Genomic DNA, 144179 nt, shown 5'->3' with positions numbered 1-144179 from the left:
TAGGCTGCCATAACTGATCTATACCAAGAGAAATAACATTTATTCTTTTAAAATTTATGTAATTCATTAATTATTTCTCCATGAATATCAGGGAACCTACAAAAACCACAACGGTCTACACTGGGATGTGGTCACTACAATGTAAATGTGTAGCTACTTCCCACTGAAATGAGTGCGCGCTAGCTCGGGAACAAAAACAAAGGTCAATGGCTGTAGCTGTGGAAAAGCGTGTCATCTGACCCTCATTCAGAAGACAGATATTCTAAGAAAGGAAGAGTCGCTCGATCATCCGACCCCTGGAGCAAGCGGTAGCCGAGCCCCACAGAACATTGTGAGCATTGAAGTTCCCCAGAAGGAGGAATGGGCTTGGGAGAGCCTGGAAGAGTTCTGTCAGTGCATCTGCATCCAAAGCATCATTAGGTGGAAGATCCAAAGAACACCCTTTGATATTAAATGGTGCTAGACCTTTCGCGGCAATTACTTGTATGGTCGTGGTAAGAGGGACGTGGGAAGAGTGACATCTGTCATAAATGAAAACAGCCACTCCACCTTCAGCCCTGTCTATAGTAATATCGTCCTTCCCATAGGGGTGCTATCCCCGATAATGCAGGTGTGTCGGTGACTTTAAGCAGAAGCAGATGGTTTCTCCTGGACCAGGAGCTGTAATTCTTCCAAATGTGAGCGACATCCCTTTAAATTCCACTGCAACACAGAAGTTCCTATGGGAACCATTGTTTAGCGGTGGTTGTTCTTTTCTTTCTCCCTCGGAGGTGGTGAGTTACCGGGGAGATTAGGTGGAACGTTAGCCGGTTCTCGGCCCTCCGGTTCCTCCGACTGGAAGTCCATAACCTCCATAGCAAAATTCCCATCTGAGAGGGAGAGAGCTCGCCGATCCGAAGGTTTAACTGCCACTTTCTTCGACTTGGAACTATTTTTCGAAGGACGATTTCTTTACTTATGAAAGGAGCTGGTTGCTTGGGTTGAGGAGACGGCTTAGTAGGCTTCTGATGATGGACGGTGGTATGTGGCTTAGGTGGTAAGCCCATAGCCGACGATTCCTAATGAGCTCTGTTTCAAGTGTAGCGTTTCACCAACAGGAACGCTGAAAAGTGCATGTGCTCGTACCTGAATCTGTGGTCTGAGTTTGTGCAGTCGTCACCTAAGGTCTAACATCCCAAAACCTTAGGTACTTGATTAGAATTAACAGATTCAACTAGAAGTGTTCCATTACGAAGTCGTTTGGTACTTTTTAGGGACTCAGCAATACCATCCAATGCCTTGTGAATCCAGAAAGGGGAGACCTTCTCAAAGGTTCCCCTTGTTCTCTTGATTACAACGAGTGTGTTGTGGCACACTAATGCCCTGTTATTATGATTCTGAGACCTCTTTTTGGGAGGACTGACCAACCGAGCTGTCTGTGGTGAATGCGTGTGTGTTCTAGCTGCGGTACACCCGTCCCATCAGGAGTAGTAGTACGATAAGACAGTTCCATAAGGATTCCACGAGACGCTAGGGAAACAACCATCGACCCAGAGCCCTGCATGCCTGAGTAAACCTTAAACAACTGGGGGGCGGCAGGTAGCCCAGAGCTTGCCCACTACGGACTCTTTTACCTCAATAGCCATTCACCTCATCAGCAAGTAGCACACTTTGAGGTTGAAGTTTTTTTTTTTTGTATAGAGGTGTGTACCTTTCTCACGGTCCAGGCAGTGAAGTCAAGGCCCCTACTTTCTCCAAAACACAAAACATTCCACCGCTGCGTCGCACGGTGGTCGCTGAAGCATGCCGGGAGCTTATGGTAACACAGGACCAATAGCGAATACCAGTCCGCGGCTCAGGAACCCAGGGTCGCCAATCCCGTACCCAGCAACCAAATACTGAGCCCCTGGGGGCGAAATTGCGTGACATGAGGTGCAATTTCGAAGTTGAAATATCCCTAAAAATAAAATAACGCTCTACTTAGAGCAAAAAAAGACTCTTTGAGATTGCTTACACTATTCACTGTAAATTAATCTGCTTACTTAACACAACACCTGATAATTATGACTATGAACTGCTTCTTCGTAAGAATGCAAAGTGAGATCTGCCCTGAAATAAAAGTAACTTACCTCAAGTTCGGAATGTTGTCTTGTGTCTGGTGTGCTTCTCGAAAGCAAATAGAAAAGACAGACAAACAATCTATGGTTTCGCGTGGAGTAAGGAGCAGTGCATATATGACAAAATATTCTGGACTTTACTAAGATTGATGGAGGAGAGTTTTACTTTAAAGAAAGTCGTTCTTGTAAAATTGAACTCTGAATGTTGTCCAAAAAGACTGTACAATGTAAGAAGACACTAACAACTACGAAATTCTCTTAATACAAAACTTACAGATATTCCAAAAAGTTGCGTTATTTGTGACATAATGAAAACAAAGATATCAAATTAAGACTAATCACGAATATTATTAGTTATCGGAGGGACAAATATTTCCTTCAATTAAAAGTTGTGGGAAACAAACATTTCATTCTTGCGCTTCCATTGGTTACCTTGAAAAAATTCTCCAAAAACTCTTCTCCTCAGTAGAGTCAATGACATATGTTTACAAGCAAGATTTCATGTCTATAATAAAGTATTCTAGATAATTTCTCTCATATTCACAAATATCAAATCTCCTTCTCTAAACACTCATCTGTTCGCTGCTCTACCTCAAATTAGTGTTCCCCAAGCACTGCACAACTAACTGGTGACCAAGCGCACCAAAGATTACGTTCAGCACATAGTCAAGGATCTTATTCACTACTTGTGCAGCGCGCTCATTCAGCTTCGTCCCAGTACAGTAAATGGAAATTATTTACAATGGCACAAAAAATATGAAAACCTTACAAACCAAATGTGGACATGTTTATTTCCGTGACAGGGCGAAAAAGTCTCCCATAAAGTGAGGGCGACAAAGAACTGCGGCACTGGGTATGTACTGAGGATTAAAAGAGGAGTGCTATTACAGGGTACACGTCCTAGTCACGCGTGTTCAGATAGCGGCTTGAGAAACAAGAGGATCATTCCCAAACGACGCGAGCAGATAGTGGCTTGTAGCGCTAACTGTGCGTTGTCTTTGGAGTCATGGCCAGATGTTAAATCTGTCGTAGCCTTGATCACAACGAAGGCCACTCACAGTACTGTGATATAATGTTTCCTCTTTTTATCTTAATGCGACGTTATGACGAAACACTTCTCATAGATTTCTATAATTCCTCAAACTTAATTTCCCCAATTCACAAGCTTCCAACCACTACTACGCCCAGGTTTGAAAATATAGACCTGTGTATCCAGCTTTCTTTCTGCAGTGGGCAAGCTGGCTTGAAGCATATCCGGAATTAAGTTCTACCCTTATTGTGAAGCAAGTTTTAGGTTGTAACTTTGGTACGTTATTTACAATGATATTTCTATGATTACTACTTACTGACCCGAAAAACTACAAATAAGAGTGAAACACACCTTCTTACAACTTATCAACTCATCTGTTAATGTCTAATAGTAAACGAAACACACTGCTTTAAATTATTACTTTCTTTGCGTTAATGCTCGTCTTTGACAACCTACCTAAAATTTATTAGTCTAACGAGGAAGTAATGTTGGCGCAATCGAACCCTTCCTACTTCAACTACCTCTCTCCTATCCCTCCCCTCTCCCTCTCCCCACCCCTCACCACCCGGAAAATTACCCCCAAGTTGGAACCCACTCATATAATATCACTATAAAATTTTCCTTATTGCGTCTATGTGAGTGATATGGTAGATATGTATAGTTTGTTATGCATGGTGATTCTACGACGGTGTTACGAACTTCCAAGGATGATAGAGAAGGGTAAATGTATCAATTTAAGGCAAGGGCCCCTAGTCCGGAAATGGCTTAGTCGAAAGGCGTTACCAAAAGCTACTAAAATTTCGCCTGACGCTTGCCAGTGCTGTAACTAAGGTCCCCATCTTCAAAACCCTGATCATGGCGTACAGAATTCCCTATGAATACTCCCCAATACCTTTAGTTAACTTCTTCGTTGATGGACTAACGGTGCGCGTAACTTGATGCCAGGGGGACCGAAAATCTACGGTACAGTAATAATGGCTTTCATTTAGCTGCACTAGTTTCACAAGCTGCTAACTTTAAATAGGTGTCCACAATGGCGTCCCCCAGCGTCAGTGAGGTATGGTACAGTCGCGCAAAGTTCTGTCGTACTCTTTCTAATACCCCGGTGTTGCTTGAACAGTGTTGCAGGCAGAGAAAATTCTTACAAAGAGATCATTTTCGGTCTTGAAGAGGCGTATCGTACATAAGACTTTTCACATGGTCCCAAAAGATGAAATTAATAGGATTAGACCAGGTGAACGTGCTGGCTACGAAACGAGATCTCCTCTGTATAACCAGTTTTCAGGGACTGTCTGTTCTAGGTGTTCATGAACCTTCATCCCAAAGCGAGACGGGTCTCCACCGTGCTGTAATAGCATCCGTTGACGAATAACAAGAGGGATGTATTCCAGGAATTTGGGTAGAGTGTCTCTTATAAATTAATACATGTATTCTACTGTCAGAGCTATCAGAACGAGTTTCGCTTATAAATTTCGACTAGGTCGTTTCCAGAGCAGGGTCTCTTACTCGAATTGATATACCGGGTGATCAAAAAGTCAGTACAAATTTGAAAACTTAATAAACCACGGAATAATGTAGATATAGAGGTAAAAATTGACATACATGCTTGGAATGACATGGGATTTTATTAGAACCGAAAAAACCCACCCCATATTGCTAGACGCGTGAAAGATCTCTTGCGCGCGTCGTTTGGTGATGATAGTGTGCTCAGTCGCCACTTTCGTCATGATTGGCCTCCCAGGTCCCCAGACCTCAGTCCGTGCGATTATTGGCTTTGGGGTTACCTGAAGTCTCAAGTGTCTCGTGATCGACTGACATCTCTAATGATGCTGAAAGACAACATCCGATGCCAGTGCCTCACCATAACTCCAGACATGCTTTAAAGTGCTGTTCACAACATTATTCCTCGACTACAGCTATTGTTGTGTTGTTGCTGTCCCCCCCATGAACCATGGACCTTGCCGTTGGTGCGGAGGCTTGCGTGCCTCAACGATACAGATAGCCGTACCGTAGGTGCAACCACAACGGAGGGGTATCTGTTCAGAGGCCAGACAAACGTGTGGTTCCTGAAGAGGGGCAGCAGCCTTTTCAGTAGTTGCAGGGGCAACAGTCTGGATGATTGACTGATCTGGCCTTGTAACATTATCCAAAATGGCCTTGCTGTTCTGCTACTGCGAACGGCTGAAAGCAAGAGGAAACTACAGCCGTAATTTTTCCCGAGGGCATGCAGCTTTACTGTATGGTTAAATGATGATGGCGTCCTCTTAGGTAAAATATTCCGGAGGTAAAATAGTCCCCCATTCGAATATTCCGGAGGTAAAATAGTCCCCCATTCGGATCTCCGGGCGGGGACTACTCAAGAGGACTTTGTTATCAGGAGAAAGAAAACTGGCGTTCTACGGATCGGAGCTTGGAATGTCAGATCCCTTAATCGGGCAGGTAGATTAGAAAATTTAAAAAGGGAAATGGATAGGTTCAAGTTAGATATAGTGGCAATTAGTGAAGTTCGGTGGCAGGAGGAACAAGACTTCTGGTCAGGTGAATACAGGGTTATAAATACAAAATCAAATAGGGGTAATGCAGGAGTAGATTTAATAATGAATAAAAAAATAGGAGTACGGGTAAGCTACTACAAACAGCATAGTGAACGCATTATTGTCGGCGAGATAGACACGAAGCCCACACCTACTACAGTAGTACAAGTTTATATGCCAACTAGCTCTGCAGATGACGAAGAAATTGATGAAATGTATGATTGAAACGTCCCCTTTAAACAATTCTACACGACTGTGCTTAACCTGACACACAATATTTTGTTAGCGCAACGCAATCTGACTTTCAAAATTCCCTACAAAAGAATGGCCCTGACTAACATTAAACTATACCTTTCACAAATCACTTACCTCACAAAAATCTTCGCTGCTCAAGCTACTGCAATACAGCGAGCGCCACTACTGCCAGCTAAATAAAAGATTCAAACTACTGAAGGCACTAACTACTGATAGGGATAGTTAGCAAATGAAAGATATTAATAGAGAACAAACAATGTATTTACCTTAATATCATCACAAGTCATAATATATATATCAGTTCATGACAAATTACAAATCTCCGCCATCTCTCTCCCCACATCCACCACTGCTGGCGGCTCACCTCCAACTGCGCAACGCTACGCGCTGTTCACATCCAGCTGCCGCTGCCGAACACTACAATGGCAGACAACAATGCAAACTAGCCACAGACTGCACACAGCACAGCCAGTGATTTTCATATTGAGCGCTACGTAACGTTGCCAATAAGAAAACATAAACAGCCTACTTACATAGAGAAAACATAAACAGCCTGCTTACATAGAGAAAACATAAACAGCCTACTTACATAGCCCCCATGCTCCCCACAAAAAATTTTACAAATTTTTTTTTGGGCAGTGGCCAATAATGATTTGATAAAATTTTTCATAATTACAATAACAAAGAAATCAAATGCACACACTTATTGATATTATGTTGGTCAAAAGCTCAAATTTTCTCACAGTCCATAAAGACAGTCCTAATCATTCATTACGGTAACCACAGGTTTTTTTTCACAAAGTCTCATTAGTAAAAGAAATTGCACACAGAAGTAGTGGATTTCCCTGCAGTCTTGAAGAAGTAGTGTTGTCCTTCCAACGGAAAGACAGTGCTGGCTCTTGACATGCTGACAGGTAATGGGCCACAATGGAGCAAACCCACAGCAGAGTCATTCGAAGTTTTGAAGAGTATTGGTAGGTAAGTCATCACAGAGCGGACCCACTGTAGTCCTGGTAGAGATTGTGGTATTGGTGGGCCACCAGAGGTGCAGACCCACTGCAGTCCTTGTAGAAATGGCCAGCAGCCTTCTGTTGCGATTGTGCAGGTGCACATTCACCATCGAAGAGTCTTGCGGAGAATATAGCAAGTCCATAAACCACCACTTGTGCACTCACAAAGTTTCTGGAATTGTCCTTAGATCCAGCAATGCTGTTATCCAGTCCCTTGCTGAGTTATTAACACACGTGCAAACACTCACAGTCCCAACTTCTCACATATTGTCCATATACTATGACCAACAGAAACGTGTGCAGTGAAATGTAACTTACAAGTTAATAATATCATGAACTGGTGACAATTACAATTTTATAACATAAGAATACAATAACAAAGGTACAAAATACATCATTAAAAACATAATAATACAGATAACATTTGTAGTAATAGGGGCTTTACAAAAGAATAGAAATAAACATATACATCAGTGGAATTATGACATGAGTACATACATAGAAGATCAGAATAACTTGCGAAACATCAACTTCACACATGAGCATTTAAACAGAATGGATAATATCTAATATCTTTACAAAGTAAATAACATATTATTAATGCCAATTATATTTGAGGATAACAGTATTCCTCATCATAGTGAATGTAGCTTAATATTAAAAGAAGAAAAAATTCTATGAAACTACACAGAGACAAGAAGAAAACAAATACTCAAGGGTACACAAAGTCATAGTGGGATAACACCAATAGGAAAGGATAGGGTTCGTTTTCAGTGTAACATTTGGTACTGCAGTCCAACCCAAAACTTCATATATCTTTCCTCTTATTTCATCCTTTGTTTCCACCAAAAAAAATTCTAACTAAGCATGCTTTCTGTGTTTATATGTTCACACGTTTCTTACCTCATTTTTATTTTCCATTATCTTACCTCATCATTTATTTCCAAGAAAATCCTACCTAAACCTGTTTTCTCAATGCATTTCTTCCAATTCATCGCAACTCATTCTCTTAGAGGCTACCCCCTCTTAAGCTAACTTAAATCTACTGAGCTCAGATGCTAAACTAAGGGACGAGGCAATGCAGCAGCACAAAATAAGTAGCACAAACAGCAATGACCAAAAAATTGGAAAATTGCAAAGCAAGCTACAGTAAATCTAAATTAACAGATAAAATGCAAAATTACAACTAATATGAGCCAATGAGCAGCAACAAAAAAAAAATCAGTTGTAAAACTGGCTTAACAGAGTAATGTAATGTGAAATTTAGTAGCACTATGCCTGGCAAACAGCAACAGCAAATGCAATAACTTATATCTAAACATGACATAGCTCAAGCAGAAAAAATGATACAGTAAAAACAACAATGCAGATAAGGGAAATGTATATTCACATCTTAATATCTATGTAATTAAAGTGGTGCACCATAACAACTTATTGTAAAAGAAATATTACCATGTACTTGAAAAGAATATTATGTATGCAGTTACTAGTTCCTTCTTATTGTTCTTTCCTTTCCAAGTGCTCCTTTTTTTAAAGAATGTGGATCATAAAATAATTATTTAATAGATCTTAATATCATCACAAGTCATAATATATATATCAGTTCATGACAAATTACAAATCTCCGCCATCTCTCTCCCCACATCCACCACTGCTGGCGGCTCACCTCCAACTGCGCAACGCTACGCGCTGTTCACATCCAGCTGCCGCTGCCGAACACTACAATGGCAGACAACAATGCAAACTAGCCACAGACTGCACACAGCACAGCCAGTGATTTTCATATTGAGCGCTACGTAACGTTGCCAATAAGAAAACATAAACAGCCTACTTACATAGAGAAAACATAAACAGCCTGCTTACATAGAGAAAACATAAACAGCCTACTTACATGATGAGATAAAAGAAATTATTCAGGTAGTGAAGGGAGACGAAAAGTTAATAGTCATGGATGACAGGAATTCAAGAGTAGGAAAAGGGAGAGAAGGAAACATAGTAGGTGAATATGGATTGGGGCTAAGAAATGAAAGAGGAAGCCGCCTGGTAGAATTCTGCACAGAACATAACTTAATCATAGCTAACACTTGGTTCAAGAATCATGAAAGAAGGTTGTATACATGGAAGAACCCTGGAGATACTAAAAGGTATCAGATAGATTATATAATGGTAAGACAGAGATTTAGCAACCAAGTTTTAAATTGTAAGACATTTCCAGGGGCAGATGTGGACTCTGACCACAATCTATTGGTTATGAACTGTAGATTAAAACTGAAGAAACTGCAAAAAGGTGGGAATTTAAGGAGATGGGACCTGGATAAACTGAAAGAACCAGAGGTTGTACAGAGTTTCAGGGAGAGCATAAGCAAACAATTGACAGGAATGGGGGAAAGAAATACAGTAGAAGAAGAATGGGTAGCTTTGAGGGATGAAATAGTGAAGCAGCAGAGGATCAAGTAGGTAAAAAGACGAGGGCTAGTAGAAATCCTTGGGTAACAGCAGATATATTGAATTTAATTGATGAAAGGAGAAAATATAAAAATGCAGTAAATGAAGCAGGCAAAAAGGAATACAGACGTCTCAAAAATGAGATCGACAGGAAGTTCAAAATGGCTAAGCAGGGATGGCTAGAGGACAAATGTAAGGATGTAGAGGCTTATCTCACTAGGGGTAAGATAGATACTGCCTGCAGGAAAATTAAAGATACCTTTGGAGAAAGGAGAACCACTTGCATGAATATCAAGAGCTTTGACGGAAACCCAGTTCTAAACAAAGAAGAGAAGGCGGAAAGGTGGAAGGAGAATATAGAGGGTCCATACAAGGGCGATGTACTTGAGGACAATATTACGGAAATGGAAGAGGATGTAGATGAAGATGAAATGGGAGGTATGATATTGCGTGAAGAGTTTGACAGAGCACTAAAAGACCTGAGTCGAATTAAGGCCCCCGGAGTAGACAACATTCCATTAGAACTACTGACAGCCTTGGGAGAGCCAGTCCTGACAAAACTCTACCATCTGGTGAGCAAGATGTATGAGACAGGCGATATACCCTCAGACTTCAAGAAGAATATAATAATCCCAATCCCAAAGAAAGCAGGTGTTGACACATGTGAAAATTATCGAACTATCAGTTTAATAAGTCACAGCTGCAAAATACTAACGCGAATTCTTTACAGACGAATGGAAAAACTGGTAGAAGCCGACCTCGGGGAAGATCAGTTTGGATTCCGTAGGAATGTTGGAACACGAGAGGCAATACTGACCTTACGGTTTATCTTAGAAGAAAGGTTAAGGAAAGGCAAACCTACGTTTCTAGCATTCGTAGACTTAGAGAAAGCTTTTGACAATGTTGACTGGAATACTCTCTTTCAAATTCTGAAGGTGGCAGGAGTAAAATACAGGGAGCGAAAGTCTATTTACAATTTGTACAGAAAGCAGATGGCAGTCATACGAGTCGAGGGGTATGAAAGGAAAGCAATGGTTGGGAAGGGAGTGAGACAGGATTGTAGCCTATCCCCGATGTTATTCAATCTGTATATTGAGCAAGCAATAAAGGAAACAAAAGAAAAGTTCGGAGTAGGTACTAAATTCCATGGAGAAGAAATAAAAACTTTGAGGTTCGTCGATGACGTTGCAATTCTGTCAGAGACAGCAAAGGACTTGGAAGAGCAGTTGAACGGAATGGACAGTGTCTTGAAAGGAGGGTATAAGATGAACATCAACAAAAGCAAAACGAGGATAATGGAATGTAGTCGAATTAAGTCGGGTGATGCTGAGGGAATTAGATTAGGAAATGAGACAAAGTAGTAAAGGAGTTTTGCTATTTGGGGAGCAAAATAACTGATGATGGTCGAAGTAGAGAGCATATAAAATGTAGACTGGCAATGGCAAGGAAAGCGTTTCTGAAGAAGAGGAATTTGTTAACATCGAGTATAGATTTAAATGTTAGGAAGTCGTTTCTGAAAGTATTTGTATGGAGTGTAACCATGTATGGAAGTGAAACGTGGACAATAAATAGCTTAGACAAGAAGAGAATAGAAGCTTTCGAAATGTGGTGCCACAGAAGAATGCTGAAGATCAGATGGGTAGATCACATAACTAATGAGGAGGTATTGAATAGAATTGGTGAGAAGAGGAGCTTGTGGCACAGCTGGACTAGAAGGAGGGATCGGTTGGTAGGACATGTTCTGAGGCATCAAGGGATCACAAATTTAGCATTGGAGGGCAGCGTGGAGGGTAAAAATCGTAGAGGGAGACCAAGAGATGAATACACTAAGCAGATTCAGAAGCATGTAGGATGCAGTAGGTACTGGGAAATGAAGAAGATTGCACAGGATAGAGTAAAATGGTTCAAATGGCTCTGAGCACTATGGGACTCAACTGCTGAAGTCATTAGTCCCCTAGAACTTAGAACTAGTTAAACCTAACTAACCTAAGGACATCACACACATCCATGCCCGAGGCAGGATTCGAACCTGCGACCGTAGCGGTCTCGCGGTTCCAGACTGCAGCGCCAGAACCGCGCGGCCACTTCGGCCGGCAGGATAGAGGAGCATGGAGAGCTGCATCAAACCAGTCTCAGGACTGAAGACTACAACAACAACAACAACAGCTATTGTTGAGGATTGATGGTGGACATATTGAGCATTTCCTGTAAGGAACATCATCTTTGCTTCGTCTTACTTTGTTATGCTAATTACTGCTATTCTGATCAGATGAAGCGCCATCTGTCGGACATTTATCGTACGTTTGTATTTTTTTGGTTGGAATAAAACCCCATGTCATTCAAAGCATGTGTGTAAATTTGTACCTCTCTATCTACATTATTCCGTGATTTTCAAATTTATACTGACTTTCTGATCACCCGAGGTTCGCAGGACAGTCTTCTGAAGTTTTGAAGGAGGGACAAAAGGTACTGGCGGAAGTAAAGCTGTGACAAGGGGTCGTGAGTCGTCCTTAGGTAGCTCACTCGGCAGAGCACTTGTCCGCAAAAAGCAAACGGCTCGAGTTCGAGTCTCGGCCTGGCCCACAGTTTTCATTTACCAGGAAGTTTCATCTACGTCAGGTCATGGAGATATTAACCTCCGATCAAAGATGAGGCCTAAGAATCGCACTGAGTTCTTAAAATGCAAATCTTGCCCCTCCTCTGGAATTCTGGTAAGGTAAAGGATTGACTTGAAAGATTAAAATACATACAAACAGTAATTTTCTGCAGAGAATGTAAAAACGGAAATACTAGCCCAATACAGTGTACTCCAGCCTCTTAAGGGTCAGCTGTAGATGGCGTGTAGGCACTAGTACTCGTGAGACTGGAAGAATAACGGAATACTTCAAATCCATCCACAAGTAGGGAATATTTGACTAGGCTCTTTATCGTGGAAGAGATACTATTGATTGCTATGGTAAAAAGGGTGACGCACGAAATGCTACCATAAGGAACACCATTGTTTTATGGGAATTGGTAGAAGAATGTAGCGCCAAGTCGGTACCTGAAGTATGGTGCAGCCAAGAAGAACCCCAGCAACAAGAGGATATGCCCACGACATTTCTATTCATACAGGTGCTATCATATTTTTCCTCCAGATCCAAGATCCTGTTTCCGTAGGACTGACTTTAGTATCGCACTTTTGAGTTGGAGGAGGTTGTCCAGCATGGACTGATCAGAATGGAAACGGTTGATTAACTTTCTGATTTCGATAGTCCACAAGAGGTGTCGGTTTCTCATCCGCTGAAGAATAATTCCGGATATAACCTGTCCCTCTCCCCCCACCTCCCACCCCCCTCCTGGCTTAAGAATCGGTATCAGAATCGTCTACCGCCATAGAGCCTGACAATAGCCTTCAGCTCATGTATTGTTGAAGAGACATGGGATGACTTCTTGCGCCTCCATGTAGAGGTGTCGTAGCACGTCACAGTGGATCCCGTCGGGTACTGAAGCAGTGCCACGCGGAGCAGTTAGGGCAGACTGTAGTTCCCACATGGAAGACAGGCAATTATAATCTGCTCCAAGTTGTTACAAAAGTAGTCTGTGTTTCTCCATGTGCTCTCTACGTAGTGGGAATCGATGATTTATGTAGGAGATAGATCAAATCACGAAGTGTTTCGCAGTCATTTGCAATACAACCCGGGTAGTTGCCGCATTGATCCATCTTCGTCGCTGGTGTCGAATGCTTAAAGGATGTTACAAACTCTCTACACGGTCTTCATTTTCTTTCCTTCATAATTCGTACAGCTACAGGCCTCGCCTGCCGAAAGGCTGCGAGATTGTCTCCACTTGTCCTATTCCTAAACCTACGCACTGCAGTTCGCTTATCTCTGACTGCTGACCGACATTCCTCGTTCCATCAAGGTACGACTTTTCTTCTAGGCTGGCTAGCGGATGTAGGAATGGCGGAATCAGCAGAAAATGTGATCCACTGACTCCTGGGTTCTGCCAAAGTGTTCAGAGATAGTCATTTGGCTGTATAGTAGCTCAACAACCACTTCGCTCTGGTACTGTATCCTCAGCTAGGCGACAAAGTGATCACTTTAACGTAGATCTTGACCACTCCCCAAGTGACGGTGCCTGGGCAGCACTACGTCATTTCCCATGTATTAAGGATGGTGACGGTATTGAGCCACGCGAAATGCTCGTCGTAGGCCAGTACCAGGCCAACCAAGAGTTGCAGCTCCACACAGCAGGACTGATATTATCTTAACTGCCCGAAGAAATGCAACAGTCTCAGCAAGGCAGACGTCTAAACGTCCGCATACACCGGTCAGTGAGGCTTTCAGATCTGAATCATATAACGTATGTCTGGCAGGCACTGAAGAGACAAGCTGAAGTTCGTCGTCCTTCACCGTGCTCTACGACCTCACCAACACCCAGTACAGAAAACATGTTTTTTATATGTCGATCATACCGAATCGATGAGCATCAGAGTAAACAAAATAGGCAAGGAACGAGATATATGGACACAATCACTAGAAGGGACAACTGTTACGACATCCAGATATAATTATCTTGGAAGAAGAAGTGCAGGAGAAACGTTGCAAAGGCATACGAAGATTTGAATTTGCTAAACACATTATCAGCGATGTAGAAATTACGTAGCTATGTAAAGATGACGATGATGGTGGTGGTGGTGGTGGTGGTGGTGGTGGTGGTGGTGATGGTGGTGATGATGGTCATGATGATGATGATGATGAGGATGATGATGGTCATTATGATGATGATTATACTGATAGGATTCTGGGAACGAACGGGACGAAGCTTTAGTGTCAGTACTAAAATATAATGAAATGAATGTGTTTGATCTGGATGAAAAAAATAAGAAACTACTCCGAAATAAAATAGCTTCTACAAACTCCTTTTGTTCACATTTACTCAAGCGCACGCGCGCGCGCACACACGCATACACAAAGGGAAACTTTCTTCTATGCCAGTTCTGAAAACGTTAGCTGAAAACAGAGAGATATAATAAAAAAGTAGATAAAAGACCATGTATATGATATGACTGCTATCGGCCTTGACATGTTCCATACGCCTGTTCTCCCTTGATCACCTAAAATAAGGAACCTCGGCCCCAGTTATTACTTGGATGGATGACCGCCTAGAAACAATGGGTGCCCGTTGGCTCAGGGACACTATCATGAGGTTGGCAAATTAAAAAAAAAAAAAAACTGCGACACTCTGGAATCACCAGTTAAGACCCAGTGTTGTAGGCTAGACAGTGCACAAAACTCCATAAGCTTTGTAACACTCGTCTCATCAGCTAGACAGATGAAAAGATTAGCATAAGGTAGGAAAGTTGTGGTAGATAAACGATCACAAATTTTTCCGACATTTTAATTGTGATCAAACTAGTGAATACATTGGTCCATTGCAGAAATATTAATTCTTTCTTTGGTGGGCAAGACCCAATTCAGATATCTGGCTTAGAACCAAGGTAATCTCTAGAAAACATTGATAGGAACGAGAAAATCCGATTTATTCTAATTTGTTGCTGCATTAATACGCATATCTACGTATCTGTTTGTGTGTCGCTTTTTTGAAGGCTGAACAACTTTTCTGTCGGTTCCAATAGGGATTCTGCCATACTTGATCTTGTGAAGTTCTACTTGGATCATTCTTTCAAGAGATCAAGAGGGCTGTAGGTATCAGAGCTCGGTTTCCTGATAATTTATGGGAACACTTGGACGTAAAAAAAGGTTAAGGTTTAACGTCCCGTTGACGACTGGTACTAAGAGAAAGAGAAGAAGCTGGGAATGGAGAAAGTCGTCGGCTGTGGCCTTTCAAAGGAACCATCTCAGCTCCTGATTGACACCAAATCTGGATGAGCACACGGATGTATGAACAGCCGACATCCCGGAAGTGTCCTGTGTTTTACCAGTGCGCCACCTCGCTCGCTTCTTGGATCTACTTTTGCGCCGTAGCTTAATAAACAAAATAGGTTCTTACCAAACTGCATAGATGGCATACGATTGGACTAAAGAGCCGGCCGTGGTGACCGAGCGGTTCTAGGCGCTACCGTCTGGTACCGCGCGACCGCTACGGTCGCAGGTTCGAATCCTGCCTCGGGCATGGATGTCTGTGATGTCCTTAGGTTAGGTTTACATGGATGTGTGTGATGTCCATAGGTTAGTTAGGTTTAAGTAGTTCTAAGTTCTAGGGCGTGAGGTCGGTCGCTTGACGGCTTGACGGCGCGATCGCCGCGGGCCTGCACGTTGCCGGCGCGCCATAAGGCACGGAGGCTCGCACTGGCGCGTATCGGTTCTAGTCGGGCGTGCCGCGGCAGTCCTCACAATGGGAAGTGATGGATCTCTCATAGCCTCTCCTTCCCAAGTGGCTCTTTCCGCCTTCCCGTGGTGCCAGACGTTAAGCTCGGTATTTCTGCCTTGCGACAAAATGGAGAGCGGTGACCCAACCCGATGTGAAAGCGAAGGGTGCGTGGCACAGGGGGAGCTGTGTCGTGGGACCGAACATCAGTCCCTTCTGTTCGCAGGGCACAGACCAGCAGGTGCTCTGCATGCCGGCGTCCTCGTTTGTCGGCGTGGGATCGCGGTGCGAGTCGGCAAGGGTGCTTCGCTGCGCCCCTGGGTAACCGGGGCGTGTTCTGCCAAACCCAGGAGGTGGTGACATCGCCTGGGCCAGGTTAGATGGGTCCAGACCGCTGAACGACTGGGTGACCGGCCCACCACCTGAGTAGGAGTGGGTCCTTGGCCGAAAGGTGGAAGCCTGGGCAAGTTCAAATGTTTCAAATGGCTCTGAGCACTATGGGACTTAACTTCTAAGGTCATCAGTCCCCTACAACTTAGAACTACTTAAACCTAACTAACCTAAGGACATCACAAACATCCATGGCCGAGGCAGGATTCGAACCTGCGACCGTAGCGGTCGCGCGATTCCAGACTGTAGCGCCTGGAACCGCTCGGCCACCCCTGCCGGCTGCTCGGGCAAGTAGCGGCGAAGGACGAGAGGTGCATCCGCCTCTCCGGAGTGCGGGGTGCACTTTGCCGAGGAGTGTTGCGTGAAATCGTCGGTGACGAGGCCACCGAGGGGGAGCAGTACGCTGGAGACGGCGTGTTGAACCCAGCAGCTCGAGAGTGCCCTTGACCTAGGGGCGAGGTCGTTGGGCGAGCTGCATTCTGCCCCCCCCCCCCCCCCCCCCATGCCAGAGGAGCCGGTCTGGGGCAAGAGACGGGCTCCCACCTTTTTTTATCACTCGTTACGATCATGGAGACAACTGAAAGGAGTGATTCGAGTGCGCCAAAACGCGCTTCTTTTGCGCCTGATCCTTCTCCCCAGGACGAGCTGGGACAGGCAGAGGTTGAGACAATCACGCAAAGACATGCAAGAATATCACCGCTCTTGGAGCAGAACATAAAGAATGGTAAAATAAGTCAAGCGGCTCTGTCCGTGATAAAAAATGAACTGACAGCATGGGCCATTGCTCACGCAAAGCTTGAAGGCCGTGTGGAAGAGCTGGAGAAGGAGAACAGCAGACTGGGAAAGCAACCTGTTAAGACCTGGGCGGCGGTGGCTGCGTAAGCGCCTGCCAAGTCAAATACCACCCAGGAAGCAATAGATAAAGTAACAAAGAGATCAGACACTGCGGTCTTTCTCAGGACCCCGCCTGGGAAAGACACCAGTGTCAAGAAAATTCAAGAGTTGCTTACCACAACTATCAACCCTGTAAAAGACAAGATTAAAATAAAGAGAATTAAACCAAGCAGAAATTCAGTAATCATAGAAGTTGAGGAGGATAAAGAAAAGCTTCTGAATAATCAAAAGTTAAACTCAGTGGTCAAATGCGAACCACCGAAGAAAAGAAATCCTCTAGTTATCCTCTATGACGTACCCACAGTAATGACTAATGAAGAGCTTACTGAGATAATACGAGAGCAAAATTTTGAAGACATGAATGAAGATGAGTTCAAAAACTGCTTTAAACTAAGGTTCAAGACGGAGCATCGGGGTCGAGATGTTGTTCATCACGTTGCCGAGGTCACGGCACCGATGTGGAAGAGGATCACGACAATGGGCAGATTGTACGTTGGCTTCCACTCGGTCAACATTAGGGATTATATCGTGGTACCTCGCTGTCATAACTGAGGTGACCTGGACCACATTCTAAGGCTTTGCATCACTGAATCGGCTTGCATCAAGTGTGGTGTGAATGGTCACAATCGTAAAGATTGCAAGGCAGCAGCAGTCTGCATCCCTTGCAAAAGGCGTGGCAAAAAGTCATGCGGAGCTACAGGACGTAATTGCCCAACATACCGGATGTTAGAACAGCGGTTAATTTCTAGAACTGACTATAGCTGAACACAGCTTACGGAACAGGATGCCAAAGCGTAAATCCCCGAGTAAGAGGAGGAGGGATGCTATGACGGCAAGTAGACTTAAGGAATTCTTGATGTCGCTCTCGGGCGCCACTAAGACAGAAACATTGAATAAAGCCATCCAAATGGGGTTCCATACGATGGATAAAAGCACCCAAACCGATCTCCCCTCAACGGGCATGGACCCCACCCCTCAAAGCCGGGGAACGAAGCCGATAGCAAAGCGGCAAGGGCATCCTGTGGCTGTGGCAATTTCAACAGATGATCAAAACAAAGTAACTCAACAACCGATTCCAGAAAACACAGTTACCAGCACAAGTCCAAATTCCACCACACAGAGCACTCCAGTAGACAGATTGCCACCTGTTGACCCGGTGAGGGTGTACCCCAATATCGAGTACATGATGCAACTGGCTAGGCTGGAGGAGCCTATTACCCTGACCACTGCCTTACAACATGTGGTCCGTGTAGGACACGAAGAGGGTAGGGGTTACCTTCTCGGTAATGGAGGACAGAATTCAGCTAAAGTCAGTGAATCTCCCCACTGACTTCAGAGCCCTGTGGGACCTGCTAAAGAAAGTCTTTGAGAGACGAGGTGAGAAGTTTGACCTCAAGGACATCTATGAACAGGCTGTGCTGGCAAATGGACGAATTGCATTCGACTGGAGTGAGACCTGGCCAGACGATCATATGCACACGTACTTTCCTTGATGACTGAATTAACTATTGGACAGCTAAACACTTACAATAGTCGACTTGTGATGCAGGAGCTCCGCAGGCAGGTAGAGGAGAGGAGAATGGATGTGCTCTGCCTACAGGAGCCGTACTCCCAAGTTGGGAAAATAGCTTTTGCTGCCGCAACATGACAAATCGTCAGCAGAGGAGATGACCCAAGAGCGGCGATAGTTATCACAAATAAACTTCTGAGGGTCACTACACTCTCGCAGTTCACGACTAGTCACTGCAACGTCGTGGAGCTTCAATCTCCAGTGGGAGTAATCACTAATATAAACATGTATTTCCAATACGGAGATGACATTGAACAACATCTAGAACATCTGGCAAGAGTTACCACGGCGTTCCAGGGACGGAAGGTAGTCATAACTGCTGACATCAACACAAAATCCCCCCTGTGGTACAGCGGCAGTAGAGACACAAATGGGAAAAAAATGGAAGAATTTATTATGGCTTCGCAACTGGTGGTGGCCAACAAGCCTGGCAACCCTCTTACCTACGCAGCAGGAGGAGGACAGGGCACGAACATTGACATTACATTAACAACACCAAATGCAGCAAACCTCATACAGCGCTGGAAGGTTGTGGGCAATGCCACCATAAGCGACCACAATCTAATAACCTTCACTCTAGGTGAAAGGTAGTGCCGTTGGGCCATGGCGTGGGAATTGCAATTCAATTACAATAGAGCAGACTGGGAACTCCTAGCAATGGTGTGCGACATTCCTGCCTTACCGGAAGGTGACATCACGACATAGACGTGGACGAAAGAGCTGAGGAACTGGTGGCCACAGTACACAGAGCGCTGTGGGCTGCTGTACCGACCAGGAGGAACGCCATGGCGGGCTCACCGTCACCATAGTCGGCCGAACTAGAGAAACTACGTCAATCTGTCAGGAGGCTGAGGAGGCATTACAAGCGCTGTGTCGTCTGGCTGGAAAAGGCAAAGATGACAATTGCAATACAGGGAGGCCAAGCAGAAATTCCAATAAGAACTGCGGGAAGTAAGGATGCGTAGCTGGGAGAGTTATGTGTTAAACCAGTTGGCCTTGGACCCATGGGATCTCCCCTATAAGTTCGTGAGAGAGAAAATCCGCTCTCCCATGGAGTTATCGACAGGCTCGGGAGTCTGGGTGCACAGGCTCACGAGGGTCGTGCCCACCATGACAGCGAAAAAGGTCCAGAGAAGCATGATTCTGAGATCTGTGGGGGCTTACAGAACATCTCCGGGGGAGCCCTGTTAGTCATAATGGGGCTTTGCCCGTTAGACAACAAGATACGAGAACAAGTGGGGTGGTATTGGGCCAAAAAGGGGAATATGAACAAAATAATAGAAATTGTGGGTGTGAGGGTGGAGGATAAGAGGTAGTAAGAAATAGAGTGGAGGAACTTTGGCAGAGGTCTTGGAAGAAGAAACTGGGAGAAGGACCTTCCAGTTTTTACCAGAGGTAAAAGAGTGTGGGGGCCTGAAATACTTTGAACCAACACGAGGACTCATTCACTTTCTCACTGGCCATGGACTCTATCCGACATACTTATGTCGGTTTGGGAAGAGGGCAACCCCCGCGTGTGACTGTGGCGTGGCAGAGGGTACTCCCGACCATGTGGTTTACGAGTGCCCCCTCTTCAATGATGTCGCGACAACACTTCGCGACAGACTTCCAAATCACGACACATACCACCTACTCAGACAAGAAGACACTTTTCACGTTCTGAATGCATTCGCAAATGTTAGTAGAATACCTGAGGAACCTAGATTAGGTATCAACTTGTAGACCAAACCAATTGAGACCAGAGGCCATTCCCGTACCGCCTGTGCGTGGGCTGGCCGACTTCCATCATAGTTGGAATCCGCCACGTACAGGACTGGATGGGGTGGGGTCAACACCACCGATCAAGACAAGCACCGGATATGACGTAGGTTAAGTTAGTTTTGTAGGACTTAGATTAGGACACTAATTTAGGGAACTGCAACGATTACTGACTTTGGCCAGCCCAGTGCCAGGGGCATGCTCTTCGGGTTTAGCTCGTTGAGCCTGGCTATCCCAAGTAGGTTTATGTACAACTGGAACACCTGTGACGCTGCAGGTAATAAGAAATAGTCATAGTAGATAGGTTAAGTAATAAGTAGTTAGATCAAACTGACAATTGTTTTAGTAAAAGGTAACTAACACATTGTAGTTGTTAAACTGTAGCTCACTAACACAATTGTGAAAGCTGCGTTGTAATCTTATCTATGTATAATTATTATGACCCACTAATCATCTTAGGAGGTGGGTTAATATTGTATAATTATTATTGATTGTGGAATAAAGAATTAAAAAAAAGTTCTAGGGGACTGATGACCTCAGAAGTTAAGTCTCATAGTGCTCAGAGCCATTTGAACCTTTTTTTTTTTTTTTTTTTTTTTTTTTTTTTGGACTAAAGACTTTATAGCAAACGGAAGAGAACAAGAAAACCGACAGCAGTTCCCAGTGTTCCTCAAGGAAAGGTGATATAGCAGTTGCTGTTCGCATTGTACACAGTTGGAATAAATGCAGCATCCTCAAGGACTGTGTTCAGTGGCAGTGGGTTATAATATCTGCATACTGAGGGACTGTAGTTTTACTGATTCGTTTTTCACGGTCGTCGGTGATCAGATGACGTTCAGGAGACCTGCCTGTGCTCCCCCTGTTTTGACTCCGCAGCCAATAACTGTGCTGAGTTTAGAGGTGAACAGTGATTGCAAAATGCTTTCTAGGATACAACCATGCCTCGCCAACGATTACATAGTCACTTGGAACAGCTTCAGCCATTTTAACAGTATTGCATATTGAGCCTGCGGGAAGCGTGATGGCTGTATTGAAGGACTGCTGCACGTGCCCGGCGCAGTGTGTCAGTGGTTTGCTGCTGGATTCAGCAGTGGTCTGAGGAACATTCCCACACCCATAAACCAAGTGCTGGATGACCGTGTAGTACGTCACGTACGTCAAGATCGACGCGATGTGTGAGCAGCGGTGCCCGATTGAACACCATCCACTGACGAAATATGGGCACCTGCTGCACCTGCCGTGTCACCAGGAGCACTGGTGAACGCCTGCTTGCAGCAGAACTAAGATCACGTGTGCGTCTAGCCAGGTCACCATTGATACCGCCAAGCAAGACTCGTCCGATGTCATTAGTCAACTGGAGAATGGAATGGCTCTCTGTTGGCTTCAGTGATGAGAGTATGTGAGCTTCGTTACACATTCTTCAGACAGTGTACGAAAGTCCCAGAAAAGCTGAAGTTCTTGAACATCTAAAGGACGCAAATCTCAGTGGGCCTTAAACATTAGGTCTACGAGCAATGTGTACTGCCAGCGTCAACTTGCGGAAATGAAACACAGGCATTAGGTATACAAACGGTTCAAAACTCGAGGGTTGTACGAGGGGCAATGGAAAGATTCCTTTTGAGCATAAGATACGTGACAGGTGAATAAATGAATGGCAAAGAAGTTAGAGAGGAGTTAAGGAAGTAGTAGCGTTACAAAATCAAAATGGGGCTGAGATGGGCACATAGCGAACCAAATGAAGAGACATGGGCTATAGAGATTCTATGTAATTATTACTTTTCTATGAGGGGCAGTCAAATCAAAGCGAGACAGCTGGTTTTCCAGTAACTAAACTGTTCATTATGTCACAAATATTCGTCATAACTGTTAAAAATTTATTCCAGTGTGAGACAGATCGCTCACTGCCTTCACGGAAAAATGTTTGCCGATGCTTACGAGAGCGTGACTGTACCCAGGTGTCCATCTCTTCGTCGAAACTAATTCGACAGCCACGAATGTCTTTCTTCAAAGCCACCAAAAATATCGACTCGTCCTCATATTGCCAATGTTATAACGATAACGATGCAGAAGTTTCGCTGGGAAGATCTTCACAGCCTCCATACATATCCGATCTCTCTCCATGTGACTTGAAGCCCTGAAGAAAGACATTCGTCACTGACGATTTGGTTCGGACTAGGGGTCTCAGCCTCATCACAATGAGGGCTCCGCAGGCAACCCAAAACAATGTTCCATGAAGGCACTGACCGTCTTGTTTCAGAGTGGAATAATTATGTTAACAGGTATGGTAATTATTTTCGAAATAATAAACTGTTTACCTATTTTTTCTATCTATTTCGTAATCGTTTGATCGCCCCTTATACACTGAAGCGGCAAAGAAACTGGTATAGGTACGCGTATTCAAGTACAGAGTTATATAAACAGACATAATAAGGCACTACGGACGTCAACGCCTAAATAACACAAGTGTCTGGCGCAGTTGTTAGATCGGTTACTTCTCCTACAGTGGCAGATTATCAAGATTTAAGCGAGTTTGAATGTGCTGTTATAGTCGGCGCACGAGCGATGGGACACAGCATCTACGATGTAGCGATGAAGTGGGAATTTTCCCTGCGACCATTTCACGAGTGTACCGCGAATATCAAAAATCCGGTGAAATGTCAAATCTCCAACATCGATGCAGCAGGAAGAAGATGCTGCAAAAACGGAACCAACGACGACTGAAGAGAATCTTTCAACGGGACAGAAGTGCAACCCTTCCGCAAAATGCTGCAGATTTCAGTGCTGGGCCATCAACAAGTGCCAGCGTGCAAACCAGTCAAGGAAATGTTATCGATATGGGCTTTCGAAGCCGAAGGCCCATTCGTGTATACTCGAAGACTGCACGACACAGAGCTTGGCGCCTCGCCTGGCCCGTCAACACCGAATCTGGATTGTTAATGACTGGAAATATGTTGCCTGATCGGACGAGTCTCTTTTCGAAGAGTATGGACGTGTGCGGGTATTGAGTCAACCTCCCGAATCCATGGAGCCTGCATGTCAGCATCGGACTAATGAAGCTGGTGGAGGCTGTGTAATGGTGTGGCGCCTCCAGCTGGAGTGATATGGGAACCATGATACGCCCTGATGTGACTCTGACAGGTGACACGTACGAAATCATCCTGTCTGATCACCTGCATCCATTCATGTCCATTGTGCATTCCGGCGGAGTTTGATAATTCCAGCAGGACAGTGCGACACCTCACACGTCCAGAATTGTTACAGAGTGGCTCCAAGAACACTCTTCTGAGTTTCAACACTTCCGGTCGCCACTAAACTCTCCAGACATTAACATTATTGAGCATATCTGGGATACCTTGCAACGTGCTGTTCAGAACAGACCTCCACCCCGTCGCACTCTTATGGATTTATGGACAGACCTGGAGGATTCATGGTGGCAATTCCCTAGAGCACTACTTCAGACGTCGGCCGCTGTGACCAAGCAGCTCTAGGCGCTTCAGTCCGGAACTGCCCTGCTGCTACGGTCGCAGGTTCGAATCCTGCCTCGGGCATGGATGTGTATGACGTCCTTAGGTTAGTTAGGTTTAAGTAGTTCTAAGTCTAGGGGACTGATGACCTCAGATGTTAAGTCCCATAGTGCTTAGAGCCATTTGAAAAAATGGTTCAAATGGCTCTGAGAACTATGGGACTTAACTGCTGTGGTCATCAGTCCCCTAGAACGTAGAACTACTTAAACCTAACTAACCTGTCACACACATCCATGCCCGAGGCACGATTCGAACCTGCGACCGTAGCGGTTGCGCGGTTCCAGACTGTAGCGCCTAGAACCGCTCGGCCACTACGGCCGGCTGCCACCTGAATTTGAACTACTTCAGACATTAGCCGAGTACATGCCACGTTGTGTTGCGGCTCTTCTGCTTGCTCGTGGGAGCCAGGAGATTAGGCAGGTGTACCAGTTTCTTTGGCTCTTCAGTGTAGCTCAACAATTTATAAAATGGTATGACCGGTTTGGACTGTACTAGCAATCTTCTTCAGAGTATTAAATATTGTCACAGAGTGTGAGGTGTCACATGTTGTTGGCATGACATGATAGTAAACATGATATTAACATCTGCCCTGTCCAGCAGGATCACCAGATTTCTCGCTAATTGAAAACGTATGGGATATGATAAAGTAGAAATTTAATCGCTCTCCATGGCCTGCAACGACCATTGTCGAATTGTGATAAGAGACGCACAATACTTGGGACAGTCTATCGCAAAATGACATTCGATACCTTTACGATCGTTTTCATGCGAGAATACACGCCTGTGCTACAGCCGGAAGGGCATACGTTGCTTATTGACACGTCTGTTTGGGCAGCCATTACTGCAATGAGTAGGTCTGAATTTGTTATCATATACTCCTACAGTGACGAATTACCTGTGCCCTGAAGTGACAGTATAATGATCTCGTCCTGGAACGTGTTGCATCTTTTTCCGGCATTGTATATTAATACAATGATTCAAATGGCTCTGAGCACTATGGGACTTAACATCTGAGGTCATCAGTCCCGTAGAACTCAGAACTACTTAAACCTAACTAAGGGCATCACACACATCCATGCCCAAGGCAGGATTCGAACCTGCGACCGTAACGCTCACGCTGTTCCAGACTGAGGCGCCTAGAACCACTCGGCCACACGGGCCGGCCTTAAGACAATGCAGCCAATGTCTTGCTCTCCGTGTTGTGCAGCTATCTCAGTCGTTCCATTGTGGAACAGATCTAAAGAGGGACTTAGAAGAACGGAAACTGTCATCTGCAAGGACTTGCGTTAGGAGAAGGCAGTAGCAGATGCACTCCCTGCCGGTCGCAATGTCTCGGCGCCGGAGAAAGCTGAACGAAGCCTTGCCGTGGCCCCTGAGCCTGGAGAGCAACGCGCATGCGCAGAGCCGCCCGGGGCGTCGACCGGCGCCCGTCCTGACAGCTCACGGTGTCGGCACTCCGCGCGAAGTAGTGTGGGGGAGCGCGCGCCGGCTCCAGCTCTTTATCTCGCCCCTACCCGACGGCGGCTGGCCAGCTTCCTGCCGCTTCCCGCCACCAGGAAGCCACGCCGCAGCGCACCACAACACAACACAACACAGGACGAGACGGCAGAGACCACAGACAGTCGCAGCAGCTCCGTCCACCTCACACCACGCTGTCTAGAGTGACAGCAGCATCGCTCCAGCAGCTCCAACAGGTACAATCCCACGCCATTTATCTCGTCGTAAACATGTCGGCAGCAAGCGTTAACAAGCAATATACAGGTAACATATTTGCAGGAGCTCTTATATTGTTGAAAAATGCCATATTACCGCCTCGAGCTGCTAGTAAATACTTCATTTATACAACCAGTTTCCGTCGTCTGACCATCATCAGGCTCGTAAAGGTACTCACAACATCATGCTGGCCGAAATATAAAATCGTTACCGTCAAGTCATAAAATCATGAACAATATACTGCCATCATATCGTGTTCACAGCGTTAACGCCGATCACAGTTTTAACATAAATGTGTACACTCCATAGCACAGGTTTTATAAACTGACGACGTAATTTGTACTACGGTATGCTGACAATGTATTGTTCATCAGGCGCTCCAGTCTGGAACCGCGCGACCGCTACGGTCGCAGGTTCAAATCCTGCCTCTGGCATGGATGTGTGTGATGTCCTTAGGTTAGTTAGGTTTAACTAGTTCTAAGTTCTAGGGGACTGATGACCTCAGAAGTTAAGTCCCATAGTGCTCAGAGCCATTTGAGCCATTTATTGTTCAAAAAATGGCTCTGAGCACTATGGGACTTAACATCTATGGTCATCAGTCCTTTAGAACTTAGAACTAGTTAAACCTAACTAACCTAAGGACATCACACAACATCCAGTCATCACGACATTTATTGTTCATCCTTTTTTTCACTTGATGGTAACGATTTTATATTTCACCTAACATGATGCTGTGAATACGTTTACGTACCTGATGACGATCAGATTGCTCAAATGGTTCAAATGGCTCTGAGCACTATGCGACTTAACTTCTGAGGTCATCAGTCGCCTAGAACTTAGAACTAATTAAACCTAACTAACCTAAGGACATCACACACATCCATGCCCAAGGCAGGATTCGAACCTGCGACCGTAGCGGTTGCTCGGTTCCACACTGTAGCGCCTAGAACCGCACGGCCACTCCGGCCGGCACGATCAGATGACTGAAACTGCTTGTACAAATAAAGTGTTTTATCAGCGGCCCAAGGTACTAGTACAACTTTTTTGCAATACAAAGTTACTTCCTAATTACAGAATGTGTTGTATAAGTATAGCAGCAACCAGCCGCAATTCCGTTTTGGTTTACTTTGTTGAAAAAGCACCGTCACTGGTTCCGGATTTACACATTCGTCGTCTAACGGCATCCATGTCTTTATTGCAGCATTTAAATGTATGTATACATGTTTATCGTAATTACCTCTTATAATGCTCAGTATTGACTGAAAAACTATTGAAATTCTGAATTTATCAGGGAGAAAATACAGAGAGTGAAATGTTATCTGTAGCTTTTACGGAAAACAGATTGTGGTTATGAAAGTCGGAAATGAAAGGTAGACACCAATTGAGACAAACTGAAACAAGGTTGTAGCCTATCCGCAGTGTAGTTCGATCTGCACAGAGAACAAGATGTGAAGGAAACCAAGGGGTGATCTGGAAAAGAAATTCACGGACAACAAATAAATACTCGAAGGTTTGTTGATGACACTGTAATTCTTCCAGATACAAGTCCGCTGTGTTGTTCAATCCGAATACTGAGCACGATGTGAAAGAAATCCAAGGGGAAATTTGGAAAAGGAATGTAGTCTTGTGTTTTGGGAGAATAAATAATTACTTCAGGGTTTGTCGATGCCACAAATTCTGCCAGAGACGACAAATGATCTGTAAAGTCAGTAAGTATATTGTATTAAAAAGAGGTTATAAGAAATATGAAACATGTAGCAGAAGGATGATACGGCCTAACAACTTCCAAGATGTTATTTTCATGATTATCAGATGTAAGAAATGGCCGGTCCGCAAGCCTGTGGCCGGTCTATTGGCCTGACTGATTACAACCTTTCTTCGGCGCAGCGCTAGGAGGTGGAGGATGGCTGGCACTCCGGCCGCCTTTAACCTCCGTGAAAGATCTGTAGTACTCGCTTGATAGCAGGCTAAGTGGTCCCGGCGCCATACTGGAAGGGCTGGAACGAGGAAAATTCCCCGATCGCATCAGGGATTGAAGCTCCGTGACCAGAACCACTCACTAGACAAAAATGGTTCAAATGGCTCTGAGCACTATGTGACTTAACTTCTGAGGTCATCAGTCGCCTAGAACTTAGAACTACTTACACCTAACTAACCTAAGGACATCACACACATCCATCCCCGAAGCAGGATTCGAACCTGCGACCTCAGCGGTCGCTCGGCTCCAGACTGTAGCGCCTAGACCCCACTAGACAAGCACGGCCACTGTCAGTCAACCAAAGTAACAAAAGAATAATGGACTGTAGTCGGACTAAATCGGATAATGCTCAGAGTCTTTAGTTACGAAATGAAATTCTGTAAGTCGAAGACGACTTCTGCTATTTGTGCAGCGAAATAACTAATGATGACACATGGAATGAGGATATTAAATGAGGACTAGCAATAGCAAGAAAAGCTTTTCTGAAAAAGAAAAATAAGGAAAGTTGGAAATTTGTGGTAAGATCTTACGGGACCAAACTGCTGAGGTCATCGGTCCCTAAGCTTACACACTATTTAATCTAACTTAAACTAACTTACGCTAAGGACGACACACACACCCATGCCCGAGGGAGGACTCGAACCTCCGACGGGGGAAGCCGCGCGGACCGTGACTAGACGCCTCATACCGCGCGGCTACCCCGCGCGGCTCGAAAAATAAGTTAGCGCATAATATGTTAAGTATTAGGTAAACTTTTCCGTCAATATTTACTATGAGTACAGCGTTATATGAAATTGGAACGACAAGGAGAGAAGTTTCTGAGGTGAGGTATTGGAGAATCTTGAAAATTAGATGTGTAGACCGGAAGATGTGATGAATCTAATGTCATTACTTGACTAAAAGAAGTGATAAGTTGATACAACAATTACGAGATGTCAATCAGTAATTAACTGGCAGTGGTGGAAAGTATTGAGGGTAAAATGGAGAACAGCTTCAAACCAGTCTTCCAACTGATGATCATAACAACCATCCTAAACGCAAGAGAAAGTATCAGTCATATGACATCCACATCTGGATAAATGCCTCTACACTTTTCACGCATTGTCGTCTTAACCGTTACACATCCAAGTTTACTGCTGTCATCTACCAGACTTCGGGCCTTTTCTTCCCTTAGAATCCAGGACACAATTCCATGCTTCCTCTACCATCCATTCGTATGGATACGTGTTCCTTCGATTTCATTTGGTTGCGTTTTCAGAACGTCTTATGTCCACCATAGGCTGCTTAATTTTTTGAACAAACTGTTTTACTTCAACATTTGTTTTACGTTACATGTGTAGCGCAGTATATGCTCATACGTAATCTGATTGTCATCGTGTTTGTATTCAAGGGAATCTTACATGTAAGGGGTAACAAATTCTTGTCCACACACGATAAAAATTGCTTCTAAATGCGATAACACACACATATATATACAGGGTGGTTCATTGATCGTGACCGGACCAAATATCTCACGAAATAAGCGTCAAACGAAAAAACTACAACAAACGAAACTTGTCTAGCTTGAAGGGGGAAACCACATGGCGCTATGGTTGGCCCGCTAGATGGCGCTGCTATAGGTCAAACGGACATCAACTTAATTTTTTTAAAAATAGGAATCCCCATTTTTTATTACACATTCGTGTAGTACGTAAAGAAATATTAATGTATTAGTTGGACGACTTTTTTAGCTTTGTGATAGATGGCGATGTAACAGTCACAAACGTATAAGTGCGTCGTATCACGTAACATTCCGCCAGTGCGGTGGCCTCGGGCCTAAACTGGCTGTTAATAAAAAATAGTGGTTGAAATAATTTAACTTGTTCCAATAAATTAAACAGCTAATAGAGAACAAAATGGTTGTGACCTTCAGAAAATGCATTGAGGCTGACTACTAAATACGAAAAAACTAATTTTCATGAAGTCATGATAATTGCGTCTTCCTCTACTGCCTGTTCCCGCAGAGGGACGTACCTATATAAACGTGTACGCCATCGTTTTCTTTCCATACTTAAGGTGTTCTTATCGATGTCCAGTATTCGACAATTTCCTAGTGCCACAAACAAAACCATAAAATCGGTATCGGAGGTATCGACTAATGAAGGGAAAAAATAAGTTTTCATAACTAGTTTAATGAGAATTGAAATGTATTCAGAAATTTTGTAATACATAGGAATGGCAAGTGTTGTTGTGAAACTAATACCATGTGCAGCTTATAACATACATATTATATTTGACCAACAAATACCAGCAAGGGCTATGCACGCACTACGTAGAAAACATGAGCAAAGTATTCATATGTGATTGAAGTAAATGTCGATAAAGGTTGGTGTTGGTAGCTTAATAAACTGTACTTCTTCAAGATCCTTTTGTTGATTTATTTCCGCACTGGGTACTCCCTTTCTATGTGCAGCGGCTTAGGGAAATCCCCTCTTCACAAGCAGTCACGCGGCAGCTCAGCTCGGTCTTGCGAACTGGGGACACGGGCGACAAACTGGTCTGCGCACAAGTGAGTTTGTTTTCTGTGCTTCTGATGACTTTTTGTGTCGATATATATACCACAGCTATTGTTTACGCATCACGCTATGAGGTTAATAATCTTCAGGCTTATGTGTTTACCTATAACTTGTATCAGCATACATTGGCATAGCGAGTTCCCATTGCGGAATATTTACTTGTACATTAACCCACCATAACCTAATCACTGTGCACTCTTTCTGTTAGTAGTCATAATTTGATCTCACTGTATAAAACTAAAATTTCTAGCATACATGACAAGGGTGTAATAGTTTTGACACTGACAGTCGCCAACACCACTGCTTAAATTTTACCTGTCTTCCAGCGATATAATGCCCCCGATTTTGAGGTAGTACCAGAAATTTTCAGATATGATTCTATTGGGGAGATGTTTGAATTTTAATAGTGGAAAACATGCCTTCTGCACTCTCAAGGCAATAGAGCTAACATTATTGTAACTGTGAAAACTCGTTTAATAACCTCCACAAAAACTATTTCGTCCAGACTTCAAACTTGGTTATAACTGCTATCGTTGCAGTAATTACACTGAACAGTCAAAGAAATTGGTACACCTGCCTAATATCATGTAGGGCCATCCGCGAGCATGCGGAAGTGACGCAACGCGATGCCGCATGAACTCGACTAATGTCTTAAGTAGCGCTGGAGGGAACTGACACCATGAAACCTGCAGTGCTGTCCATCAATCCGTAAGAGTACGAGGGGGTAGAGATCTCCTCTGCACAGAACGTTGCAAGGCATACTAGATGTGCTCAATAATGTTCATGTCTGGGGAGTTTGGTGGCCAGCGAAAGTGTTTAAACTCAGAAGAGTGTTCCTGGAGCCACCATCTAGCAATTTTGGGCGTGTGGCTTCTTGTATTGTCCTGCTGGCATTGCCCAATTCCGTCGGAATGCACAGTGGACATGAATGGATGGAGGTGATCAGACAGGATGCTTAGGCGTGTCACCTGTCAGAGTCGCATATAGACGTATCAGGAGTCCCATACACTCCAACTGCACAAGCCTTACACCATTACAGTTTGAACAGTCCCCGGCAGACATGTAGGATCCATGGATTAATGAAGTTGTTTCCATACCCGTACACGTCCACTGTTCGACAGACTCTCAAACGAGACTCGTCCAACCAAGCAACATGTTTCCAGTTATCAACAGTCCAATGACGGTGTTGACGGGTCCAGGCGAAGCGTAAAGCTTTGTCTCGTGCAGTCATCACAAAGATACGTGAGCGGGCCTTCGGCTCCGGAAGTCCATATCGATGGTGTTTCGTTGTATGATTCGCGCGCTAGCACTTGTTGATGACACAGCACTGAAATCTGGAGGAGTTTGGGGAAGGGTTGCACTTCTGTCACGTTGAATGATTCCCTTCAGTCGTCGTTGGTCCAGTTGTCTCAGGCTCTTTCTCCAGCACCAGCGATGTCAGAGATTTGATGTTTTACCAGGATTCCTGGTATTCACGGTACACTCATGAAACATTGGTACGGTAAAATCCCCATTTCATCGCTACCTCGGAGATGCTGTCCCAACGCTCGTTCGCCGACTACAACCCTACGGTCCAATTGACTTAAATCTTGATAACCTGCCTTTGTAGGAGCAGTAACAGATCTGACAATTGCGCCAGACACTTGTTGTCTTGGCCCGCTGGAGCGGCCGAGCGGTTCTAGGCGCTACAGTCTGGAACCGCGCGACCGCTATGGTCGCAGGTTCGAATCCTGCCTCGGGCATGGATGTGTGTGACGTCCTTAGTTTAGTTAGGTTTAAGTAGTTCTAAGTTCTAGGGGACTGATGACCTCAGATGTTAAGTCCCATAGTGCTCAGAGCCATTTGAACTTGTTGTCTTGTGTAGGCGTTGCCGATCGCAGCGTTCTGTTCTGCCTGTTTGCGTATATCTGTGTTTGCATACGCATGCCTATACCAGTTTCCTTGGCGCTTCAGTGTATATGGAAAGTTAGAGAACTCGCCATTAAATAAAAAGTGTGAAATTTCAGAAACACTGTCGGAAGCTCGAACATAGTCTAAAAGGTAACGTGAATGTAGTTGCTATGTGACCAAAAAGACGGTATAGAAATATTTTAATAGTAAATAATGTTTGGTTGCTGAAATGTCGAAGCGGTAGGCGATAATTACGATACTGCGGCGGTTGCAACGCTTGATACACGATTCAAGAAAATAATTTCCACAAACCATGTTCATGCTCAAGCGAAATGACATCACAGGAACTTCTTTTATCTAGAGAAAGTTATTCTGGCGATGCTGGAGAAGGAGATGCAAAAGCATTTTTGGGAGAAGTGTAAGGAGCTTGCTCGCAGTCAGAAAAAAGAGGTTACATGGGGGTTAAATGCAGGTGCTGCAGGGGAAATGCCGAGCGCTGGAGGGGAAGTGCCACTCTAAAGCGCTCACATCTTTTTTGTAAATATTAAGTGGAGTCCCTCCACGTCCTCACTTGCATGGTGACGATTCGAAAAGATCTACTGTCACCTCTGCTTTGGTTGGTATCTCAAAAGAATGCCGCTGAAAATGCAGCAAAAGTAGCGATTCATTTCCACTTGGCTTGCTAACGATTCAAAACTTTCACAGAAGCGTCTTATGTGCCGAATTTTGAATAAAACCTACATTTCTCTTGTCGCCATGTTAAAATTTGCTTCTTTCGCCAAATACAGCGGTGTTACACAATGTCACTTCACTAACATGTTGTGCAGAGGCAATTGCGACAGAATTCTGAAACAGTGGTTTATTAAATGAAGAACTGAGGAAAAGTAAGACCATAGCTTACGAAAAAACACATGCTAGATACAAAAACAAACGCGTATTTTATTCACTTATGTTCCAAAACTCAAGAGCATTTATCGTTTCATCAGATGTCGATGGTCCTTAAAAATTACATTCTTTCATCGCCAAAGTCTGTAAATAAAGGAACAACGTAATAGATAATGAAGTTTTGCATAATAACAAATGGCAAAATACATTCTTCTTTGTATGCCATCGTTTGCCAAAATCTCATTTCGATATCTCACACCATTTATGAAGTATGTGGAATGTTTTGCATATTTCATTCTGGCTTTATTGCTGGCGCGGCGCGATCGCTAATGAGTGTACCACCTCAAATCGTTTTTGTCGAGATTGCTGACAAATAGAGACCTCCACCCAAGCCTAAAAAAACTTCAATATGTTAGCTAAACTTCATATGCAGTAACATATTATGTAATACACAGCAAACTCAAAATCATAGCGACCCCTATTGTTCATTGCAAACTTTTCGAATTTCGCGTAGTGTCTTGCTTAAATGCAAATATTACAGCAACTATAACCATTAACCAAGTGATGGGGACGTCATCATGAATCTGACATGTAAAGCAATAAGCAGCGTCAAAATGAAATTTTGTCAGCGAATATTTTCTGTAAAATCGTTTGAGAAAGAGTGCAAGAGGTGCGCCTTGACTCTGTCATCGCAGTGCGTCAACGACCGGGCGAAAGCGAGCAACGTGAGCCTCCCCTTCCCAACAAACGAATGAACTCGCCCAGCACTGCGGATCAGCCACCGTATCGTGCACGGACTCTTAACACTGATGTGCATCTCCGAAACATAGGAAGAATGGGACCTCTCCCAAGGTCACTGCGATACTCGTCTATGACCATTTGGGGTACTGTACAACTGGAATTCATGAATGGACGTCATATGAAATTTTTCGTCTGCAATCCGTGGTCCCTACCACAGCACCACTCCAAACGCAGACGTTTGTGTTCTAATGTTAACGGCAACCTACGCATGGGACAGTAATTCCCCACTCTGGCTGCATCTAACATCCGACCAATGGTGCAGGATGACACATGACGTTGCTGATCGTTCTCGGTTGGCGGGGCAAATGTATAGGAGGTACGATATGCATGGTCCACAGTACAGCGATTCTCCCTTGTGAAGAAAAAAGACCTGGTACACGAGTCGAATAGACTTGCCTTCACATTCCCATGCAGTCCAGCATCAGGTCGCTGTCGCCCCACAAAACTGGAAATTTCACGAATCGATCAGCCACCCAAACAGAGTCCCACAGTGAGGTCCCTTTCAAAGTCTGTCAGATGCTGGTAACGTTGTCTCACACGAGTACGCAGTACTTAGTGTCATTCATAGTGTTTACTCAACATCTAACGCTATTCATGACCTTTATGCACGCTATCAGATCTGGTAACAACACTAATCACGAAAAACACTAATGCACTGTGCTACTGTTCTATCGGTCACAGGAAATTGCAACTCTGATCTTTTACATACTCGCCGAAGCTTCGTACGTTTACTCAGTTACACTGCATTCTTCCGGACGTTTCACTTGTTCTTGTCACGCATTATACGACAAACACTTTATTTTTGCTTGTAGCTAGAACATTACTCATTTACTACTTGCTTTTGTACTTGATGTTGTACTCAAATTATTTCGTACAAAAATAACAATAATTCCTATTATTTCTTGCATTCAAAATAAATTTATAAATAAAATATTAGGATTACATATAAAAACAATCAATAAGTTTTTTTCATGTCTTTTGTAAAGGCCTCGTCGCTACTGCTGTGGAGACCGAGTTGCCACGTCACGGAAGGCCGAGTTTGTGAAACGGCTTCTGGTGCAGTACACCACTAACACAATTTCCCCCTGCCACAATCCACATATGTTCCCCAGGGTCAGGTAACAGGATATGAGAACGAAAGCTCTAATAATAATAATGTCGCGTGACTAGGGCCTCCCGTCGGGTACACCGTGCGACGAGTGCAAGTCTTTCGATTTGACGCCACTTCGGCGACTTGCGCGTCGATGGTGATGAAATGATCATCATTAGGACAACACAACACCCAGTCCCTGGGCGGAGAAAATGTCCGACCCAGCTGGGTATCAAAACCCGGGCCCTTAGGATTGACATTCTGTCGCGCTGACCACTTTTTTTTTCTTTTAATCTCATTTTGTTCGTTTTTGTTCGTTGCATCTGCTCGTGGCGGACGTCGCAAGACACCCGTTTCAGTTCGTCGTTGATTCATTAACTCAGTTTTTTTTTATTACAGAGAGCGGCTAACCCTCTGACCGAACACGGTGAGTTACCGTGCCGGCATGATCAAAGAATGATTCTGATATGGCACTGATTTGGGATCATGTGTCCAAAAGCACTTGCAGCTCAGTGTCATAAACATTTACAGGTATTCTCCACTCAGCTACCGGGGGCGGACAACGAACGTTCTACAACACTCCAAGAAATTAGTAATGAAGACAAAGAAATGAGTTGAAAGGTTTACTTATCTTTGTGACTAATTGAATATTGAAGTCTGCAATACTGCATGCAATATAACACAAAAAAGACACTCAGTGGCTAAGTGCAAATAATTGTAGGTAAACTTCACAGTACATAGCTAATGCAATTTACTACAACTGTCTGCTCGCTTCTAAGAGTTCGCTGTCGAAGTTAGCCCTGAACGATAATCTATACCCAAGTGGGCGAGAGCTGCTCTCCTGTCTACCGAGGAGGCTTCTGTTCGTTGTTGTCCGGTCATTGACGTATTTTACTCGGCTGGCAATTGGCCGAGGCGAAGTCCATATCTTCATCCTCAGCGCCGCCCGTGGTGCTGGTGGAACTCGCGCAAGTTGCGAGTCTCTATGGCACTGGCGAGCAGCTCGCATCTTTGCGGTCCGCAGCTCGTGGTCGTGCGGTAGCGTTCTCGCTTCCCACGCCCGGGTTCCCGGGTTCGATTCCCGGCGGGGTCAGGGATTTTCTCTGCCTCGTGATGACTGGGTGTTGTGTGACGTCCTTAGGTTAGTTAGGTTTAAGTAGTAGTTCTGACCATAGATGTTAAGTCCCATAGTGCTCAGAGCCATTTGAGCATCTTTGCGTCTGTGGTGCTTTTGCTCTAGTTGTGTTTTGTTCGGACGACACAGCAGTATCACGTGCCACAACCGCAGACACGAAATTACTAAAGAAATCAATACCTTACGATATTACATGAAATGTATTCGTGGCTGAGAATACGAACAGTCATCAGCTGCATAAGGGAATAAGGTCAATGAAAATTTGTGCCCGACCAGGTCTCGAACCTGCTTCGACTTTCCGCCAACGACTCGCAGCTAGACCCAACTTCCATATGTCGCCGTTCTTGCACCACAGCCTGTGTTCGTTCACACATTGTGTAATTCCCGTACAGGGGAGGACATTTTAACTGAAAGTCGCTGCCTGTATCGGCAAATAAATACGATACTGCAGTGCCATTGTTTTAAAAAGAACGATGCAATGCTTCTTCTGACATACAGACGTGTCCGAAGAAACATTGCAATATCATACATTCCATATCGTACCTTACGATATTCTCGGTACTAATATTATCGATGTATCGATTTGGTTTTATGTATCGGTATCGATTCCAAATATCGATCCCAGTCAGATTATGGAAGATCCGTAGTTCCCTGATGCAGTTGTTTTGTTTCCTGTCTGGCCGAGCAGATTCTGACATGTATCTGTGAAAGGTACTTGCATGTTGGTGCACACTATGTGTCTCGTTCTGTGCTTTGCACTTGCGACAACCTATCATTTTGATGCCTTAAGGGACGTTAATTACATGTATCACCCGCTCTATGTACACTCCTGGAAATGGGAAAAAGAACACATTGACACCGGTGTGTCAGACCCACCATACTTGCTCCGGACACTGCGAGAGGGCTGTACAAGCAATGATCACACGCACGGCACAGCGGACACACCAGGAACCGCGGTGTTGGCCGTCGAATGGCGCTAGCTGCGCAGCATTTGTGCACCGCCGCCGTCAGTGTCAGCCAGTTTGCCGTGGCATACGGAGCTCCATCGCAGTCTTTAACACTGGTAGCATGCCGCGACAGCGTGGACGTGAACCGTATGTGCAGTTGACGGACTTTGAGCGAGGGCGTATAGTGGGCATGTGGGAGGCCGGGTGGGCGTACCGCCGAATTGCTCAACACGTGGGGCGTGAGGTCTCCACAGTACATCGATGTTGTCGCCAGTGGTCGGCGGAAGGTGCACGTGCCCGTCGACATGGGACCGGACCGCAGCGACGCACGGATGCACGCCAAGACCGTAGGATCCTACGCAGTGCCGTAGGGGACCGCACCGCCACTTCCCAGCAAATTAGGGACACTGTTGCTCCTGGGGTATCGGCGAGGACCATTCGCAACCGTCTCCATGAAGCTGGGCTACGGTCCCGCACACCGTTAGGCCGTCTTCCACTCACGCCCCAACATCGTGCAGCCCGCCTCCAGTGGTGTCGCGACAGGCGTGAATGGAGGGACGAATGGAGACGTGTCGTCTTCAGCGATGAAAGTCGCTTCTGCCTTAGTGCCAATGATGGTCGTATGCGTGTTTGGCGCCGTGCAGGTGAGCGCCACAATCAGGACTGCATACGACCGAGGCACACAGGGCCAACACCCGGCATGATGGTGTGGGGAACGATCTCCTACACTGACCGTACACCACTGGTGATCGTCGAGGGGACACTGAATAGTGCACGGTACATCCAAACCGTCATCGAACCCATCGTTCTACCATTCCTACACCGGCAAGGGAACTCGCTGTTCCAACAAGACAATGCACGTCCGCATGCATCCCGTGCCACCCAACGTGCTCTAGAAGGTGTAAGTCAACTACCCTGGCCAGCAAGATCTCCGGATCTGTCCCCCATTGAGCATGTTTGGGACTGGATGAAGCGTCGTCTCACGCGGTCTGCACGTCCAGCACGAACGCTGGTCCAACTGGGGCCCCAGATGGAAATGGCATGGCAAGCCGTTCCACAGGACTACATCCAGCATCTCTACGATCGTCTCCATGGGAGAATAGCAGCCTGCATTGCTGCGAAAGGTTGATATACACTGTACTAGTGCCGACATTGTGCATGCTCTGTTACCTGTGTCTATGTGCCTGTGGTTCTGTCAGTGTGATCATGTGATGTATCTGACCCCAGGAATTTGTCAATAAAGTTTCCCCTTCCTGGGACAATGAATTCACGGTGTTCTTATTTCAATTTCCAGGAGTGTATTTGTATTATAGGGTGCACAACGGATAACACGAATTTGTGAGCCGGCCGTTGTGGCCGAGTGGATCTAGGCGCTTCAGTCCGGGAACCGAGCTGCTGCTAAGGTCGCAGGTTTGAATCCTGCCTCGGGCATGGATGTGTGTGATGTCCTTAGGTTAGTTAGGTTTAAGTAGTTCTAAGTGTAGGGGACTGATGACCTCAGATGTTAAGTCCCATGGTGCTTAGAGTCATTTGAACCATTTGAACGAAGTTGTGCAAGCATGATGTTCGAATATGACGCTACAGACAGGAGTAGATATTCAGAGAACAGGGCTTACTCTTAATTAACATTCTTTTCTCACTACCAAAGTCCTCCTGGACTGTTAATTACAAGTGAGCATGAATGCCATGGAACGGATTAGAAGCTGGTGTGGCACTGCAATTCAAAACAGGGTTTCTTTAATTGTGGCTCTATTACAACGATTTTGTAACATATTCACACTGAAACACACAAATAATATGTTACCAAAAACACAAAGGAAAGCCGGCCCTGTGTGGCCGAGCGGTTCTAGATGCTGCAGTCTGGAACCGCGCGACCGCTATGGTCGCAGGTTCGAATGCATGTGCGCAATGTCCTTAGGTTAGTTAGGTTTAAGTAGTTCTAAGTTCTAGGGGACTGACGACCTCAGAAGTTAAGTCGCATAGTGCTCAGAGCCATTTGAGCCACAAAGGAAAATGTGAACAATCCAGCGGTCCCATCTCGTGAGAAATATTTATGCAAATGATCCATAAATACAAAAGAATTAACACATACTGATTTGCTTTGGAGCTTGCGACTGGGAACAGCATAGCGAGGGGCTAGAATGGTTGGAGGACAAGTGAAACAGTAAAAGGGCGGACACAAAAGAATGCTCATTCCGCAGCAGAGTGAAAATCTCATTCTGGAAACAAAAGAATGACTCACGCACTTAGTCATCCTCACAATAAGAGAAAATCAATCTTCTTCGCTACCCTGAGCAACTACTTGTCTGCAATGAACTGAGCAGAGAGAGTGTGACCTCATTTCCTGGACAGGCACGAAATGATATAGGCATTCACTCGGCTTGGAGAGCCGCATGCTGTTCACTAAATTAACTGATTCACTCACTAGCAACATAGGAACACGTGCACACTCTCATGTGGATTCCATACATTGAATACAGGAATCAATATTTAGCACAAATATTCGTCAACTCTATCCTGATTTCGTGCTAATGAATGAGAAGATTCGAGATCACAATCTCAAATTAAAAACTAGGTTGAAGACTCTTCGTGGTAGACATGAGGATGAAACAAAGTTCGTCTATTACAGTATATCTTCAACAGATTCACGCGTTGTTGGATAAGTGCTGAAGGGCTAGCATCTCATATTTATTGGAAAAGCGAAAAAATAAGACACTACCCAACACGTGGGAATTTCATGAACAAAGCCACAAGTCTCTAAGATGTCACAAATCGGTTCAAATTGTATGAAGGCAAAACACAATTAATATCGCGTAAATCACTGCAGCTCGCGACTAATTTAGCTATCCACAAGTTCAGAAAAAGAATAGTGACATTGCTTTACCAATTCACATGGCGGCAGTTCAAACCAGAACAAAGCGTCTTCATGGAAACCGAAATTATTTTCAAACACGGGAACAATTACAGAAAAAGCGACTACTCTTAAAATTACGATCACAGGGCTATAAGGAAAGTGTCAAGCACTATGACAATGCAAAGTTCAAGTGGCTCTGAGCACTATGGGACTTAACCTCTGAGGTCATCAGTCCCCTAGAACTTGGAACTACTTAAACGTAACTAACCTAAGGACATCATACACATCCATTGAGGCAGGATTCGAACCTGCGACCGTAGCGGCCACGCGGTTCCAGACTGAAGCGCCTAGAACCGCTCGGCCACACCAGCCGGCTGACAATGCAAAGATGAGACACTCGAATGCCGGAACCCTTCAACACGATGGATCATTCAAGAGAATACAACCGTCTACAATAAATTCCGACGACAGAGGGGCAGTTACTCGATCGCCCCAAAAAATGGCTCTGAGCACTATGAGACTTAACATCTATGGTCATCAGTCCCCTACAACGTGGAACTACTTAAACCTAACTAACCTAAGGACATCACACAGCACGCAGTCATCACGAGGCAGAGAAAATCCCTGACCCCGCCGGGAATCGAACCCGGAAACCCGGGCGCGGGAAGGATCGCCCCAGAGCGATCTACGTTCGTAATGGTAGTTGGGAATGACAAAGAGTAACCACATGGCCTCCGGGCAAGGTAACGCTCACAATGTAAGAACAAGCATTTCTATCGATGTCACAAACTCTCTGCCCGGTTCCAACCCCTCTCAAGTTGGCAGAACTACCATACGGGTCTACAGGTTCTAGATACCCTCGAAAGTTCCAGTTTCAACTCAAGCACACAACCACCCACTGTGGATCTCATATTCACAGGTACATCAAAACACAAGCACAACTGGACGTTTCTCTTCCAGGAGCTTAGTGCCATCTCTGACAGGAAACTTGTAGCATCGATCTCTGACAATACTTACATCGAGAGCATTACCAAACGGGACAGATCTGATTGACCCATTTCATGTGCCCATAGCCCGTTGAGCAACCGTCGGTTTTCGGATTGTTTCGCACTGTACGTTCATGCGTCATTTCCATCTGCTAATACCCACGATTGTAAGCTATCCTTTTCAGAGGCACTGTAAGCTTAAATTTGAAAACCACATTCAGTAAAATGAAAAAAAAATTAATGAATATATCAAGCCATTCCTTCGGCTTCCTGCATGTATTAGGCATTTGCCTGTTACGCCCTCTTGGTTAAAATTATCGATCTTTCCACCTTTTCATGATATTCCTAGAGATCAGCAGGCCGAAGTGGCCGTGCGGTTCTGGGCGCTGCAGTCTGGAACCGCGAGACCGCTACGGTCGCAGGTTCGAATCCTGCCTAGGGCATGGATGCGTGTGATGTCCTTAGGTTAGTTAAGTTTAACTAGTTGTAAGTTCTAGGGGACTAATGACAGCAGAAGTTGAGTCCCATAGTGCTCAGAGCCAACCTAGAGATCATCTGCCGACTGGATTCTTACGGAATTCTTCCGTCTTCCATTTTTGTCACGTGGTCCTTCCAGTCGTTCCTGTATTCCTTAATCCGCTCATTTAAGCTTTCCACTCCCAGTACTTCTCTGATTTTAGACTCCTGCTCCAGTCGGGTGTTGTGTACCCAGCTTTTTAGGACTCGTATCTCTTATACATTTTTCTTTCATTACCTTTTGTAACACTCCGCGACTCACTTCCATATTTCATGGTTGGTACTGGCACAGTGTTCGATTTGAAGAATTAAAGAGAGTATCCTTTCTTACTTTAGTTGGGCGGGTTCTGGAGACTGATTTCTTCGGTTATTTCAAGCATTTTTGCTTGTCTATTGGCACTGACAACTCTATGCAAACGCCGCTGCTGTCGGTCGTTAAGTGAAGGCCGTCGGCCACTGCGCTAACCGTGGCGAAAGGTAATGCCTGAAATCTGGTATTCTCGGCATACTCTGGGCACTGTGGATCTCGACGAATATTTAATTCCCTAACAATGTCCGAGAAGGAATGTCCCATGTGTCTAGCTGCAACTGTTATTCAGCGTTGAAGGTCTGCTAATTCCCGTCGTGCGGCTATCATCACGTCGGAAACCGCTTCACATGAGTCACCTGAGTACAACGACAGCTCCGCCAATGCACTGCCCTTTTATACCTTTCGTACGCGATACTACAAGCATATGTATATGTGCATATCGCTATCTCATGAATACTACCTACAGAATCAAAATTTGCAATAACAATAAACAAGGCTCAAGCTCTTAGAGATGGAGGAAGAGGAGATGGAGGGGTCGGAGGACACGTACATCAAATAAAGCGGAAATAAGGACACAGACGAAGAGAAGGGCAGGAGGAGATAGAGGGTGAGAGAGAGGGAACAGGACGAGATGGCTAAAAGGATGAGGAGAAAATGGACAGAGACGGGAGGAGAAGAAGATAAGGACGTTCAGCCACTTTCCATAAATATTAAAAAGTGTACTTTTCCTTTTTTTCTTTTCCATTGATCCACATAACCATAGCAACGCGCGGCTGGGAATAGCTGGTGTTTAAATATATTTGTTAATCAATTTCAGCAATACAAGGAGACGCGCAATATGAGACAAAGAAGGAATTGAGCACTCAACCAAACGCAGATTGTAATATCTAACACAACTGATCACACGATAAGATAATCTGCCACTATGAATTTCACTAAATTTACAATAAAGGTGTTAAGAAGTAGTCACCGAAAATAACTTCACAAGAGGAAAAGGAGAACGAAACACACATAATAATCAGTCTTAATCCAAAATACCAAACTCTAAAATATATCCAACCAGAACCGACATTAACACTAAGCAAGTAATCAATTCGATAACGAAAGTCAGTGATGGAATATACCAGCCCAAGTTACCCTCTGCGGGGCGCAATTAACAGTGAAAAGAGATCAAATAACAAAGCTTGTACTACATTTATAGAATTATACGTTTCTATGGACATAGCAAGTGATCCATTCAGTTACGAAGATAGCAAGAGCAAATAAATGCGACAACTATCGCACAATCAGTTTTATAGCTCATGCATGTGTAAAAACTGTAGAGAAAGACAAAGATTGGAATACATCCAAGAAAAATCTGGAGGCATGGCGTGGAGGTGCTACTCTGAGATGAGGAGGTTGGCACAGGAGAGGAATTCGTGGCGGGTCTCATCATGCCAGTCACAAAACTGAAGACTGTAGATAAAAAGCAGGCTAGACAGATGCAAAAGCGACGAACGTTAAGCCTACAGTTGGGACGGAGTGATGAGTACTCTCTGTTAGGAATTCCTCAATAGTTACCAAGTCAGAGGGAACGCCTATTACGTCAATTAGTAGGACTAATTAAAGTGTGGAGGGAGCAGACGCCGACTGGTGTGGCGAGGATTAGTCGGAAAACCTGCCAGTTCGTTTATGCAGGGCCCTTATGAGTGTCCAAATCGTTTATTAATTGTGACTTTACTTGCTCTGAAGGGAGTAAGACTCTGCACCACTATACGAATAACCGTCTCCAAACGCACAGGCTGGCCGGAGAGAGCCACGCCGTGTTTGTCGCCCAAGGAACACCCTTCCCTGCATCCCCGAACAAGGGAGCTAATAGCAAAACGCATTCGAACGATCCAAGCACGCGATCTCCGTGCGAATCACTGTCTACAGTTGTCGAAGTCTGAACAAACTCCACAGAACTAGAGTGGACACTGGCATTACCTTGTAAAAGAAGGGAGGAAGGAAGAGAAGGGTTTAACGTCCCGTCGTCGTCGAGGTCGCACGAGACAAAGCACAAGATCGGAATATTTCAAGGATGGAGACGGAAATCAGCCGTGCCTTTGCAAAAGAACCACCTCGGCATTTGCCTGGAGCTATTCACAGAAATCATGGGAAACCTAAATGTGGATGGCTGGACGCGGATTTGTACCATCGTCCTGCCAAATGCGAGTCCAGTGTGCTAACCAACGAGCCACCTCTCTCGGTAGACCTCGTACCGGTACAAGAGCGTCCCAGGGTCGCTCGCTTTGTGTAGAACCAACGAAGGGAGCAGACATTTGCATCGGTGCTATAGTAAGCAGTTTGTAAGATGTGAGACAGGACTGTTGTAGAGTCTAATTGATTGCTAGCTCACTGCCTACAGTCAGGGAAACAATGATTCCATCAGTTCACCATAGACCAGTGGTAGTCAACGTGGTCTCTGCCGGCCACTAGTGGGCGTTTCAGCTTTCATGGTGGACCGTAGACTGTAAGGGTTTTAAAAACATTTCCGCTGGGTTTACATAAAGTTTCGACTTACAGTTTTTGGTAACTATTATAGTTATATGTTTTAACTCGCTATAACCACAACTTAATCATAGCTAACACTTGGTTTAAGAATCATGAAAGAAGGCTGTATACATGAAAGAACCCTGGAGATACTAAAAGGTATCAGATAGATTATATAATGGTAAGACAGAGATTTAGGAACCAGGTTTTAAATTGTAAGACATTTCCAGGGGCAGATGTGGACTCTGACCACAAATCTGTTGGTTATGACTTGTAGATTAAAACTGAAGAAACTTCAAAAAGGTGTGAATTTAAGGAGATGGGACCTGGATAAACTGAAAGAACCAGAGGTTGTACAGAGTTTCAGGGAGAGCATAAGGGAACAATTGACAGGAATTGGGGAAAGAAATACAGTAGAAGAAGAATGGGTAGCTTTGAGGGATGAAGTAGTGAAGGCAGCAGAGGATCAAGTAGGTAAAAAGACGAGGGCTAGTAGAAATGCTTGGGTAACAGAAGAAACATTGAATTTAATTGATGAAAGGAGAAAATATAAGAAATGCAATAAATGAAGCAGGCGAAAAGGAATACAAACGTCTCAAAAACGAAATCGACAGGAAGTGCAAAATGGCTAAGCAGGGATGGCTAGAGGACAAATGTAAGGATGTTGAGGCTTATCTCACTAGGGGTAAGATAGCTACTGCCTACAGGAAAATTAAAGAGACCTTTGGAGAAAAGAGAGCCACTTGTATGAATATCAAGAGCTCAGATGGAAACCCAGTTCCAAGCAAAGAAGGGAAAGCAGAAAGGTGGAAGGAGTATATAGAGGGTCTATACAAGGGCGATGCACTTGAGGACAATATTATGGAAATGGAAGAGGATGTAGATGAAGATGAAATGGGAGATACGATACTGCGTGAAGAGTTTGATAGAGCACTGAAAGATCTGAGTCGAAACAAGGCCCCCGGAGTAGACAACATTCCATTGGAACTACTGACGGCCTTGGGAGAGCCAGTCATGACAAAACTCTACCATCTGGTGGGCAAGATGTATGAAAAAGGCGAAATACCCTCAGACTTCAAAGAAGAATATAACAATTCCAATCCCAAAGAAAGCAGGTGTTGACAGATGTGAAAATTACCGAACTATCAGTTTAATAAGTCACAGCTGCAAAATACTAACGCGAATTCTTTACAGACGAATGGAAAAACTGGTAGAAGCCGATCTCCGGGAAGATCAGTTTGGATTCCGTAGAAATGTTGGAACACGTGAGGCAATACTGACCCTACGACTTATCTTAGAAGAAAGATTAAGGAAAGGCAAACCTACTTTTCTAGCATTTGTAGACTTAGAGAAAGCTTTTGACAATGTTGACTGGAATACTCTCTTTCAAATTCTAAAGGTGGCAGGGGTAAAATACAGGGAGCGAAAGGCTATTTACAATTTGTACAGAAACCAGATGGCAGCTATAAGAGTCGAGGGACATGAAAGGGAAGCAGTGGTTGGGACGGGAGTGAGACAGGGTTGTAGCCTCTCCCCGATGTTATTCATTCTGTATATTGAGCAAGCAGTAAAGGAAACAAAAGAAAAATTCGGAGTAAGTATTAAAATCCAAGGAGAAGAAATAAAAACTTTGAGGTTCGCCGATGACATTGTAATTCTGTCAGAGACAGCAAAGGACTTGGAAGAGCAGTTGAATGGAATGGACAGTGTCTTGAGAGGAGTATATAAGATGAACATCAACAAAAGCAAAACGAGGATAATGGAATGTAGTCGAATTAAGTCGGGTGATGCTGAGGAAATTAGATTAGGAAACGAGACACTTAAAGTAGTGAAGGAGTTTTGCTATTTGGGGAGCAAAATAACTGATGATGGTCGAAGTAGAGAGGATATAAAATGTAGACTGGCAATGGCAAGGAAAGCGTTTCTGAAGAAGAGAAATTTGTTAACATCGAGTATAGATTTAAGTGTCAGGAAGTCTTTTCTGAAAGTATTTGTATGGAGTGTAACCATGTATGGATGTGAAACATGGACGATAAATAGTTTAGACAAGAAGAGAATAGAAGCTTTCGAAATGTGGTGCTACAGAAGAATGCTGAAGATTAGATGGGTAGATCACATAACTAATGAGGAAGTATTGAATAGGATTGGGGAGAAGAGAAGTTTGTGGCACAACTTGACCAGAAGAAGGGATCGTTTGGTAGGACATGCCCCTGGAAATGTCTTACAATTTCAAACCTGATTCCTAAATCTCTGTCTTACCATTATATAATCTATCTGATACCTTTTAATATCTCCAGGATTCTTCCAGGTATACAACCTTCTTTTATGATTCTTGAACCAAGTGTTAGCTATGATTAAGTTATGCTCTGTGCAAAATTCTACAAGGCGGCTTCCTCTTTCATTTCTTCCCCCCAATCGATATTCACCTACTATGTTTCTTTCTTTCTCTTTTCCTACTGACGAATTCCAGTCACCCATGACTATTAAATTTTCGTCTCCCTTCACTACCTGAATAATTTCTTTTATCTCGTCATACATTTCATCTATTTCTTCATCATCTGCAGAGCTAGTTGGCATATAAACTTGTACTACTGTAGTAGGCATGTGCTTTGTGTCTATCTTGGCCACAATAATGCGTTCACTATGCTGTTTGTAGTAGCTAACCCGCACTCCTATTTTTTTATTCAGTATTAAACCTACTCCTGCATTACCCCTATTTGATTTTGTATTTATAACCCTGTAATCACCTGACCAAAAGTCTTGTTCCTCCTGCCACCGAACTTCACTAATTCCCACTATATCTAACTTTAACCTATCCATTTCCCTTTTTAAATTTTCTAACCTACCTGTCCGATTAAGGGATCTGACATTCCACGCTCCGATCCGTAGAACGCCAGTTTTCTTTCTCCTGATAACGACGTCCTCTTGAGTAGTCCCCGCCCGGAGATCCGAATGGGGGACTATTTTACCTCCGGAATATTTTACCCAAGAGGACGCCATCATCATTTAATCATACAGTAAATAGCCAATTCAATTTACAACAACTGTCTGTTCACTTCTAAGAGTTCGCTGTCTAAGTCACCCCTGGACGATGATCTATAACCAAGTGGGCGAGAGCTGCTCTTCTATCTTTCGAGTAGGCTTCAGTCCGTTGACGTACGGTCATTGACTGATTGTACTCGGCCGGCGATTGGCCCAGACAAAGTCGATACCTTCATTGTCAGCGCCGCTCGTAGCGCTGGTGGAACTCGAGTGTTGAGTCTCTAAGGCACTGGCACCAGCTCGCATCTTTGAACTTGTGGTGCTTTTGCCCTGGCTGTGTCTTGTTCCAACGACTCAGCAGTTAACTGCCATAGACTTAAGCTAATTGCCGGCCGGGGTGGCCGAGCGGTTCTAGGCGTTACAGTCTGGAACCGCGCGACCACAACGGTCGCAGGTTCGAATCCTGCCTCGGGCATGGGTGTGTGTGATGTCCTTAGGTTAGTTAGGTTTAAGTAGTTCTGAGTTCTAGGGGACTGATGACCTCAGAAGTTAAGTCCCATAGTGCTCAGAGACATTTGAACCATTTTTGAACTTAAGCTAATTAAGCTTGGTTTATTTTGGATGTATTGTATGCTTGGAATGATGCGTGTTATCTCTCAGCCTGATGGTCTAAACCCACAGTTGAAATCATTTTTCGGTCTACGCTTTTGATGGTCTTTATCTACCGGTCGGTATCAGTTAAAGCTATGTCGGCGATCCTTTACAGTTGCCAAGAGTTAATGTGTTTGGTTTCCAGAAACATGTTTTCGGCTCAGTCCGTTGCGCCACAGAAAAAAATAAAATAAAAAAGAAACTGATGTATTCTGCGAGCAAGTACACGAGGTGGCACACCTGGTTCCACATTCGCCAAAACACGAACAAATCTCTACAGCCGTGAACATAATTGTATGAGATTTAAATGTTGTTATCAGTGTGGCTGATGAGAGATATACAACAAATCAGAAGTGCGAATCCTGCTGTAATTATAACGAGGTTCACGTAAATATTTGGAGGAGTCTACATATTGGCAGCTGTAGATTTATGTCGAGGACTTTTCAGGCGCCAGTCTCCGGCGCAGCGTACTTTGTCCAGTGCAACGTACGATGCCCAGTGGGATAATGTGGAGAGATGCACTGGCCGCTGGTGGGGGCCGGCCTGTGACCCGGACAATGCGGCAGCAAGTGTCTGAGTGGGCTGTCGCCTACCAAGGCTCCGTCACACCGCTCCCTGACCTTGCCCGCGACCGGAAGTCTGCTTATACAGCCGGCCAGATGTACAGCGGCGGTGCGTGATAACACGCCACCACGGCTCCACATGCAGCGGGCCGCCTGCACGTCCCACATCCTCAGTAATAATAATAGTTCCACTAACAGCCCAAAAGGAAGAAGTCCGTAACGCCTGTGAGGGATCAACTTGTACGTGGAGCCCGATTTTTAAATACGTTTCACGAAAAATGACATGAAATAATTATCACGTGTAGAAGAGATTATATCTTTGACACCACTGTACCAAAGATGTTGCCTGAGTGGCAGAATCGATTGTAAGTAGCGGCGCGCAGAGCGCAGTAGCAGCTGCTGTTGCACTCTGTTGAATGTACGATGTAAGATTTAAAACTAGTGGCTAGCTGTGAGAATAGCTGTTGGCCTATGGACGCAGCATAGTACAGATTTGTAAGGTGATGAAATTTTGTATATTTAGTTTTAAGTATGCAGCAGCGCAATGTGGATTTTGCTAATTCTAGCCGGCCTCTCTGGCCGAGCTGTTCTAGGCGTTTCAGTCCGGAAGCGCGCGACCGCTACGGTCGCAGGTTTGAATCCTGCCTCGGGCATGGATGTGTGTGATATCCTTAGGTTAGTTAGGTTTAAGTAGTTCTAAGTCCTAGGGGACTGATGACCTCAGATGTCAAGTCACATAGTGCTCAGAGCCATTTTGCTAATTCTAACAGTGTCGTCCCTTGAATGTAGGAACCAAGTATTTGCCATCAGGTTTAATGTATAGTTACATTAGGTATACCCGGTTGGTAATTTTGTGTTATTTTTTTAATCATGAGGCAAACAAGTTCAATTCTGGAATATTTTGTCAAACGATGTCATGTAACAATCCAAGTGTCTTTAATTACGTCAATAAGTAAGAATTGTAGAACAATTGAAAAGTTCACTGATTTTAAAGTTAACGTAAAGCGTTTCCTATCAGATTTTGTGAAGAAGAAACTTTATTTTGAATACAATTTTTGAACTAAAGAATTCGGTCTTCGCATATCCCATTATAAGTACCCCATCCTCTTCCACATCTTTTTCATTTAAGTCCAATGAATATTTTTTAAAAGAAATGATTTTTCATTCAAAGTAAAAAAAATTAATATGCCAGAATCAGAAGAGTATTAATGTTTGTAACAGTTTCAATGCGGGCAGCATTGCACAGCGCTGAGGCAACATCCGAAATTATCACAGAACATTTGCAAGGTTATTCATTTATCAACTAATCTACTGACATTATTTGAATGAAGCTATTATACGGCCGGTATTGCACTTCGCTGAGCCAAGACTGAATATTTTGTATGCCTACTGTGGAGAGAACAGAATACCAAGGTTACATCCGTTGCGACTCAAGAGCTAAGAAAAATGTATTTCACTGTTTATTTGCATAGGGAATTTTATCAGTTTATTGCACTGGGCCATAGAACTCGGTGCTCACGAGACTGAGTAAACTTGAGAGGGATTGATTTCCTTATAGGTATTACATACTCGTTTTCCAGATTAACTGGTTTAATTTTTCTGTGGATTATAATAAAACTGATTAAGCACACCATTTACACAACAACACATCGCACAGTAAATTTGGATAACAGAAAGTCACATATTTTTAAAGAAAGTTACACGCCAGTGAGAAATAGTTGAGTATAGAAATGGTCGTCGACAGAAATAATATTGCCAAAGAATCTTGCTGGCACAGCAAAACGCTCTGCCGGACCACGACGCGAGCACGAAATGTTGCCATTCCTGGCAATGATTTTACCCGCTAACCTAATATCAACACCTTTATAGTGAAGCATATACGGGTTTCTGTAGAGGAAGGTCGACAACAGCCGCAGTATTTCTAATGAAACAGCTTAAAAAAAAGCATTTCACGGAGTTAATACAGAACAACTGGTGCATAATGAAAAAGGAGGGTATCCATTCCATCCAACGAACTCCCTATAAACTTATAAGGATACATAGAACGACGGAACATGTGTTAACACACTGGGAAATAGCTTCCATGGTACCAGAGAGGATTGTAGAATGTAAATACTGCTGGCGATGGGAGAGATTGGAATACATCCGACAATTAACTGAGGATGAAGGATGCAAGTACAGCTCTGAGATGAAGCTGGCACAGGAGAAGAATACCGCCGCATTAAAACAATCACAAGATTCAGATAACTCAAAAAAAGAATCACGTAAGATACGAGTATAAATGGAGAGCTGGCAGCATCTATAATTAACAGGGAGGTCAGACAAGCGTGTAGCGTTTCGTCAGCTCTTTTTAGGGTACTGCGTTTTATATGCAGGCGATTTCAATTTTTAAAAAAGAAAAAGAATTACCTGCGAAAAGGAATTATCACGTAAGATACGAGTATAAATGGAGAACTGGCAGCATCTATAATTAACAGGGAGGTCAGACAAGCGTGTAGTGTTTCGTCAGCTCTTTTTAGGGTACTGCGTTTTATATGCAGGCGATTTCAATTTTTAAAAAAGAAAAAGAATTACCCGCGAAAAGGAATTTACCTTTTCAGCAAAACAGTCCAAAATATGACTATATCCACAAAGAAAACAAAAAGAATGGCTTTTCCAGGATGTGATCCCATAAGCACAAAAATAATGGTGTATAATACAGAAGTAGCGCAGGTCAATTACTTTGATACCAATATGACAGACGTAGACAAGAAAGCAAAATTTGGAAAACATATGACGAACAGTAAACAGGTAGGAAAAAGACACGCAGAAAAACACGAATGAAGTTTTATGAAGTTAATGTGTCGCAAGCACAAGAGGAGATAAAGAAAGTATATGAGGATACTGAGCGGTTAATTCAGTTTGTAAAGGGAAATGAAAATCTAATAATAATGGGAGATTGAAAAGCGGTTGTAGGAGAAAGAATAAAAGAACGGGTTACTGGAGAATATAGGCTTGGCGGTAGGAATTTCACACGGTAATAGCGAGTTAGTTCAGGAATCACAAGAGTAGGAAGTATACTTGAAAACGTCCTGGAGATACGGGAAGATTCCAGCTGGATTATATTAAGGTCAGACAAAGATTCCGATATCAGATGTTGCGTTGTAAGCCGTATCCAGGTACAGACACTGATTCAGGCAACAATTTAGTAACGATTAAGGGTAGGCTGAAGTTTAAGAGAACCGTCAGGAAGAATGATTGTGGAAGGAAATGGTATACTGAAGTACTGAGGAATGATGAGATGCGTTTGCGAAGGGTCTGGATATTGCGATAAAGAATTCCAGATTAGACAGTTCAGTGAACGTCTCTAAAAAGGGCAGCTAGGGATGTGGGACGGACAAACATAGGTATAAGGAAGGTAACTACGAAGATGCTTTGCGTAACATAAGAAATATTTCAATTGCTCGACGAATGAAAGAATAAAATTTTCAGGGCAAGACAGGAATACAGTAGTAAAATCACATTGGAATGAAATAAATGGGAAGTGCGGGGCAGCCAAGACGAAATCGCTACAGGCAATATGAGAAGAAATCGAAAAAGAAATGGTCGTCGGGAGGACCGATTTCGTATACGGAAAACTCAAAGCAACCTTCGATGAAATTAAAAGCAAGTTTGGTGGTATTAACAGAGCAATGGGAAACAGCACTTAAAAGCAGAGGTGAGAACGGATGGGTCGAAAGGGTACAGAAGGCCTCTATGAAGGGAAGCACTTGTCTGATGACGTGACAAGAAGAAGAAACCGCAGACGGTTGTAAGACATACGGGATCCAGTAGTAGAGTAAGAATTTAAAGGACCTGTGGAAGACATGAGATTAAATAAGGCAGAACGGACAGATAACTTTCCATCAGAATATCTGAAATCATGGGGAAAGTTATTTAATATTTTAGTCGTTCCTAAACTTGATGGATTCTAATACATTAGAGCTGCGTTCTATTTTCTGGAATAAAAAATAGCTTGTCGTGAAGGTCGTGTACGATCTGCGAGAGTGGCGACGTACTATTAGACTTTCGGAAAAACATCATCCACAAAACTCCGAAGATAGGAAAGGCAGGTAAGTGCGAGAAACATCGCACATTCGGGTTAACAGCTCATGCATCGAAGCTACTTACAATATATAGAATAATTGAAAAGACAATTTTGGATCTGTTAGACGACGATCAAGTCGACTTTAGAAAAGCTAAAGACACGAGAGAGGCAGTTCTGATGTTGCGCTCGATACTGGAAGCAAGACTGAAGAAGTAACAAGACAGGCCTGTGGGATTTGTCGACCTAGAAAGAATGTTCGACAATGTGAAATGGTGCAAGATGATCAAAATTCTGAGAAAAATTGGAGTAAACTACAGGAAAATAAGGGTAATAAGTATATGTACAGGAACAAAGAGGGAAGTGTTCAGACTAAAAAGGGTGTAAGACAGGGATGCAGCTAGTCTGAGATGAAAAGATTAGTGAAGGAGACGATTTCGTAGCGGATCGCGTCAAAGGAGTCAGAAGACAGACTCATAAAGAAAAGGGCACGGCTTAGAAACGCCAACTTGGTACAGGGCTGCCCGCAGACGATGGAATTATGTTCGCCGCGTGGGATTAGCCGAGCGGTCTAGGGCGCTACACTCATGGACTGTGCGGCTGGTCCCGGCGGAGGTTCGAGCCCTCCCTCGGGCATGGGTGTGTGTGTTTGCCCTTACGATAATTTAGGTTAAGTAGTGTATAAGCTCAGGGACTGATGACATAACAGTTAAGTCCCGTAAGATTTCACATACATGGAATTATGTTCAAGGGGTTGGCACTGAAGCTTGTTACGAAAAGCAGAGTGACGTTCAGATGACCATTACCTCGTACAAAAGTTTGACATTGACCAATATGTAAGCAAACATTGTTGACATGTTAGCGCGAAGCTGCTGAGGAAAGTGAATTGAGGACAATTACGAAAGTGAATTTCAACGAAGTGGTATTTTTAAGCCTGCGTCAGGCTGAATGGTCCTACGAATAACTGCTCGATGCATTTGAATGTAGCACCAGCTGAGTATCAATTGCGCATAGCGACTGCAGCACAAATTAGGAATAACATTGCAGCCAGGGAGTCAGTTGGGAACGTCAGAAACCACTTACTAGTAGCACGGCTACGATTTGGCTTCTTCTCACAACACTCTACAACTCGCCTCCTATGATGTAGTCACTGTAGGGATGAAGCGAACAACTTTGTGCTTGTTTTCAAAGATTCGATGCCGTCTGAAACTTAGGAATTTGTTGATTTTTCTTCTGTACTGTCGTACGATTTTGGCCTTACACTGTTTCCAAGTATCTCCACACATTCAATGACTGTAGGCCTATCACAAATCTGGGATGCCAAATATGGCCACACTTTTGTGTTTAACGATGAGAACAGATTTTGACAGCGGTGGTAGTCGTGTGCAGCATTTTTGCCGAACTATAGGATCTTGTTAGCTAGAAATAAAGAGGAACAAGTCATGGCAATTGATTTCTGCCTGTTTATGAAAGCCACAGAATCTTGTTCTATTTCTTTTTTTATCAAAAAGATAAGATTCCTAAGGGACCAAACTGCTGAGGTCATCTGTCCCTAGACTTACACACTAATTCGAACTTCCTGCGGGAGGGGCCGCGCAATCCGTGACATGGCGCCTCAAACCACGCGGCCACTGCGCACGGCTCTTATTATCCAAAATATATTTCGGCACATACGTTCCATCATCAGTGGAGTCTAATTTTATTGAGATCTTAAACTAATTGGTTATGTGTTACAGGATCTTCGTTATTTGATCGGATAGCTTATCACATATTTCAAACAGTCATGGTCTTCCCCTGCGCTTCCATCTGCAAGAGAAGAACATATGCTTGATTACAAAGATAATGATATAAATTGTGACAAGTTATGTGACCAGCTAATGAAGGTACTGCGAAGCGTAGCCAATTAGTAATTAAGGCTTCAATAAAATACGACCCTGCTGATGATGGCACAAATGTGACTATACATGGAATACACGACTTTTTAATTTACGTAAACAGGCTAACCAAAATCTCACGCGTCCTGCAAACATAGCTGCTTTTAGGGCATCAAAAACCAAAGGATAATCAGAACAAAGAATATTTTCTCAAGACCAGAAATGATTTCCTGATTGTACCTGTGCGCACAACTGCACGACTCCTTTAACTTGAGGAGACTTCATCAAAGACACGGGAATTTGTACGATCGTGATTTATACCCTTATACAGTATACAAATTGTATAATATTCAAGTTAGACAGTTACAAATGGTTCAAATGGCTCTGAGCACTATGGGACTTAACACCTGAGGTCATCAGTCCCCTACAACTTAGAACTACTTAAACCTAACTAACCTAAGGACATCACACAAATCAGTGCCCGAGGCAGGATTCGAACCTGCGACCGTAGCGGTGGCGCGGTTCCAGACTGAAGCGCCTAGAACCGCTCGGCCACACCGGCCGGCCCGACAGTTACCTCAGCAATTTTTTAATTTTATGCTCATGCATTTGTCATGATGCGCTGAAGTGCTATTGCCTTGAATGCGGCTATTAAATTAAATAAATACAAATTAATGCATCACAATATAATTGATTAACTTGTTAGTCAGAGGGGTAAAAACACATACACCTTGGACAATGAGAACGGTTACATTCAGATACAGAAGCGAAGGATGCCAACATATGGAAAATGAAATTATCCGTAAAACTGCGTTTCAGAAGTTAACAAGACTGTCTTCATCGACACAATATTTGTCGTGTACTGGAAGGTATTCGAAGCATTATATTTCGGTATCTAGTATACGATAGGTCTTTAGTAGTGCGTTAAGATACGGTTGTATATTTTCGAACACGACGGACTGTAGTTGCGGGCCGGCCGCGGTGGTCTCGCGGTTAAGGCGCTCAGTCCGGAACCGCGCGACTGCTACGGTCGCAGGTTCGAATCCTGCCTCGGGCATGGATGTGTGTGATGTCTTTAGGTTAGTTAGGTTTAAGTAGTTCTAAGTTCTAGGGGACTGATGACCACAGCAGTTAAGACCCATAGTGCTCAGAGCCATTTGAACCATTTTTTTGTAGTTGCGGGACATTTGGAGAATTTGTTTACAGAGTTTACCATGTTGTTCTGAGTGTCTAGAAGCAGAGACCACAAACGCATTGACGCTTCCGTATACCAAAGAGTAAGACGGCACAATCGAAATCCGTATACCAACGTAAGACGGCACAACCGAAGTGAGTAAGTGATCGTCACCCCAAATTTGTCAACTAGGAAAGGAGTAGTAGAACTACAGCGTCCTAGATCCACCTCTTGGAGGAGGGGGGGGGGGGGGGGGCGGGACACGATCTTACTTCACAGTTTTAGTAACTTGTACAATTATGTAGACAACGTCGCACGGCTTAAAAGATGGTGAAGTAATGTTTTGTTAGCACTACTGGTATTAGAAAAAAATAAATTGCTCTATTCAGTCATTTTCCATAATACGTACAGCAGTAGAGTTACTTCATATACACGGAACGTCGCAAGAAATTAGTTCTCCGAATTGTATAACTTTGTTATATTTACAAAAGACGCATTTGTGTTTTTTTCTCTTTTGTCTCTGTTGTATATAGGGACATAACCTTTATAACAAGCTATTTTTTATTCCAGAAAATAGAACGTATCCCCAATGTATTAGAATCCATCAAGTTTTGGAACCACTAAAATACTGAAGGAACCACAGATCGTTTTATAAACTATCCATCTTATTTAGTGTAACAGAGCGAGAGAATATTACATTAAACTGCTAACGACGTGTGGTGTAACGATGTTTTGTGCACGCTTTGTATGCACATCCTTAGCCACGTGTTCGCCTAGCTGCGGGAACGAATACTCCATACAAACACAAGTTTATTTTATTTCCATTCGGAATGTTTGCAACGCAGTAGCCGCGCGTGGCGTGTGTCGTAACAGGAGCAAGCAGTGAGCAGTGCAGATCAAAGTCCAGAGACGCGCCTCGCGAGCTTCAGATGTTTGCAAGTTGAACGCCGACCACACGCGGCCCCTGTTTATGGGCACTTGCTAACAAGCATGTGCGCCATCCAGTTCGCTTTTTTTTCTGGTTTCTCCGTGGATAGTGAGAGCCTTGGGCCCTACGATGAAAGCATCTAATTGCAAGCTTCAGTTTTTTTGCAGTTCTTATCCACGATTTCATTACAAAGGAAAGGGGGACAAAAATGAACTCCATATGATAAATACAACTTCTTGGAGCTGTTATTTGCCGTTCGACAAGTTCCGCAATCTCTTTGGAACAAAAAAACTTGCATCATAGTTACGTCTGCCACAGCAAGCATGTCGTATGGGGTAAATTTTGATACATCTCGATAAACATTCCAAAAAACGCATTGTCTCCTTGAATATGTCATGTGCACTTTTTTCTAATGTTTCCACTAAAATTTTGAAATTTCACCTCTGTTAGAAAGTCACCCAAACAACGATTTTTCCTATGTACCACGCAGCGCCAAGTGTCAAGGGAAAAACGTCTTTCCATTCTCATAAATAAATGTTGCTTAATACGTTATCTTGTATTCGTAGCCGCGACAAATTGTTCTTACTGTGAAGATCAGATCCCATTCAGTCGCTGTTGGAGGTGCTAATCTTTTTTTGTGCTTTGTAGCCATTTCATTAAATATATTTGTTTTGTATATCGCACTAAACCAGCTGTCGACTGAGCACATAGAATTACGCTTGAAATATGAATTTATTAGCATTGAAAAACAATAATATATTTTCCGTTATTGCTGGGAGTCGCGTGAAACAATGGATGGGCAGCCTTTGCACGGCTTGACTCCACCCACACATAACAAAAATAAAACGAAAAGGATCTTCAGATATAGCAAAAAATGGCGACTGACGACTCTAAGAAATTGCAACGATGCTCTCTGCCGACAACGGTTATTTTTAACGTAGTCATTTATGCTTACTGTTTTCCACATTCATTCTATATTTTATTTATATTCATATTCGTATTATATAATTAAAAAATAAAATAATTTTTGTCATGCATAAGCACAAGCGACCATGTTTAGGCCTATTACGAGAAGATTGTGGCGCCATCTTACACCAAATTACTGGTGGCTATTCTCTTCAGACTAAGGAAACTGCTTTCATCATCCCTCTACAAGGAAAACAGATGTCTTCTCGAGGCACTTCTCGACACTCCATAGAATTTGTTTCTCCCTGCATTTCACACGGGGGAAGGGGGAGGGAGGAATCTCTCACGCCTGTCTTCTGCTACAATAGGTAACTTACATCCTCAACATCGGTTTTCTGCAGAAATCTTGAACATATTCTGAGTTCAAACTTAAGAAACTTGCTTGAGACAGAAAAGTTTCTATCCATAAATCATCACTCATCACGTGTTTAGAAAGCATTGCTCGTTCGAAACATAGCTTGTTCTGTTCTCACGTATTATTCTACGAACCACAGATGAAGGGGAACAGGCAGGTTAAATATTCCTAGATTTCCAAAAAGCATTTGAGACGGTATCCTACTGCAGACTTTCAATAATGGTCTGAGTATACGGATTAGCTTCTCAGATATATGACTGGCTATAAGACTTCTCAAGCGATAGAACGCAGCACGTTTTCCTCGACGGCTAGTGTTCATCAGAGATGGGCATTATCAGGAATGCCCCAGAGAAGTCTGACAGGATCGCTCATTTCTGTCTATGTATAAATGATCTGACTAATAGGGTAAACAGCAATCTGCCATTGTTCGCTGATGACGCTGTATATTATGGGAAAGCGTTGTTGTCGAGTGACTGTAGAAGGATAGAGACTGCCTTGGACAGAATTTCTATTTGGCGTGATGAATGACAGCTTGCTATAATGCAGAGAAGTAGAAAAAAGTGTCCTGTAATGCTCAGATACAGTACTGTACGGCTTAGGAAGTCTTCGCAAGAGTATTCCTTCTGTCCTTTCCGGTCCGCTGGTTGTGTAGCAGGTGGCTTCGCCCCGTGAAGCGGAAGTTTGGTGGATTGTTGCACAGTTGGAGGAGGAGACGGCGATGCTACCATGGTACTGGACGATTTCACAACCACAGTGCTGAATTTAAGGTCGCATATCTGCGTGGCTGCATCCTTCGTGGAATGAGATGTAACAAGAACAGTACTGCAAGTGCCAGATGGTAGAATGCAGGGTTTCCGACTAGCCAACAACTTATGAGCGACCGGGTAAGTCACATTTTCCTTCACTGGATCTCCTGGACAGCTCGCTCGTCGAGATACAAGGGACAGTATCGGAAGGAGGCGGCATGGTCGCCATTGCAGTTGGTACAGCGGGGAGGAGGAGGCGAGCAATCGCTCTCGTGAGCATCCCTAAGACAGGTTACACATTTGGCCGGATGTCGACAGGACATTCGAGTGTGGTAGCAGCAGCGCATCGGGTTTAGAATGTACGGTCAGGCTGTTATAACTTTATAGCCTGATTTGGTCTTTGACGGAAGCACCACTTTATCAAAAGTTAAAAAAAGGGTATTTGTGGACACTAAGGAGGAATCCACCTTTTTCACCACCCAGTGGACTGCAATGACACCCTGATCCTGAGGTACGTTTGGACTTCTGTCTCAGTCTGACCATCAAGCAGCCTAGTGTAAATAACACCATGTGAAGAATTTAGCGTTCGACGGGCCTCGACACAAACAGGGTAGTTGTAGAGAATCGAAGCTGCAAGCACTTGTTGTGCTTGAGAATCAGAAGTAGACTCCAAAAGCAAAGTGCCGTTTCGTAAACGAGAGCAGGATTCCACAGGGCCTGCAGTTGGCTCAGATGGTTCAGATGGCTCTGAGCACTATGGAACTTAACATCTGGGGTCATCAGTCCCCTTGACGTAGGACTACTTAAATCTAAGTAACGTAAGGACATCACACACTCCCATGCCCGAGGCAGGATTCGAACCTGCGACCGTAGCAGCCGCGCGGTTCCGGACTGCAGTGCCTAGAACCGCTCGGCCACCGCTGACGGCTACAGGGCCTGCAGTTGGCTCAGATGGTTCAGATGGCTCTAAGCACTTTGGGACTTAACATCTGAGGTCATCAGTCCCCTTGACGTAGGACTACTTAAATCTAAGTAACGTAAGGACATCACACACTCCCATGCCCGAGGCAGGATTCGAACCTGCGTCCGTAGTAGCAGCGCGGTTCCAGACTGAAGCGCCTAGAACCGCTCGGTCACAGCGGCCGGCGGACCAGCAATTGCATCAACACCTTTTTGAATAATAAACGGATTTACCGTAGCAAACGACTGACCGTGTTCAGAACGTAAAACCATGAGGACTCGTGGTGCAGCTGGGAGGATCTTTGAATCGTTAGCCTCATTCTGTTTGCGTTCTGTAGACGTTGACTGTGAAGATGATAATTGGCTCATTGCGAGAAAATCCCCCATGATTGCCAGTGTCTCCCATGGCACGCTCCTTCCAACTGGAGGCCCCCCTCGGAAGGGCGACTGTTCACACCTCAGGTCACACCTCCCGAAAACCTGACAGAGGGACCAATCAGCAATTTGGAAGATAGTAGCTCAGGCATTCACCCCTTCCTGGGTCTGGCCTGTACCAGGGGTTCGTGCGAACCCTACTTGTCAATCCGGTCACCTGTTCTGCGTCAGGCTCGTGGGCTGGCCTTCAGGAACGCACAGGGAGGGAGAAGAAGAAGAAGAATCACAAACGCCTAAAAGGAAGAAGGATAGGAGAAGCGGAACGAAGAAAGAACAAAAAGAACGAAAAAACAGTGGGGAGACTGCTCTGATATCAGCTACTGAATAGGCAGAACGCATTTCCACAACATCCCAGACATGTGTCCCAAAGAACAGCAAAAGGATAGAGATACAGCACAGAAGGCAAACGATGCTGCAAAGGCTGGGGGCACCGTGTTGGCCAAGCAAGAACCCGTCAAAGAACAGCGAGCCCTCTGGGTAGAAATCGTTTAGTATTCTCATTTTCAAATACTGGATGAATACACTCTGAGTAATTTGCGCGTTGCAAGTTACGCTGACCCAACGTTTCTAACTTCAATTTTTATCTTATTGTGTTAAATCTTTCACGTAAAATTATACCACTGAATGAGTAGATTACGACACCATTTTATATTTTTAAATTCAATCATTAGTTATGTGGAAAGCTTAAAATCAAATTTATGGCGTTCTCTTTGTTTTTCGGCCTCTTTTTTTCTGCAGTTGCACGTACACAAGCTGTACAGGTTGACTTCCATCCTTAGCAACTATAATAAAAATTTTATTAACACCACACGAGTATTGCTTTATTTTAAAGCGTCTTCAATGGTCACTGAAACAATATGGTTTTTTCTTTTACAATTGTGTTTGTTATGATTATCAACAGTTCGCATACTTTACTTATTACTATAAACAGTTTTTTATTCCTTTCTTTACTCATGGCTCAAGGTTTTTTTAAACTGCATTCTTCTTCGTCTTCCACGTATTGATTTCTTGCTCACAGCACTTTCACTGCACTATATATACTCCAATTTCTGCCTTGGGAATTGTCACTGTCCTCGCGTCATTTAGCGCGTTTCGCTTTGTTATTGCGGGATGCGTTCATCTTTAGTTTGTTTTGGTAATGGTGGTAGCATCTTATCGCTCTTTGAATGTTTATATTTTTCGACTAGAGAGTGAGAGAGAGAGAGAGAGAGTACAGTGGTACAGTGGAATGATATTATTTTGCGGTGTCTGTTGGGGTTGTTCTTTCTCAACAAAATGTTTTATTAATTTAAATAGCATCTCGTTGCTAATGTTTGTCTGATCATTTATTATCTGTTTCTCCTCTATTATTGTTTTATGAAATTGGAAGTTTTGTTGTAGGTTTAGTAGATGTTTCTTGTTGCAGAACCTGATTATTTTCGTGTTCTTTTCTATTGTGGTAAGAGGCTGGTTTTCTTACCGGAGGTGTTCTGCAAATATTTAATGACTGGTTACATATTTCCATGTTATTTCAAAAGTGCTGCCTGCCCTAGGTACAGACTATCACAGCTGTTACACTGCAGTTGGTAAATACCAGATTTTTGGTAGATGTCAGTTTGATCCTTCTTTTGTATAACGTTGGTGCTTTGGTTTTTTTTTTTTTTTAAGATGTCAGTTTGTTCCCGTACTCGAGCGTGTACCAGCTTACCTGTTGAGTTTCTGTAACGTTCGCTTGTTGTGTAGTGGTGGTGGTATTGGTGTGTGTGTGTTTTATTTGTATGTTTTTCTGGAATTTGTGTTCAGTTTTATTACCAGGGATAATTGGTATCCATTATTTATTGCTGTCTGAATAATTCCGTCCAACTCCTTGCTATCGTTACGTTTGTCACTTGGTACCGTGTTTAATCTGTGAGTCAAATCTGTGAGGGAAAATTCTGTTTCGGCATTGAGTGGATAAATGATTAATGTACTACTGTCTCTGTACTGTTTTTCCTGCAAGTGCTGAGTGGATGATGGTTATCTCTAGGAAATTTATTTGGCCTGTTTGTTGTGCTTCTAACGTGAACTTTATGTTTTTGTGTAATGTGTTTATCTCTGCACATAGTTGTTCTATTTAATTTTCTGGTTCATCTACCAAGCAGAGGATGTCATCTATGTATCTCCACAATACAATGTATTGTATTTTCTTGGTACTATTTTCTGGAAAATTCATTCTTCTGTTTTGTTCATGAGGATATTTTAACTTTCCTGAAATTGGGATTCCCATTGGGAATCCTTCTTCTTGTAGGTAGAATTCTTTGTTGAATTCAATTTTGGTCAGTAATGAGATGTAGGAGTGTGCTTATCCCTGTTATCTGTCCTTGTAGTAATTGATTGTAAGTATCGAGGCCCTGTTCTATTATCTTGATTATTTCTGTGACTGGGATTGTGGAGTAGATGCTCTCTACATCAAATGAGACGATAATAGCTGTATCTGGAATATATAAATCTTATATGTGGTTTATTAGTTATTCTGTGTTTCTCACTATTCTATCATTTTGGGTTTTGTACTCTTGTGGGAGTATGTTTAGCATATGTCTGGCGAGTGCATACGAGAGTGATTTTCTGTAGACTAGTTTATGATAGTCCTCACAGGAGTATTTACTTTATGAAGCTTTGATTGGCTCTGGAATTTTGGGGCATTAGGTTTCATATGTGTCACATGAGGTTTTTATCTGTCATCCAGCATGTGTTCAGTTGTCGTCATTACATTTTTGATTTTTGTGTGGAACCTGTTTATTGGGTCTGTCTTCAATTTTGTGATTTTATTCTGTGAAATGAATTCTTGTTATTGCATTCTTTTTTATCCATGATGACAACCGTATTCCCTGTGTCTGCTTTCATTATGATTATATTGCCTCTGTGTATTTTTTCTCTGAAAGTTTTCAGAGTTTTAGCTTCTATCGTTATCGCTCGTTGTAAGAGAAATAAGTCATGTTGTTACAGTTACCACTGAAGGCGCTTTAAAATGAAGCGAAACGCATTTAGTCTTACCATTCCCAAAGACGGTAATTAACGTGTGCTACTTGTAAATGTGCAGCTTCAGGAAAAATAGGCCGGAAAACAAAGAAGACAACATGTGTATGATGCCCAGTCAAACGTTTTCTGGAGGCCTTCGCTTGAAGTACCAAAATATTCAACACAAGCTTAATCAGACGATTCAACATACCACTTTTAACTCGTAAATATTGTAAATTTAATAGCTTTATACCTAAGAATGTCAATGTAACGATCAGAAACAGTTCCCATGAAGCTAGAGATCAAAGTCATTTGCCCAAAAAAGTTGTCTTTCCACTGAAATTAGAGCGTGATACATTCAAAAAAAGAAAGAAAAAAACGCGAACTGAATCATAAATTGTATAAAGCAAACTTACACGTAGCTTACACTGAAATTAAGAACAACCGTTTTGCTGTATATTGGATGAAGTTGAGAAACACACCTGTAATGCCATGGAACAGCTAAAGCGAAGACAGAATAAGTAAGTAAAGACACCTATCCACAGCCAAACGTTCCAAACAGACAGGGACACATACGTTAATTCTACCACGTCTCATGAACCTCACGGACACTAACTTAAAGATGAAAGCACACAGTTACTACAGAAATGTTTCAAACACAATGTAAAAACAAAATAAATGAACATTCATAGAAAATCTGATCATAGAGTCGGGGAACATACTGTCTCAAGAACAGAGGAAAGACACAAGCACCATGAACAAAGGTCTAACAAGAGAATTAATAGGCAAAGAAATTAGGCAGAGAAATGAAATTGATATGACCATCAAACAAACAAAAGACGAACGCATCCCGCAACAGCAAAATGAAACACACGAAATGGTGAGAGGACAATGATACTTCCTAACACAGAAGTGGGAATATGTTAAGTGCAACGAAAGTGCTTTTTGCAAAAACTCAACACATACGTATGGAAGATGAAGACTGCATTAAAAAGAAAGAAAAAAGAACGTGAATAACGAAAAGAATAAAAACTGTTTATAGTAATAAGTGGAGAATGCGAACTGTTAATGAAGATAAAAGTGTATCACAAAAAGCCGTGTTGTTACAGTTACCACTGAAGATGCTTTAAAATAAAGCAAAACGTGCCCCAATCTGGGGAAGTTGGCCACCGAGTTGCAAGTCTTTTCAGTTGACGCCACATTGGGCGACTTGCGTGTCGCTTATGATGAAATCTTTATGTGCTGTAACTGTTGGCTTGCACAGTTTTGACAAGTTTTTAAAATTTTCGGAAATACCATTTTGATTATGTTACGATGATTTGAAAATGGGTCCCGGCCCGAAATACAAAAGTGAAATTTCCAACTTCGCCTGGCTTTTCGTGGTAGTGAGTTACAATTGCAGTAAGCACGGGACTATCGGGATTCGACAGTCGATCAATGGAAACGTGTCGGCTCTTCGGGTGAATCAAATTTTGGCTATACCAGATCTATAGTCGTATCCACAAACGCCGTCGTCAGGGTGAACGGGAGCTCGAAACGAACAGCGCACCATGGGCACAGGCTGGTGTGCGTCCTATTATTCTATGGGAGACATTCTCCTGCGCTTGCATGGGACGTGTGGCAGCAATCGAAAACACGCTGACAGCTTGATGTCTTCCTCAACGGCGATGTCGCCTTTCAGCAATACAGTTGTCCGTATCTCGGAGCCACAGCCATGATGCAGTGGTGTGAGGAGCATTACATTAAACTCACTTTGATGTCTCGTCGACCAGATACCCCTGATGTAAATCGTATGGGATCCATGTGGGTCCCTAACGGAAAAAAAGGTTAAAATGGCTCTGAAGGCTATGGGACTTAACTTCCGAGGTCATCAATGCCCTAGAACTTCTTAAACCTAACTAACCTAAGGACATCTCACACATCCATGCCCGAGGCAGGATTCAAACCTTTGACCGTAGCGGTCGCGCGGTTCCAGACTGTAGCGCCTAGAACCGCTCGGCTACTCCGGCCGGCCGTCCCTATCGGACACCGTCACTGCGTATGCAAGTCAGCGGCCCGTTATTTACGCGAATTACGTGACGTGTGCGTAGACATCTAACGCCACATATCTCCACAAACCCACCAACAAACTGTCTGATACATAATTCGCAGAAACAGTGATGTATTTCGTTCCGAAGACGGACAAACAAGCTATTAAGCAGGCAGTCATAATGTTTTGGCCCACATTGGAGAAACAGATAACAACAACCCACCTGCATCTCTCATGATGACCATGATCGTCATCATTACTATTATTATTATTATTATTATATTAGAGAAATTTTACCTACCGGCTGTTTTTCGTCACATATATCGTCCATGAATGGACTATAAAAGAGGCGAATTACACTGACGCACTATGTCTCTCCAAGAAACGAAATGCGGTGGCTCATGGTTTGCAAATGTAGTTCAAGGAAACAAGTTTGCAATAAGCTGTCCACACTGCCGTATGAGATCTGCTCGTTGTGATAGTGTAATGCAGTTACTTATTTCAAACACAGGAAATGGTACGAGCCCTGAAAATTGAGCCCCATGAACGACTCAGATGTGCAGCCATTTGCGATTTCTATCTGAACTGTAGTCTGTTGTCCACCACATTGTGCTTTTTAAGTCAAATTTTCAAAACGAACAGTTTTTATTGGTATTTATGTTGAATGCGACAGCCACACACATGCACACACAAACACACACACACACACACACACACACACACACACACACACACACACACACACACACACACACACATACATACACACCTCCACCACCACCACCACCATCACCATCACCAGGGTGGGAAATCTCCGCAGCAGATAAGATAGCACTATCGACTACAAGAAACGGTATCTCGACTGAAATTCACAAGCGAAACTCTCCATACGCAAACCGCCGTCGTATATGATTGTGACACTGGCTATGGCTCGAACCTAAGCAGGAAAGCCGTCTTTGATCACACTGTGGATCAAAGTGCTCTTTAAATGCGGTATTTCGACACTTATTAAATATCAAAATAATGTAAATGAACAAATTTGAATGAAAATACAGTTAATAAGCCTACAGAAAGGCAGTAATAAATCGCCTGGAAAGGAATGTAGCATTCCTGTGACAGTGTTCTCGTTCATCATACGTTAAAAGCTTTATTAGTTCATATAGATTAATTTTTGTATTTAAATTTGTAACCCACAGTATAGAGGTTATTACGGGTCGTGTTTCGCAGGAAGTTCGTACAATATGATCACATAATTTTCTCTGATTAAGTGAAATACACTTTTGATGTCCGTCAAGAGCTATTGCTACCATTGCAACTAAATTCTTCTACTATAGCTTAACTTTTTAAAAATCAGAGACAGAGAGAGAGATAATGAGGATATAATTATATCTGCATTTGTTGTTTCAATTACTCTTAAAATCTATTTGCACCTATTCCTATCATCAGGATTACTATCTTTTAATGTAAACATACACTCCTGGAAATTGAAATAAGAACACCGTGAATTCATTTTCCCAGGAAGGGGAAACTTTATTGACACATTCCTGGGGTCAGATACATCACATGATCACACTGACAGAACCACAGGCACATAGACACAGGCAACAGAGCATGCACAATGTCGGCACTAGTACAGTGTATATCCACCTTTCGCAGCAATGCAGGCTGCTATTCTCCCATGGAGACGATCGTAGAGATGCTGGATGTAGTCCTGTGGAACGGCTTGCCATGCCATTTCCACCTGGCGCCTCAGTTGGACCAGCGTTCGTGCTGGACGTGTGCCTCGGTCGTATGCAGTCGTGATTGTGGCGCTCACCTGCACGGCGCCAAACACGCATACGACCATCATTGGCACCAAGGCAGAAGCGACTCTCATAGCTGAAGACGACACGTCTCCATTCGTCCCTCCATTCACGCCTGTCGCGACACCACTGGAGGCGGGCTGCACGATGTTGGGGCGTGAGCGGAAGACGGCCTAACGGTGTGCGGGACCGTAGCCCAGCTTCATGGAGACGGTTGCGAATGGTCCTCGCCGATACCCCAGGAGCAACAGTGTCCCTAATTTGCTGGGAAGTGGCGGTGCGGTCCCCTACGGCACTGCGTAGGATCCTACGGTCTTGGCGTGCATCCGTGCGTCGCTGCGGTCCGGTCCCAGGTCGACGGGCACGTGCACCTTCCGCCGACCACTGGCGACAACATCGATGTACTGTGGAGACCTCACGCCCCACGTGTTGAGCAATTCGGCGGTACGTCCACCCGGCCTCCCGCATGCCCACTATACGCCCTCGCTCAAAGTCCGTCAACTGCACATACGGTTCACGTCCACGCTGTCGCGGCATGCTACCAGTGTTAAAGACTGCGATGGAGCTCCGTGTGCCACGGCAAACTGGCTGACACTGACGGCGGCGGTGCACAAATGCTGCGCAGCTAGCGCCATTCGACGGCCAACACCGCGGTTCCTGGTGTGTCCGCTGTGCCGTGCGTGTGATCATTGCTTGTACAGCCCTCTCGCAGTGTCCGGAGCAAGTATGGTGGGTCTGACACACCGGTGTCAATGTGTTCTTTTTTCCATTTCCAGGAGTGTATTTTTGTATAAAAGAGATGGGAGGAAAATTAATAGTAACATCACAATTTTTGTCACAGCATGATTTTTATCTACATCTACGCTCTCGTGACCGTTTCCACATTGCATTGTGTTTCGTACTCGGTCTTAGATTTAAGTTTTATTATAAGTCAGTGAAGGATTACTAGTCATTTTAATACGGACGCAAGTTCGAGTTTCCAAGTGTTTTGTACACATTCATACCTAAATTTTTGCACTTTACTTTGAGTCTAGTGCCCCGTTCCCTACACTCACACCGAGCGAGGTGGCGCAGTGGCTAGCACACTGGACTCGCATTCGGGAGGACGACGGTTCAACCCCGCGTCCTGCCATCCTGATTTAGGTTTTCCGTGATTTCCCTAAATCGCTCCAGGCAAATGCCGGGATGGTACCTTTGAAAGGGTATAGCTGACTTCCTTTCCCGGCCTTCTCTTATCCAATGAGATCGATGACCTCGCTGTCTGGTCTCCTCCCCTAAACAACCCAACCCCCCTACACTCACATGTTGCGTGTGCAGCAATACGTATGAAATCACAGTGATCCTTCTCTTGTTTTGGTTTAAATCTTTATAGGTACATAAAGGGGATAAGATCAGTAGAAAGCTGTTCCTGCCATTAATGATGTTAATGTGTCGGTAGGTATTCTGACCTCTTTTCTACAGAGTTCCTGTAAAATGAACTGTATTCTGCACAAATTACCACTTCGAAGACAAGAACGTAGTCTTACGTAAAAGCTTATGGTACGGCAACTTAACAGCAAAAATAGTCGCAACTTATCACGCTGCTCACTATCTCGTAAGGAGACTGCCAGCATTACTCATTGATAATGCTGCGCGAGCTCATGCTTATTGGCGTGATCATAGCTTGCTGTGTCGACTGTAGGATCACTATGTATATCAGATAGAATATTCTTGTATTCATTTGATTTTGCTCTTAGTCAATGTAATGAGAATTTACGAAGGAAAAGAAGGCATTGAAGATACCAGAAACCAAAAACTCGTCGCCTTGTCCATATTGTATTAGTCTATATAAGGGTACGTACGTACCAGGAATGGTACGAAGTGGAATTCTATACAATTACATTCCATATGTAGTCAAGTGCAATGCTTAGTAACATCAGGAACGACGCAGAAAAGAATATTGTTCCCACCCTTGTGAGCTAACCGAGCCGAAATACTCCAGCAATATTCGGATCGGGTGATGTTAGAAGGGAAATGGCCCGAATAGTATTGTAAACTTTCACGACGCATTGACACATAGTATTGTTGTACTGGCATCTTGAAATACTGTCTCATTGTGTGGAGCAATACCTTTACATGCGCTGTGGTTGTATTAATCGATGTGAATATACAAATGTTCTATTGTGATATCTGCTAAAACTGGACTTCCCTCTGTAGTCTTCAATCAAATCGTTATTGTCAGAGAAGAACTGAGAAGTAAATGTTTCTACATGATTTTTCACATAACATTTAATATGAATCTACTAGTGAAGCGTATAAAACATTATGTGAAGCTGGTAACTACTATTTACTTAATTTGTATAATTAATTATCAGTGTAATAGCACTGGATCTAAGAGACTTTCACAACTGCTTGAAAAAAGGTCAGACTGAAAACTGTAGGTCGACATCTTCTGATCACGCTCAGACTCCAGTCTCGTGTTACAGAAAGCACACAGAAACATCGTTCACAGGAAATTTCTCTGTCTGTCTGTCTGTGTGTCCCCAAACTGCTGTGAGCTAAACGAAAATTACTTGGTTCTCATGTAACATTCCACTACATGTTTTACACATCGATTTTATTACCGAACACGAATGTCAAAGCCCCCAAAACACAGCGACGAATGAATACGATGGTCGTGTGTTGTTCATAGGAATAAGAGAACACGTGTACTATACACACATTCCAGTACTGAATCCCCTCATCAGAAAATGATGCTTGAGAAGGAAGTAACACAAGCAATTGAGCTGCTGACCCCTGAGATGTCTTCCTGCATTTTCGTGCCTCAAGAATCCTTGTTTACCACTACCACGTGTACAGTTGTAACGAAAGTAATTTGGAAACTTTTGGTAAGTTCCTATGGGGCCAAACTACTGAAGTAATCGGTCCTTAAGCTTACACACTACTTAATCTAACTTAAACTAACTTACGCTAAGGACAACACACACACCCATGCCCGAGGGAGGACTCGAACCTCCGACGGGGGAGAGCCGCACGAGCCGTGGCAAGGCGCCCTGGACCGCGCGGCTACATCGCGCGGCTAAAGGAAGTTAATGGTCACTTTCGAAGACAGGTCTTGAGACAAATTTTTCATAAACGGTTCTTTATTATTTGTGTGAACATGGACACAATTATAATGAGAAAGTAAATTGTGCTTATAGCGAGTGCTAGGACGAATCAACTATTAGTTCGACAGTGGGGAGCCGAAATCAGATTCCGTCACAAAACGTTAATTAGTTATTCGTTAAACATTTTGCTTTTATAGTATTTCTGTATGGTTTAATTGCTTGTCCTTTATATCAAGGAGCATTATTTATTTCCTCCATGCCCAACAAACCACAACTAAAGATATTCTCAATGAGTCTTTTGCGTATGAGCTACACGTACATGTGACTAAAATTTGTGTATGGCCGCAACATTCACCGATATGTAGCTGAAGCATACTGCATGTTAAAAGGAGAAATCAGTATTCATCAGATTTTTTTCACTGACACCCCCCCCCCCCTTTGCACCTCCATCTCTCTCTCCTCCACTTATCCAGTCATCAAATCTATCTCTCTCTCTCTCTCTCTCTCTCGCAAGCGCGCGCGCGCGCACTCAACTACGGAGCAAAGGAAGGATAGATAGATAATGGACGCGACTGTAAGATAATAAAACAGCTTCCACAAACCTGTGTTGACAGACATAGCTCACCACATTATCTCTTTATTGATGTGCGTAATCGGAGCTTGACTCATAAAGTAAACTTTCTGCAAGTGGCTGACACATTTCTTGTGTGAGTCATGACACGGTCTGGCGTTGCTCGGCGCTCATGGCCGACGCTCTTCGCAGATTACACTTTAGTTTTCGGCCTGTGATGTAATCCTTACTCTCATATCTAATCGCACTTTGCAAATCGTGTATGTACATCTCTCTTATTATCACCCCGACAGTATCCTGCTCAACTACGAACAGTACGCGTCCGTCTGGATTGTTTCTTGCTCGCTTGCTGCAAGACAAGGTAAACAGTTTAGTTCGTCATATTATATTTCTAGGCTTGTTTAACAAAGGATTTAAATCCTAAAACTATCCAATAAGAATTCTTCAGACTGAAAGCATTTACAACACAATGTGAAAAGTTTGTAGAAATGATTTCGTTGGATAGTTCTCAATAGACATGCTTTGTGTAAGCAGTTCGAAAAGTAAGTTCCCTTGCACTCCGTCTTCAGGCCACAAGTGGCTCACCGGGACCATCCGACCGCCGTGTCATCCTCAGGTGAGGATGCTGATAGGAGGGGCGTGTGGTCAGCACACCGCTCTCCCGGTCGTTTTCTTTGACCGGAGCCGCTACTATTCGGTCGAGTAGCTCCTCAATTGGCATCACGAGGCTGAGTGCACCCCGAAAAATGGCAACAGCGCATGGCGGCTGGATGGTCACCCTTCCAAGCGCCGGCCACGCCCGACAGTGCTTAACTTCGGTGATCTCACGGGAACCGGTGTATCCACTGTAGCAAGGCCGTTGCCCAAGTTCCCTTGATGAACCCCTTTTACAATGCAGAGTGTCTGCGTCATCTATAAGGTTGTTGCGCGGCTTTTTTATTCAGTTGCGAGTTTTGTACGAATGGAGAGGGGTACTTATATTCGCTATCAACACCAGGAACAAAAAATATCAATGAAATTCATTTTATGTTACAATTTAAATACTTAATAAATTGGGTTTATTACCAATACGAAACAGGGAACATCTGTAATCTTAGGAATTCAAAATGATTTCAAGCACAAAAAAAGTGGACCTGCATATAATTCTGGGTATCTCTCTGAACGTGGTTTGTATTAGAGCCCGCAATGAAAGAAAGACCACCTACGTAACCTTTTTACTCTGTTTAGTGTTCCTACTTTTCTTACATTATCCTCAGGTGCTTTAATCACGAATTATTGGGAAGCTCAGACGTCATTTGTGAAACATTCAAATAACTGAGCGTTTGGAGACTACATGAATTCCAGTGGCATACGCTGCAAGAGATACATTGTGCATCACGGAGAAGCTCTCTGTTAGAATTCCAGAAGCGTATGTACTAAGAAGAGCTAGAGAACATACTTTCTCGGACATACGTCTCGATGTAATGACGATGTAAGAGCAGACGAATTAGACCTCGTACATAGGCTTACCGGCTGTCATCCTTTCTGAAGTCGTTCGTCAATGGGACAGGAAAGGAGGCAAAAGCATATTGTTACCAGAAGCACCCTCCATCACACACCGTAACCGTAAGCTGGCGCCAGGCCTAGTGGTATAGTCGTAAAACGCGTGACTGGAAACTGAAACGTATACAGACCATTTCCCCAACGGGATTACTGACGTATGTTATTGACACGCAAGTCGCCATCTGAGATCATTAGTCCCCTAGACTACTTAAACCTAACTAACCTAAGGAGATCACACACATCCATGCCCGAGGCAGGATTCAAACCTGCGACCGGAGCATTAGGAGGTATCCCACGACTTCTGTCATCTAAGTGTGTAGCACATGAAATGATGAGTGGCTGAAAACTATGGATCCCAATGGTTCGAAAGTGAAACCACCACCTTAAAACAACTGTTTACCTTTTGCAATATTACCTTACATCCGTTGCTTACTATGATAATACAGATTCATTTTACAGTTATATTACGAAGTGCAACGACCTCTTTAAAGCAATTGATTGTTTACGTTTGTCAGTTTCTTCTTGTATTCGTTGCTTACCAAGATAATAAAGGTTAGTTGTATGAAAACTTTAAATTATATTTTTTTCATTTCGTTGGAGCCGGCCGGGATGGCAGAGCGATTCTAGGTGCTACAGTCTGGAACCGAGCGACCGCTACGGTCGCAGGTTCGAATCCTGCTTCGAGCATGGATGTGTGTGTGATGTTCTTAGGTTAGTTAGGTTTACGTAGTTCTAAGTTCTAGGGGACTGATGACCTCAGAAGTTAAGTCCCATAGTGCTCAGAGTCATTTGAACCATTTCGTTGGGTCTCGAAGGGTGAAGCACATGGTCATGTTCTTTTGGCTCATCGTGTCTATCTACTACGGAAAAGTGAGAAAAGTTTAAAAAAACAGCAATCTTGATCATGTTGAGCTCCTCAGCTGACACTAATTTTAATGATGAATAAAAACCACCTCAGCTGCACAACAACCTGAAGATTTTCGAAGAACTAAATCGCTCGTAGCATAATAAATGTGTAATAATACAACTGAGATGGTTTTCATTGACCATTAAAAAACGTTGTTATTATAAAAATTAAGTTCATGAAATTAGAAAATAGTGAGTTGTTTGCTTCCCGACCAATGAAAAACTTCCATTCCTATTACCGCCAGAATTAGAGAATCAAATATTGACGAAGAGTTGGGGATATAGATTATATTTTAGCTTCATGCGGGTGTAAAGTTGTCTTCCTCACTCGCAGCTAGCTTCGTTGTGTTTCAGATTTTACTTTTTTTGTCTCTTACTCGATAATATAGGGCACAGCCGGCCGGTGTGGCCGTGCGGTTCTAGGCGCTTCAGTCTGGAACCGCGTGACCGCTACAGTCGCAGGTTCGAATCCTGCCTCGGGCATGGATGTGTGTGATGTCCTTAGGTTAGTTAGGTTTAAGTAGTTCTAAGTTCTAGGGGACTGATGACCACAGATGTTAAGTCCCATAGTGCTCAGAGCCATTTGAACCATTTTGATAATATAGGACAGGAGGTGGGCTTATCTCCCGCCACATTCGGGCCGGCGGTTGTGGCGATGCGGAAATAGCGCCGTTGATTACGGCTTCAGGGGGGCATCGGAAGGCTCAGCAGAGATACCATTACAGGAGATTAGGGCGACGGCTGCGCGAGTGCGCGTGGCGATAGGCGCCGACCTGTGCCCACTGCTGTACAAACACGGGAAGCCATGCCGTGCCTAGAAACAGGACACCTGCGCTGGACTGACTGACTGCCGGGCACCGAAGCTGCACAAACGGCTGCAGAGGCACATGCCCATTCTGCTACCGCCTCTGAATATCTGCGCGCTCTGAACGGTACAGACAAAATTTATTCACTTCAATACAGAGAATAATAACAAGGACGGCATGGCACGTGTGCAGGGCAAAATAACGTACAAATCTCGTCTGACCCTAAAAAGAAAACACAAAAAGGAGTTACACCTGGGAGCAAGCACGATCAATTAACCTGAAATTTTAAGAAGTACCACAGAAAAAATTATCACTCGCTGTCGTGGTCAGAGCGTTAACTCAAGATAACGTAACAATCCTTCTCACGAATGCTGCCACTTCGAGTTGCGGACGGAGTTACAGTTCACAATTCGGCAGGCTAGGAGACTTCCCAAAATCGTAAACAGTTCCTATTCAGGAGCGTGTGCACGATGTAGTAGCTGGAACCCCAGAATAAGACTCAATTCTAATGACGAACCAAGAAAATGACATGTTCAACTTTTCGTCAGGTGAGGGAGTTCTGCATGCCGATGGCCGTGGTGATTTTCGAGAAGAATGAGGCATGCTTTTGTACTGGGAGATGACCATTAGGGGAAAAATAAAATACAAAGTTTAATGTACATTTTTCTAAGCGTTAGAGACGGGTTGTCGAGCGAGTAACCACCAGAGATCAGAAACCGGTTCTGTATACTCGCATTAAACTCGTTAGCCGGTCCTATGACGTCATCTCCGCACTCACTGTCTCCGTGTGCTCGAAGACTCGAATCGCGAGACTTAACCGCTGCTCATTTACCGGAATAGTCATCACTTTGTTATCGGCTACAAGTGGACTGTACAAGCATAGAAAGAAGAGACAGTACACTAATTAGCAAGTATAGTAGAGAACTCGCGGCATACGCATCCGTTAGGAATAACGATTGTATCAGTATTTATGGGTTAACAGTGGATACTGTTCTGTTTGCACACACACATACACACACATACACACAGGCACACACACAGACACACACACACACACACACACACACACACCACACACACACACACACACACACACACAAACACAGCCACAGACACGCACACACACACACACACACACACACACACACACACACACACACACACACACACAAACCCACGCGTATACACACACATGCTTGTCCGCACACACACATGCTTGTGCGCACGCACACACATATACACAAAGAAACTGGTACAACTGCCTTGTATCGTGTAGGCCCCTGCGAGCACGTTTAAGTGCAGCAACACGACATGGCATGGACTTGACTAATGTCTGAAGTGGTGTTGGACAGAACTGACACCATGAATCCTGCAGGGCTGCCCATAAATCCGTAAGCGTATGATGGCGGGGGGGGGGGGGGGGAGATCTCTTCTGAACAGCACGTTGCAAGGCACCCAAGATATGCTCGACAATGTTCATGTCAGGGATGTTTGGTGGCAAGCGGAAGTTCTTAAACACTGAAGAGTGTTCTTGGAGCCACTACATAGCAATTCTGGAGTGTGGGGTGTCGCATTGTTCTGCTGGAATTGCCCAAATCCGTCGGAATGCACAGTGGACATGAACGGATGCAGGTGATCAGACAGGATGCTAACGTACGTGTCACAAGCCAGAGCCTTATCTAGACGTATCAGGGGTCCTATATCACTCCAACTGCACACGCCCTACACCACTATAGAGCCTTCACCAGCTTGATTAGTCCCCTGCTAACATGCAGAGTCCTTGGTTCAAATGGCTCTGACCACTATGGGACTTAACTTTTGAGGTCATCAGTCCCCTAGAACTTAGAACTACTTAAACCTAACTAACCTAAGGACATCACACACATCCATGCCCGAGGCAGGATTCGAACCTGCGACTGTAGTGGTCGCGCGGTTCCAGACTGTAGCGCCTAGAACCGCTCAGCCACCCACGGCCGACATAGTCCTTGGATTCAAGAGGTTGTCTCCATACCCGTACACGTCCATCCGCTCGATACAATTTGAAACCAAATTCGTCCGAGCAGTCAACATGTTTCCAGTCATCAACAGTCCAATGTCGGTGATGACGGGCCCAGGCCACGCGTAATTCTTTGTATCGTGCAGTCATCAAGGGTACACGAGTGAACTTTTGGCTCCGAAAGCCCATATCGATTATGTTTCGTTGCATGGTTTGCACGCTGACACTAGTTGACGGCCCAGCATTGAAATCTGCATCAATGTGAGGAAGGGTTGCACTTCTGTCACATTGAGCGCTTCTCTTCAGTCGTCGTTGGTCCCGTTCTTGCAGCATCTTTTTCGGCCCCAGCGATGTCGGAGATTTGATGTTTTACCGGATTCCTGATATTCACGATACAATCGTGAAATGGTCGTACCGGAAAATTCCCACTTCATCGCTACCTCGGAGATGCTGTGTCCCATCGCTCATGCGCCGACTGTAACACCACGTTCAGACTCACTTAAATCTTGATAACCTGTCATTGTAGGAGCAGTAACCGATCTAATAAGTGCACCAGACACTTGTTGTATATAGGCGTTGCCGACTGTAGCGCCGTATTCTATCTGTTTGTATACATATCTCTGTATTTGAATACGCATGCCTATACCAGTTTCTTTGGTGCTTAACAGACTCAAGTTCAAGTGACGACTATTCCAGTAAATGAGCAGCAGTTCAGCGGTTCAGTCTCGCGAATCGAGTTTTCGTGCACACGGAGGTAGTTAGTTCGGAGATGGCGTCATAGGACTGGCTGGCGAGTTTAAAGCGAATATAAAGAACCGGTTTCCGATAAAGAGAGAGAGAGAGAGAGAGAGAGAGAGAGAGAGAGAGAGAGAGTAGTCAAAAACATCCTGAATATAAGGGTGTTGCAGGATGGCTTGAGCTGAACGTTGCACCGTTACGAGTTACTTAGCATTGAAGTCAGCCCATTAGGCCGTGGTGCTCGCAAATTCAAGTAGCACACACAGATCACAGATACAATTAGTGGTAGTTGCGCTCACAGCCTTTGGCTCGGGTTCGACGTTTGATATCGTCCTAAGTTTTGTACCTCTCTCATGTTCGGGTTCAAGAAACTGAAGAGCCGGCCGCGGTGGCCGTGCGGTTCTGGCGCTGCAGTCCGGAACCGCGGGACTGCTACGGTCGCAGGTTCGAATCCTGCCTCGGGCATGGGTGTGTGTGTGATGTCCTTAGGTTAGTTAGGTTTAAGTCGTTCTAAGTTCTAGGGGACTTATGACCTAAGATGTTGAGTCCCATAGTGCTCAGAGCCATTTGAACCCAGGGCGGAAAGCGCCGGTTTGTTTCCCCTTACAAATAAAATAATTTTTAAAGCGGAATTTTATGAACACATTCGAAAGAGCAGCCCCAAATTAGACTAGTATGATATTTGGTTAATCGATATGTATCAATTCATCACAGAATGTGAAGGTCGGAAGCTACCCCCTCTGTAAAGCAGAGAGGCGACGATCTGTGGCAGATCTGACGACAGAGTACAATGCCGATGCAGGTACAACTGTCTCGCAGCAAACCGTTTCACGAATGTTACTGAAAATGAGGCTCCGCAACTGACGATCCCTACGTGTTCCTATGTTCACTCAACGACATCATCAGTGACGGTTGCAGTGTGCTCGGGATCTTCGATATTGGAGTATGGATCACTGGAAATATGTCGCCTGGTCCGATGAATCATTACAAGTCGAGGGTCGTGTCAGTATATGCCGCCATCGGCTGCTCGAAGTATGCACTATGACTTGGAGGCGGGCCAACGGCGCGCAGTATTATGTTAAAGGGGGCATTCGGTTGGACTTCCGTGGGCCCTGTGACACTGACAGCGGCAGATGTGAACTACGTGAACGTTATTGTGGACTACCCCATTGCTTCCACATCTACATAATTAGTCTGTAATTCACAATTAAGTGAATGGCAGAGGGGTCATTGAATCACCTTCCAGCTACTTCTCTACCATTCCACTTTCCAACAGCGCACGGGAAGACTAACACACAAATCCCTCCGTGCGAGCTGTGATTTATTTTATTGTGACGTTCATTTCTCCCTATGCAGGTGAGCGCCAACAAAATATTTTCACACTCTGAGGAGAAAGTTGGTGATTGAAACTTCATGAGGAGTTCCTGCGGCAGCGGAAAACGCATTTGTATTAATCAGTGCCATCCCAATTTGTGTATCATATCCGTTGTGTTCTGTCTCCTATTTCGCGATATTTGAACTTTTTCGATGTCCTCCGTCAATCCTGTCTGATGCGGATCCCACAAGCACAACAGTACTCTAGTACCGGGCGGTGTAGTGTTAGCAGTCTCTTTAGCAGACCTGTTATATTTTCTAAGCGTTCTATCAAAAAATCGCAGCCTTGGTTTGCTGTCTTCCAGTGTGAGTTATTCGTAGCTGTAATCCCTAAGTATTTAGCTGAGTTTACAGCCTTTAGATACTTGTGATTTATCGAGTAACCGAAATTTAGCGGGTTCCTTTTATTACTCGTGTGGGTGACTTCATATCTTGCATTACTTAGTCAATTGCCTCTAGCCCAAATCATTTGACAATTCGTTTTGATCGTCTGATGACAGCATCATCTCCAAACAATCTAAGAAGGCTGCTCAGAGTGTCTCCTACATCGTTTATGTAGATCACGAACAACAGAGGGCCTGTGGAACGCCAAACAGTACTTTTGGTTTACTTGACTTTCCGTCAGTCTTCACGAACAGTGAGCTTTCTGATAGGAAATCACGAATACAGTCACATAACTGAGGCGATTCTTCATAGGCACGTAATTTAATTAGAAGTCGCTTGTCAGGAACGGTGTCAAGTCTTCTGAAAATCTAAAAATGTGGAACCAATTTGACGTTCGCCGTCGACAGCACCCATTACTTCGCGAGAATAAAGAGCTAGTTGTATTTTGAACGATATTTTCTGAATCCGTGTTGGGTATTCGTCAATAAATCATTTTCTTCGAGGTAATTCATGATGCTCGAACACAGAATATCTTCCAAACTCCTACTGCATATCGACGTTAGTGAGACGAGGTTGTGATTACTCCCATTTTCTTTCTTGTTTGGTGGTGTGACTTGTGCTGCTTTCTAGTTTTGGGCATGGATATTCCTACGAGCGAGCCGTTGTATATGATTGCTAAGTATGGAGCTACTGTTTCAACTTTCTGGTACACTATCTGGACTGGTGGCCTTGCTTTCATTAGTTTTTTTAAGCTCCTTCACTACAGGGAGGATATCTGCTTCTAAGTTTCTCATATTGGTACTTGTTCTTGATTCGAATTCAAAGATATTTACTTCGCCTTCCTGTGTGAAGGAATTTCGGAAACCCGTGGTTAGTAACTCTGCTTTAGTGGCACTGTCATCAACAACATTACCATTGTTATCGTGCAGTGAAGGATTGATTGCATCTTTCTGCTGGTGTACTTTACATACGGCTAGAATCTCTTTGGGCTTTCTGCCAGATTTCGAGAGAGTTTCAATGTGGAAACTATCAAAAGCATCTCGCGCTGAAGTTGGTACTAAAATTCGACCTTCTGTGAAACTTTGCCAATTTTGAGGATTTTGCTTGTTTAACATTTGGCATGCGTTTTTTCGTTGCTTCAGTAACAATGTTCTGACCTGTTTTGGGTACTGTGGGAGATCAGGACCATCTCTTATTAAATTATTTGGTATATACTTCTAAATTGCCGTCGATACTGTTTCTGTGAATTTGCATCACATCTGGTCTACGCTTACACAGGTAGACTAGAAGAAGTGGATACTGTCTCTTAGGAAGGCGTCAAGTGAATTTTTACTGCGTGTTTTAAATAGATGTATTTTGCGTTTATTTTTCGGTGGGTTTTGATGTTATGGTATTTAGTATAGAAAAACAACCTTGTAGACACTAATACCTATATCTGTCATGATGCTCCCTATTTGGTCAGGATTATTTGTTGCTAAGAGGTAAAAGAATGTTTTCGCAGCCATTTACACGCCGACTTGGCTTCTGAACTAGCTGTTGAAGATAATTTTCTGAGAAAGCATTCAGTACTATTTCGGAAAATGTTTTATGCCTACTACCGACTTTAAACATGTATTTTCGCCAACGTATCGGGGGTAGAGTTTAGTCACCACCAACTATTACTATTTCAGTGGATTACTTATTTGAAATGAGACTCAAGTTTCCTTTGAACTGTTCAGGGAACTGTATCACCTGAGTTAACCAGTTGTCAAGTTTGACCTTTGCCCATACTAATTCGTAGGAACTATCTACATCAATTGCATTACAAGGTAAACTATTTCTGACAGCAATAAACACTCCACCACCAACTGTGTTTAATCCATCTTTTCTGAACACGGTTAGTTCCTTTGAAAAAAATTTTGGCTGTACTTATTTCTGACTTAAGCCACATTTCCTTGCCTATAACAATTTCAGATTCAGTGCTTTCTATTAGCGTTTGGAGCTCTGCTTTTTGCCCAACACAGCTATGACAAAATGAAATTCATTCTGGAAACATCCCCCAGGCTGTGCCTAAGCCATGTTTCTGCAATATCCTTTCTTCCAGAAGTGCTAGTTCTGCAAGTCTTGCAGGAGAGCTTCTGTGATGTTTGGAAGGTAGGACACGAGGTACTGGCGGAATTGAAGCTGTGAGGAAGGGTCATGAGTCATGCTTGGGTAGCTCAGTTCGTAGAGCACTTGCCCGCGAAAGCCAAAGGTCCCGAGTTCGAGTCTCGGTCCGGGGCCAGTTTTAATCTGCCGGGAAATTTCATAACAGCCATGGCAGTTTACAGGTACAATATTGATGTTTAATGTCTTACCCCTGTGGCGATACTGATGGACCAGTGGTAGAGCGAATAATTAATCTACTTTGCTTATTTTCATTCAGTTATGTCGTATGGTATTATATTTTGGGGTAACTCTACCCACTCTAGAAGGATATTTTTGCTTCAGAAACGGGCGGTTCGGGAAATAAGTGGTGTAAGTTCGCGAACCTCTTGTAGACCCCTGTTCAAAAAAGTGTTTCGAATGGCTCTAAGCACTAAGGGACTAAACATCTGAGGTCATCAGTCCCCTAGACTTAGAACTACTTAAACCTAACTAATCTAAGGACATCAAACACATCCATGCCCGAGGCAGGATTCGAACCTGCGACCGTAGCGGCAGCGGGGTTCCAGACTGAAGCGCCTAGAACCGCTCGGCCACAGCGGCCGGCTCCCTGTTCACAAGTCTGGGTATTTTGACCCTGGCCTCTCAATATGTATATTCTTTACTGTCGTTTCTTGTTAATAGTATCAACTTATTCCCAAGGATAAGCAGCTTTCACTCAGTTAATATTCGGTACAAGTCCAACGTGCATTTGACCCGGACTTACTTAACTTTACTGCAGAAAGGTGTGCAGTATACTGCTGCATCCATTTTCAATAAGCTCCTACAAGAATTCAGAAATCTTAGCAGTAATCCACGCGGTTTCAAATCGAAACTGAAGAGTTTTCTCATGGGTCACTCCTTTTATTCTCTTGATAAGTTTTTGATTCTTATGCTATATTGTTCACTGCATTTACTTAAACTCATGGCTTGACTTTTTGGGTTCATAAACATTTTATTTTTATATGTTATTACTTTTATGTTGTAATTTCATGTACTGACACGTTTCATGACCTTGGAGAATTACTCCTCAATTTGGTTCTACGGAACTTGACGTGTAAATAAATAAATAAATAAATATTGTAGATTGACATCCTCTCGACAACAAGTTCATTATATAGGAGAGACAACGTCGAAATGACCAAGTATAGGCCTGGAAATCGATCATGTCCTTCTTAAAGAATCATCTCGGCGTTCGTTTCAAATAATTTAGGAAACCACATAAAACATAAAATTTTGAGTGACGAAATGGGGAGTCGAATTCTGCTCCTTCTAAATGCGAGTGCAGCGTCTTAACCTTCGTGCCGTCTAGCTCAGTGTAGTTGTAATGTCATTGGAGGACACTGTCTCAGTCACGGGCGTCAGCGCTTAGGTGAACCTGTGATTTCTTCAATAAGCTTGCTGTCGTTCAAAGGTCCTGTCCAAACGGAATTAAAACTACATTTCATGTTGCTAATCCCTCAAACAACAAAATGAAGTTTGCTGGTAATGTATCAGTGAAAAAGAATGGAAATTCATAAAACGACTGATGTTGGGATATCGATCCTTCTTTTCGTTCTCTTACTTTTCCTTACCCTCATCTTCTTCTCTTACTAGCATATTGCCTTTCCTTCCATCTTATATGTTTGTGCTACTACAAATAGTACATAATAGCCTTAATTGCTCCCCAAACTGAAAAATTAATGACAAGCTTAAGAAAGGGTTAGGATGGATAACAGGACAATTTTTCGATTCCATATGCGGACATGAATTAAGTCGGAAAAATATGAAGCCAGAGCGACTGCACTGTGACTTTGCACGGAATAATGAACAGACGCGTCTATATGCCTTTTGATATGCTCGGATATCGGCTGACCGACCTTATTTTTTAAAAGTTTCTTTGTGGTGTTAACAAAAGTGCTACTGAACGTTAGCAAGGAGTGAGCTGCTAATTAATTTATTTCTTTGCTACTCCAATTAACTGACAGTCGGTGGATGGGAAATGTTGTTTCCCCTCCTCTTTTTTAAAATTTGTTAACAGTACTCTATCTCACATATATCGTCATTATGCAAGTATAAAAAATCAATACCGCTTTTACTTTAGTCTGCCTTGCTTTCTGACTATTGCGGACGAAATTTAATGAAAGTACTGTCTGACACTGCGTTTACCACGAGTCGGTACATATGCTTAACAGCTTTATTTAACTATAATCATTATGTTTCATGATCTAGGAACGAAATGAAACTCATCAGCAATCTGTCAGTACACTCTGTGCACTTACTGAGCACGATCCATAATAATAGCGTGATATTCACAAATGTTTAGCCAACGCAGCTCAGAACAATGCCATTCGCCAGTCGCACGCATGATGAAATAAAACGGATGTTCACAAAAAAAATTGTGTCCGCATTCCCTTTCACCACATTAGTACTGAACAGGAAATAACTAAATGAGAATAAACAAAAACGCTTGTATGATTAATAGAAGACTCGATTCTGAATTTCTTTATCAAGAAGAAGAAGTAAAAGGAACACGCTGGCTTGTGGAAAGCAACTGGATATTTCATAGACATTTTTACCGAACCAAGATAATAGAGACCATGTAAATTACTCTATTTCATACTCTTTGAATGTTATCAATATGACTCCTTTCAGTAACAGCCCCGCCAGAGGAACGGATGTGGCGGAAAACCGTGGCTTACTTTGCAATAGGGATACACAGTATATCAACTGAATTAAAGGCTTTGAACCGATATGAATGGAATCAATGCCCTTCCGCCATTTCCGTTCCTCTGGAGGCGCCATTCCTGCATGAGAAAGTCTTCTATTTGTTCGAAACAAATATGAGAAAAGTGTAGGTGAAACCGAATTTTGGGACGGTTCTGCAGGCGAACTCGGATGAACAGATTGTTCAAGACGACTGCTAACGATAGGCAGATCCGGATTTGAATCACGATCTGGCACACATACTCATTTTCCATGACATACTTTCATGTACAGTCCGTAAAAAAGCGGCATTTACATCAGCAACGTCGTCAATAAGAACTACCACTTCGCAATTAAAGCACCTTCATTGAGGTCACAAGAAGGAACTGCCAACCTCAGCAGCGTGTGCTACAGTTTATACACACATAGAATGTTCTAAAAAATTAAACTGTACGACAAATAAGTTCCAGAAATTTCCATAAATTGCATATCTTAAATGATAAATGATAAATAACTGTAAGATACAGGAAACGAAAACATGACCCCAATGTTACTGCCCAGCGACTATAAGCGCTACAACAGTTTATTCCTGTGTCATTTTATTTGTTTCGCCTAGACCACTATTTCCTACGCTTCTTCTTCCTCTCTTTTTCTTTGTCATAGCTATTTTCTTATACTTACTAAAATTCTTTTTCGAAAAACTACAACTCTTCTTAGAAACAATTACAACTCTTCTTAGAATAATCATAGCTCTTCGTGAAAACCAAGACTCTTCTTAGAAGGAATTGAAACAGTTTTTCAGAAAAGTAACCTTCTTCCGTAAAAGCTAAACTGTTCCTCAGATGCAACGAAAACCCTTCTGTCGAAAAAAGAGTCTCCTTTGGGATCAAATAAAATCTCTTCCTTGGGAAAAACACAAACTCTTCATCGGAAAAAAATAATAAAATTAGAGAGACTAATGCTCCTCTTCGAAAAGCACTTTTATGTCTTCTCTAAACAAAGAAATCCTTGAAAGCGTTTCCTAAAAATGTCGCCTGACTATTGTACACTATCCATTGTTAGCAAGAGAGAGTTATTCTTTCCATTTTCTGCGTATTGCAGGTCTAGCTTGAAAAACGTAACCTACGAGGTGTCCAGGAATCGGAGGGTATGCATTAGTTTTCTTCCGTGGGAAGAATTTGCATCCCTACGTAAGAAATGTTTCGAGCTTCATATACCTGCATTTTTGCCTCGTAGAATTCCAAACGCGATATTGCTCATCACAAACGAATAAATGCTGCATCGGCACTGTGACGTCACAACTGAGTATCAGCTTCTTTTATTTTATAACATTTTTCCTTAGTGCTTATTGCGTCTGTTACCAACTCATACCATATGCTTCGTACGTTCATGAGAAAAATGGACCTTCGATGTTCCGCAAACAGTTGACGACCTACAACACCCACCAATAGTCATTACTCTACCACTCTAAGCCATGCAATTAGAAAAGACACAAATGATGTTTATCATAATAGCGAAAATACAAAAGAATAATAGTGTATATAGCACATATGATATTATTACACCACATAATTATAGAACATGAGTTCACTCAGTCACGGGACAAATACGTGTACCGTCAGAAGATTTAAAAAAGAAAAAAATGAAAACAATTCTCATGGATTCCCACTCAAGTTCTCGAATGAAGAAGTCGACTGAAATAAAATTAACAAACTGACACACACATGTGAATCGTGGATCTGATTCAAAGTGGAATGTCACCTAGCTCTTTTACTACTATTGTTTTTAAATTACAATCCGTGGCATGTTCCCCTGGTTTGTAACAGAAAAACAAAAAATATTTTTTAGATATTTATGTCGTATGTGGTGAACAAAGTTGTCATCAGACAGTACCACGTGAACGACACACCTTTCACTGAATGTACATCAACTTGTACGAGAATATGCCACCATCGAGAGGACATACACATGATAGATCTGTGTAAGAAGTTAAAAAGATTCGGTTTACGAGTAAAAGTTTACGGAAGGCAACAAATTGTTACATGTACAAATTCAGCCAACAACATTGAATAAGAAAGTTTACGGAAGTCAACAAATTGTTACATGTACAAATTCAGCCAACAACATTGAATAAGATCTTTATGTTTATACGTAAAATTACCTTCGAATTTGTGTATCAAATTGGTACACCCATGACGGTTGGCGTCAAGAACTATCACCCCAGTGTAGCCAACAAATCTAATACCTAATAATTACTGAGGCAGAATTATTCGGCAGATGCTTTCAGTACAAACCAAAGACGGTAAAGTTTTTAGCGCAGTGATATCCATATCCAAAAAATGCAGTTATTGTTTTTCTAATAAGATTGTTATCAAGTCTATCACGTAGCTATTGCTAGCATTATACACACCGTATGTTCTTTGTGAGCTTTTTTTCTTTTGATTTGCTATTACTAGCTTAGTCTCAAAGGTTGCATCATACAGGTTGGGAAAATGGAACTGGCCCGGAAAATATTTCATACACCTTAAGACAGGGATCCCAACTGAGATCATATGCCCCTGATGTTCATGATGTACGTTAGTTTGCGTATCTTAACCTGCATGAAATATTTTCCGGGTCAATTTCATTTTACCCACGATGTACTTATTTCCTCACAGTAGCCAAGGGAAGGAAAAGAAAACAGCCCATTGAGTCAATATCTCGGAATTTTTTTCTGGAACTGCTCATGACCAACTAAGATGTCGATAAAAGAAATCAATAAGATACAACAAATCTCTAAGCATACATAGATAGCTGAGCACAGTCAAGAGGATGAATGGTTTACTAGTCTGACTTTCCTGATAAAACGATATTTGTTTCACGTTGGTACACATTCCCTCCCTTTAAGACGTGGCTTGTGTCTTCATCAACACGGCTTAACATATTTGAAATCTAGTAAGATAAGGACAGCTGTTTAAAAAAAAAAAGCCATGACACGCAACGGGCGAGAAAATTTGTGTGAACATGCTCATTTTAGAAAAATCAGACTATTCTAGGTACCACATGGACGTGAAGTCCAGTGTACTTGAGTGTTTCACTAGGGTCTTTTGAATTCCGCTCCCTAAGACGGACCTGTGATGCGTATGAGGATTTTAACTGACCGTACTTCATATAATTAGGAGAGATAGAGGCTCTTCAGTTATAGGAGGATCTGCCCACCATATTTTGCAATGATAAAAGTAGTTGGAACGCTTGCATGCTGTGAGCCCACCTTCGTAAAACAATAGAATGAAAAATTATCGAATTTAGGAAGAAATGGAAATCGGAATATACAGCAGAAGAATGTTGCGGGTTCAGATTATATCTACCTCTGAAGAACAAATTTAATGGAACGTTATCGGAAAAAATATATTTCGACGATCGAAATGTCCAACCAAAAGATATAAAAACATTTGGAATCTCTGACGTAAAGGGAAGTGATAGGGTTGGGTTGAGCTGTGCGCGATCGCAATTTTTAAACTTTAGTAAATAACACACCAATATAATTGAAATTACAATCAACCTCAAACTTAGAGAAAAAAAATAAAATTCCAGTACCGCCAAAAAATCCAATATCAAATGGAAGGCTAACAAAAGCTAGAAAGGTTGGACTGTATTACAGTTCTCCGCGGTCTAACAATTTCGGTTAACAGATTTCGGTATTTTGGCTTTCTCTCTGTTCTCTTTCGTTTCGGTGCCTACATGGTCACTGAGTGACTGAACAGATGATTTAGACTAGCTTACTGAATTTGTGTAAGACCTCTTATCGTATTTAGTCAGATCAGGTAGCAAAATTTTTAACTTTGTAAGTAGGTTGTATAGGTTTTTTTTATTGGTAACGCCACGTAGCGCTCTGTATGAAATTCACTGGCTGTGCTGTGTGCAATCTGTGGCTGGTTTGCATTGTTGTTGGCTATTGTAATGTTGGGCAGTTGGCTGTTAAAAGCGCATAGCGTTGCGCAGTTGTAGGTGAGCCGCCAGCAGTGGTGGATGTGGGGAGAGAAATGGCGGATGTCATGAACTGATATATATATATATTATGACTTTTGAACACTGTTAAGGTAAATACATTGTTTGTTCTTTGTCAAAATCTTTCATTTGCTAACTATGCCTATCAGTAGTTAGTGCCTTCAGTAGTTAGAGTTTTTATTTAGCTGGCAGTATTGGCGCTCGCTGTATTTCAGTAGTTCGAGTAACGAAGATTTTTGTGAGGTAAGTGATTCATGAAAGGTATAGGTTAATGTTAGTCAGGGCCATTATTTTGTAGGGATTTTTGGAAGTCAGATTGCGTTGCGCTAAAAATATTGTGTGTCTGTTTAAGCACAGTCATATATATTTTTTTAAGGGGACCTTTCAACTTTCAAAGTCATTGAACGCTTCTCTCTTTTACCTCCTTATGCTCATTTTCGGTTCGTTCAGTTCTGTTTGTCTGTTAGGTTTTGACTTTTCTTGAATATGTGATGAAGCTCTCCTTGTTTATGTAGCAGTTCCCAAACACGGTTATTAAACCACGGTGGGTCTTGCTCGGAACGTATTTGTCTGAGGCATTTTGGACGACGCTTTCGAACTTTTTCTATTTGTGCTCCTCATCTTCGTCCTCAGCACTGAATATCTGATGCTGAGTTCTGAGATACTCTGCAAATCTGTATCCTGCACACGGGTACACGGGTGCTAGGACAGGCAGTGAGTGTAGGAAATGAGATGTGTAACTGAGTTGATCAGACTTGGCACTGAGTGACGTATTTTACCGCTTGCTCTCCAGGCCCCTTGGACGGCATGAAGACGGCGACGCTCCTGGTGGTGACGGCGGCGTGCGTGGCGCAGTGCGGCGCCGGCATGTGGGCGCAGCCGCAGCCGCAGCCGCAGCCCATGTTCGGCAGCGCGCCGCCACTCGTCAACCGCAAGGTGCACGCCAGCTACATCAACAGCTCCGCGGGTCCCATCCGAGTTGTTCAGGCAAGTCTCACACCGAGACAGCACCGCTAGCTTGCAACCAACTCCTGGGTGTTCATCTGACATGGCGCAATACTGTAGAACGTCGCCTAGCCGGCCGTTGTGGCCGAGCGTTTCTAGGCGCTTCAGTCTGGAACCGCGCGACCGCTACGGTCGCAGGTTCGAATCTAGCCTCGGGCATGGATGTGTGTGATGTCCTTAGGTTAGTTAGATTTAAGTAGTTCTAAGTTCTATGGGACTGATGACCTCAGATGTTAAGCCCCATAGTGCTCAGAGCCATTTGAACCATTTGAACATCAGTCGCTGTGTTGAGAAACTTCAAGGATATTATTGATTAAGTTCTCCAGTGATATTACAGTTACAGTTCTCTAGTGTTCGCACACCATCAGTTCAAAGCGTCGTTCTCATTGTGGACGACTTGTGAATCCTATTTCACGAACCCATTTGCTCAACTCCTAGCTGAAACACAATTCTGGGAGGTGATAATTTGTCTGTCATATAATGGAGAGGATGTTCGTTACTACAACTGATGCTGTGAAGGTGGGTCGCAGGTTACGCCTGCGAAGCTCAGTTGCTAAGAGAATTATCAGCGAAAGCAGTACACAATTTTAATCTGCTGGGAAGTGGAAGACAGGGAACCGAATATGAATTGGAGGCAAAAATGTGAAGCACTCACAATATGGTGCGATGTCAGTATATCTTCGTACACGTGCACACCATCACTGGGTATGTAGATGATCAGAGATGCAATTCTCTGTGACGTATAGAACGGTCACCAGTATTTCTTACTGCCGTTCCTGTTTAAAGTAAGGTATACAAAGGGCATGATCAACATCAGAGCCGCGCGGGGTAGCCGAGAGGTCTAGGGCGCCTTGTCACGGTTCGCGCGGCTACCCCCGTCGGAGGTTCGAGTCCTCCCTCGGACTTGGGTGTGTGTATTGTTCTTAGCGTACGTTAGTTTAAGTTAGATTAAGTAGTGTGTGAGCTTAGTGACCGATGACCTCAGTAGTTTGGTCCCATAAGACCTTACCACAGATTTCCAAAATTTTCAACATCAGATGTTGAGTGTGCGCTGTGAAGCACACGGAAAGACTGTGTACTCATATCAGAGGGTATCCTCAGCACATGGCAGAGTTTGAAAGGAACATAGTGGGTCTCCGTACAGCCGGCCGGCCAAATTATTTGTAGGGCATTCGGATGTGATAGTGGCGCGATATTGGATGGCGCGATATTAGACTGCATGGAAACTTGAGGGCAAGTTTATTCATCAAGGAGATGAGGAGCACGTCTGAACATAAGAGAGGCTCACTGTATTGTGCATCATGAAAATTGTAAGCCCTTCGCACCTGCACCCGTCACCCGAGAACAAGTCATGGACTTAGTGCAACATTCTGTGTCATTCCGCGCCTTGGTCAGAGGCTGGCAGCACCCAGATTAGGAAATTACCATCCCATGCGCAGACTACCGTTAACATCACAGCAGAAACAGCAGCGTCTGGTGTGGCAGGGCATGGCGGCGACCTAGGGAAAGAGGTGTTTCTCCTGGTCTTGGTTGGGGAGCCATCGGGTATGACTTTGGTCACAGCTGGTACGGATTGAGGGAACTCTGACGGCACAGTGGTACGTCACTGAGTTCCTCCGTCCTCGTGAGTTACCTCTCATGAGACAGCATTGTGTTGTCATTTTTCAACGGCACAATGCTTGTCCACCCATCGCACGTGTCTCTGTGATCTCACTGCACGTTGCTGGGGTACTCACGTGGCCAACAAGATCCACAGATCTGCCCCAGTAGAACATATGTGATAAGCTTGCACTTCACCTCCGTCCCAGTGCAAGTATCTGGGATACCAAGGACAGTTAGCACAGTCGTGGGCCAGCATCCCTCAGGAGAGGATCCAACGGCCTTATCACACTCTTCCCGACCTACTCAGTGCAGAGCAGGTATTGTAATTTTCTGATAAGTTGGTTTATACTGCCAAATTTTTTACAAATTTGACTCGATCGATTTTCTTCTTTTTCTTCCTCCTGCTCCGCTTCTTTCCCCTAGGAGGTAACCACTTTTGACCTCCACAGGCCTCTTCGTTCCAATCCTCTGGTCTTAGATGCCGTCTTCCATTGTTTCGCATATGTATTTTTCCCATCTTAGCGCTGACCTTCCTGTCCTTCTGCCTGGCGGCTTCCGGTTTAAAATTTTCCTTAGCCATCAGTGGTTAGACATTTCCTGTAAGTTCCCGTAACATTGAAGCGCTCTGTTGTCCTAAGCCTTTGTTATGGAGCACTTTACCTACATTTGCTTTCATACCTCCTCATTTCGACTCTTATTTTGCCTCATTAATTGCAGACATGTTCTCATACTGCCCATTTCCATTATTATTATTATTATTATTATATGTTATTAAACTTTCCTTCTTTAAAGCCACATCCCAGCTCCATACAGAAACAGTTATCCATCACATTGTGAAATATTCTTTACCTAGTGTCCAGCCGAATACTTGTTATTTCATATTGTGGTTCAAATGGCTCTGAGCACTATGGGACTTAACATCTGAGGTCATCAGTCCCATAGAACTTAGAAATACTTAAATCTAACTAACCTGAGGACATCACAAACACCCATGCCCGAGGCAAGATTCGAACCTGCGACCATAGCGGTCGCGCGGTTGCAGACTGAAGCGCCTAGAACCGCTCGGCCACATTGGGCGGCATTTAATATTGTCCTACGCAAAACGTTAGTAGCTCTCTTCCCCATTGCTATTCTGGAGCAAATATTCTTAAATTTAGTAAAATAAAAAAGTCTCTATCTCACAGCCTTTTATTAAAAATTATGACCGGTTTTGGCCTCTAGTAGTAGACTACTGTCTGAACTGACTCTGGCAGTTTTGTACAGGTGCTCCAAGTCTTCTCATCGTCAGCCGGATACTACATTATCTGAAGACGAATACTACTAGATGCCGAACCCGGTCATATTTTTGATATAAGACTGTGCGATCGAGACCGTTTTTTACTAATTTTGCTTAAGGGGAGTAAATCCAAAAAATTACGACTTTTTTTTGCTACCGAAAATTAATTGGAACATTCCTCTATAATGTAAACTTTGAATTATTGTTCTACTTGCCCTAGAAGTGGAGTTATTACCATTTTCCCCCACGCCCGCAGAGGAAATGGGCGGCCGCTGAATGCATCTAACACCCTCTCGTGACTTCCTGGCGAACTGCTTGGGATTTTCTCGGCCTGTTACGCATACAGCGCCTTATGTTACGCATACAGCGAGTGTGCAAGGGTTGGCTACGTTGTTTTCTGTGACAAATGAAGCGCTAAGAGCGTGGAACATCGTCTCTTTGCTGTTTACCGTTTCGAATTAGTTCAGTGTTGCGCCTGTTGTTGGTAGTATTACACTTCTTGTGTAAAGCGTTGTTCTGGTTACGATGCCACGTTTTAGTAACCGTGTATATAAGAAGAGGAAGAACGTAGGGAAAAGAAAATTAACACTAATACCAAGTTGCGATACTACAATTACTGTAACAGTGCGTCCTTCGGCTAAGCAACACATGGCCGGCCATAGCCCTGTGACATCTTCTAGCAAATACTACCTTGGGGATGGTGACTCCAAGGGTTTCAAGACTATAGAGGAACTGAAACCATATGAAAATGAATTTGTAGTTGAAAAGTTGGAATGCATTGGGCATGTGCAAAAGCGTATGGGTGCACGGCTTCGAAGGCTCAAACAAACTTTGGGTTCAAGTAAGCTCAGTGATGGAAAGACAATAGGAGGGAGAGACAGGCTTACTGATGAGGTGATTGAATGTCTACAGAGATACTATGGGTATGCTATAAGGCAAAATACTAGTAATGTTAGTGACATGCGAAAAGCAGTGTGGGCATTGTTCCTTCATACTGCCTCTTCCAATGAATACCCTCAACACAGCCTGTGCCCAAAAGATTCCTGGTGCAAATATAATGCAAAACAGGCCTATGATCACAAACATGGTTTGCCAGCAGCTGTGATAAATGCAATAAAACCAATTTTTCATGACTTAGCACAGCCAGAATTGTTATTCAAATGTCTACACGGAAAGACGCAGAATCCTAATGAGAGCGTCAACAATTTGATTTCGGAAGTGATTCCTAAAGGGGTGTTTGTAAGCATAAAAACACTGCACTTTGGCATTTATGATGCAATAGCAACCTACAACCAAGGGAATAGTGTGAAGTGTGAAGTTCTGAAGGCATTAGGATTTACAGCTGGGGTGAACACTGTACGAGCACTAAGAAATATTGACAGAGAAAGGATAAGAGGAGCAGAAAGAAGAGAAAGGCATATGAAGTATGATGGAACAACAGGCCAGAAAAGAAGGCAGAAGAGAAAGCTTTTGGAGGATGAAGAAGAAGACCCTGATAATCCATCCTATAGTGCAGGAATGTATTGGGAAACTTTGATAGCCATTTCCCGTAAATTAGAATTTTTCGAATATAAGGAACATTTTCTCAAAATCCAGTCAAGCTAGAGAGATGAAATTTTTATACAGTACTCCTAGTGGTCAAACTTACATTGTAACACAGCCATTTGGCAATATGTTCAGTAGTTTCATTTCAGTTTAATTATAAAGCAATTATTTGTAAAAGAATTTGAATCATTAATAAAAAAATAATTGGAAGGAAACTAGAAAAGATACTCCAAAATCACTCTGTCACAACTGCAATACTAAACCACTCTATATGTAAAAAAAAATTCACATTTTTCTATTTGGTAGTTTATTCATAAATGTTCCTCAAACTTAGTGATTTTAACATGGGCGGCATAGGCGCCTCCGGCTCCCCTTAACTGACAGATGGCTGTTTCCCAGTAATGTTATCAACAATTAATGATATCCTTGCTACACGTACAGGAATTACTTTGTATTGTTACCAAATATTTGTAGCTTCTACAGGATTTTATTTCTCCTTCCTCTGCGTCAGTTTTCACCAGATATTGTCCCATACACATACACTGACTCTTGTCCAGATTTATCCCAAACCCAGTTATATGTACTCCACTTCAAGTTTTCTCAGCGTGTCTGCTATATCCTCTTCCTCTTGAGAGAACATTACCTGTTCATCTGCAAATAAAAGGCAATGAAGAGTATCTCCACCCATGCCTGAGCATTTCCTGCATCAGCCATTCAACGCCTGCTCCGAAAAAATGTTAAACGAAGTAGTCAAACAATAGAAAATCCAGGATGGAATGTAACTACATATATATTGTTGGGGAGAAAATTATAATAATGGAAATTGGCAGTATGAGAAGATATGTAAGTCTGCAGGTTTTCGGGGCCGTTGTCACTAAAAGTTAAAATCTTTATATGAAATCTTAATATAATATATATTGTTAAGCAAAGTAGTAGACTTTACTCAGCCATGTTTTGGACCAGTGTTAACTAAAATGCTTCGGGTACCCTGTTTATCACTTTAATAATTACTTTTGTATTCTTGTATAACTTTTAAGGAAGTTAATCCATTTTTCTTTCACATTAACCGTTTTCAATGCTTCCCGTACTTTTACTGTAGAGATATTGTCATTTCTGTAGGCTCACAGAGGTCATGTATACACTTTTATTTGTATTTCTCGATTTTGTAATCGTTCTCAGCTCTTGATGTTCCATTTCGTTTCCTCCTCCCCCTCTGGGTGCTTCACTTTTGTCAGGCAGCGTATAATAGTGTGCCCCGCCGGCACAGGTGGTGAACGTGAACGTGCTGCCGGTGCGCGTGTCGCCGCCGCAGGGCCGCGACGTGGAGACGGTGGAGGAGCACGACAACAGCATCCCGGCCTTCGGCAGCGACGACCGGCGCACGCAGGTCGACGTCTTCGTGAACGATCCGCCCCCGCAGCTGCCGCTGTCGCCCCCGCAGTCGGGGCACCGGCCGCCGCCGTTGCGCCTCACCGACTACGCGCCCTTCCTGGACTCGAACCACGTGCCCCAGCAGCCGGCCGCCAGGGACGGCCATTTCCTGCTGCCGCTGGCTGCCTACAGCCACGACGCCGAGCTGCACGACGACTACCTCGACCAGATCGTAGACTTCGCGCTGGAGATCATCTGCAGGGGGATCCACGCTAAGGTGCGGCTTTTGTTTCCATTGTCACCTCTCATTATTTTTTTTTTATTTTTTATTTTTTTTCTTGAAACCTCTTGGTGCCATTTACATCACTGAGTAAAAGTTATTTTGGAAGGAAGTGGACTGTTATACGCAATGCAATTCTCTGTATCATACAGACGGTGGATACATGCTAAACAAAAGGACAGTCAGTGATGAATGAACATGATGCTGATTATGTTTTTTATTAAACATAACTCGTGTATCCACCAAATTGCTTGTTGTCAAACACACAGAAAAGGCAGGAGGAGAAGCCTCTACCACAAAGTAGTTGCTGTTATGCAGTGAGGTGACCTGCTAGCACGCAACAAGTGTACAGAGTCGTCACACAGCCCAAATACGGTTAGGCAACAGCTATAACAGAAATACAGGATGTCTAGCAAAGGACTCCCTGATTTTAAAATTAAATAACATTAAAGCAAAGATCGATAGAAAACGCAACAAATTGTAAGCTTATTTTGAGGGCTGTAAAAATTTTATACAGTACTTTCGAAGTTGTCGTTACAAAAGCTTCTAACACGTGGCGTTGTAATCGCAATACCTAGTGCTTATAGATAGTACTCTGAAGCCTTGAGCAATCATTTTCATCGCTGAAGCGTTTAAGGAGGTTAGCGTGCGGAAGAAAGAAGTTGAAATCAATCATTCTACTGAACAACGTGTGTTTCCAGTTTCCAGTACTGTTTACAGAGTAGTTTTCAAACACGATTTAATGTTCAAAAAGGACCAGATGCGAAAACCAATCGCCAGCAATTCACCAATTCGAAGACGCAAGCGGTTTTGATGATCTACTTGCGGCTGCTGGCCACGGGCGAACGGTAATTACTCCTGACAATGTCACCACAATTTCTGGGTCTACTCAGCAACGTCCGAAGAAACCTGCCCAAAGAGTTACAGCAGAGACTGGTTTGAAGCGTTCCAGCCCCCACACAATACTAGAAACATATATACCCTTCAAAACCCAAAGTCTCCAGATAGGGTGCAATCTTTTAGCAGTATCTCTAAAGATTGTTTCGAAATTTCCGTATAAAATTCATAAAGCCATCATAGTAATACCGTTTGCTGCATTACTCTATCGACGTTTGTTTTCATGTTATTTAATTTTAAACTCTGGGACTCCTTCGTTGGTCACCCTGTAGAAGGCAACACAGATTAACAACTGTGTGCAATGGTCTTTTGGTAGAAATTTTACAATAATTACCTAGAGCATGAAGATTTGTGTGGGAATATACATCAATGTTCACTTGCACCAATCTGTCGTATAACCCTAAACATACAGAATGATGATTAATATCACATACAGAATGTCCAGCACAGATCTTCTTGGTGGCAACTGTAAGTTAACCCTGAGACACTCACAAAAACACCGTCCTGAGACACCATCCGACTGCAGAGTGGATACGTGTGTCCGATTATATTGATGTTTCGCGGATGGGTGTCTATTTGGAGAACTACAGGTCCAGTCACATTAACGTGACCAACTGTCAAAAGCTTGAGTAATCACCTTTTGCAGCGTGGACGTGCTAAAACAGAGTGACGTTCTGGAAGTTACCGACAGGAAAGTGGGGCCATGTCGACTCCAGTATCGTGACCAGCTTTGCCAGGTTTCTCGGTTCAGAATCAGTCCGATCGATGTAGCCCCACAGATTCTCTATTGGGTTTAAATCCGGGGAGTTTGGTGGGCACAGGAGTACAGTAAAGTCATCCTAGCGCTCTTCAAACAACGTATGTGTTGCGACCTATGTGACACGTTGCATTGTCCTGTTGGTAGGTGTTATCATGTCCAAGGAAAAAACTGCGTGTAGGGGTGGACATGATCCCCAAGGACAGATATTTTTGTGTTGATTCACTGCGCCTTCCATAATTGCGAAATCACCCAGGGAATGCCACAAAACATTTACCTGAACATAACGCTCCCTCCTCCGCCCTGAACCCTACCGACGTTTGGTACGGGTTCGTACAAGCCAATGACCATCTGTCCAATGCAGCATAAAACGAGGATCATCTGGAAAGGCCACCTGTCGCTACTCTGTAGACGTCCATTAGAGGTATTGCCGCGCAAGTTCGAGCCTTCTTCGCCGAAGAACATCAGTCAGCATGAATGCATGGTTCAAATGGCTCCGAGCACTATGGGACTTAACATCTGGGGTCACCAGTCCCCTAGAACTTAGAACTACTTAAACCTAACTAACCTAAGGACATCACACACATCCATGCCCGAGGCAGGATTCGAACCTGCGACCGTAGCCGTCGCGCGGTTCCAGACTGAAGCGCCTAGAACCGCTCGGCCACTGCGGCCGGCCTGAATGCATGAGTGAGACACCTGTTGTGGAGGCTCATACACAGCGATGTTCCCTGGGCAGTCGTTGAGGAGACGGTTTTGATAGCTCCTTGGTCCGTCTGGGCAGTCAGTTGCTCAACAATTGATAGCCCCTATAAATGAGTTGATAGCCCTTGGAAACGAGTTGATAGCCCCTAGAAACGATTTGACAGCTCCTTGGTTCATCTAGGCGGTCAGTTGGTCACCGGTTGCACGTCTGTTCGCCGGTACACATCACCGCAACCGTCGTTCACCCCTGTGGTGCGCCACAGATGCCTCAGCGCCGTTTTTGTATACTGCTGTTTTGCCAGACACGGCATACTTTAACCATGGAGGCACGCAAACAGTTAACAAACTTAGCCCTTTCAGAAATGATGGCCCAAAAGCCAATGAGCATGCCCTTTTGAAAGTCAAATAAATCGCTCCGTTTCCGCATTACGACAACGACTGCACTGTTTTTCACATCCCTGACACGGTTTATATACCATCCACTGGCTAGTGCTGCCATCTGACATTTGTGAGTGGTTATTGCACGTTGACGTCACACAGGTGGTGGCCACATTAATGTGACTGGATTGTGTATTTGTGTGGCATAAGGCGGTTGCATAACTTAATCCTTGTCGTGGACTCTCTGGTGTCTGACCATAACTATTTAGCTCCTGAGTGGTAGGTAACTAGGCTCTCTTCTATGTAGGCTCTTGTGAGAGACGACGCAGTAACAATCTACTTTCTCTATGGCATTCGGAAGGGCCTTCGAAAGGCACCTCTATGACATAACATGTGTGGAACTTGATCAAATAATAACAAGATAACAGTGCCTTAAGTGATTGCACGTCCATCAGGGAATATCCCACGAACGTCTTGTAGACTGAAATTGGTAACACAACAGAGAGATTACCCTAGCAGCTTGAAGTTGTTTCAAAAATTCCTTTCATAAAATACGTTACTGCTGTGGAGCATTGCCTGTCAAGTGAGATGGAATGTGAACAGTGCGACCATTTCTATGTCGGTAGGACAGGCAGAAAGCTAAAATTTATTTTATGTATTATGTGACTCATTCTTTTATTCTCTTTGATCATACACCGCTTTTGACTTTTTACAAAAGTATTTCAGTCTTATGTTTATCTGTTATGATCGGTCTTCAAAAGCAATTTCACATTACTCCACACTCTATTGCTTCTTATACGACATAACAGTGATTACTTCATGCCTATTTATACAAGGTGTTCAATAAGCAACTGTGCAGTTCATAACTTGCCGTATTAAAGTCATGGAAGGTACAAAAGATGGTGGAAGTGATCCCCTTGAACTTGAAGACACAGTTGCACGCGTTTCTGCGTTTTGGTTGGTTGGTTGGTTTGGGGAAGGAGACCAGACAGCGTGGTCATCGGTCTCATCGGATTAGGGAAGGATGGGGAAGGAAGTCGGCCGTGCCCTTTCAGAGGAACCATCCCGGCATTTGCCTGGAGTGATTTAGGGAAATCACGGAAAACCTAAATCAGGATGGCCGGACGCGGGATTGAACCGTCGTCCTTCCGAATGCGAGTCCAGTGTCTAACCACTGCGCCACCTCGCTCTTCTGCATTTTCTTGAAGGCATTGTGCAGCACATCGGGAGTGACGTTCTGAATGTGACGTGTCGGTACAGCTTGGAGTTCTTGTATGGTGTGCGGATTGCGTTCGTAGGCCTTTCCCTTCCACGTATCCCATAGAAAGTAATCCGGTGGAGCCACGTCGGGTGAACGCGGAGGCCAGAGTGCTCTAGAGATAATGCGGTCACCGAAGACGGCATCGCCTTGTGGGCGGTATGTGCAGTCTCCCCATCCCGTTAGAACCAGGCATTCTCAATTTCGTCGTCATTAAGTTCACCTAGGAAGGGTTCCAGAATGTGGGTGCAGTACCGTTCTGCATTTATGGTGTCCTGAAAGAAAATCGGCCCAATGATGCGTTTACGAGTCACAGTGCACCAAACACCAAACTTTTGATTATGCAGTGGGGACACCTTAAATTCATGCGGAGTCTCCGTAGTCCACTCACGACTATTCTGGCTATTCAAGTAACCGGAGAGGCGTGAAACCATGCCTCATCCGTGCAAAACGTTGTGTGAAGAACCCACTCACCACTGTCCCGCAGGAAAGAAAGAAACCAGTCGCAAAAGTTCACACGCGCCGGGCGATCGGTGTCTCTCAGTTCATGCACGACCGACATTTTGTACGTATATATGGACAGTGACTTCCGGAGATTCTTGTGAGCGGAACCCACGGACACGTGTGCCTGCTGAGATAGTCTAACCGATTTCTTTGGACTTTGCAGCGTCATGTCTTGCACCTCCGCTACCTTCTCTTCGGATGTGGATGTGGATGGCCTGCCTGATTTTGGAGCATTATGAACGCTTCCGGTCTTTCGAAACTAGAAGTTCCGTATAGCACTACGGTAAGGCATCTTCACTCCTGGGAACTTTGCTGCAAATGCAGTTTCTACTGCTGAAGTAAACTTGTCTCCATCGCGGAACACATGCTTCACAAGAAACACTCTTTTGGTTTAATCGTCGGAATGATGACATGGATCACAATGATGTCACACGAGACGTTGGTCTACAATCAAACCGGACCTGCGAAGAAATACAAATACCTTGTCATGTATGGTTCAAATATGTTAAACAATGGAAAATGTTGTATTAATAATTGACAATAATATCAGTCATTACTTAGCACATCACAACATGGCACTGCATAGCTACTTTCTGAACACCCAGTATTATACTTTTTAAATCTTTACGTCATTAATTCTGGTACGTCACCAATGATTTCTCTGTCAATGTACTCTTATACAACTGACTTATGTTTTGCAGTATATAATTAAGTGTTTTTGTTGCATTGTTAGTAACTTTCTTTACTGACTGCACGATCGGTTCTTTTTTTTTCTTACTCATGACCCACTCGTTTCATTTGTTTAAAAGTAGCGGATGATCAGTTACAACTGTGTTTCGACATCTGACACTTCGGCGCTTGAATACGGATACATTTTTGTCCTTTTGATCAGCAGTTCTGATGATGTGTTCAAAACATATAAATATGAGATGACATGATGCGTAAATATGAACTTTCTTCGGTATTATGTTACCTTCCAATTTCGTAACTGATCGTACACCATGTATTCCTGATTGCTTCCTATTTTTGGTTTTCGTGCTGTATACAGATACTGTGATGTTGGTTAGTAACAAACCTAGTAATGATGGTAAATGTCGTATAGACAAGTGCATGTCACGCTTTTCATAAAGTTTAACAGCTGTTGGTGATCGCCTTAAAAATGATTGAACATATTTATGTTACACATTATCTGATCAATAGTATCAGGACACAACTGTGTAATGCGTAACGGACCACTAGCTGTCGCTAGAGGAGGATTTGCCAGTATAAAAGGAGGCGACGAGTGTTGTGTTCTTCCCCAGAGAAGTAGTGACAGCAGAATGGGTGGGTCTGGAGAGCTTAGTGACTTTGAAAGTGGACTAGTCGTGGACTAGTCATTGGATGTGAACCAACAAATCTATTAGGGAAATTTCAACCACTCTAAAGCTGTCCACTTCAACTCTTGGTGATGTAATTGTGGAGTGGAAACGTGAACGAACGATCACACTCGTGAGTTCCAAAGTGGCACCAGGAGTCTAACTAGCACAATGACTTTACTTACGGAGTGTAAAAGAATGGGGTACATTAGTCGAGCAGAGCCTCATGAGGCACACTTTTCTGTTGTCGATGATAAACGACGCTCGAGGTGGTGTATAGAGAGACCCAGCTGGATAGTGCGTCACTGGAAACGAATCAGTTGGAATGACGACAATTCGATGGAAGGGTTTGGGTTTGACGAGTAATTGAAAGACTGTCAACCATCATGTGTAGTGCCGACAGTGAGGTACGGAGGAAGTTGCGTTATGGCATGGGGTGTTTTTCGTGGTTAGGGTGTCTCCATTGTCCTGTTGGAATTTCCCAAGTCCCTCGGAATGCACAGTGGACATGAATGGATGCAGGTGATCAGACAGGATACTTACGTACGTGTCAACCGTCAGAGTCGTACCTTGGCGTATCAGGGATCCCATATCACTCCAACAACACACGTACCACACCATTACAGAGCCTCCACCATCTTGAACGGTCCCCTACTGCACGCAGGTACCACGGATTCATGAGATTGTCTCCATACCCCATCACGTCCATCCACTCGATAAAATTTGAAACGAGACTCGTCCGACCAGGCAACATGTTTCCAGTCATCAACAGTCCAATGTCGGTGTAGTGTCATGAAGTCACCAAGGGTACGTTTTACAGTGTTTGTACTGCATAGAGTAGAGCAACAGTTTGCAGACGGTAATTGTTTGAATCAGCCGTCATAAAGCAGAAGCTGTGAGCAATGTTTTGTGGGCAAAAACATTTCTGGAACGAACTGTCTGCCCAGAGTCCCGACCTAAAAACAATGTAACACCTTTCGGATGAGTTACAACAGTGACTTCGCTGCAGACTCCAGCGTGAAACATCGCTACTGAGACGTGGTACTTACTGGAATTGAGGAAAACGTGGCAGGGAGGACCCACCAATTAAATTTCTTTTCACGCAACCTGTTTATTTAATAATATATAAACTATACAATGAAGGCTTTCACGACCGGATGGTACTGTTGTTGATAATTCTTCCGGGTTATATGGCCGTGGTCCATGGAATTCTTTAATTCCTAACGTTTCGTCCAATACTACGTTGGACATCTTTAGAGGTATGGCTGGTCCTGCTGGAGTCAGCAGGACTCAGCTGGCTGGTCCTGCTGGAGTCTGCAGGACTCAGTAGGACCAGCCATACCTCTGAAGATATCCAACGTAGTATTGGACGAAACGTTAGGAATTGAAGAATTCCATGGACCACGGCCATATAACCGGGAAGAATTATCAACAACAATATATAAACTGTGTTTTACCGATAATCGAAGCATTTAACCAAAAAATTTTCTTTTACAAAATGAACCAATTTGCAAAATTCTTTTAACCTTAAACCTGAAGTTGCATATGCTTTTAATCTTTGCAAAAGAAATCTGAAATGCTGCATCGCAAAACAGCAAACAATATGACAATGATTACAAGACGGCCGGACCTGCAGCCCGCCCCTTATCGGGCGAAACAGCGGCGTTTAATACCACGCTGGACACAGTCTATCTTATTAAACGTCGTTCTGCAACACATGAAAACTACTGTATATAAGCATCATTGATGACAAGAATCATTCAATTACTCAAAACAAATGCCTTAACTTTTAATTTGAAAGTTGTATGTCGAAAGGTTCGGGGTTAAGATGCGCACCTGTGCTTAAAGGTTAAACGGATTAGCAAACTACATGAGAATGATAATGCTTACTTCAAAGCAACCAACCTCTTAAATTCAGTCGGCAATCAAGGTGCGACAGGACCCCACCCCTCCCTTCTGACAATTGACCAAATCCCTGGTGGCAACAGGCTGTTAATATTTTCAAGGTTAAACTGATTGTCAGTTAGTAAGGCCGCTGTGAAGGAACGTCTTAAAACATTACTTGTGAACACTTATTACAAGGGAACTCATTCGACGAAACCACAAGATCCAGCTAAAATACACCCGGTCTTTCAAACATGAAAACGAACAGCTTAGTGCAACAGGTTGTTCAGATTATAACTAATGACTGTAAAATGTAATCACGATGTCCCTCTTTTGTTCACGGCAAACTGTGCCTTAGTACGGTTGTTCCGGCTGCATTTACTACTAAGAGTTGACTAACTAGAACATTAGTGATTGAGTACAAGCCAGAAAGGAAAGGCAATATAATAGCGGGACAAATTTTCAAACGACAACTAGTGTCTGAATTCAACACTACTGCCTACATTTACGACCAAAGAGCCGACCGAGTAAAATGTTACTCCCCTTTATCAGCAAGCGGTTCCATGGATCCACGGTGTGTCACAGCGGTTGCTGAGTGGTGTCGATGAAAGTGAGGTAGAAGAGGGCAGCCAGGCCACAAGCGGCCGTCCAACACGAATGTTGCCAACCAACCGACGGGATGTCGGCCTGCTGCTTATAGTCGACGCTGACCCCGGTGAAGCACTCCGGTATCTTTGCTCTCTGTAGGCCCTCCTAGCGCAGCTTGTGGCTTCCGCCGCTCGGGCCTCATGACCACCTGCGACGCTACCGCCAATCCCCAAACTTCGTGCCTGCCTCTCGGGCCAGCGAACCCCGTATACAGAGTGTTTCAAAAATGACCGGTATATTTGAAACGGCAATAAAAACTAAACGAGCAGCGATAGAAATACACCGTTTGTTGCAATATGCTTGGGACAACAGTACATTTTCAGGCAGACAAACTTTCGAAATTACAGTAGTTACAATTTTTAACAACAGATGGCGCTGCGGTCTGGGAAACTCTATAGTACGATATTTTCCACATATCCACCATGCGTAGCAATAATATGGCGTAGTCTCTGAATGAAATTACCCGAAACCTTTGACAACGTGTCTGGCGGAATGGCTTCACATGCAGATGAGATGTACTGCTTCAGCTGTTCAATTGTTTCTGGATTCTGGCGGTACACCTGGTCTTTCAAGTGTCCCCACAGAAAGAAGTCACAGGGGTTCATGTCTGGCGAATAGGGAGGCCAATCCACGCCGCCTCCTGTATGTTTAGGATAGCCCAAAGCAATCACACGATCATCGAAATATTCATTCAGGAAATTAAAGACGTCGGCCGTGCGATGTGGCCGGGCACCATCTTGCATAAACCACGAGGTGTTTGTACCGCCACAAATTCACGAAGAATGTCCAGATAGCGTGATGCAGTAATCGTTTCGGATCTGAAAAATGGGCCAATGATTCCTTTGGACGAAATGGCGGCCCAGACCAGTACTTTTTGAGGATGCAGGGACGATGGGACTGCAACATGGGGCTCTTCGGTTCCCCATATGCGCCAGTTCTGTTTATTGACGAAGCCGTCCAGGTAAAAATAAGCTTCGTCAGTAAACCAAATGCTGGCCACATGCATATCGCCGTCATTAATCCTGTGCACTATATCGTTAGCGAATGTCTATCGTGCAGCAATGGTAGCGGCGCTGAGGGGTTGCTGCGTTTGAATTTTGTATGGATAGAGGTGTAAACTCTGGCGCATGAGACGATACGTGGACGTTGGCGTCATTTGGACCGCAGCTGCAACACGGCGAACGGAAACCCGAGGCCGCTGTTGGATCACCTGCTGCACTAGCTGCGTGTTGCCCTCTGTGGTTGCCGTACGCGGTCGCCCTACCTTTCCAGCACGTTCATCCGTCACGTTCCCAGTCCGTTGAAATTTTTCAAACAGATCCTTTATTGTATCGCTTTTCGGTCCTTTGGTTACATTAAACCTCCGTTGAAAACTTCGTCTTGTTGCAACAACAGTGTGTTCTAGGCGGTGGAATTCCAACACCAGAAAAATCCTCTGTTCTAAGGAATAAACTATGTTGTCTACAGCACACTTGCACGTTGTGAACAGCACACGCTTACAGCAGAAAGACGACGTACAGAATGGCGCACCCACAGACTGCGTTGTCTTCTATATCTTTCACATCACTTGCAGCGCCATCTGTTGTTGAAAATTGTAACTTCTGTAATTTCGAAAGTTTGTCTGCCTGAAAATGTACTGTTGTCCCAAGCATATTGCAACAAACGGTGTATTTCTATCGCTGCTCGTTTAGTTTTTATTGCCGTTTCAAATATACCGGTCATTTTTGAAACACCCTGTATATACCGACAAGCAAAGACCTTCTAAGGACACAAGCCACAGATACCGACTCTTTCTCATAGATACTGGCAATGGGGCTGCAAGAGGGATAGTCGATACTACACCTGAGCCAGTGGCGCCAGACAGAACAGTCTATTAACTCAATGGCGCCACGGCTCAGCTAACTTCTCTGGTTTCGGCTCTTCAGGAAGAATTAGCTACCACTCCTCCACGGACACTCAGAAACCTTGTTAAAAGCGTCCTTAGCAGAGTGCAAGCCATCGTAGAGGAGAGGGGTGGACACATCACGTATTAATACCCAAACATTGATGTCTGGATACTTTTGATCAGATAGTCTATGAAAGTGTGTGAAGCTGTAATTATAAATGATGCAACAGGGCAAAGACGAAGTGGCGGCGCCGGACCTGCACCGGGAGTTCGTGCGCAAGCTGGGCCCGCTGCAGCTGAAGGGCAGCTTCGACGCGACGGGCGGGCTGGCGCGCAACCTGTCGACGCTGCGGCGCACGGAGCCGACGACGGTGAGCCGGCAGGGCGGGACGCTGCAGCTGCGCGCCGGCCTGGGGCTGGCCACGCTGGCCGCGCGCTACGAACACTACGAGGCGCGCCTCGGCTCCGTGCAGGCGCAGGGCCAGCTCGCCGCCACCGTCGCCTCAGACTCCATCGCCGTCACCGTCAACGTCTCCCTGGGGCAGGCCAACTGCCTGGCGCTGCAAGACCTGCGCATCGACCAGCTGGGCGATATCGACGTCAAGGTCAGTACCATTTATCTCCCTCTCCGGCGAGATCAGCCTACTTTTATCCAAAGCTGGGCTACACTGAAGAGCCAAAGAAACTAGTACACCTAATTAAATCGTGTAGGGCCCCCGCGAGTACGCAAAAGTGCCACAGCACAACGTGGCATGGACTCGACTAACGTCTAAAGTAGTGCTGTAGGGAATTGACACCATGAATGCTGTCCTGAAATCCGCAAGAGTACGAGCAGATGGAGATCTCTTCTGAACAGTACGTTGCAAAGCATTCCAGATACGCTCAATAATGTTCGTGTCTGGGGAGATTGGTGGCCAACGGAAGTGCTTAAACTCAAAAGAGTGTTCCTGGAGCCACTCTGTAGCAATTCTGGACGAGTGGGGTGTCCCATTGTCTTTCTGGAATAAGCACAAATCAGTCTGAATGCACAATTGACATGACTGGATGCAGATGATGAGACAGGACGCTGATGTACGTACCATAAGTCAGAGTCGTATCTAGACGTATCAGGGGCCCCAGATCACTCCAACTGCACGCGCGCCAAACCATTACAGAGTCTCCACCAGCTTGAACAGTCCCCTGCTGACATGCAGGCTACATGGATTCATGAGGTTGTCTCCATCATGTACGCATCCATCCGCTCGATACAATTTGGAGACTCGTTTCCTGCCGGCAAACATATTTCCAGTCATCAACAGTCCAATGTCGGTATTGTGTCGTGCAGTCATCAAAGGTACACTAGCTGTCCTTCGGATCCGAAAGCCCATATCGATGATGTTCCGTTGAATGGTTCGCACGCTGACACTTTTTCGTGGCCCAGCATTGAAATCCGCTGTAATTTGCGGAAAGGTTGCCCTTCTGTCACGTTGAACGATTCTCTTCAGTCCTCGCTGGTCCCCTTCTTGCAGCATCTTTTTCCGGCCGCAGCGATGTCGGAGATTTGATGTTTTACCGAATTCCTGATATTCATAGTACACTCATGAAATGGTTGTACGGGAAAATCCCCACTTTATCGTTACCTCGGAGATGCTGCGTCACATCGCTCGTGCGCCGACTGTAACACGACTTTCAAACTCACTGAAATCTTGATAACCTGCCGCTGTAGTAGCAATAACCGATCTGACAGCTTCGCCACACACTTGTCCTATATAGGCGTTGCCGACTGCAGCGCCGTATTCTGACTGTTTACGTACCTCTGTGATTGAATACGCATGTCTATGCCAGTTTCTTTGACGCTTCAGTGCAGAACACAGCACGCAATCGTTCTGTGTTGTGCTAGTGAAATCTTACAAAGACGATTCCCTGCCACTTCGGCTAACACAAGGCTAGTGCGTCAAAAGTAGTAATGTTACCGTTTAAAAATTGAATTGTTTTAGTGACTGTGGCTTGACGACCGTTTGTCGTGTCAAACAAATATTTTAAATTTTGTAAATGTCGAACGTTGTACTTCAAGAGAAGAGTTTGTTAATTAGTGCATCAAGTGATGCTTTAGTGCTCAATGAGACCCGTAAATTATCCAGCACTCCTATGGTAATGGATTGTATCAAGTTAAGTGAATCGTTTTATCATTCATGTAATAAAGGAAATTAATAATTCGTATGTTTTAGTTCCAATGAGCCATCTCCCAGTGGAGTCAAAGAACTAACAGTTATGGCAGAACAAATGCGGTTTTGCCTGGTCGTAACAAAAACATTTCATATAATATGTGTTCAATTCTTGCGTTACATATATACAGGTGTTATAATGTAATTCAAACAAATATTCACAGCATTGTTAAGACGAGGCAAATAATTAAGCTCGAAGTTGATTTTCATAAATTCCTCCTTGACTTAAATTCATATTCGAATTCTCTTGACATCACCACGTGTAGCTCTTCTGAAGTCCTCTTGGAGTTTTTTCTTTTTTTTGTGGAGGCGGCACTATGTACTGTACGAACGCTCAAACTGTCTCCTCTGTTTATTTTTACTTTGTAGATTTCGTTCACGCATTCTAACAGGCAAAATCCTGAAAGGGCAAAGTACAGGGAAGTTGGTGGCCAAGAAGCAAGACCGTTTTTATCGATCCATCTTACTGAGCATGTTAGTGGTTCAAATGGCTCTGAGCACTATGGGACTCAACTGCTGAGGTCATTAGTCCCCTAGAACTTAGAACTAGTTAAACCCAACTAACGTAAGGACATCACAAACATCCATGCCCGAGGCAGGATTCGAACCAGCGACCGGAGCGGTATTGCGGTTCCAGACTGCAGCGCCTTTAACCGCACGGCCACTTCGGCCGGCAGCATGTTAGTTTTAGATGATTTGTCACCCGAGGATTAGAACCTACGATGGCCACGTCATGCAGGAAGAACATTTACGTTCCTGTATACGAAGGAACCTCTTTCGATATTGGTGGAAGATCGTTTTCTACATATTAGTAATAAGCAGACAATAACACACTTAGAATGCATATCTGTAAGCCAGTTCCTTCTCCAGGACAGTTGGTTCAAATGGCCCTGAGCACTATGGGACTTAACATCTGACGTCATCAGTCTCCTAGAACTTACACTACCGGCCATTAAAATTGCTACACCACGAAGATGACGTGCTACAGACGCGAAATTTAACCAGCAGGAAGAAGATGTTGTGATATGCAAATTATTAGCTTTTCAGAGCATTCACACAAGGTTGGCGCCGGTGGCGACACCTACAACGTGCTAACATGAGGAAAGTTTCCAACCGATTTCTCATACACAAACAGCAGTTGACCGGCGTTGCCTGGTCAAACGTTGTGTTGATGCCTCGTATAAGGAGGAGAAACGCGTACCATTACGTTTCCGACTTTGATAAAGGTCGGATTGTAGCATATCGCTATTGCGGTTTATCGTATCGCGACATTGCTGCTCGCGTTGATCGAGATCCAACGACTGTTATCAGAATATGGAATCGGTGGGTTCAGGAGGTTAATACGGAACGCCGTGCTGAATCCAAACGACCTCGTATCACTAGCAGTCGAGATGACAGGCATCTTATCCGCGTGGCTGTAACGGATCGTGCAGCCACGTCTCGATCCCTGAGTCAATAGATAGGGATGTTTGCAAGACAACAACCATCTGCACGAACAGTTCGACGACGTTTGCAGCAGCATGGACAGGAGTGCCTGCGATGGTGTACTCAACGCCGAACCTGGGTGCACGAATGGCAAAACGTCATTTTTTCGGATGATTCCAGGTTATGTTTACAGCATCATGATGATCGCATTTGTGTTTGGCAACATGGCGGTGAACGCACATTGGAAGCATGTATTCGTCATCGCCATACTGGCGTATCACCCGGCGTGATGGTATGGGGTGCCACTGGTTACACGTCTCGGTCACCTCTTGTTCGCATTGACGGCATTTTGAACAGTGGACGTTATATCTCAGATGTGTTACGTCCCGTGGCTCTACCCTTCATTCGATCCCTGCGAAACCCTACATTTCAGCAGGATAATGCACGACCGCATGTTGCAGGTCCTGTAAGGGCCTTTCTGGATACAGAAAATGTCCGACTGCTGCCCTGGCCAGTACATTCTCCCGATCTCTCACCAATTGAAAATGTCTGGTCAATGTTGGCCGAGCAACTGGCTCGTCACAGTACGCCAGTCACTACTCTTGATGAACTGTGGTATCGTGTTGAAGCTGCATGGGCAGCTGTACCTGTACACGCCATCCAAGCTCTGTTTGACTCAATTCCCAGGCATATCAAGGCCGTTATTACGGTCAGAGGTGGTTGTTCTGGGTACTGATTTCTCAGGATCTATGCACCCAAATTGCGTGAAAATGTAATCACATGTAAGTTCTAGTATAATATATTTATCCAATGAATACCCGTTTATCATCTGCATTTCTTCTTGGTGTAGCAATTTTAATGGCCCGTAGTGTAGATAACGGTGCTCTGTAAGAAGATGCAGCAACATAACACTTCCAGTCAACTAATTGTTCTTTTTTTTAAATTCTTTATTCTATCCAATTATTTCATACATCGTAACCCACCACCTTATACATTAGTGGGTCTTAAATCTACATTACATTTTATTAGTATTAGCAGCATTTTTTACTTCTATTTCTAGGTATTAGTGATCTTACTCGCTACAGGAAATGATGAGTTAGTTTCTTAATGGGTAAGATCTAATGTCTAGGCTTAACTAACTATCTAGGGGCTACTTCCTGCAGTGTTACAGGCGTGCCAGTTGTTATATACAAACCTACTATATGGCCGTGCCCACTGAGCTAATACCAGTGAGCGTGCCCCTGGCACTGGGCTGGCCTTTTAGAAGATCGCTGCAGGTTCTGTTTGGGGTCTTCTTTCTACTATCTACGTGAAGGTTAAATAACTACTAAGTCTCTATCTGTGCGCAGTTGTTCCAGAGCGTAGCGGATTCCTACCGTCGTGGCGATTGGCCAGACCACGCCACGACGGAATGGGATGGGTCGCCTTAAGTCATGTAATGTTTGGTAGTTCATATATTTTCCCTTAGATATTCTCGCAGGACCTTTGCTGATACCTCGCTGGCAAGGCGGTTTATTATATCGAAAGTGGTAGGGTCTCTGATTAACTGATATGTGTCGTTGTTAGGTAACTGGTTTCTTAGATCACTGGCTACGTCATCGAAGACAGGGCACTCATAGATCACGTGATCCGGAGTACCCCATTCGGCTCCGCAGTCACACGAGGGGGTAGCCCTTTTCCCGAATCGGCAAAGATATGCCGGATACGGTCCATGACCTGTGAGGAAGTGCAACAGTCCCTTACTCGGTTGGAAATGCGAAAGTTGGAGGCGTTCTTTGATGTTTGGGAGCAGCTGGTAAGTCTTTCGGCCTGTTGCCTCTGCGTCCCAGAGTTCTTGCCATAGCTCTTCTCTTCTCCTCTTGATTGCAAACTTGTCCCCCACCCGCACTCCCAAGATGCTCTCAGTCTTTTCTACATCTCCCCTTTTCACCCAATACCAGGCTGCCTGTTCCCGGATTTTGATGTCCAGGGGACACACCCCCATGAGTGTTAGTAGTGCCCCTCCTGGAGATGTTCTGTATGCTGCAATGGAGCGTAGAAGCATGTTGCGTAGCACCCTCCTCACAGACATAGTGGGCATGACCCTCGTGAGCCTGTGTGCCCACACTCCAGATCCGTAACCCACGATGGAAACAAGGATGGTATTATGGTACAACATTATGAGTTCTGGTGGAAGATGAAATCTGCTGTGTCCTATCATGATCAAACTGTTTAGGGCTTCTAGTGATCTTTGTGTAGCTGTTTCAATATGTTTGGCAAAGTTCCACCTTTCATCAATTATTACTCCTAGATACTGGGCCTCACGACGCTGAATCACCGGTGAGCCCTCGATTCTTACCGTTGGATTCCTGGCCAATTGGCCTTTCAGTAATAGATGTGTCGACTTGTTAGCCGCAATAGTCATTCTCGTGTTCTGGCACCACTGTGTGAGAATTGCTAGTGTTCTACTGATTTTGGGTTCAAGGTCTTCGCGACTTCGGCCGCCAACCAGCAGAAGGAGGTCGTCAGCGTAAGCTATCGCCTCTAGCACATCCACACTGTTCTCCAAGCTCTCCAGGAGAGGCTCCATATTTATATCCCAAAAGAGTGACCCCAGGACAGAGCCCTGTGGACACCCCTTCGTGATTTTCTTACCAATTCGCCCGCTAGGGGACGATAGCCAGACCTCTGTTTCCATACAATAGCTCCTAAGACAGTCGTATAGCGGCCCTGGACACTCCTTCTCCCGCAGGCAGGAGAAGAGCGAAGGCCACCACAGGTTGTCAAAGGCGCCACTGATGTCCACCATGATGCCAACCATGTACTTGTGCGGAGATGACCCACAGACCTCGGACGCGAGGGCAATTACGTCACACGCAGATCGCCCCTGCCGAAAACCGAATTGTCTGTCACTCATCCCGCACAGCACTCGGTGTGCTGTCAGTCTATCAGCTAGTAACCTCTCCAGCAATTTGCCTAACAGGTCCAACAGACAGATAGGTCTATAGGACTTTGCTTTTTTAGGGTCTTTGTCCTGCCCTTTTTTGATAATTACGACGTTGGCCTGTTTCCAGATTGTGGGGAATGTTCTGAGGCGCAGGCCTCATTGTAAATTCTTGCTAAAGGTGTCACCAGTTGAGGAGCGAGGTATTGCACCACCTCCGCGATGATGCCGTCTGGTCCCGGGGCCTTTCCTTTCTTTAGTGATTTTATGTGTGCTGCCTCTTCCTCTTCTGAGAAAGGGTACACCATGGTGTTATTCTGGTAGTCTGCCTACATAGCCTGCCTAACTAGGCGTTGTTCTTCTGTGTCCTCTTCCACTTTATCATCAGGGAGGAGTGTGTGGAGGAAGACCTCAGCAGTTTCCTGCGAAGACCCTGATAGTGGAGAGCACCATTGTCGAGCTGATTTTTTCCCTTACTATTTTGTAAGGAGTGCCCCAGGGATCCATAGCCAATTGGCTGTGCACGTATTTTTTCCAACCTGATTGCTCGCAGTTCCTTCTGAAACTGCTTATTGGCTTCCCTGTATGTTTGTAGCCATCTTTGTTTTTCTTCCCAGACGACACTTCGCTGGTAATACCTCCTCGCCCTCCTCACAGACGCATCTGCCCTAGCTCCGCAGACCATGGTGATGGAGAAGCCGCAACGGCTCTCCTCCTGGTTGGTACAGCAGCCTTTATCGCCCTGGTAAGAGCGCCCACCAGATCTTCGGCGTGTTTGTTGATATCATCGTCATCTTCTGGCCATGTCGGAGGGTCAAACTCTCTTGCAAGGCGCTCTCAGTTGGTCCTGTTGTAGTTTAGTTGTACTTCCCACCCTATGTCCCAGTGGCACTCCCAATCTGAGATTGTAAATGTGATCAAGTTGTGATCGCTGGTTGTGCCTCCGTCAGTAACAATCCAATTTTGTACATTGGCAGCGATGTTGGCTGTCATCATCGTAATGTCAATGTTGGTTCCATCTCCTCCCCCTCCTGTGTAGGTGGGGGGGTTTCCTGGTCTATTGGCAATGAGAAGTTGTAGATACATGATAGTCTCTTCCAGCTTGCCTCCTCTTTCATCTCGAGTGCCACTGTGCCACAGGGGGGATTTGGCGTTCACGTCCGCCACCACAACTGCCTTTCTGCCCCTTAGCACCGTTGCCACCTGCGTGAGTTGGTCGAGGTACACGTCAGTGTCTGTACCGTACTGAAAGTACATATTTATTAGGTATATGACACCAGTTGGTGACTGAAGTTCAATGACATTACAGTGGTCGTCCGAAAGATGTGATAGCACTGTTACCCGCAGTGCCTTGTTAGTTATTATGATGGTGGCTTTCGGGTCGTCCCCAAAGCTTACTACTTGCCAACTCATGGCAGCGAAGGCTACATTCCCTGCAAGAGAGTATGGCTCCTGCAAACAGAGCACATCAAGGCTCCTCTCCTCTACCACTCTCCAAAGCTCCTGCATGACCAGCCTACTGTTATGTGCGTTTAGCTGCCCTATCTGTATTTCTGTGGTCATGGGAAATATGTGTGTACATATGATTCTGGGAAGGTTTTCGTCCAGTCGTAAGCTATTCTCCCATTGGATAGGACAGACTGATTGTATATTTCGTTTAAGTTGAAGGTTTCATTTCTTCTCTCAAACACCTTTTTTACTAGGTCACGCAGGGCGCCGAAGTCGGTGGGAAGATTCATGGTCTTTAGTTGTACCCTATCAACAGCCTCCATGGCCGAGAAGGTGACCTTACGCCCGTACCTATGTCCTACCCGCACTAGATGTCGCAGTGCGGTGGTCAGGACAGCCGGCTCCTCCAGGCGGGATAATTGTAGAGAATGTTCAAGATTGGGGTATATTCTGACCGGATCAACTGCTGTTCTCACAGCTGTTGGTTGTCTCGAGTCAGTGCTGACATTGGTGTTATTTGTTGTTTCTGTATTTGAGCTCGTAATTGTGTTGACCTGCACTGGCGGTTCCAGTACAGGACTCCCTTGAACGAATACTGGTCGGCTCACCGCTACAGGACGCCTGTCTCGAGTTGCCTGATTTCCTGGCGTTCGCGATCCCCAGCAATAGGGAGAGGGGGCTGCCGCTTGTTCTTGTGGGTCCGTTTGGACACACGCATCCTTCATTCCCCTCCTGCCATCTCTTCCTTCTGCAAGTGTTGCGAGGAACTGTTTGAACTGGGCTGCTCTTGCCGCGTCCCTTCTCCTCTTGCATGGGGATTTTCTTTTAGGCATCCTGGGTGCCATAGTAGACTCAGCCATAGTCAGTTCTTGATATTAACCTCCGTTCTAGCATCCTGTACGTTGGGCAGTTGCGACCAGAGGCATTGCAAGTCTTTTTGCCTCTCCTTGTACAGGGGATACATATTGCAGATCTTGTACAGTTTTTTCTGATGTGGTTTTCTTCTCCACACCTGGAGCAAGCCGACTTCCTTTCACAGTATTTATGCACGTGATCAAGATCGCCGCAATTATGGCAGTGAGGTACCACCAAAAAGTCCCGCACATTAATGGCGTGGAAGCCAATGTAGATCTTACCCATTGAGGTTAGTTTCTTCCACATCTGGCCAGAGACTTCCGCCACATGATGCACAACGTCTTTGTCTCCTGGCCCCGTTTTGAATTTAAAATAAGTTTGACTTCATTCTTGAAATCGTCTGTACTTATATCGTCAAAGTTCTGATTTCGGATTGTTTCATGAAGCTCATTATTATCAAATGTGACTGGTATATCATACATAATCACAAGCGGATTTCTCTTTTTCGGGGGTTCACATTTTACGGCTTTGCACAGCTTCTGATTATTTAGTATTTTATTCCTGTCATCTTCAGTTGCCACATCGACTATTACTACATTCTTTGTAGCTTTCACTTTGTTTACTTTGATTTTGTCCTTTGCAGGATTGATCATTGTTGTGAAGATTTCTTGCACTTTCTTAGTGTCTTGACCGGGCAATGGTCTCAAAAAGACAGCAGTGTCCGGTCTTTGTGATACTTTAACAATGGTATCCCTTGTAGTTTAGCTCTTAAGAGCAGATTGAGCGACTACACCAGCCTATGATTTTGTTGGCTGCTTGCGCAGTCTTTCATTCTCCTTCTGTAGTTCTTCGACCCGCCCCTCGAGCTTCGCATGAGCAATAGCCCAGGAGGCGAGTTCATTTTTCAAAGTCAAGATCGCAGCCTGGCTTATCTTGCCGTTTTTCACATTGGCTTCCAGGTATTGTGTAATCCTGGCATGCCTCTCACTAATGCTTTCCACGGTCTGCCCCGCGCCCCCTGATGGGGAGGGAACAGTAAGCAAAGGCCGTCCGCGGTGGTTTCGCGGTTCTAGGCGCTCAGTTGGGAACCGCGCGACTGCTACAGTCGCAAGTTCGATTCCTGCCTCGGGCATGGATGTGTGTGATGTCCTTAGGTTAGTTAGGTTTAATTAGTTCTAAGTTCTAGGGGACTGATGACCACAGATGTTAAGGCCCATAGTGCTCAGAGGCAGAGAGAGTAAGCAAAGAAGCCCTCGAAGGCGCACATGAATCGCTTGTCTCTGTCTCAGCCATATTGTCGACAAGCGAAAAAAGGACTGGGAGTCCGTCTCTTGCCCCGGACTGGCTCCTCTGGCATGGGGGGGGGGGACTGTTGCAGCTCGCCCACCGGCCTCGCCCCAAGGCCAAGGGCACTCTTCGAACTGCAGGGTTCAGCGCGCCGTTGCCAGCGCACTGGTCCCCTTCGGTGGCTCCTTCATCGTCGATTTCACCCGACGCTTCTCGGCAAGTGCACCCCTCGCCCTTCGCCGCTTACTAGCCCGAGCTTCCACCTCTCGGCCAAGGACCCACTCCTACCCAGTTGTTCAGCGGTCTGGACCCATCTAACCTAGCCCAGGCGATGTCACCACCTCCTGGGTTTGGCAGAACACGCCCCAGTTACCCAGGGGCGCGGCGAAGCACCCTTGCTGAGTCGCGCCGGGATCCCACGCCGACAAACGAGGTCTCCGGCATGCAGAGCACCTGATGGTCTGTACCCTGCGAACAGAGAGGGACTGGTGTTCGGTCCCTTGACGCAGCTCCCCCTGTGCCACGCACCCTTCGCTTTCGCATCGGGTTGGGTCGCAGCTCTCCCTTTTGTCGCAAGGCAGAATGCCGAGCTTAACATCTGGCACCACAGGAAGGCGGAAACAGCCACTTGGGAAGGAGAGGCTATACGAGACGCGTCACTTCCCCGAGTGAGGACTGCCGCTGCACGCCCGACTGGAAGCGATACGCTCCAGTGCGAGCTTCCGTGCCTTACGTCGCGCCGGCAACGGGCAGGCCCGCTCCGAAACGCGCCGTCAAGCGACTGACCTCACGCCAGACTCAACTAATTGTTTACCATACTACTACAGACATTTGCAGGCCGGAGTGGTCGAGCGGTTGTAGGCACTTCAGTCTAGAACCACGCGACCGCTACGGTCGCAGGTTCGTATCATGCCTCGGGCATGGATGTGTGTGATGTCCTTAGGTTAGTTAGGTTTAAGTAGTTCTAAGTTCTAGGGGGATTCCGTAGAAACACTGGAACACGTGAGGCAATACTGACCTTACGACTTATCTTAGAAGAAAGATTAAGGAAAGGCAAACCTACGTTTCTAGCATTTGTAGTCTTAGAGAAAGCTTTTGACAATGTTGACTGGAATACTCTCTTTCAAATTCTAAAGGTGGCAGGGGTAAAATACAGGGAGCGAAAGGCTATTTACAATTTGTACAGAAACCAGATGGCAGTTATAAGAGTCGAGGGACATGAAAGGGAAGCAGTGGTTGGCAAGGGAGTAAGACAGGGTTGTAGCCTCTCCCTGATGTTGTTCAATCTGTATATTGAGCAAGCAGTAAAGGAAACAAAAGAAAAATTAGGAGTAGGTATTAAAATTCATGGAGAAGAAATAAAAACTTTGAGGTTCGCCAATGACATTGTAATTCTGTCAGAGACAGCAAAGGACTTGGAAGAGCAGTTGAATGGAATGGACAGTGTCTTGAAAGGAGGATATAAGTTGAACATCAACAAAAGCAAAACAAGGATAATGGAATGTAGTCTAATTAAGTCGGGTGATGCTGAGGGAATTAGATTAGGAAATGAGGCACTTAAAGTAGTAAAGGAGTTTTGCTATTTGGGGAGCAAAATAACTGATGATGGTCGAAGTAGAGAGGATATAAAATGTAGGCTGGCAATGGCAAGGAAAGCGTTTATGAAGAAGAGAAATTTGATAACATCCAGTATTGATTTAAGTGTCAGGAAGTCATTTCTGAAAGTATTCGTATGGAGTGTAGCCATGTATGGAAGTGAAACATGGACGATAAATAGTTTGGACAAGAAGAGAATAGAAGCTTTCGAAATGTGGTGCTACAGAATAATGCTGAAGATTAGATGGGTAGATCACATAACTAATGAGGAAGTATTGAATAGGATTGGGGAGAAGAGAAGTTTGTGGCACAACTTGACCAGAAGAAGGGATCGGTTGGTAGGACATGTTCTGAGGCATCAAGGGATCACCAATTTAGTGTTGGAGGGCAGCGTGGAGGGTAAAAATCGTAGAGGGAGACCAAGAGATGAATACACTAAGCAGATTCAGAAGGATGTAGGTTGCAGTAGGTACTGGGAGATGAAAAAGCTTGCACAGGATAGAGTAGCATGGAGAGCTGCATCAAACCAGTCTCAGGACTGAAGACCACAACAACAACAACAAGTTCTAGGGGACTGATGACCTTAGATGTTAAGTCCCATAGTGCTCAGAGCCATTTGAACCATTTGAACCAGACATTTGCAGAGAAGCGTCCTCGAAAATGTTTTTCCACAAAGACGTGTTACTTTTCACTGCATCACCGATGTGAGTAATGAGTGTTGTTTCTACTGTCACTAGTGAAAATGGCTTCACCAGTGAATAGTATTACTGGGATCTCTTCGCGGTATGCAAATAGCCAACTACAAAATTCCCATCACTTGTCTTCATCTGCTTGTAAAAGGTATTGAATCTGCTGTAAATGATAAGCATACTGGCCGTACATACCTAATGTCCGCCATATTCGTGCACCAAAATGAAAATGCCACTATCATAGCACAGAAAAGGCGGACATGTCCTGGGCAGATTTGGGGATGTAAATAAGTAACTTTTCAACTTATCTGGCAGCTTTGAACACATTTAAATCAAAACATCTTGACACATTCGCGCTTTTTTTACTTGTTAGTGTTTCTACCTATGCCATGTAACACAATGCATCGTGTCAAACAAAGTAACATCATACATGATGTCATCCCTCCAAGAAAAAATCCACACCCAGAAATTTTATCTTAATACAAAAACGTTTTTAGTTATTATACACTCCGGGAAATGGAAAAAAGAACACATTGACACCGGTGTGTCAGACCCACCATACTTGCTCCGGACACTGCGAGAGGGCTGTACAAGCAATGATCACACGCACGGCACAGCGGACACACCAGGAACCGCGGTGTTGGCCGTCGAATGGCGCTAGCTGCGCAGCATTTGTGCACCGCCGCCGTCAGTGTCAGCCAGTTTGCCGTGGCATACGGAGCTCCATCGCAGTCTTTAACACTGGTAGCATGCCGCGACAGCGTGGACGTGAACCGTATGTGCAGTTGACGGACTTTGAGCGAGGGCGTATAGTGGGCATGCGGGAGGCCGGGTGGACGTACCGCCGAATTGCTCAACACGTGGGGCGTGAGGTCTCCACAGTACATCGATGTTGTCGCCAGTGGTCGGCGGAAGGTGCACGTGCCCGTCGACCTGGGACCGGACCGCAGCGACGCACGGATGCACGCCAAGACCGTAGGATCCTACGCAGTGCCGTAGGGGACCGCACCGCCACTTCCCAGCAAATTAGGGACACTGTTGCTCCTGGGGTATCGGCGAGGACCATTCGCAACCGTCTCCATGAAGCTGGGCTACGGTCCCGCACACCGTTAGGCCGTCTTCCGCTCACGCCCCAACATCGTGCAGCCCGCCTCCAGTGGTGTCGCGACAGGCGTGAATGGAGGGACGAATGGAGACGTGTCGTCTTCAGCGATGAGAGTCGCTTCTGCCTTGGTGCCAATGATGGTCGTATGCGTGTTTGGCGCCGTGCAGGTGAGCGCCACAATCAGGACTGCATACGACCGAGGCACACAGGGCCAACACCCGGCATCATGGTGTGGGGAGCGATCTCCTACACTGGCCGTACACCACTGGTGATCGTCGAGGGGACACTGAATAGTGCACGGTACATCCAAGCCGTCATCGAACCCATCGTTCTACCATTCCTAGACCGGCAAGGGAACTTGCTGTTCCAACAGGACAATGCACGTCCGCATGTATCCCGTGCCACCCAACGTGCTCTAGAAGGTGTAAGTCAACTACCCTGCCCAGCAAGATCTCCGGATCTGTCCCCCATTGAGCATGTTTGGGACTGGATGAAGCGTCGTCTCACGCGGTCTGCACGTCCAGCACGAACGCTGGTCCAACTGAGGCGCCAGGTGGAAATGGCATGACAAGCCGTTCCACAGGACTACATCCAGCATCTCTACGATCGTCTCCATGGGAGAATAGCAGCCTGCATTGCTGCGAAAGGTGGATATACACTGTACTAGTGCCGACATTGTGCATGCTCTGTTGCCTGTGTCTATGTGCCTGTGGTTCTGTCAGTGTGATCATGTGATGTATCTGACCCCAGGAATGTGTCAATAAAGTTTCCCCTTCCTGGGACAATGAATTCACGGTGTTCTGATTTCAGTTTCCAGGAGTGTATGTATGCTCTTCAGCTATATAATATCATATATTGTTTACTACGGCTGGCAAACATTATAGATCTTGGACACAGAATCAGGGAATTTAGCCTATAATTTGAAAGCTGCAGCTGTACCAACACACTGCAGTTAAGAGAGCTCAATGCGATGGGGAAGTATGGTTAACTCCTAAAAAAACGCGAATATGTCAAGCTGTTTTGATTTAAATATCTCTGAAGCTGCCAGTTAAGTCAGTTAGCTAATTTCCTTCCTTACTCTGCCCATGGCATATTAGCTTTTTTTGTGCTATGATTGGAGCATATTTCTTGCTGCTTCCCAATTGTTATTCTACCATAACTTTGACATTAGACCGCCATAGCTTAGTGATTAAAGTAGATTTCTGTTGACTTGTGACACGACTAATCCAGTTTAGTGTTTTTATAGTCTTTAGTACCACGTTGCCCATATCATGGCAAAGAAGAGGGGGATCATTAACTGCATATATTTGTCTATTTTCTTACCAAATTTGAACCGACTCGCGCTAGTTTGAATCCTGGAAGTGGCGCAAGTAAAGAAACTAACAGACAACTTTTTTTTTTTTTGCACGTGAAATCCGAATTAAGCTAGATTTTTGGAAGCAAGTTTTCAGTTTTATCGTAATAATACATACTTTATGTATATGTATCACTTTATACTGTTTCCGTGCATTCAGTTCACGTAAGACTGATTTTTAGGTGCTTCAATTACATCAACTTTAAATCGTCGTATCTCGAGAAAAGGTAAAAATTATTGGGAAAAAACTTTCTTTTTGACTTTAATCCATGTATCTACCACATTGCATAGTCTGAACTGATTCGTATAAGTTTAAAGTTTTTTGCACGTATTTGCGAGTAAGATCAGAACGGTGCACGTAAGAATGGTGCCATCAGCTGAGCATTAATTTCTGTCCAATTAACATATTTTGCAAACGGAATTAATCGCTTTGCACAATTTGCCTGGGCGCCAGCTCCGGTTAGTCGTTCATACTTTTCCTGACATACTGTGACGTTACAGTAAGTCAGATGATGGAATAGCTATAAAAGTGGCCGCTGCTTCGGACTAAAGCAAAAGCTTTTTATCTCATGTTCCTAGATCAAATAGGAACCGAGTAACAAGAACCCCCAACCAATTATGCATGCGACCTTCTCAAACATATTTGTTGCAGCGCTTCGGCCCTGTAACAATATGGAACACCGATACGTGTAGAAATTCTGCGTATGTTTTTTGAAGGACTACGTTCTGCCAACAGTGATTTCCACTGCATCCATACTCCGTTCATTTGTACGTTTAGATGAGATATGGCTACTGAGAACTGCGAAAGTATGACAGTATGAGACAGTTTGGCGAACGTAAGTTAACACTCTTGAATCTGTTACTTTGGGATTATGAAATCGTCTGATGTATTCTATAGAGACACCGCCGACTTTTTCAATACAAAACTTGTTCGCAAACAACGTATCGGCATACTTAGCATTTGTGAATATGAGCGGTACGCTTAAACTATACAGCATAATTGGCCAACACATGACAATCACAGTTGAAATATTCAGTTATGCAAAACAAAAGCACAGCTTAACAGCTTGGAATTCAAAATAAAGACGGCAGGCGGTAAAAACGCCCGTAGCATCTGGAGTACCAACAAATAAAGTGAATACTTACCTCAGTAACCAGCTCTATCTCTGTAGCAAATAAAATTGGGCACATTTTATATGGAATGTTTCATTCCAATTTGTCTATACCATCACCTTCACTGTTGAAACAGACATTGTGTTGTTACATGGTACACGGTGTTAATCACAGGAAATTCCATAACTGTGTAACTTCCCTGAAAAAGGAAAGATCATCATAGAGCGAGTATTAATTACGGATATCCCCGCTTTTTGCCACCCATTTTTCAACTCATTGTATTCAACCCGTCTGCCTCCAAGAACTTTCTGGGCGCCGTTGCCTCACAGACACCTTCCTTCCATCTTGAGCGTCCACTCCTCTTCCTCCTCTATTGTCGAGTCCACTTCCAAATTCGTATTGGCCATGCCTCATCATCCATTCTTTCCATATTGTCGCGCCACAATAGCCACGCCATTTTACCCCTTACCAGATGATGTTTCCCTTTCCAAGGATTACGAGGATTACATGCAGAATTTTGTAATCGGAAAATTCTTCTGGATGACGAGGTGCAGGATCAATGCCCCAAACCCCAAACTGGAGGCACAGAAATTGTTTTATCATCGTTGTATTTCATTACATTGACTACCTCATCTAGCTACGGAACTCGATCTATTCCATTTTAGATTAGGGCTTGGACTGGACTGGGAGTGGGTCTGCCCCAGTTTGTCCGATTATTCCGCCAATATCCACCCTGCTAGCAGGTGTCATAGTCCTTGACTTCACTACAGCACATAAATCCCTCTGGCCGCATGGACAGTGCTTCGTTAAACCGCAAGAAGGCTTCATTCTGGGAACAAACCACCAGATGTGCGAGAGGCGTTCAATAAGTAACGCAACACATTTTTTTCTGAAAGCAATTTGATTTTATTCAGTACTCCAACACACCATTTTATGCCCCACTCTTTTTGCTACAAAATCCTGTTTTTCAACATAATCTCCGTTCAGTTCGACATTACTGGGAGGCCCTATATGCCCTCATGGTACCACCCTACAAGTCGACGTCGGAGCCAGCGTCTTGCTGCATCAACAACCTCCTCATCATCCATGTAGTGCATCCTGCAGAGTGCATCCTTCATTGGGCCAAACAGATGGAAGATGAAGCCGCGAGATCAGGGCTGTAGAGTGGACGAGGAAGAATAATCCAACGAAGTTTTGTGAGCCCCTCCCAAGTGCACAGGCTTGTGTGAGCCCTTACGTAGTCATGGACAAGGAGAAGTTCGTTTGCATTTTTTGTGGTGACGAAGTAGTTTGTTCAATTTCCTGAGGACCAGCCGGCACGCGGGAGATCGGGCAGGTTTGTGCAACCATGTTGTGATGATGACAGACGCCTCACCCAACGACTCTGTGTGCTTTTGTTCACTGCCAGATATCCGTAAACATTCTGCAGGTGCCTATAAGTATCTCCGATGCTATGGTTTTCCTCCAAAAGAAGCTCAGTGACAGCTGTCTCCTTGAAACGCCACGTATAGCGCTGCCACCTATCGGAATTTCGTGACGCTATAGGGGCTGAAGCGGGAACATTCCGTGATGTCCCACGGCAAATCACACATTTATTTAACCGAATGGCAGAGAAAAAATTGTGTTGCATTACTTATTGAACACTCCTCGTAGCTAATCCTTTTTCTCAGGGCAGATAGTCCACCAAGGTGCGAGGGAAACCTTCCGACAAGTTTGAAAAATAGAGGTGGTGTTCTGGCAGTGTGTGGGGTCGGCCACGTTCACCTACTGATAACATCACTCTTCAAATTCGAAAGTCCCAATCCGCATCTTGGTCCAGAACGCAGTCCTAATCTGTCAGGGAACATCAGTTGCAAAGTTAATTGAAGGAAATGTAATCGAACGATGTGGCCCAGTGACATGCTTTCCGGGTTCTTGTTGTTGTAGTCCTCAGTCCAAAGACTGGTTTGATGCAGCTCTGTGTGCAACTCTGTCCTGTGCAAAACTCTTCATCTCCGAGCAACTACTGCAATCCACATCCCTCTGAATCTGCCTAGTGCGTTCATCTCATGGTGTCCCTCTACGATTCTTACTCTCCAAAACTACATTGGTGATCCCTTGATACGTCAGAACGTGTCCTACCACCGGATCCCTTCTTCTAGTCAAGTTGTGTCACAAATTCTTCTTCTCCCCAGTTCTGTTCAGTACCTCCTCATTAGTTACGTGATCTACCCATCTAATCTTCAGTATTCTTCTGCAGCACGACATTTCAGAAGCTTGTAATTCTCTTCATGTCGAAACTGTTCTCACTTCCATGCATGGCTACACTCCATACAAATACTTAGATCTATACTCGATGTTAACAAATTTCTCTTCTTCAGGAACGCTTTCCTTGCCATTGCCACTCTACATTTTACATCCTCTCTAATTCGACCATCATCGGTTAGTTTGCTTCCCAGATAGCGAAACTCATTGACTACTTTAAGTGTCTCATTTCCTAATCTAATTCCCTCAGCATCACCTTATTTAATTCGACTACATTCCATTATCCTTGTTTTACTTTTTTTTATTATTCATCTTATATCTTCCTTCCATAACAATGTCCATTCCGTTCAACTGCTCTTACAAATCCTTTGCCGTCTCTTCCAGAATTACAATATCATCGGCAAGCCTCAATTGTTTTATTTCTTCTCCTTGGATTTTAACACCTACCCCCATTTTTTCTTTTGTTTCCTTTACTGCTTGCCCAATATGCAGATTGAATAACATCGAGGAAAGGCTACAACCCTGTCTCACTCCCTGCTCAATACTGCTTATCTTACGTGCCCCTCGACTGTTAAGACAAATTGTAAATAGCCTTTTGCTCCCTGTTCAAATGGTTCAAATGGCTCTGAGCACTATGGGACTTAACAGCTGTGGTCATCAGTCCCCTAGAGCTTAGAACTACTTAAACCTAACTAACCTAAGGACATCACACACATCCATGCCCGAGGCAGGATTCGAACCTGCGACCGTAGCAGTCGCGCGGTTCCGGACTGCGCGCCTAGAACCGCGAGACCACCGCGGCCGGCTTTGCTCCCTGTATTTCACCCCTCCCATCCTCAGAAACTGAAAGAGAGTATTCCAGTCAACATTTTCAAAAGCTTTCTCTAAGTCTAAAAAACCTGTAAACGTAGGTTTGCCTTTCCTTAATCTATCTTCTAAGATAAGTCGTAGGATCAGTATTGTCTCACGTGTTCCAAAATTTCTCCGGAATCCAAAATGATCTTCCCCGAGGTCGGCTTCTACCAGTTTTTCCGTTCGTCTGTACAGAATTCGTGTTAGTATTTTGCAACCGTGACTTATTAAATTGATGGTTAGCTAATTTTCACGTCTCTCAGCACCTGCTTTCTTTGGAATTGGAATTATTATATTCTTCTTGAAGTCTGCTGGTATTCCGCCTGTCTCATACATCTTGCTCACCAGATGGAAGAGTTTTGTCGTGGCTGGCTCTCCCCAGGCTATCAGTAGTTCTAACGGATTGTTGTCTACTCCTGGGTCTTCTTTCGACTTAGATCTTTCAGTGGTCTGTCACGCTCATCACGCAGTATCATATCTCCCATCTCTTCCATTTCCGTAATACTGCCCTTAACTACATCATCCTTCTATAGACGCTCTATACACTCCTTCCACCTTTCTGCTTTCCCTTCTTTGCTTAGAACTGGGTTTCCATCTGAGCTCTTGATAATCATACAAGTGGTTCTCTTCTCTGCAAAAGTCTCTTTAATTTTCCTGTAGGCGGCATCAATCTTACGTACAATGGTATATGATTCTACATCATTACATTTGTGTGCTAGCCTTTCCTGATTATCCATTTTGCACTTCCTATCGATCTCATTTTTGAGACGTTTGTATTCCTTTTCGTCTGCTTCATTTACTTCATTTTTATACTATCTCCTTTCATCGATTAAACTCAATACCTCTTATGTAACCCAAGGATTTCTACTACCCTTCGTCTTGTTAAATACTTGGTCCACTGGATTTTCTATTTCATCTCTCAGAGCTACCCATTCTTCTTCTAGAGTATTCCTTTCCCCTGTACTTCTCAATAGTTCTCTAATGCTCCCTCTGAAACTCTCTACAACCTCTGGTTCTTTCAGTTCATGCAGATTCCATCTTCTTAAATTCCTGCCTTTCTGCAGTTTCTTCAGTTTTAATCTACAGTTCTTCACCAACAGAGCCGGCCGGTGTGGCCGAGCGGTTCTAGGCGCTTCAGTCTGGAACCGCGCGACCGCTACGGATGCAGGTTCGGTTCCTGCCTCTGGCATGGATGTGTGTGATGTCCTTAGGTTAGTTAGGTTTAAGTAGTTCTAAGTTCTACGGGACTGATGACCTCAGATTCTTTTTTCACCAATAGATTGTAATTAGTGTCCACATCTGCAGCTGAGAATAGATTACGATTTAAAACCTGGTTCCTAAATCTCTGTCTTACCACTACATAATTAATCAGAAACCTTTCGGTGTCTCCAGGTCTCTTCCACACATACAGCCTTCTTTCATGATTCTTAACCCAAGTGTTAGCTATGCTCTGTGCAAAATTCTACCAGGCAGCTTTCTCTTTCATTCCTTTTCCTTCTCTTCCTTTTCCTACTATCGAATTCCAGTCCCCCATGTCTATTATACACACAACAAAAAGGTTTTGGATCACCTCGATTCCGAGAGTTCCGGAACGTGTACAGAAAATTGTAATCGAGATAAGCGTAAACATCATTTCCGCCCTTTTCATTGCTCATGTAAACGATATACTGCATGTTGTACCACCATACTGCGAGACCTTCAGAGGTGGTGGTCCAGACTGCTGCACACGCCAGTACCTCTGATACCCAGTAGGACGTCCTCTTGCATTGATGCATGCCTGTATTCGTCGTGGCATACTATCCACAAGTTCATCAAGGCACTGTTGGTCCATATTTGCCCCACTCCTCAACGGCGATTCGGCGTAGGTCCCTCAGAGCGGTTGGTGGGTCACGTCGTGCGTAAACAGCCCATTTTAATCTATCGTAGGCATGTTCGATGGGGTTCATGTCTGGAGAACATGCTGGCCACTCTAGTCGAGTGATGTCATTATTATGGAGGAAGTCATTCACAAGATGTGCACGATGGGGGCGCAAATTGTCGTCCATGAAGACGAATGCCTCGCAATATGCTGCCGACATGGTTGCACTATCGGTCAGAGAATGGCATTCACGTATCGGACAGTCGTTACAGTGCCTTCCATGACCACCAGCGGCGTACGTCGGCCCCACATAGTGCCACCCCAAAATAGCAGCGAACCTCCACCTTGCCACACTCGCTGGACAGTGTGTCTACGGCGTTCAGCCTTACCGGGCTGCCTCCAAACACGTCTCCGACGATTGTCTAGTTGAAGGCATACGCGACACTCATCGGTAAAGAGAACGTGATGCTAATCCTGAGCAGTCAATTCGGCCTGTTGTTGGGCCCATTCGTACCGCGCTGCATGGTGTCGTAGTTGCAAAAATGGACCTTGGCATGGACGTCGAAAGTGAAGCTGCGCATCATGCAGCCCATTCCGCACAGTTTGAGTCGCAACACGACGTCCTATGGCTGCACGAAAAGCATTATTCAACATAGTGGCGTTGGTGTCAGTGTTCCTCCGAGCCTCAATCCGTAGGCAGCGGTCATCCACTGCAGTAGTAGCCCTTGGGCGGCGTGAGCGAGGCAGGTCATCGATAGTTCCTGTCTCTCTGTATCTCCTCCATGTCTGAACAACATCGCTTTCGTTCACTTTGAGACGCCTGGACACCTCCCTTGCTGAGAGCCCTTCCTGGCACAAAGTAACAATGAGGACGCGATCAAACCGCGGTATTAAATGTCTAGACATGGTTGAACTAGAGGCAACACGAGCTATGTACCTCCTTCCTGGAGGAATGACTGAAACTGTTGGCCTGTCGGACCCCCTCCATCTATTAGGCGCTGCTCATGCATGGTTGTTTACATCTTTGGGCGGGTTTAGGGACTTTTCCGAACAGTGAAAGGGACTGTGTCTGTGATAAAATATCCACAGTCAACTTCTATCTTCAGGAGTTCTTGGAATCGAGGTTATGCAAATATTTTTTGGTGTGTGTATTTTCGTCTCCCTTAACCATCTGAGCAATTATTTATCTCATCGTACATTTGCTCAATCCTCCTCAACTGCGGAGCTAGTTGGCAAATAAACTTGTACTACTGTGGTAGATGTGGCTTTGTGTCTACCTTGGCTACAATAATGCGGTCACTATGCTGTCCGCAGTAGCTTATCCGTGTTCCTATTTTGTTATTCATTATAAAACCTATTCCTGCATTACCCCTGTTTGATTTTATATTTGTAACCGTGTATTCACCTGACCAGAAGTCCTGTTCCTCCTGCCACCGAACTTCACTAATACCCACTATATTTAACTTTAACTTATCCATTTCGCTTTCTAAATTTTCTAACCTACCTGTCCGAATAAGGGATCTGACATTCCACGCTCCGATCCATAGAATGCCAGTTTCGTTTCTCCTGATAACGACGCCTTCCTGAGTAGTCCCTGCCCGGAGATCCGAATGGGGGACTATTTTACCTAAGTGATATTTTACCCAAGAGGAAACCATCATCATTTAAGTATATAAAAAAGCTGCATGCCCTCGGGAAAAATTGCGGCTGTACTTTGCCCTTGCTTTCAGCCGTTCGGAATACCAGCACAGAAATGTTGTTTTGGTTGATGTTACAAGGACAGTTCAATCATCCATACTACTACCGAAAACTACTGAAAAGGCTGCTGCCCCTCTTCAGGAACCACACGTTTGTCTGGCCTCTCAACAGATACCCCTCTCTTGTGGTTGCACCTACGGTACGGCTATCTGAGGCACGCAAGCCTTCCCCCAGAGGCAAGGTCTGTGGTTCAGGGTAGTGGAATTGAAATCCCCATTCTGTTATCCTGGGTCAGGTTTTCCGATAACGTCATGTTAAGGCAGGGATGTTTTGTTTGAAAAGGCTCTGCTGATTCCCATTGCCACAATTAAGCAAAGCGAGAGATGGCTCCGTCTGCAATACTTTTGTCTTTCATAAAACGTGAAAAAGTAATCTTAATTTTATTCTGAAGGAGTGGTAGCGGCTTCGGTTTCTAAAGCCATCATTAACCGCTAGGACAGTGATATCCAACGATGCATAATTCACGGGGTTTGGTCGTGGAATTAGCTTCGGTAATGAGATGTATTTAACATAGGAAAATACACAATGAACTGTGGGGACACTGGTTTGTTTTGCGCATTTTCAAGCGTAACAGCATTCAGATTGCAAGCACATAAACAAAAAAGGCGTTGTCGTGCAAATCCCAATTCAGGTCCAGCAGATCAGCTGTGCTTCCCGTTGTTGAAAGATCCCAGTCGATGGAAGACGTCAAGGACGGACTCTAAGCCCATGTGACAAGACTCATTTCTCCACCATGAATCGTGACTTGCAGCAGTCAGTACCCATCGCCTTCAGCAACTGACAGCAGAGTTCTCCATATGCTCTTCCATTTCCTGAGAGGCTCTACGTCCTGCTTAACATTTAAGCTCCCAGTAGGGAATAGCACCTCCCTGTGTGCGACTGTGATCTTAATATACAGTTAAACCCCAGTCGTTACAGATGATGCGGCTCGTACTGTCCCATGTTAGACGTCTTATCGATAACAGTCGATTTATTAGGCCCGTTTTTAAAGAGTACACGAGCAGCCGCGTGCCCAGTACCCACATTCGCTTTCCGCTCTAGGATCCGGAACCTCGCCTTTGTTTCCTTTCAACCTTCGCGTGACGACGTTCTGCCAAGGTCGGGCTCATACGAAGGCGCAGCGCGACGAAGTTCTCAGCCGACGCCAGCGTCATAAAAGACCGACACTGCCTTCGGCGCAGAGGCTTCATCGCCGCAGCAGCTTAGGGTAGCTGACTGGGGCCTGTCGACCTGCCGACGCAGTTTATCGACTTCGGACTGCAGCTTACTCTTCAAGCGAACAAACGCAAATCTGTATCTAGGAATCTCCCACTGTCTAACCATAGTTCGTTAACTGACGTCTCTAACGCAAGCCTCTTTCGTGGCGACAGTTCAAATACTGGTGGTGGAAGAAGTTTTCGGTGAAATTTTGGCCACCGAGGGGAAGAGAGATGATGGTGTAAGGATTTAAGGCGTGTCAGTGTCGTGGATTATATTTTTAATATCTACACAGTGTTCAGTTGGATGAGGACATCAAGCTTGGCGGTCCCTTGGTACCATTCCAAGGGAGTAGGCAGCGTGCCGGAACCGAAGTTCAGCCTCTTTCTATTGTCACCGCCCAAAAAAAAAAAAAAAAAACACATCCATTACACTGGTCTACACAAGGACAATTAAGGCAGAGCGGTTTTAGAGCTGTGTGGCACAGTAGCATTGCCTAACTACAGTGCACTTGTTCAGCAATATGCACTCACATTTTCACTGTTGTTATTTTATTTCAATATGATATGTGAAAGTAAGGCCTAATAAATCTATATTTCATTCATTTGAGCACTGACAAATTCTATTAAATCTGACTTTTGAACGATTATCTCTGGAAAATAATCAACATTAGGCCTTCCCAAGACTCACTGTTTATGAATGTAATGCTTCTCCATTATAAAACTTAAATAAAAATTTTACGCTACTGCGCTTTTATGAATTTTGTGCACCGAAGCTAACCAGGTGACCAGGTTGCTCTTACCTTTGTTTCCAGCAATTGAGAAATGTAGGGTAACGACTGTCCAAGATTTTTATCATTACTTGAACTACTAGAAAGCAGAACCGAGAGTCACCAAAAGTTATAGACACCGGCTTGTGCAGATAGAGTGTACTAAGATTATTATCTACGTTAATGCAATATGCTAAGATTTTTTATCTAAGTTAACGGAATTTGCTGTTGACCGCATTAATGTATGCTATTATTGGCGGGAGCTTCAGTGACGCAGGAGTGCCTTTTTATTTTCCAGCGGCACAGTAATAACGGTAACGTACAGATTGATGTACGTAAGTACCGGCTGATAGTCGGATGCTCGACACTTGTAGTGAATAAACGTTTGTATCACCAGTAGATTCTTAAATATGCCTTCCCTGAAATATTCACGAATTGTGGTGCACTAAGGAAGTGAATACATTGTTTGTATATTTCGCTACGAGGAGAGTACCGTAAAGCTTAATGAAGTGTTTCAATAATTAATGGTTTTTTGAGTCATCTCAATCTACATTTATGTCTCCTCTGAATAAGTAGTATTGTTATTTGTTAACAGGACGAATAAGGGAACATATAAAGAACGGCTACAAGCGTTTCGTCGCATATCGTTTTACCATTTGCCCTCAATATATTTGCGTGAACCAGTCTGGCTTTGAACTCACCCCACTAGTTTTTCAATTCTGAAAACAATTACGGGAATGGTCTCAACAAATTCGGCGTAAAGTTCCATGGTGCAGAACATGGTTGCTTTGGTCCCTTATTGTCTGTAAAGTCGTGGTCCGCCCCAGACGACTTGGGTGTAGCGCAGGCTTTTCTTCTGTCTCCACAGTTGAAGTAACGGAATATCTCCCTAGCACTGTGGTAAAGAATCGGTGCTCCCCGTCTGACAGAAGGGGTGTTACGACCGTCGTGAAGAGGTGGACACTCAGAGACATCCTTCTCAAAAATCAAAGATCTTTTTACCTTGAGTTAAATATGTAGCTGGCGTAGCGGTAATAAATTGTATACATGGATGTTTATCGTGAATCATTCTATTAGTAAACACTGTATCAAAAATCCTTACAGTAGTTCCTAGTAACAGGTTTTACATAGACATTCTTTTTTAGGAGTCTGTACCTTTATCGGTATAAACGGAACCATTACAGGATCACTTTGTTATCCCGCTGCCTGCCTGCCTATCCGTCTGTCCGACTGATAAAGACCCCGCTTTCTCAACAACGGGTAGACGTATCAAATTGAAGCCTTGACGGTATAAAAAATTTAAGCTTCTACGTTAATTCTGTCAACATATCCAGCCATTTATGCCACATAGTTTTCTATACTCTCAAACTCAATCATCAAAACCTATAGGGTACTTCCCGTTAACATATAATCAAGAAATTTGGCAAGAAGTAAACTTTCACAGTAAAAGTAAAGGAAAAAATCCTAAAATTGTTACATTGTAATTATATCATATAAATGTTTGTCATTACAAACTTACATTGCGATCATAGTCTGATAAAAAGCTCAGTGATTCGCGAGGTAGATTTGTGTGTACAATTTGCAAATATTTCTTGCTAACTGGCAAAGCTACGATGACATAAAGGTCTATGCCGTTGTGGAAACGAATCCTTTGCCATCTAACAGTGAAGGTGTCAAATCACAGAGCTGACAGTCTATGCCTACGAGACGTACAACATCTCCCGTTTTTCAAAGCAAAGTAATACTATAACTGCCACAGGATTGCACTTTCAGTGTCTGCGATGAGGTTCTGATATCTCACAAAATGTCTTTTGAAGTGTTCCACAATGTAATCTACCCCCTTCTTCCTACGTCCGTCTGTTGTCCACATTAAAGTCTTTTATGAAGATTTGAGAGGAGCGAAGACCACAATAAACTTTCTACTTTACTTAGCTTGTCATGGTGAGATGGCTCCAGTTCTTCTTGTCTAGTGGTTTTATTCTTGAAGCTGAAAACCTCACATTTTGGGGCCTAGCGGTTGGATTTAACTAAATAAACTTCAAGATTGTTGTTGCAGATTTCTTGTTTTCACCTAAATATATAGTCTCTCACGTTTTAGTATATTATACTGAGTTTTTATTTTATACATTAACAAAGCGTAAATTTGCACAAAAATACATCCGATCACATCAGAGGCAATATTCCAAAGGGTTTACAATTTTTATTAACAAATGATTTTCTACTAGTTTCTGTTCCATTATTAATTTCGATTATTATTTCATAAATGAATCCAGAAATAAGTATAGTAAACAGTACAGGCTTGCATAATTAATAATAGAAATTTTAAGTGTGCCAGTAATTCATAATTTCAAATCTTTTTAAAAAAGTTATGTTAAGTGTACATTCAGAACTAGTACTTATCGATTGCAACATTGAAAGCAAAACACTTAATAAAGTAATTCCCTTTCGTAAATTCTAGCCCGAAAGGTAACTTACTGTGTATAACACTATATGAAAGTCTTCAGAAAAGCAACTGAAATAATATTGACCTGTCCAAAATTCGAAAACTAGTACTGGTATTGACAACTACTGTCTAGGAAAAGTAATGCTAGAGGAGGACGTCCCGTTACAACAGAACAAATCGACATTCGCATAACAACACTAGCCCTAAGACAGGCTGTACCGGTTTGTTCTGTGGAGATTTCCGTTAAATCTTACCAGTACTCGCAACAGGGACGGGAGCAGAGGAAGTCAATGCATCTGCAATTGCCAGTTAGCATAAAAAACTTACGATTTGCAAATGTGAAATGACACAAAAAACTTGACCTTTATCAGGCTCGAATGTCATGCAATTCCTGGGACCGATATCACGCCAGTAACGATATCTTTAACAGGTAAAAATCGTCCAAATTGTCGAGTCTCGTGATGGATGGTTTATTTATATACGTAATTAAGTTTGTATGGAACACTCGTTGCGCGAACCCTACTCGCCGGTTACCGTGATTTTCCTCTTCCTTCCGTGAGTCAAAACTTGTTTCAAATAGCCTGTAGTAAACTCCAGCCGCGCAGTTGGCAGCCCTGGTCTGCACTCTATACTTATGATGTTCCAGTTGACCGGCCTTGGCGAGCTCAGCTGGCTGACGTCAAAGATCGTGTCGTGGTTGAGCGACCACTTCAAGACCGAGGTGTCGGCGTCCGTGGAGCAGCAGCTGAGAGACGGCGTGTCGCAGGTGCTGGGCCGGGTCAAGTGCGACGTGCAGCAGTTCCTCTCGCTCAGTCTGAGCCCCTAGCCGTTCACCACTCTCCCTCTCTCTGCCGCCCTCTTCTCATCCACTGTCTTCTCATCCTCCACAATGTGCCACACTGTTTGTACGCCACTTTTGTACGGTCTTTGCTATGTAAAGAGAACTGAACGATAATAAATGTGTGAGTGTCCTTTTCCATTTATAAAACTTTGCTCCTGGAAATTAATGGCGCCATTTTTCAGAATGACTGCAACTATAATACTTGCGTCTTAAGTCTCACTGTTACCATTTATTTACACCTAGAACATATACATCTGAATGGAACACTAATCGGTAGATGTGATGTACTTGCGTCTTAAGTCTCACTGTTACCATTTATTTACACCTAGAACATATACATCTGAATGGAACACTAATCGGTAGATGTGATGTACATGTACAGATAAAAAAAAGGTTAGCGTTTAAGAAAAATTGGATGATTTATTCAAGAGAATGAGCTTCACTTATTGAGCAACTCAACAATGCGTTGATCCACCTCTGGCCTTTGTTCAAGCAGTTATTTGACTTGGCATTGACAGAGTTGCTGGATGTTCTCCTGAGTTATATGGCGCCAAATTCTGTCCAATTGGCGCGCTGGTTAGAGAGCCCTGCCCCTAATGCTCCAAACGTTCTCAATTGATCTTCGTTGATCCATTATGGATAGTAGGACGACGGCTGGCATGAACTTCTTGATGTAATAATTTATCAACAGCCGTATGATTTGTAGAAGTTTATTTTATTTTATGAACTTCTATGTGCTACCAGTTTCGGCATTACATTGATGCCATCTTCAGGCCCCTGTACAATGAGTAGAAGAAATGTACTAATATAAAAAAAAATTATAAAAAATATAGAACATACGTTTACAGTTTACAGGTTTCATGTTAACTACGTCAGTCGCTCAAAGAGAGACATTGTATATCATTAAAACTATATGTAACATTAGGGCACATATGCTTCTAACTATGTCATGCTGTTGTTAATAGTTTTCCCTGTTTTACTCGAATAACACATGATGTATGAACATATGTGTACGCTATTATTCATAAAACCGTAACACACAGTTGTAATAGGCCATGCAACACATCAGATCTACTGCATACATTCGTATGTCCAGTGGAACAGTGGAAGAATTATTTTTTAATAAAAATTAACTTATATAAATAACAATAAAATAAATTAAAATACAAGAAAATGTGACAACCATGTCAGAATACATAGTTACTTATGTGTGGTCTAGGTCGTGCACATAGAAGTTCATAAAATAAAATAAACTTCTACAAATCATACGGCTGTTGGTAAATTATTGCATCAAGAAGTTCTCAATTGAGAAGAGATCTGGCTGGTCAAGGTAGGGTTTTGTAAACACGAGGACAAGCAGTAGCAACTCTTGACGTGTGTTGGCACATATTATCTTGCTGAAATGTAACGCCCAGGACAACTTGTGATGAAGGGCAATAAAACGGGACGTAGAATATCGTCAACGTACAGCTGTGCTATAAGGGTGCCGCAGGTGACAACCAAAACCGGCCTTCTATGGTATGACACTCCTGACCATCACTCCTGCTTGTCGGGCCGCATGGCTGGCGAAAGTCATGTTGGTATACCACTGCAGTCCGGGGCGTCTCCAGATACGTCCTCGGCCTGGAATCTTATTGACTAGAGTAGAATTGTCTTCACTGATGAGTACCACTTCTAAATGAGCCCCGATGACCAACAAAGACACCTCTGGGGACGCCCCAGGTGTCTTGGTACAGAATTCTGACTGTCGCCTGTCATACAGCCCGACAACCAGGAGTGATGGTCTTGGGTACCATTTCTTTTCGTAGCAGATATCCTTACAGCACAGCGCTACGCCGACGATATTCTGCGCCCCGTTCTCTTGAGCTTCATGGCAAGCCATTCTGGGCTTACATTTCAGTAAGATAATGCACTCCCGCAGATGGAGAGTTTCTACTATTTATCTTCGTGCTTACCAAACCCTACCCTGGCCAGCAAGGTCGCCGGATCTCTCTCCAATTGGAAACGTTAGCAGCATTATGGGCAGGGCCCTCCAACCATCTCCGGGTTTTATTTGTCGCGCCAAATGGACAGAATTTGGTACGATATCACTTAAGACGACTTCCAGCAGCTCTTTCGATCAATGTCAATCCAAATAAATGCTTTCGTAAAAGCCAGAGGTGGACCAACGCGTTATTGACTCGTTCCATTTGGGAAGATCTTTCTCCTGAATACGTCATTATTTTTTTCTGGAATTGTAATTTGTTTGTCTGTACATGTAAACAACATCTACCAATTTCCGTCCCATTCGGTCAAAATATCTCACTCTACTATTAACGTAGTTAAGCCTGTAGGCGAGTAACACTGCAAAAACCTACGCTCCACTGCATCCAAGGCGCCTGACTACAGTTGGTGACGAGCTAGTATCACTTTTCTGCTTCGGAATTGTCTTTACAGACTTCTGTCTTCTACAGTCTGGTACAACTAGCTGTATACCCTACCGTCTCTTTGCACACCGTTTCCATGTTTATGATCGATGGTTACTCCTGGAATATAAGATAATGCGAGAATTTTCGGCGTTCAGTATTTAAAATAAGTTCAAAATTGATCAGTGGTTCTTTTAAAAATATTGCACCTAGTGTTTATGTTCGCATACAGTACATTTTAACTGGTCACATAACTCGGCCGTTTTTCCATATCACTTCAAACACAGGTAGCCAAAATTCTCATCAGCCAGTTATAACCTTCGTGTTGACAACTTACCAGCATTCTAATAGCATCGCCACATATTTCTACCTCTACATACAACGTTTCTCCACATACATAAAATAAATATTTTAAACATACATAAACCAACGTAAATTAAAATACCAGTTCTCGTAAGTAACAACGGTGGTCAATATATTCTAAGTTGTACAAAGTACGTTAAGACACTTTACGTATATGAAGCTATGGATAGGTTCGACCACTTTCGTCACGCTAATGACATGCATATCTTTTTTTCTATCAGCAACTGAACAAACAGTTTAATGATAAGAAGAGAATCCATACATCTACGTATACGTCAAGAGAAATTAGAGAAAAATATAGAAAAAAGAGAAATGCATGCTTGAACATAAACGCAGATGCTTCCCAAGTCTGCAGGTTGCGCTGTTGTATTTGACCACGAACGACATCTGTGCAACGTCGTCTGTACGTTGGAAGTGTCCGTAATGGTCAGAAGAGTGTTCTATGTAGTTGTCAGTGCATTACGCCGGAGGTACGTGAATTCGAAAATGGGTGGGAAAATTGTTGGTGCTTATATTACGGACGTTTCCGTAATCAAGGTAGCTGAAGTGTTTGGTGTTTCAAGGGGCACTGAATCGAAGACTTGTATCGCATACAGGGAAAGTGGAAAAAATATCCGGTAAGTCACAACACGGGCGAAAGTGTAAACTGAGTGATTATGACAGGTCACCGAAGAAGATTGAGACGAAAACATGGGGACGACAGCTACAAACGTCACTGAAGAAGTGAATGTCGCACTCGGGATCCCTATCAGCACTAAAACAACACGAAGCGAGCTCCACAAGCAGGTTATTGCAGGACGAGCTGGAATTTCAAAATCCTTCATCAGCGATGCAAATGCCTGTAACAGCGAAACGTGCCGCTGAAACCATAAAACCTCGACTATGGAGCAACAGACGAAAGTCATTTGGTCGGATGAGTCTTGGCGCACACTGTTTCCAACTTCTGGCCGAGTCTGCTTCCAAACACTGATATATGGGGTGATTCAACTACCCCTGCTTATGAATTTCATTCAACCCACTATGCCTTCGGATACTATGAGCAAGCTTTTGGTATTCTCTCTCTCGCTTCGCACAAGCTACACTACTGGCCATTAAAATTGCTACACCAAGAAGAAATCCAGATGATAAACAGGTATTCATTGGACATATATATTATACTAGAACTGACGTGTGATTATATTTTCACCCAATTTGGGTGTATAGATCCTGAGAAATCAGTACCCAAAACAACCACCTCTGGCCGTAATAACTCCTGGACATTGAGTCAAACAGAGCTTGGATGGCGTGTACAGGTACAGCTGCCCATGCAGCTTCAACACGATACCACAGTTCATCAAGAGTAGTGACTGGCGAATTGTGACGAGCCAGTTGCTCGGCCACCATTGACCAGACGTTTTCAATTGGTGAGAGATCTGGAGAATGTGCTGGCCAGGGCAGCAGTCGAACATTTTCTGGATCCAGAAAGGCCCCTACAGGACCTGCAACATGCGGTCGTGCATAATCCTGCTGAAATGTAGGGTTTCGCAGGGATCGAATGAAGGGTAGAGCCACGGGACGTAACACATCTGAAATGTAACGTCCACTGTTCAAAGTGACGTTAATAAGAACGAGAGGTGACCGAGACGTGTAACCAATGGCACCCCATACCATCAAGCCGGGTGATACGTCAGTATGGCGATGACGAATACACGCTTCCAATGTGCGTTCACCGCGATGTCGCCAAACACGGATGCGACCATCATGATGCTGTAAACAGAACCTGGATTCATCTAAAAAAATGACTATTTGCCATCCGTGCACCCAGTTTCGTCGTTGAGTACACCATCACAGGCGCTCCTGACTGTGATGCAGCGTCAAGGGTAACCACAGCCATGGCCTCCGAGCTGATAGTCCATACTGCTGCAAACGTCGTCTAACTGTTCGTGCAGATGGTTGTTGTCTTGCAAATGTCCCCATCTGTTGACTCAGGTATCGAGACGTGGTTGCACGATCCGTTACAGCCATGCGGATAAGATGCCTGTCATCTAGACTGCTAGTGATACGAGGCCGTTGGCATCCAGCACGGCGTTCCGTATTACCCTCCTGAACCCACCTATTCCATTCCTGAACCCACCGATTCCATATTCTGCTAACAGTCATTGGATCTCGACCAACGCGAGCAGCAATGTCGCGATACGATAAACTGCAATCGCGATTGGCTACAATCCGACCTTTATCAAAGTCGAAAACTTGTTGGCACACATTTCTCCTCCTTACACGAGGCATCACAACAACGTTTCACCAGGCAACGCCGGTCAACTGCTGTTTGTGTATGAGAAATCGGTTGGAAACTTTCCTCATGTCAGCACGTTGTAGGTGTCGCCACCGGCGCCAACCTTGTGTGAATGCTCTAAATAGCTAATCGTTTGCATATAACACCATCTTCTTCCTGTCGGTTAAATTTCGCGTCTGTAGCACGTCATCTTCGTGGTGCAGCAATTTGAATGGCCAGTAGTGTATTAGTCCTACAGGAAATGGACAGGACCTTTTTTTGTTGGAAATCTAATGCAGTTAAATTTTGTTTTGAGACACGTTTTCGGCAGAGGCCGTAGTTTTCGCTTTATTCAAGAAAACGTACAAAAGTGATCTTCAAATGCATTTTTCTTAAGTAAGTCGAAAACCGTGGCGTTCAACGAAAACGTACTGCAATATAAATTTTAACTACATTAAATTCTTCACAAGAGTGTCCTGTTCATTTTTTTCTGGGACTGATGGTTTCCGTGTAGCGAGCAAGACAATACGATAATCTCATGTGTAGGCTTTGAAGTTGCTGCAGGCTGCATAATGTTACGACGTAAAGTCAAGCGCCGGAACGCCGGTCGGGAACGAGAGAGCAGAGACGGCTGTGAAGAAGACGTCAGCCAATGGCACGCTGACCGACCCCTCCCCAGGACGACAAGGCGACAGCAGCGGCCTCTATGCGAAGAGAACAGAAGCGGCGGGCCCGACTGGTCGCGGCCCACTTCTGCAGCAGCGTCAAGATTAGGCACTCGAAGAGCAGCGAGTTAGGAATTGTATACACTGAAGAGATTTCCTACCTGCCCGATTAAGGGATCTGACATTCCACGCTCCGATCCGTAGAACGCCAGTTTTCTTTCTCCTGATAACGACGACCTCTTGAGTAGTCCCCGCCCGGAGATCCGAATGGGGGACTATTTTACCTCCGGAATATTTTACCCAAGAGGACGCCATTATCATTTAATCATACAGTAAAGCTGCATGCCCTCGGGAAAAATTACGGCTGTAGTTTCCCCTTGCTTTCAGCCGTTCGCAGTACCAGGACAGCAAGGCCGTTTTGTTTAGTGTTACAAGGCCAGGTCAGTCAATCATCCAGACTGTTGCCCCTGCAACTACTGAAAAGGCCGCTGCCCCTCTTCAGGAACCACACGTTTGTCTGGCCTCTCAACAGATACCCCTCCGTTGTGGCTGCACCTACGGTACGGCTATCTGTATCGTTGAGGCAAGCAAGCCTCCCCACGAACGGCAAGATGACATCATCAAAAGCAAAACAAGGATCACGGAATGTAGTCGAATTAAGTCGGGTGATGCTGAGGGAATTAGATTAGGAAATGAGACACTTAAAGTAGTAAAGGAGTTTTGCTATTTGGGGAGCAAAATAACTAATAATGTTCGAAGTAGAGAAGATATAAAATGTACACTGGCAATGGCAAGGAAAGCGTTTCTGAAGAAGAGAAATTTGTTAACATCGAGTATAGATTTAAATGTCAGGAAGTCGTTTCTGAAAGTATTTGTATGGAGTGTAGTCATGTATGGAAGTGAAACATGGACGATAAATAGTTTGGACAAGAAGAGAATAGAAGGTTTCGAAATGTGGTGCTACAGAAGAATGCTGAAGATTAGATGGGTAGATCACATAACTAATGAGGAGGTATTGAATAGAATTGGGGAGAAGAGGAGTTTGTGGCACACCTTCACCACAAGAAGGGATCGGTTGGTAGGACATGTTCTGAGGCATCAAGGGATCACCAATTTAGTACTGGAGGGCAGCGTGGAGGGTAAAAATCGTAGAGGGAGACCAAGAAATGAATACACTAAGCAGATTCAGAAGGATGTACGCTGCAGTAGGTACTGGGAGATGAAGAAGCTTGCACAGGATAGAGTAGCATGGAGAGCTGCATCAAACCAGTCCCAGGACTGAAGACCACAACAACAACAACGAAGAGATTTCTTATTTGCATGTCGGCCTTTGCTTGCGACACTTCCGTGTTGTTGTCAATGTTAAGTACCGTCATTGTTCATTTCGTAATAAAACTCATTAATATGATATATCTGAATGTTGTCCAGCGATCCGAAAAGGCAGGCTTCCTGGACCCCACATGTTTGACGTCATGGCAGGAATCAACACATTAAATCCATAGTTAAGGGCAGGTGAGTCAGCGTGTGTATTACTGAGCCAGTGTGGTCTACTTTGGACAGAAGGTGTGTGATCACTGTCCACCTTCACTGAACTTGTCACTATTTTGTAGAAACAATAGTGGTGGCAGACTGCAGTTCATTGGTAGAATACTAGGGAAATGGATATCTGTCTACAAAGGAGACTGCTTACAAAACACCTGTGCTACCCATCCTAGAATGTTGCTCAAGTATGTGGGAATTGCACCAAATAGAACTGACAGGGGAAGTTGGACGAATAAAAAGAAGGGCAGCACGATTGGTCATAGGTTTTTTTGACCCATAGGGGAGTGTCATGAAGATGATGAAAGTACTGAAATGGTAGACGCTTGAAGATAGACGCAGACAATACCGTGAAAACCTATGCATAAAGATTTTGAACAAATTTTAGATGATGAATTTAGAAATATATTACAAGCCTCCCCAAATCATTCCAAAAGGGATCGCGATGACAAGATTAGACTAATTACAGCGCAGAGACACTTCAGCAGTCATTCTTCCTGCACTCCATGTGTGAATGGAACGGGTAGAGCTCAGTGGAATATACCCTCCTTCTTGCAATTCACAGTGTTTTGCAGGGTATACTAGGTGTAGTAGTAAAGGAGGTGAACAAAAATATGGAAATACAAAAAACAGCTTCCACTCGTCTCAGGATCAATGAAGAAAGGTCCTGTATCTCAGATTCAGCCTATGTGATCGTTCCATTTTATATCCATACAAATTATTACACACAATTACTTGTGCGAGCTTACAGATTTCAACTGTATCACACTGATATTATAGTCATAGGATGCTACGCTTGTTTGTTTTGAGAAGAGCACAATTTTTCATTTCTGAAAATATAATTTTTTCTGTGTTCTGCCTTACGGCAGGTCTTGTCATGGGGAAGCCCCGTCAGAGAGGCCCACCGCATGAGCGCCTAGGAAAGTGATTCCAGTGGTGGTTTTCCGTTGCCTTCCAATGATGATGACGATAAAATGATAATGAGGACGACACAACACCCAGTCTCTAGCTGGAGAAAATCTCCGACCCAGCTAGGAATCGAACCCGGGCCCCTTGACTTGACAGACCGCCGCGCTGACCACTCAGCTGTCGCGGCGGACTCAGAAAATATAAGCAGCTTGTTAATTTTTGCATCACTTCTAAATTTTTGCACACTTATAGTAGGCCTTTGCGGTACCAGGAGACAAATATTCAGTGATCTCCTCACTCAATCGCCAACAGAGTTGCAGTCCAGCTCTTGACGTGACAAATCGCTTTGACGCGTGGAAAAACAACTCTTCTGCTCCTTCCTCCAGTTGAAGCGGCAGAATTACGATCCGCAGGACATCGGAAAAGGTATCTGTCTACAAGCACAGAGATGAGGACTGTCACATTATCTGTCACATACTTACTGTCGGTAAGATATTTCTTTTCCTTTTCTTTCAAATTGAGATTCCAAGGACCAAAAGACAAAATTTTCAGAAGAAATGGAAACAGAGCTGAAACCCTCTTCTATGCGGACGATACTTGCGTAGCCCTCACAGTATCGTGAAATAAATTAGTAATGTATGGCGTAGCCTGCGCCCCTACTGAATTCCGTTATGAAAGACATCAAAACTGTATACAGTTTCACAGAGTACGTAAAGAAGTAAGCTGCATTTATTAACTATTCTTTTAAAGTATTACGTGCATCTAATTATTATTCAGTGCTTCTATATATTTTATGATTCAGTCGCTGGTAGGGAACACAAGATTCGCGCAACACTGCTTTCTTTTATAGTTAGCTACAAAAAAGTAATTGCTGACACTGATGAATTACTGGGGTATCACCGTCACTTTGTATTAATTTACGTAAAAGAAGATGAGAAAAGACAGAGACGACCACATAATGGTGGACAGTAGATGATACATACATGCGGGAACTATGCCGATATTCAGTCATGCATTTATTTCACCTAGGAAGAATTTGCGCCTTCTGGTCACCTCTTACATGTACCCAGGTATCCTTTTTGAGTTATATTACAATATGCGAATAGGGGTAAGATAGATACTGCCTACTGGAAAATTAAAGAGACCTTTGCAGGGAAGAGAACCTCTTGTATGATTATCAAGAGCTCAGATGGAAACCCAGTTCTAAGCAAAGAAGGGAAAGCAGAAAGGTGGAAGGAGTATATAGAGGGTCCATACAAGGGCAATGTACTTGATGCCAATATTGCGGAAATGGAAGAGGATGTAGATGAAGATGAAATGGGAGTTATGATAGTGCGTGAAGAGTTTGACAGAGCACTGAAAGACCTGAGCCGAAACAAGGACCCCGGGAGTAGACAACATTCCATTAGAACTACTGACGGCCTTGGGAGAGCCAGTCCTGACAAAACTCTACCATCTGGTGAGCAAGATGTATGAGACAGGCGAAATACCCTCAGACTTCGAGATGAATACAATAATTCCAATCCCAAAGAAAGCAGGTGTCGACAGATGTGAAAATTACCGAACTATCAGTTTAATAAGCCACGTCTGCAAAATACTAACACGAATTCTTTACAGACGCATGGAAAAACTGGTAGAAGCCGACCTCTGGGGAGATCAGTTTGGATTCCGTAGAAATATTGGAACACGTGAGGCCATACTGACCTTACGACTTATCTCATAAGAAGGATTAAGGGCCGGCCAGTGTGGCCGTGCGGTTCTAGGCGCTTCAGTCTGGAACCGCGTGACCGCTACGGTCGCAGGTTCGAATCCTGCCTCGGGCATGGATGTGTGTGATGTCCTTAGGTTGGTTAGGTTTAAGTAGTTCTAAGTTCTAGGGGACTGATGACCACAGAAGTTAAGTCCCATAGTGCTCAGAGCCATTTGAACCATTTGAAAGATTAAGGAAAGGCAAACCTAGGTTTCTAGCATTTGTGGACTTAGAGAAAGCTTTTGACAATGTTGACTGGAATACTCCCTTTCAAATTCTGAAGGTGGCAGGGGTAAAATACAGGGAGCGAAAGGCTATTTACAATTTGTACAGAAACCAGATGGCAGTTATAAGAGTCGAGGGGCATCAAAGGGAAGCAGTGGTTGGGAAGGGAGTGAGACAGGGTTGTAGCCTCTCCCCGATGTTATTCAGTCTATATATTGAGCAAGCGGTAAAGGAGACAAAAGATAAATTCAGAGTAGGTCTTAAAATCCATGGAGAAGAAATAAAAACTTTGAAGTTCGTCGATGACATTGTAATTCTGTCAGAGACAGCAAATGGCTTGGATGAGCAGTTGAACGGAATGGACAGTGTCGTGAAACGAGGATATAAGATGAACATCAACAAAAGCAAAACGAGGATAATGGAATGTAGCAGAATTAAGTCGGGTGATGCTGAGGGAATTAGATTAGGAAATGAGACACTTAAAGTAGTAAAGGAGTTTTGCTATTTGGGGAGCAAAATAACTAATAATGTTCGAAGTAGAGAAGATATAAAATGTAGACTGGCAATGGCAAGGAAAGCGTTTCTGAAGGAGAGAAATTTGTTAATATCGAGTATAGATTTAAGTGTCAGGAAGTCGTTTTTGAAAGTATTTGTATGGAGTGTAGCCATGTATGGAAGTGAAACATGGACGATAAATAGTTTGGACAAGAAGAGAATAGAAGCTTTTAAAATGTGGTGCTACAGAAGAATGCTGAAGATTAGATGGGTAGATCACATAACTAATGAAGAGGTATTGAACAGAATTGGGGAGAAGAGGAGTTTGTGACACAACTTGACAAGAAGAAGGGACCCGTTGGTAGGACATGTTCTGAGGCATCAAGGGAACACCAATTTAGCATTGGAGGGCACCGTGGATGGTAAAAATCGTAGAGGGAGACCAAGAGATGAATACACTAAACAGATACAGAAGGATGTAGGTTGCAGTAGGTACTGGGAGATGAAGAAGCTTGCACAGGATAGAGTAGCATGGAGAGCTGCATCAAACCAGTCTCTGGACTGGAGACCACAACAACAACAACATGCGAATAACATTTTTGTAGTGTATAATAATAGTAATAATAACAGGTATGATAAAGAATACATTGTATTTCAAAAGTCTTAGTCTAATTAACCTCATGTTAAGTGTCTGCCCCGCTAGCTGATGTGGTCAGCGTGACGGATTGCCGTCCTACGGGCCCGGGTTCGATTCCCGGCTGGGTAGGAGATTTTCTCTGCTATGGGACTGGGTGTTGTGTTGTCTTTATCAGCATTTCATCCCTATCCGATGCGCAGGTCGCCCAGTGTGGCGTCGACTGTAATAAGGCCTGCACCAAGGCGGCCGGACCTGCCCCGTAAGGGTCCTCCCGGCCAATGACGCCAAATGCTCATTTCCATTTACCTCATGTGAAGTAATTTCCACGTTACGTGTCAATAAGACATTTAACAGGAAAGTGTAGCAGCGGTACAGAAGGAATCAGATCTGGAGAAGAAGTTAAGATGTCCAGAGAACAGCGAGAAACAATAAGGTAGGATTAGTAGATGTGGTCATCCACATGAGTGCTAAAAGTTTACACGATAAATCAGTCAAATCTAATGGCCGTAAATTTAACTATATACCTAGGAATTACAATTACGAACAACTTAAATTGGAAGGAACGCACATAAACTGTTATGGGGAAGCCCAACCAAAGATTGCCTTTTATTTGCAGGACACTTAGAAAATGTAACAGGTGTACTAAGGACACTCCCTACACTACGCTTGTCCGCCCTCATTTAGAATACAGCTGCTCGGTGTAGGATCCATACCAGATAGGATTTGACGGAGTACATCGAAAAAGTTCAAAGAAGGGCAGCATGTTTTGTATTATCGCGAAACGGGGGAGAGAGTGTCACTGAAATGGTACAGGATTTGGGGTGGACATAATTAAAACAAAGGCGTTTTTCGTTGCGTCGGAATCTTCTCACGAAATTCCAATCACCAACTTTCTCC

General features: G+C 44.0%; 1 protein-coding gene across 1 annotated transcript; it reads left to right on the top strand.

Annotated features, from left to right (window-relative positions):
• The first annotated feature begins 25255 nt into the window (after positions 1-25255).
• Positions 25256-132190, top strand: LOC124776872. The gene is made up of 5 exons (XM_047252053.1): positions 25256-25512; positions 87525-87718; positions 93427-93807; positions 104312-104686; positions 131849-132190. Exons 2-5 carry the CDS (start codon positions 87539-87541, stop codon positions 132026-132028), a joined length of 1116 nt encoding a protein of 371 aa, XP_047108009.1. The 5' UTR covers positions 25256-25512; positions 87525-87538; the 3' UTR covers positions 132029-132190.
• Positions 132191-144179: the final 11989 nt, after the last annotated feature.

The sequence above is a fragment of the Schistocerca piceifrons genome, chromosome 2, assembly GCF_021461385.2.
Source record: "Schistocerca piceifrons isolate TAMUIC-IGC-003096 chromosome 2, iqSchPice1.1, whole genome shotgun sequence".
Lineage (NCBI taxonomy): Eukaryota > Metazoa > Arthropoda > Insecta > Orthoptera > Acrididae > Schistocerca > Schistocerca piceifrons.
The sequence above is the reverse complement of the archived record's forward strand: the minus strand, read 5'-3'. Positions and strand labels throughout refer to the sequence as shown.

Excerpts from the sequence above, each read along its gene's own strand:
- LOC124776872 (XM_047252053.1), top strand. The coding sequence starts at position 87,539 with ATGAAGACGGCGACGCTCCTGGTGGTGACGGCGGCGTGCGTGGCGCAG. Across the intron at positions 93,808-104,311 it reads GCAGGGGGATCCACGCTAAG|GGCAAAGACGAAGTGGCGGC; the intron begins GTGCGGCTTTTG and ends ATGATGCAACAG. Across the intron at positions 104,687-131,848 it reads TGGGCGATATCGACGTCAAG|TTGACCGGCCTTGGCGAGCT; the intron begins GTCAGTACCATT and ends ATGATGTTCCAG.